This window comes from Triticum dicoccoides, chromosome 7A, assembly GCF_002162155.2.
Source record: "Triticum dicoccoides isolate Atlit2015 ecotype Zavitan chromosome 7A, WEW_v2.0, whole genome shotgun sequence".
Classification (NCBI taxonomy): domain Eukaryota; kingdom Viridiplantae; phylum Streptophyta; class Magnoliopsida; order Poales; family Poaceae; genus Triticum; species Triticum dicoccoides.
Window position 1 is genome coordinate 500,775,821 of NC_041392.1, and position 144,179 is coordinate 500,919,999.

Below are 144,179 nucleotides of genomic sequence, written 5' to 3' on the forward strand. Positions count from 1 at the left end.
CAGGGCACACCAGATAGGTCAAGCTACGAGTAAAACCAACCCTCAAGTTGCCCCGAGGTGGCCCCGCAGGCTGCCCGTTTCGGACCAACACTCAGAGGAGCACTGGCCCGGGTGGGTTTAAAATAAAGATGACCCTTGAGTCTGCAGAACCCAAGGGAAAGGTATATGGTGGTAGGTAGGAAAATGGTAAAACCAAGGTTGGGCCTTGCTAGAGGAGTTTTATTCAAGGCAAACTCTCAAGGGGTTCCCATAACACCCAACCGCGTAAGGAATGCAAAATCAAGGAACATAACACCGGTATGACGGAAACTAGGGCGACAAGAGTGGAACAAAACACCAGGCATAAGGCCGAGACTTCCACCCTTTACCAAGTATATAGACGCATTAAAGTAAATAAGAGATAATAATGATACCCCAACAAATCCATGTTCCAACATGAAACAAACATCATCTTCACCTGTAACTAGCAACGCTATAAGAGGGGCTGAGCAAAAGCGGTAACATAGCCAAACAACGGTTTGCTAGGAAGGTGGGTTTGAGGCTTGACATGGCAGTATGGGAGGCATGATATAACAAGTGGTAGGTAGCGTGACATACCGATAGAGCGAACAACTAGCAAGCAAAGATAGAAGTGATTTCGAGGGTATGGTCATCTTGCCTGCAAAGTTCTCAGAGTTGTCAAAAGCTTGATCCTCGTAAGCGTACTCAGCAGGCTCCTCATTCACGTACTCGTCTCCCGGCTCTACCCAAGGCAAGAACACAAGCAAAGGAACAACAATCAACCACAGTGCAATGCCCAAGCAACATGATGCAAAACATGGCATGATATGCAAGACATGATATGCAATGCATATGCGTGCTTCGGAAGGGAAAGTATGATCAAGGCATCAACTTGGCAAACCAAGTGTGCCGCTGGAAAGATGAGATGATTTCGGTTGAAATCGATATAGAGATCACAAAAAATGGATGCACAGTTTGCAAATGGCAAGCATCACAAGAATGATGCAAAACTGCGATTAACAGCACGATGCCACTTGGAATGCAACAAGAAACTAACCTAATGCACTCCAACATAACAACAAGGCATATGGCAGTGATGTATAAGAGATGTTTGACAAAACATGAACAATGAGCTACGACTAAATCACACAAGAGCAGGTTCGAACAAGCATGTCAAAAGTGCAAAAGATATCAGCTTCACAGACTTTGGGAAATTACTAACATGTCAAAAAAAAACATCAGGAAGCAATGTTTAGAGCAAGCAAACAACATGCTACAGGAACATATCATAGCAAACAAAGGCATGGCATGAATCTACTGAAAGCATAAAACAAAAGTCCCTTACTGATCATGAGCCAAAAAGGCACAGAAGATATGATGTGCACCCATGTAAACATAGCAAGTTTTATTAACAGTTTCAGACTTAGCAGAAAAACAGAGCATGGCATAAACAGATTTATGAAGGCAACTTTGCGAGCTCATGCCACTCACCACAAAGCATTGCATGACAAAACAAGCATACCAACAGCAAGATGACATGTTCATGAAGCTAACCATGGCAAGAGCAAGTTCATAGGATGCATGGATCACTAGCAACAACCATGGCAATATTGATTAACATGTTAACATTCTACTAGGAACATTTTTATAGCAAAAGTAGAGCAAGAACAAGACATGCTAGACAACTCCATAATTGCAAACAGGGGCATGGATGGATAGAGCATGACCACATGTTCAAAACATCCTTACTTAAGTATCTCAAAATAAGCATGTATCTCACTGTAGCATCAAGTTTACATGGCATCAAAATAACAGCAGGCAAAGACTTAGCAAAATCCTAAGTCCCTGAAAACAACAACATCATGAAGCCCAGTTTGCATGCACCACATAGATCACAAAAATACAAGACTTGCACCCCTGTAAAGATGGCATGTTGTAGTTGAAAACACATGTAGACCTCAAGCTCATACGATGCACATATCAAATGCAACAAAAATGAGAAAACCTCATGATCTGATAAGTACCAACAGTTAACATTTTATAGCACTTTTGCATAAATGAAAAAGGCATCATAAATAATAGGAACATGCATGGAAATGCTTCTAACATGAAGAGCTCAATGAGAAGAACAATTTGACATATCATATGCATGATTCGGAGCCACTGTCATGGAGATACGACATGATGAACAAGCACCCCCAATGTTGATGACTTGGCCATATTCTTGAGAAAAAACAAAGGGTGAGCGATGAATAACTAAAGCGTGCACAGGGCAGAGTTTAGGTGGTGGTTCACCCATTGGGCTCAGCCCATGTTGCGGGGAGGTATCTGGGCCGCGGAACCGCGGATCTGGGCCGACGGAGATGGGACGGCCACGAGGCACGAGCGGTCAGGGCGCCGGGCGTCGTCGTCCTCCCGACGACCAATGGCGGTGGTGGCGAAGAAAGTGGCGACGGGCCGGCGGCGCGGGGCACTGGAGGCCGAGGGAGGGGCGGATCCGGGGCAGGGGTACCCGGATCTGGCGCGATGCGACCAGATCTGGCCGTCTCCGGCGACGGTCGGTGGCGGGGAAGACTTGGCGATGAGGACAGCGAGCTGGGAGCTCCGGCGGCGCGGGGCATGGGTGGCGGAGCAGCGGGTGTAGGCGGCGCAGTGCGTGGGCTGCGCGGGCGGCGGAGTGGGCCGAGCATAGGTGCGGCGCGGGTCAGGTTCCGGTGGCGAGGCGGCAGTGGCCGGCGTCCCACAGCGGAGTGCGGGGCGGCGGCTTGGGCCCGTGTGGTCCCACAATGGGCTCCATGGGCCGGCGGCGGTGACGTGGCGAGGTGGGATTGGCCCGGGGCGGTGGCGCGGACATGTCCGGCGGCGGGGAATTTGTCCGGCGGCGCAAAGGGAGAAGAAGCCAGGGTTTGGATCCGAAATTTCGGAGGGGAAGGTGTTTAAATAGGTAGAAGGAGATATGAGTGTCCAAATGAGGTGCGCTTTTTGCCCACACGATCGTGATCCGACGGCGGAGAACATGGAGATAGTTTAGATGGGTTATTGGCATGTTTTGGAGGGGTGTTGGGCTGCAACACAAAGAGGCTTTTGCGGTTACCCGGTTAACCGTTGGGGTATCAAACGGGCTCCAAATGGAACGAAATTTGACAGGAGGTCCACCGGTGATGTGCCAAGGCCACTTGACAAATCTTGGCCCATTCCGAGAATGTTTAACTCCCGCTCATGAAAAGAGACAAGAGGGGTGCGCCGGGTGCATGTGGGAGTGTCGGATTGCGAAACGGACAACGGGAAAAAAACTCGAATGCATCAGACGAACACGAATGCAAATGCGATGGACATGATGACATGATATGAAATGCATGAAATGAACAAAATGCGAAAATGAAGACAAAGCCAAACCACAAAGGGAATCTCATATCGCATCTCCGGAAAAGGCAAGAGTCAGAGTTACAAATATGGAAAGTTGTATCCGGGGCGTTACACTAGGACGGATGTACTAGTAGTACTCGTATTGTTAACTTGTGCTCCCCGGCCCTCCATTCATTGACCAACCCCACAGGTGAATAAACATACAATACTAGTATTTATATAGAACGAACAAGCTCGAACTATTTTTGCATAGTTAAAAGTTGAGGGCGGGGCTTTTCCCGGGCAGTACGCGCGACAGTTTTCGCGTAGGCGGTTTGACAGAGAGGCAAGGAGGGTGAGGGAGTAGCGGATTCAACTTACTTACTGCTGGAAAGGTCCTGGCTGTCCGATTTGATGGCGCGCTACTGCTAGAAAGACTTGTGATATGACTACTCACTATAGTCATGAATTACTGGCGGTACGATCGGGGTGATGCCCCCCTTTCGTTCCGCACTCTAATCTGGTGCATGACACGTCGACCCGGATGCTGGCTCTCCCACATGTTGGTGAAGTACATAGGAGGAGTGTGAACCATGGCAGAGGAGTGCGAACCACGGTAGCCCAGTGAATCAGCAGTAGAAAATAATGTGCTGATATTGCCATAAAAAACAATGTGCTACGGTCCAGACTGTAGCATGTATAGTACTACTCCTCTTTGTTTGGATCCCTGAGTTAGAGCTAGTTTGGGTTGAAATAGCCTCAAATTATCCAAACAGGAGGGGTTAGTTTGAGCTAGTTTGCTCTAACCCAGCTAAAAAAACTAGGGACTAGGGACTTTTTAGTTGGGACTAGAAAAATTCCTAGGACTTATGAACCAAACAGGGCATCAAACACCTATGGAGGCGACTGCCACTCGTGTCTATCACGTGTCAGGAGACGTTCCCGTCAATGATGAGGTGCCTATGGTGCCTATTGTGCACCGCGACCAAGGCGGAGAGGAAAACGAGATAACTGCGTATTTATTTACGGTGTAGATTCACTCATTTTGCTCCATATGTACTCCGTCTTGGTGTAGTCTAGTTACTTGTTGAAATCTCTAGAAAGGCAAATACTCCTTTCTGGTTTACAGGGCTATACTAGCAAGTAATAGTGGACTCACATAGCAATTTTGTCTCATGCAAGAGCCTGGCTATATGCGTGCTCCAAGGTTCGAAACTGCCACTTTCGAGTTGCGCTTGGCTCTTCGCCTCTTCGAGAAGAAGAACACTAATGTTACAACTACTGCTTCTACAATATCGAATCCACTGTTGCATGTCCGTCCACCTTGAGCGGGAGGGATAGCTTGTTGTAGTACTACTATAAGCAAAAGCTTGTCCTCGTCTGTGAGCCACCGCGCGCATGGGCGAGGGAGAAGGCGAGTAGTAAAATCAAGCTTCTCCTCGTTGTACGAGTTGACATACCCGCAGTGTACAATACTCCATTTGCTGCAATCTCTAACATACCCCACCACAAATTAAAATATATATTCCTGTCTTGACCAGATGAGCGTGCAAACTACAATCACTCGGATGACAGGTAGGGCCAGAAGATTATTTTAATAAAAAAACATGGAGCCGACCCTAACAATTTTAAAGCTTACAGGCACGGTACATGATACGTCTCCAATGTATCTACTTTTCCAAACACTTTTGCCCTTGTTTTGGACTCTAACTTGCAGATTTGAATGGAGCTAACCCAGACGGACGCTGTTTTCAGCAGAATTACCATGGTGTTATTTATGTGCAGGAGCAAACGTTCTCGGAATGACCTGGAACTTCACGGAGCCACTTTTCAGAAAATAAGAAAAATACCTGCAAAAGATGAAGGCCAGGGGCCCACCGTCTCTCCACAAGGGTGGGGGGCACGCCTGCCCCCCTAGGCCGCGCCCCCTACCTCGTGGGCCCCCTGTTGACTCTCCGACGCCAACTCCAACTCCATATATTGAGTTTCGGGGAGAAAAAAATCAGAGAGAAGAAATCATCACGTTTTACAATACGGAGCCGCCGCCAAGCCCTAAAACCTCTCGGGAGGGCTGATCTGGAGTCCGTTCGGGGCTCTGGAGAGGGGAATCCGTCGCCGTCGTCATCATCAACCATCCTCCATCACCAATTTCATGATGCTCACCGCCGTGCGTGAGTAATTTCATCGTAGGCTTGCTGGACGGTGATGGGTTGGATGGGATCTATCATGTAATCGAGTTAGTTTTGTTAGGGTTTGATCCCTAGTGTCCACTATGTTCTGAGATTGATATTGCTATGACTTTGCTATGCTTAATGCTTGTCACTAGGGCCCGAGTGCCATGATTTTAGATCTGAACCTATTATGTTTTCATGAATATATGAGTGTTCTTGATCCTATCTTGCAAGTCTATAGTCACCTATTATGTGTTATGACCCGTTAACCCCGAAGTGACAATAATCGGGATACTTACCGGTGATGATCGTAGTTTGAGGAGTTCATGTATTCACTATGTGTTAATGCTTTGTTCCGGTTCTCTATTAAAAGGAGGCCTTAATATCCCTTAGTTTCCGTAAGGACCCCGCTGCCACGGGAGGGTAGGACAAAATATGTCATGCAAGTTCTTTTCCATAAGCACGTATGACTATATTCGGAATACATGCCTACATTATATCAATGAACTGGAGCTAGTTCTGTGTCACCCTAGTTTATGACTGTTACACGATGAACCGCATCCGGCATAATTCTCTATCACCGATCCGTTGCCTATGAGCTTTCCATATATTGTTCTTCGCTTATTTACTTTTCCGTTGCTATTGCTATCATCACTACAAAATACCAAAAACATTACTTTTACTGCTGTTACCTTTTGTTACCGTTATCACTACTATTATATTACTTTTCTACTAAACACTTTGCTGCAGATATTAAGTTTCCAGGTGTGGTTGAATTGACAACTCAGTTGCTAATACTTGAGAATATTCTTTGGCTCCCTATGTGTCGAATCAACAAATTTGGGTTGAGTACTCTACCCTCGGAAACTGTTGCGATCCCCTATACTTGTGGGTTATCAGTACACGCTATCCTAGACTACTCTACACATGAAACTGTCACACGAGCATCCGGGCTGCGCTTGGCTCTTCGCCTCTTCGGGAAGTCGAACAATGATGGAGTACTACTGCAGTGGACGAGTATTACAGTGTGCTTCTGGCCATCTGACACTGATTGAACCGCTGCATGTCCACCGCGTGCATGAGGGAGAGCGTGTAGTGAACGAAATCTTCTCCTAGTCCCGCCAGCCACCATGCTCATGGGCGAGGGAGGGACGCAACTTCATTGACTTACTTCTCCTGCCTTTGCGTGTGTGACAGGTGGGCCCAACAGGAGGGTGGCCCATGCTACCTCTTGAGCACTGCGTTGGTTTTCCCTTCAAGAGGAAAGGGTGATGCAGTAAAGCAGCGTAAGTATTTCCCTCAGTTTTTGAGAACCAAGGTATCAATCCAGTAGGAGACCACGCGCGAGTCACCTCGTACCTACACAAACAAATAAGAACCTCACAACCAACGCGATAAAGGGGTTGTCAATCCCTTCACGGCCACTTGCAAGAGTGAGATCTGATGGAGATAATAATAATAAGATAAATATTTTTGGTATTTTTATGATATAGATTGAAAGTAAAGATTGCAAAATAAAATAGATTGGAAATTTATATGATAGAGAATAGACCCCGGGGCCATAGGTTTTACAAGTGGCTTCTCTCAAGATAGCATACGTATTATGGTGGGTGAACAAATTACTGTCGAGCACTTGATAGAAAAGTGAATAATTATGAGAATATCTAGGAATGATCATGTATATAGGCATCACGTCCGTGACAAGTAGACCGACTCCTGCCTGCATCTACTACTATTACTCCACACATCGACCGCTATCCAACATGCATCTAGAGTATTAAGTTCATAAGAACAGAGTAACGCCTTAAGCAAGATGACATGATGTAGAGGGATAAAATCATGCAATATGATGTAAACCCCATGTTTTTATCCTCGATGGCAACAATACAATACGTTTCGTTTCCCTTTCTGTCACTGCGATCAAGCACCGCAAGATTGAACCCAAAGCTAAGCACTTCTCCCATTGCAAGAAAGATCAATCTAGTAGGCCAAACCAAACTGGTAATTCGAAGAGACTTGCAAATATAAACCAATCATACATAAAAGAATTCAGAGAAGATTCAAATATTGTTCATATATAGACTTGATCATAAACCCACAATTCATCGGATCTCGACAAACACACCGCAAAAGAAGATTACATCGCATAGATCTCCAAGAGAATCGAGGATAACTTTGTATTGAGATCCAAAGAGAGAGAAGAAGCCATCTAGCTACTAGCTATAGACCTGAAGGTCTGAAGTAAACTACTCACACATCATAGGAAGGGCCATGGAGTTGATGTAGAAGCCCTCCATGATCAATGCCCCCTCCGACGGAGCTCCGGAAAAGGCCCCAAGATGGGATCTCTTGGGTACAGAAGGTTGCGGCAGTGGAAATAGGGTTTCGTGGTGCTCCTGGATGTTTGTGGGGTATATGGATATATATAGGAGGAAGAAGTAGGTCGGTGGAGCAACGAGGGGCCCACGAGGGTGGAGGGTGCGCCTAGGGGGGTGGGCGCGCCCCCTGCCTCGTGGCCTCCTTGATTGTTTCTTGACGTCCACTCCAAGTCCCGTGGATCACGTTTGTTCCAAAAATAACGCTCCCGAAGGTTTCATTCCGTTTGGACTCCGTTTGATATTCCTTTTCTGCGAAACACTGAAATGGGCCAAAAAAACAACAATTTGGGCTGGGCTCCAGTTAATAGGTTAGTCCCAAAAATAATATAAAAGTGTAAAATAAAGCCCATTAACATCCAAAATAGATAATATAATAGCATGGAACAATCAGAAATTATAAATACGTTGGAGACTTATCAGCCCACCTGTCATGCAGCCAAAGGCAGGTGCGGTTAAGGCGAGAGGGCGTTGTAGTAATCAAACTTCTCGGTCTTGTACGAGTTGACGCGACACATCAAAGAACTGCACTCAATATATTTCAATAATTTGCGTTTACCGATGCATTAATTACAACACATGCATGCATGCCGTGACTCTTCTTTTGATACTTGCATGTCTTGATTTAATGCACCTTGAAGTAGTATGAATATGTGACGGTAAAGATTTGTAATGCCCTGGCCCTAATAAAGCGAGAGATGGTTGTGCACGAGGAGGGTGAGATCGTGCAGACGGAATAGGACCCGGCGATGGAGATCTCTATGGTCTTGATGGGCCTCACCTTGCTCCACTGCCCCTTGTGCCTCCGCCCCTTGAAGCCTCCAGTGTATGAGGTTTGAATACACCTCCTCCGTTTGGTTGATCGAGCAAGGTGCAGGTTTCTTGATTGATGTGTTGTTCGATTGATTTGTGCAGTGCAAGGGAGAGCACCTGGCCTACGCGGACTGCCGCGTCGAGCGACCCGGGAACCAGCGGTAGTGCTAGAAGTGCGAGCGCGGCGGTGGCTTCGACGTGCAGAACACGGCGGTGGATGTCGTCCTCTCCTTGGTGAGGGTGGAGTGCCCACACAAAGGCTGTGGGCTCTACGTCACTTACCACAAACTCGCCGATCACCAGAGCGCGTGTCTGCTCGCACCCTGCAAATGCCCCGTGCCTGTCTGCGGCTACGAAGGCCCGCCGCCGGTGCTCTCCCACCACATCAGCACCGTGCATCCCATGCACGTGCACAGGATCCAGTACGGCAAGGTGCTCTAGCTGCAAGTGCCACTGTCGGATCCACGGCTCTTGCTATTCGCGGAGGAGGATGGCTGCGTGTTTTTCTTGGTCAGCGGCGTGCTCGACATCGGCGCGCCTATCACCATGTCAGTCGTCTGCGTCAGAGCAGGGTCGTCCCCACTTCCGCACTACGTAGCCAAGCTGTGGGCGAACGGCCCGTCGGGGGAGCCCAAAGGCAGGACCGACGCCATCAAGGTGGAAATGGAGGTGACAAGCAGCAAGGATCCCGGCGACGTCACCGTGCACGAGCTCACCTTCTTCATAGGTCTGCCCAAGCTGCTGGCCGGGGCTAAGCTGGTCTCCCTCCACATTTAGATTGACAAGCTCACGTCCTAAATGATCCTATAGTGCCTTCTGTTTATCTTAGTAATATGCTAAATAGGGGTTAGCTCGGTCTACTTTAGCTTAAGAGATGGTGGGCTTTGGTGGCCATGCAACAATTACTTCGACATCAGATCAACAGTTAAAGTAATTTCCAACAGTCGAACGGATATTTTGTGTCTGTTGGATATAAAGATCCTTTGGGTAAGAAGTATAACTGCTTATAAGAAGTAAGCATAACAACTTATATGCTTGTTTGTTCAAGAAGTGTTGCATACTTGTGCGATTTGACGCGACACATCAAAGTAGTACTACTAGTAGTACTCCCTCCGATCCTAATTTGTCTGCGCATGAGGCTGGTCATAGTGGGAGTAACATAGGTAGTAACATAGATGCCACATAAGCAAAAATGATGAGGTGGCAAGTAATTAATGAGGAGAGAGGCAAATAGAGAGTGGGGAGTAATTTAGACTAGTGTTATGCATATGACACTAGTCTAAGTTATTACCTTCATAATGCAAAGTAACATAATAGTAGTATCATAGATGGCTTCATTTATCTTGTCTTGGAAAGCGCTATGTCATAGTAACATACTATGTTACCACCTCCTATTAGTTACTTGCCACATAAGCAGAATTTTCTCAAAGTGCGCTATGTTACTACTCCCTTCGTCTAGGTGTATGTCATCTTAGGTTGTGCACCATGACCGAGGTGGAGGGAAAATGAGAGAACTTAATGTATTTTTGCTAATTAATAGCATTGCATGCGATGAACTAACCACTTCATGTCATGTTTGTTAGTCTCAAGTCATTAAAAGCATGCACGACCCGCATCTCTTATTGGTTTATACGTTATGAAACAAGAAACGAGAAGGGAGTTAATTACTGTGCCTAAGTGTTTTGGATTTATTTCATTTTCATAAGGTGACTTACACACCTAGACGGAGGGAGTAGTTAAGTTACTCCCACTATGACTAGCCTAATATGTTACCATCACATAGCGCTTTCCAATGCAAAATGAGTCTACAAAGTAATAAATGAAGACATGTAGAACTATGTTATCACATATATGACACTACCCACTATGAAGGTACTAGTAACATAGACTGGTAACTAGTCTATGTTACTCTCCACTATGACCAGCCAAAGTCGCGGCGCGGGTACCAACGAGGGCCTGGTTGTGTCTATACTTGGACAACTCACCCGACTGCATGCGCACCAGGCAGACGAAGCTTGTGTCGTGTTGGTGCCATGTGCGGCCCGCACATTAACCAAAACCTCGCGCCTCCATCTTAGCCTCCACATTTTAAACTTCTCAATCTCAAGGCCAAGGAGCAACGTGAAACCTATGATAGAGCCAATCGGATGGTTGAGGACACTACAATTTGTAGCTACAGATGCGTGTGTGAGAGAGGATGAGTGCGTGTGTGCACCTCTTCTCTTCCTGTATAACATACTAAACTCATAGTACAAGTGTATGTGGGTGGCATCGACCTAGGGAGCAGTGATGGTGCGTGCGAGAAGTCCCGAGAGATAGGTGTAATGCGTCTGAAAAAAAAGACTAGTCTATAGCTCGCTATTCCTGTCGAACGCCAAGCGTAAGATATGTATCCGACGGTGCCAGTTTTTGCACGTACACAACAGTAGAAAAAGAACTAGTACCATGGCATATGCTATACCACGGCTGAGAACACGTGCCCACATTACGCCATCCGGGAATAGTGCCGCACTTCGAAACTAGAACCGTCAATAAATTTTGAGCATGTCTCGTCACATTCCAAATTACTACTACTACCATGCTATATTTAATTGCAAACCTGTTCACACCGATCACAACCTAAACGGTTTCCCACTTAGGAGCATATTAGTAGTACTCGGTTATAAATACTACTATGCCAAGATGACTGCACATTCCTCCTCAACTCCTCATCCACAAAAAACAATCAAGTCAATCAAGCCATGGCTAGTATGAGTTCTGGGTCGAGAGATTTCCAACAGGGAGAGGCGAGCATGGAAGAGGAAGCATGAGAGATGTCCCGCCTCACCACGACAGCAGCCGACATGTCCAGCTGCATAGCAGTAGTAGCACAGAGGTCCCCCGCGCCGCCGAAGCAGCACAGAGGTCCCACCGTGCCGTCGATGTAGCAGACTGGTTCGGCCACACCACGGAAGCAACAGAGATGTCCCGTCGCGCCGCGGAAGCAGCACGGAGGTCCTGCCGTGCCGCGGCGGCCTGGGAAAATTTCTCGCGGGCAGGCGAGGACTCTTACAGGCGCATGCATGCGATGGTCCATAGCCAGATGGATCAGATCTTCGGTTGGGCGAGGTTGCAGGACGAGGCTGTCGGTGACATCCGGCAACTTGGGGAGGGCAATGCGAAGCTCCGGGGTGAGCGCGACCTGCTGAGGGCGAAGATCGCCGGAAGGGCAAAGCAGGAGGAGACCGCTGCCTTGTTGCAGAGGACGGGCGTCATCGTCAAGAAACTTATGGACGAGAATGCCATGCTCCGCATCGAGCATGATAGGCTGGTGGAGGAATCCATGGATGCTACCAACTAGCGTATTAAGGACATGAAACTGATGAAAGAGATCATCGCCCGCCGTGAGAACTAGTCTCCGCGACCTGCAGCGCATAAAGAAAGTAGAGATCAGCGAGCTAGATCGTTGTATGTGTCTTCCTTCTTCTTTTGCCCTTGTGTATTTCGGGCGTAGCTGCATGTGGCTTTTTTAATTATCTTCCTAATTATGTAAGACAATTATTATCCACTCTCGTCATCCTTATATATATTCATCAGTCTTGCTATAAGTCGCAGTAGATGCTATATAGGTTCGTTGGATCTTACATCAAGATCCGTGCAAAAATTTCTTTTAAGATTTTATTTTTTCTCTCTTAAATCTCAGTCGAGTGAGACATTGCCACGCCATCAAACAGAGGCTCGGGCGCCATTAATGGAGACCTTGGGAGAGAGGTGGACGGCAGATGGAGGTCAAAGGGCTCTCCTCCTGATAAGCACGCGCAATGGTCTGATCGCATGCCTCCCGTACTCAAATAGCTACCCTGCATGGCGCCTTCTAGCTAATAAAAAAGGAGACGTGTGGCGGCACATAAATCGTAAATAGAACGCCCATGGTTTCAATAAGACTTGTGTTTCCAATTGTAACGTGATAACACTTGTTCCAAAATGACTTTGTTGATTGTTAATGTGTGCGCTTCGCAAATCGGACATCAAAATTACCACAGCATGTTGGTGCCATGTCATGACACCAAGCCAAGTTTCATGATTTTCATGCGTGTTTCAGATTTACAGGAATTAAAAACAAGTTTATCAATGTTTCCAGCCGAGCAACGACGCCCAAATGTTTGAATTTCAGTCCCATTTCTTGCATGGGACCTAGAAATTTACCCGAGGACACAAATGTGATTTTTCAACCAGCTTTGGTGCACTGGAGCATGTGCTTGTATTTCAAATTTGAATTATGCACACAAAGGTGACACGTTCCCTCTCAGAACCACGAGCCTTCTTAAGAGAAGCTCCGGTTTGCAAGAAACTTATACCAAAACTTGTTCCTATTCTGCCAATTTTTTTACCACGGCATGGTATTACCATGACATGACACCATGCCAAGTTTCATGATTTTCAGGTGTGTTTTGGATTTACAAGAATTTTAAAACCAAGCTTCTCAATGTTCTCGGCCGAGCCACGATGCACAGATGTTTGAATTTCATTCCCATTTCTTGCATGGGACCTACAAATTCACCCGAGGACAGACATGTGATTTTTCAACCAACTTTGGTGCACGGGAGCATGTGCTTGTAGTTCAAATTTGAATTATGCACATTAAATGACCAGAAACTCAATTAATGTATAAAAAAGGCCAAACAAACCTGCAATAATTCCAAAATTTAACAGGGCACTCATGTAGTTCTATGTTGCCTTTGTAAAGAAACTCAAGGGGGGCAGCGTATATTGTTTCGCACTCAAAGGTGCCACGTTCCCTCTCAGAACCACGAGCCTTCTTGAGAGAAGCTCCGGTTTGCAAGAAGCTTATACCAAAATGTGTTCCTATTCGGCCATTTTTTTACCAGGGCATGGTAGTACCATGACATGACACCATGCCAAGTTTCATGATTTTTAGGCGTGTTTTGGATTTACAAGAATTTTAAAATCAAGTTTCTCAATGTTCTCAGTCGAGCCACGATGCCCAGATGTTTGAATTTTATTCCCATTTCTTGCATGGGACCTAGAAATTCACCTGAGGACACACATGTGATTTTTCAACCAACTTTGGTGCACGGGAGCATGTTTTTGTAGTTCAAATTTGAATTATGCAAATTAAATGACGAGAAACTCAATTAATGTATAAAAAAGGCCAAACGAACCCGGAATAATTCCAAAATTTAACAGGGCACTCATGTAGTTCTATGTTGCCTATGTAAAGAAACTCAAGGGGGGGGGGGCAGAGTATATCATTTCACACTCAATGGTGACACATTCCCTCTCAGAACCATGAGCCTTCTTGAGAGAAGCTCCGGTTTGCAAGAAGCTTATACCAAATCTTGTTCCAAATCGGCCCAATTTTTTACCACAGCATGTTAGTGCCATGACATGACACCATGCCAAGTTTCATGATTTCTAGGTGAGTTTTGGATTTACATGAATTAAAAAACCAAGATTCTCGATGTTCTCGGCCGAGTCACAACGCCGAGATGTTTGAATTTCATTCGCATTTCTTGCATGGGACCTAGGAATTCACCCAAGGACACACATGTGATTTTTCAACCAACTTTAGTGCACTGGAACAAGTGCTTGCAGTTCAAATGTGGATTATGCACATTAAATGTCCAGAAACTCAATTGATGTATAAAAAAGGCCAAACGAACCCGGAATAATTCCAAAATTTAACAGGGCACTCATATAGTTCTATGTTGCCTTTGTAAAGCAAATCTGGGGGGAGGCAGCGTATACTGTTTCACACACAAAGGTGACACGTTCCCTCTCGGAACCACGAGGCTTGTTGAGAGAATCTCTGGTTTTGCAAGAAGCTTATACCAAAATCTGTCCCAATTCATCCAAGAATTATATACATATGAAAACAGGGTTTAGATTATCCCGAACATCTCGCCACCTAGGCCAATGTATTCTGATTTGAATTCAACATAAAATGAATACAAATATTTGAATTGGAGATCGTATGTTACATGTAGTTTATAGTGAAATATGATTACTGCTATATGCATGTTTTTTGTTATCAAGATAATATTTAAATGATTGTATAACTTGACAACAATCATATTCAAATAAGGAAAACTGATTCAAATTTAGTCCATATGGTAGACAACAATATATATGTTCATAGGGTGGAGTAAAATGTTCATATATGATGGAAGATCAAAATGTAGGACTACATCCATTATAAACCGCAAGGTCACCTAACGATATATTCGAATTCAATATAACGTGGATTCAAAAATTGAAATTCGAGATCCTGGCATTTGTAATCATAAAAAAAGGGACATGACTCTTTCTTTTGGTGGGAATTGATTTGTTTTTTGTTGTTGTTGAGGGAAGTGCGAATCGATTTGGTACTGTACAGGGTAATCTTGTTCTCCTGTTTTTTTTAACATTTTTCTTGTAGTTTTTTCAATGACATTTATAGCAATATAGTAAAAGGGGACATGACTCTCTTGTGTCTTGTATGAATTATTTTTTTGTACACATTAAGTTTGTTCTGCCGAACAAGGAATCTGCGCCTTGTTATCCCGAAATTTTAAGCTCAGGTATCTTTTGTCTCATCTTCTTTGAAACTCCCGCCTCTTCAACCCGCGCCGCGCCTTGTTATCCCGAAATTTTGACGCGCGTGAAAGCTCCCACCTCATCCGAAATCGGTCCCGCAACCCAGACACGCAAAATCCCACTTCTACCCCTCAGCCGGAAATGCCGACTCGACGTCGTGGTGTCAAAACCGGTGGGGGTACGCTGGTAACTTACCCTACATTTCGGACAAGCGCGTCCCTAAGCCATGGCTCCCCTACCTTCCCCTTCGTCCCCCATTCGTACATCGAGGCTGCCAAAAGCCACGAAACCCCACACTCCTCAGTCAGCCTGCCGACCACCGCCCAGCCAGAGACTCTTCCCCGATGATGTCGTCCACCGCAATAGCTCGCCGTCCCTCATCCACCGCACCAGATGAGGATCCATCGTCGATCTTGTCGTCCCGCCGGATCAGCCGCCCCGTCCTCCACCTCTAAGGAGCTGCCCCGACGTTCGCCTCGCCTATCGCACCACCTCCATTCCCACAGCGCTATCTTGACCTGCCCCACCGGAACTGCAGCACCCCCACCAATTCCTCCGATGGAGCCGAGGCCAACTCGACGCCACCAAGGAGGTTTTTCACTCAGCGCGACATTTCATCTTTTATTCGATCTCACGGGGCTGCCGGTGCTCGATACCGAGCAGCCATGGCGGGTCTCCGTCGATGGTGCCCACACCGTCCACTTCATCCATGGCGTCTCTCCCCCATGTCGTTGCTTCCTTGGCGGCCACTTCGTGCTGCTGCTCTGCTTTGCTATTGCTGTCGGTTGTGCTGCTGCTCCGCTCTTGCTCTCGTTCATTGACGACCCACAAGTATAGGGGATCTATCGTAGTCCTTTCGATAAGTAAGACTGTCGAACCCAACGAGGAGCAGAAGTAAATGATAAGTGGTTTCCAGCAAGGTATTCTCTGCAAGTACTGAAATAAGTGGTAACAGATAGTTTTGTGATAAGATAATTTGTAACGAGCAACAAGTAACAAAAGTAAATAAGGTGCAACAAGGTGGCCCAATCCTTTTTGTAGCAAAGGAAAAGCCTGGACAAACTCTTATATGATGTAAAGCGCTCCCGAGGACACATGGGAATATCGTCAAGCTAGTTTTCATCACGCTCATATGATTCACGTTCGGTACTTTGATAATTTGGTATGTGGGTGGACCGGTGCTTGGGTACTGCCCTTACTTGGACAAGCATCCCACTTATGATTAACCTCTATTGCAAGCACCCACAACTACAACAAAAGTATTAAGGTAAACCTAACCATAGCATGAAACATATGGATCCAAATCAGCCCCTTACGAAGCAACGCATAAACTAGGGTTTAAGCTTCTGTCACTCTAGTAACCCAACATCTACTTATTACTTCCCAATGCCTTCCTCTAGGCCCAAATAATGGTGAAGTGTCATGTAGTCGACGTTCACATAACACCACTAGAGGAGAGACAACATACATCTCATCAAAATATCGAACGAATACCAAATTCACATGACTACTAATAGCAAGACTTCTCCCATGTCCTCGGGAACAAAAGTAACTACTCACAAAGCATAAACATGTTCATAATCCGAGGGGTATTAATATGCACATAGGATCTGAACATATGATCTTCCACCAATTAAACCAACTAGCATCAACTACAAGGAGTAATTAACACTACTAGCAACCTATTAGCACCAATCCCGGACTTGGAGACAAGAATTGGATACCAGAGATGAACTAGGGTTTTGAGATGAGATGGTGCTGATGAAGCTGTTGATGGAGATTGCCCTCTCCTGATGAGAGGAGCGTTGGTGATGACGATGGTGATGATTTCCCCCTCCGGGAGGGAAGTTTCCCCGGCAGAACAGCTTCGCCAGAGCCCTAGATTGGTTCTGCCAAGGTTCCACCTCATGGCGGCGGAGTTTCATCTGAGAAGATGGCTTATGATTTTTTTTCTCGTCGAAAGGCTCCATATAGCAGAAGATGGCCACCGGAGGGCCACTAGGGGGCCCACGAGGTAGGGGGCCGCGCCCAGGGGGGTAGGGCGCGCCCCCACCCTCATGGGCAGGGTGTGGCCCCCCTGGTGAAGTTCTTGCTCTCAGTATTTTTTATATATTTGGAAAACATCTTCCGTGAAGTTTTAGGACTTTTGGAGCTGTGCAGAATAGGTCTCTAATATTTGCTCCTTTTTCAGCCCAGAATCCCAGCTGCCGGCATTCTCCCTCTTTATGTAAACCTTGTAAAATAAGAGAGAATAGGCATAAGTATTGTGACATAATGTGTAATAGCAACCCGTAATGCAATAAATATTGATATAAAAGCATGATGCAAAATGGACGTATCAACTCCCCCAAGCTTAGACCTCGCTTGTCCTCAAGCGAAAAGCCGAAATCGAAAAATATGTCCACATGTTTAGAGATAGAGGTGTCGATAAAAATAAAATACGGACATGAGGGCATCATGATCATTCTTAGAACATCAACTTATATAATTCTTGTCATATAATCTCTAATGCTAGAGTAATAATTCAATCACAATATCAAGTATGAATAGTAAACTTCATTGAAAACTAACAAACTATAATCTCAGTCATTGAAGCAATTGCAATTTATCATAACATAGGAAAGAGTCAATGTATAAGAGATTTTCAGCAAGTCCACATACTCAACTATCATATAATCTTTCACAATTGCTGACACTCATGCAATACTTATGGGTTTGGAGTTTTAATTGGACACAGAGAAAGATAGGGGCTTATAGTCTTGCCTCCCAACGTTTTACCTCAAGGGTAATGTCAACAGTAATAGTTCATGAAAACTCACATCCAATTAGCCACATATACCAGGATCTTTCCAACATATTGTGCTTGCCAAAGGATAAAGTGTAAAAAGGAAGGGTGAAAATCACCATGACTCTTATGCAATGTAGGAGATAAAAGTAAAAGATAGGCCCTTCGCAGAGGGAAGCAGAGGTTGTCATGCGCTTTTATGGTTGGATGCACAAAATTAAGGTTGTCATAATCGTGATTTTGAATCGGATCGGAGCTTCGATGGTAGGACCGCAAATCGTAGAATCTTCACTATCAGAATCGTAGAAACATAGATTCTAAGATCTAAAATCGTAGAATCATAGGGTTAGTTTGGATCGTAAAGTCGTAGAATCATATAACAGAATCACGATTCTGACAACCTTGCACAAAATCTTAATGCGAAAGAACGTCACTTTATATTGCCACTTGTGATATGGACCTTTATTATGCAGTCTGTCGCTTTTATTATTTCCATATCACACGATCGTATAAAGCTTATTTCCTCCACATCAATCAATCATACATATTTAGAGAGCAATTTTTATTGCTTGCATTGATGACAACTTACTTGATGGATCTTACTCAATCCATAGGTAGATATGGTGGACTCTTATGGCAAGACTGGTTTAAGGGTATTTGGAAGCACAAGTAGTATCTCTACTTAGTGCAATGAATTTGGCTAGCATGAGGGGGAAAGGCAAGCTCATCATGTTGGAAGATCCAAGACAATATAATTCATCTCAGATGTAAGAAAACATAACCCATTACGTTGTCTTCCTTGTCCAATGTCAACTCTTTAGCATGTCATATTTTAATGAGTGCTCACAATCATAAAAGATGTCCAAGATAGTATATTTATATGTGAAGACCTCTCTTTCTTTATTACTTCGTATTAATTGCAACGATGACCAAAACTGTGTTTGACAACTCTCAACAACTTTTATTCATCATACTCTTTCTATGTGAGCTCATTACTCTCCATGAGATCCATATGATCTCTTTGTTTCTTTTTATTCTTTCTCTTTTTCTTTTGTTCACTTAAGATCATGTCAAAATAATCAAGCCCTTGACTCAACACTAATCTTTATTATATAGCTCACAGACTCGATTACATAGAAGGATAATAAAGCAAAACTCACAACTAGATCATACTAAGAACTTTTATTCTACTAGATCAAGGTATTACCAAAAGGATCGAACAAAGAAAAATGGTAAAGATAAAAGTGATGGTGATACGATACCGGGGCACTCCCCCAAGCTTGGCAGTTACCAAGTGGAGTGCCCATACCAGATACTCAATTCTTCTTTGTTGGTGGAGACGGTGGTGATTTTGTTGATGGCATAGGATTGTCGTCCTTCTTCCAGGGCATAGGCTCACCATCATAGAAGGATGATCGAGTCTCCTGAAACCTTAAATCTGCAGCCAAACTCATCCTCTTGAATCTATATTCATACTCACAGTTTTGGTTTTGCAGGTCATAAATCTGGGCTTGGAGGTGCTCGATTTTCTCATTAAGCTTGAAGATGGCCTCCCCAATGTCCTTGAGGTCCAGCTTGTGGTTTTTGGTGAACTCCGTGATCACAATGTGATTGGAATCAAGTCCACGCTCCACCATCTCCTGACACTTGAAAACTTCTTGCTCCAATGCCTCGAGCCTGGCCTCCGTGCTTCCGGTCTTCCTTAGTCCCTCAGCATCGCGGATGTGCAACAACCCCTCATGAATCTCTATGGTTTGAGGGTGTTGCAGCACTTCTGCGAGGTAGGGGTTGATGACCTTCTCAAAGAACTAGTCCTTGGGGGCACTTCAAGATGACATGACGACCTGGATCTGCTAGAAAAACAGCTCGAAACAAAGACATGAGATTTTTGCGTGATACGGGAGTCAAAACCCCCGAGAGATTATATAATGAATTTTTACTGACCAAAATACGTGTCGTGTACGAAAACAGAGTCCGGAGAGACACGAGGTGTCATGTCCTTCCCGGACTGCTGCTTATTTTTCTATTTTTCTAAATATTCCAAAACAAAGAAATATTGCCTTAAAAACTGTTTTGGAGTTGGTTTACTTACCGCACCACATACCTATTCCTTTTGGAGTCTGAAACGTTTCGCAAAGTGTCCCTTATGTATTCCTCTGGGGTTACCGTTTCGATAACATTGGTTTCAACATTTATGGGATTACCTGAGATATAGTGTTTGATTCTTTGACCGTTCACCACCTTCGGATTTGTGCCTTCAAAGATGTTGATTTTTATGGCACCGGAATGGTAGACCTCCTCGATAACGTAAGGACCTTCCCATTTAGAGAGAAGTTTTCCTGCAAAAAATCTTAAACGAGAGTTGTATAGCAATACATAATCACCTACATTAAACTCACGCTTTTTATCCTTTTGTCATGCCATCTTTTAACTTTTTCTTTAAACAACTTGGCATTTTCGTAGGCTTAGGTTCTCCATTCATCAAGTGAGCTAATATCAAATAACCTCTTCTCACCGGCAAGTTTAAAATCATAATTAAGTTCTTTAATAGCCCAATAAGCCTTGTGTTCTAGTTCGAGAGGTAAGTGACATGCTTTTCCATAGACCATTTTATATGGGGACATACCCATAGGATTTTTATATGCAATTCTATAGGCCCATAATGCATCATCAAGTTTCTTGGACCAATTCTTCCTAGACCTATTAACAGTCTTTTGCAAAATTAATTTGAGTTCTCTATTACTCAATTCTACTTGACCACTAGACTGAGGGTGATAAGGAGATGCAATTCTATGATTAACATCATATTTAGCAAGTATTTTACGGAAAGCACCATGAATAAAATGTGAACCACCATCAGTCATTAAATATCTAGGGACTCCAAATATTGGAAAAATAACTTCTTTAAGCATTTTAATAGAAGTGTTATGATCAACACTACTAGTTGGAATAACTTCTACCCACTTAGTAACGTAATCAATAGCAACTAAAATATGTGTATAACCATTAGAGGAAGGAAAAGGTCCCATATAGTCAAAGCCCCAAACATCAAATGGTTCAATAACAAGTGAATAATTCATAGGCATTTCTTGACGTCTACTAATATTACCAATTCTTTGACATTCATCACAAGATAAGACAAACTTACGGGCATCCTTGAAGAGAGTAGGCCAATAAAAACTAGATTGTAGTACCTTATGTGCAGTTCTATCTCTAGCATGGTGCCCTCCATAAGCTTCGGAGTGACACTTGCGTAGGATATGTTCCTGTTCATGCTCAGGTACACAACGTCTAATAACACCATCTACTCCTTCTTTACAAAGATGTGGGTCATCCCAAAAGTAATGCCTCAAATCATAGAAGAACCTTTTCTTTTGCTGGTATGTGGAACTAGGTGGTATAAACTTAGCAACAATGTAATTAGCATAATCAGCATACCATGGAGCAGTATGAGAAGCATTTATGACATTTAATTGCTCATCAAGAAAGCTATCATCAATAGGTAGTGGGTCATCAAGCACATTTTCTAACCTAGACAAGTTGTCTGCAAAGGGGTTCTCAGCTCCTTTTCTATCAACAATATGCAAATCAAATTCTTGTAGCAAGAGAACCCATCTAATAAGTATAGGTTTAGCATCTTTCTTTTCCATAAGATATTTAATAGCAGCATGATCAGTGTGAATAGTTACTTTAGAATCAACAATATAAGGTCTAAACTTATCACAAGCAAATACAACTGCTAAGAATTCTTTTTCAGTAGTAGCATAATTTCTTTGAGCATTGTCTAGAGTTTTACTAGCATATTGAATAACATTTAGTTTCTTATCAACTCTTTGTCCTAGAACAGCACCTACAGCATAATCACTAGCATCACACATAATTTCAAAGGGTAAATTCCAATCAGGTGGGTGAACAATAGGTGCAGAAATCAATGCTTTCTTAAGTATTTCAAATGCTTCTACACAATCATCATCAAAGACAAATGGTATATCTTTTTGTAATAAATTAGTCAGAGGCCGAGAGATTTTTGAGAAGTCCTTAATGAACCTCCTGTAAAAACCGGCATGACCAAGGAAACTTCTTATACCTTTGATGTCCTTGGGACATGGCATCTTTTCAATAGCATCAACCTTGGCTTTATCAACTTCAATACCTCTTTCAGAAACTTTGTTCCCCAAGACAATACCTTCACTAACCATAAAGTGTCACTTTTCCCAATTCAAGACAAGATTAGTTTCTTCACATCTCTACAAAACTCGATCAAGGTTGCTCAAGCAATCATCAAAAGAAGATCCATAGACGGAAAATTCGTCCATGAAAACCTCACAAATCTTTTCACAAAAGTGAGAGAATATAGCCATCATGCATCTTTGAAAGGTAGCAGGTGCATTACATAAACCAAAAGGCACACGTCTATAAGCAAAACTACCAAAAGGGCATGTAAAAGTAGTCTTTGATTGATCTTTGGCTGACACAGGTATTTGAGAGAAACCAGAATAACCATCTAGAAAGCAAAAATGTGTATGTTTGGACAATCTTTCTAGCATTTGATCGATAAAAGGTAAGGGGTAATGATCCTTTTTAGTAGCCTTATTTAATTTGCGGAAATCAATTACCATCCTATAACCTGTAATAATTCTTTGAGGAATCAATTCATCTTTATCATTAGGTACAACAGTAATACCTCCCTTCTTAGGGACACAATGGACAGGGCTTAACCACTGACTATCAGCAACGGGATAAATTATACCTGCCTCAAGGAGCTTTAGTATCTCCTTTCTTACCACTTCTTTCATTTTAGGATTCAACTGGCGTTGATGATCACGAACTGGTTTAGCATCTTCTTCCAAATTAATTTTATGTTGACATAGAGTGGGACTAATGCCCTTAAGATCATCCAGAGTATACCCAATAGCAGCGCAGTGCTTCTTCAGAGTTTTCAATAATCTCTCTTCCTCATGCTCTGAAAGGTTAGCACTAATAATAACAAGATATATCTTTTTCTCATCAAGATAAGCATATTTAAGAGTATCAGGTAACGGTTTAAGCTCAAACACGGGATCACCCTTGGGTGGAGGAGGATCCCCTAGGATTTCAACAGGTAAATTGTTTTTCAGAATAGGTTCCTGTTTAAAGAATACTTCATCTAATTCCCTTCTTTCATTCATAAACATATCATTTTCATGGTCTAGCAAGTATTGTTCTAAAGGATCACTAGGAGGTACGACAATAGAAGCAAGACCAATAATTTCATCCTTACTAGGTAATTCTTCTTCACGGTGTTGTCTACTAAATTTAGAAAAATTAAATTCATGAGTCATATCATCTAAACCGATAGTAACAACATCTCTTTTGCAATCTATGGTAGCATTTACAGTATTTAAGAAGGGTCTACCAAATATAATGGGACAAAAGCTATCTTGTGGGGAACCAAGAACAAGAAAATCAGCAGGATATTTAGTTTTCCCACACAAGACTTCAACATCTCTAACAATTCCCATTGGTGAAATAGTGTCTCTATTGGCAAGTTTAATTGTGACATCAATATCTTCCATCTCAGCAGGTGCAATATCATGCATAACTTCTTTGTATAAGGAATAAGGTATTGCACTAGCACTAGCACCCTTATCACATAAGCCATTATAACAATGATCTCCTATTTTAACAGAAATAACATGCATGCCTACCACGGGTCTAGGTTTATCTTTATCATGGGGTTTAGCAATTCTAGCAGTTTCATCACAAAAATAATAACATGCCCATCAATATTATGAGACAAGAGATCTTTAATGATAGCAATATTAGGTTCAACTTTAACTTGCTCTGGAGGTGTATATGTTTTAATATTGCTTTTACGAACCACAGTTGAAGCTTTAGCATGATCCTTTATCCAAACAGGGAAATGTGGTTTCTCAACATAAGAAGTAGGAACAATAGGATCATTATAAGTGATAGTCTTTTCTTCAACTTTAATAGGTGAAGCTACTTTTACTTCTATGGGAGGATGATATTTAAACCACTTCTCCTTGGGGAGATCAACATAAGCAGCAAAAGATTCACAGAAAGAAGCTACTATCTTAGAGTCAAGTCCATATTTAGTGCTAAACTTACGAAAAATATCGGTATCCATAAAATCTTTAACACAATCAAAACTAGGTGTCATACCTGACTCCTTACCATTGTCGAGGTCCCAATCTTCAGAGTTGTGTTTAATTCTTTCCAATAAATCCCATTTGAATTCAATAGTCTTCATCATAAAAGAGCCAGCACAAGAAGTATCAAGCATGGTGCGATTGTTACCAGAAAGCCGAGCATAAATTTTTTGAATAATCATTTCTCTTGAGAGCTCATGATTGGGGCATGAATATAACATTGATTTAAGCCTCCCCCAAGCTTGAGCGATGCTTTCTCCTTCGCGAGGCCAAAAATTATATATATAATTGCGATCACGATGAACAAGATGCATAGGATAAAACTTCTGATGAAATTCCAATTTCAATCGTTTGTAATTCCAAGACCCCATATCATCACATAGCCTATACCATGTCGATGCATCTCCCCTCAAAGATAAAGGGAAGACCTTCTTCTTAACAACATCTCCGGTTACACCTGCAAGCTTAAATAATCCACAAACTTCATCCACATATATCAGATGTTCATCAGGATGTTTCGTTCCATCTCCTAAAAAAGGATTAGCTAGTAGTTTTTCTATCATACCCGAAGGAACTTCAAAGCAAGCATTTTCATTTTCATTTTAATTTTCAGTAGGTTCAGTAGGTTGAGGAGAAACTCTTTGCTCTACTGGTCGGGGTGAAGATACCCCAAAAAAGCCCCTCAGAGGATCACTTTCCATAGTAACAAGTGACAGTAAAGTTCAGCGCACTATATAAATTTTTCCTTACCAAATTCCACCTACCAAAGGCGCTTCACTCCCTGGCAACAGCACCAGAAAAGAGTCTTGATGACCCACTAGTATTGGGGATCTATCGTAGTCCTTTCGATAAGTAAGAGTGTCGAACCCAACGAGGAGCAGAAGGAAATGATAAGCGGTTTCCAGCAAGGTATTCTCTGCAACTACTGAAATAAGTGGTAATAGATAGTTTTGTGATGAGATAATTTGTAACGAGCAACAAGTAACAAAAGTAAGGTGCAGCAAGGTGGCCCAATACTTTTTGTAGCAAAGGACAAGCCTGGACAAACTCTTATATGATGTAAAGTGCCCCCGAGGAGACATGGGAATATCGTCAAGCTAGTTTTCATCACGCTCATATGATTCGCGTTCGGCACTTTGATAATTTGGTATGTGGGTGGACCGGTGCTTGGGTACTGCCCTTACTTGGACAAGCATCCCACTTATGATTAACCTCTATTGCAAGAATCTGCAACTACAACAAAAGTATTAAGGTAAACCTAACCATAACATGAAACATATGGATCCAAATAAGCCCCTTACGAAGCAACGCATAAACTAGGGTTTAAGCTTCTGTCACTCTAGCAACCTATCATCTACTTATTACTTCCCAATGCCTTCCTCTAGGCCCAAATAATGGTGAAGTGTCATGTAGTCGATGTTCACATAACACCACTAGAGGAGAGACAACATACATCTCATCAAAATATCGAACGAATACCAAATTCACACGACTACACTAATAGCAAGACTTCTCCCATGTCATCGGGAACAAAAGTAACTACTCACAAAGCATAAACATGTTCATAATCAGAGGGGTATTAATATGCATATAGGATCTGAACATATGATCTTCCACCAATTAAACCAACTAGCATCAACTACAAGGAGTAATTAACACTACTAGCAACCTATTAGCACCAATCCCGGACTTGGAGACAAGAATTGGATACCAGAGATGAACTAGGGTTTTGAGATGAGATGGTGTTGATGAAGATGTTGATGGAGTTTTGATTGTAAAGTTCAGTTTCTTCAGTTAAGTTGAGTGTAAACAGTACTTACAGCATCTGTCGAAGCGGCCAGGGCACGGCTGATGCGCTTTATGAAGGAAATATGCCCTAGAGGCAATAATAAAGTTATTATTTATTTCCTTATTTCATGATAAATGTTTATTATTCATGCTAGAATTGTATTAACCGGAAACATAATACATGCGTGAATACATAGACAAACAGAGTGTCACTAGTATGCCTCTACTTGACTAGCTCGTTGATCAAAGATGGTTAGGTTTCCTAACCATAGACATGAGTTGTCATTTGATTAACGGGATCACATCATTAGGAGAATGATGTGATTGACTTGACCCATTCCGCTAGCTTAGCTCTTGATCGTTTAGTTTGTTGCTATTGCTTTCTTCACGACTTATACATGTTTCTATGACTATGAGATTATGCAACTCCCGTTTACCGGAGGAACACTTTGTGTGCCACCAAACATCATGATGTAACTGGGTGATTATAAAGGTGCTCTACAGGTGTCTCCGAAGGTAATTGTTGGGTTGGCGTATTTCGAGATTAGGATTTGTCACTCCGACTGTCGGAGAGGTATCTCTGGGCCCACTCGGTAATGCACATCGCTATAAGCCTTGCAAGCATTGCAACTAATAAGTTAGTTGTGGGATGATGTATTACGGAACGAGTAAAGAGACTTGTCGGTAACGAGATTGAACTAGGTATTGAGATATCGACAATCGAATCTCGGGCAAGTAACATACCGATGACGAAGGGAACAACGCATGTTGTGCGGTCTGACCGATAAAGATCTTCGTAGAATATGTAGGAGCCAATATGGGCATCCAGGTCTCGCTATTGGTTATTGACCAGAGAGGTGTCTCGGTCATGTCTACATAGTTCTCGAACCCGTAGGGTCCGCACGCTTAACGTTCGTTGACGATATAGTATTTATGAGTTATGTATGTTGGTGACCGAATGTTGTTCGGAGTTCCGGATAAGATCTCGGACATGATGAGGAACTCCAGAATGGTCCGGAGATAAAGATTGATATATGGGATAATAGTTTTTGGACTCCGGAAGGGGTTCCGGATGTTTACCAAAATGTTTGGGTACGAGAGCACTTTATTTGGGCCAAAGGGGAATGCCCACAAGGTTTTTCGAAAGCGCAAAAGGAAGTTTTGCGGAGTCCAGGGGCCAGACGCCAGGGTCCCTGGCGTCTGGGTCCTGACGTCGGGAACCCTGGCGTCTGGCCCTGGAGTCCGAGAAGGACTCTTGCCTTTCGGGTGAAACCGACTTTGTGGAGGCTTTTACTCCAAGTTTCGACCCCAAGGCTCAACATATAAATAGAGGGGTAGGGCTAGCACCCAAGACACATCAAGAAACACCAAGCCGTGTGCCAGCAACCCCGTCCCCTATAGTTTATCCTGCGTCATAGTTTTCGTAGTGCTTAGGCGAAGCCCTACGGAGATTGTTCTTCACCAACACCGTCACGACACCGCCATGCTGCCGGAACTCATGTAATACTTCACCCCTCTTGCTGGATCGAGAAGGTGAGGACGTCACCGAGCCGAACGTGTGCAGAACTCGGAGGTGCCGTGGTTTCGGTACTTGGATCGGTCGGATCGTGAAGACGTACGACTACATCAACCGCGTTAATATAATGCTTCTGCAAACGGTCTACGAGGCTACATAGACAACACTCTCTCCTCTCGTTGCTATGCATCACCATGATCCTGTGTGTGCGTAGGAATTTTTTTAAATTACTATGTTCCCCAAAAGTGGCATCCGAGCCAGGTTTCATGCGTTGATGTAATATGCATGAGTAGAACACAAGTGAGTTGTGGGCGATATAAGTCATACTGCTTACCAGCATGTCACACTTTGGTTCGGCGGTATTGTTGGATGAAGCGGCCCGGACCGACATTAAGCGTACGCTTACGCGAGACTGGTTTTACCGCCGTGCTATGCACACAGGTGACTAGTGGGCGTCAGTTTCTCCAACTTTAGTTGAACCGAGTGTGGCTACGCCCGGTCCTTGAGAAGGTTAAAACAACACTAACTTGATGAACTATCGTTGTGGTTTTGATGCGTAGGTAAGAACGGTTCTTGCTCAGCCCCTAGCAGCCACATAAAACTTGCAACAACAAAGTAGAGGACGTCTAACTTGTTTTTGCAGGGCATGTTATGATGTGATATGGTCAAGGCGTGATGAGATATAAGTTGTTGTATGAGATGATCATGTTTTGTTGAAGTTATCGGCAACTGGCAAAAGCCTTATGGTTGTCTTTCTATTGCATAAGATGCAAGCGCCAAATAATTGCTTTACTTTATCACTATGCGATAGCAATAGTTGCAAGAGCAATAGTTGGCGAGACGACCGTGTGATGACACATTGATATAGATCAAGATGATGGAGATCATGGTGTCATGCCGTTGACGATGGAAATCATGACGATGCTTTGGAGATGGAGATAAAGGCACAAGATGATGATGGCCATATCATGTCACATATTTTGATTGCATGTGATGTTTATCTTTTATACATCTTATTTTTCTTAGTTCGACGGTAGCTTTATAAGATGATCTCTCACTAATTATCAAGGTACAAGTGTTCTCCCTGAGTATGCACTATTGTGAAAGTTCTTCGTGCTGAGACACCACGTGATGATCGGGTGTGATAGGCTCTACGTTCAAATACAACGGGTGCAAAACAGTTGCACACACGGAATACTCAGGTTAAACTTGACAAGCCTAGCATATAACAGATATGGCCTCGGAACACTGAGACCGAAAGGTCGAGCGTGAATCATATAGTAGATATGATCAACATAGTGATGTTCACCATTGAAACTACTCCATCTCACGTGATGATCGGACATGGTTTAGTTGATATGGATCACGTGATCACTTAGAGGATTAGAGGGATGTCTATCTAAGTGGGAGTTCTTAAGTAATATGATTAATTGAACTTAAATTTATCATGAACTTAGTCCTGGTAGTATTAGCATATCTATGTTGTAGATCAATAGCTCCCCTGTTTTATTTTTGATATGTTCCTAGAGAAAACTAAGTTGAAAGATGTTAGTAGCAATGATGCGGATTGGATCCGTGATCTGAGGTTTATCCTCATTACTGCATAGAAGAATTATGTCCTTGATGCACCGCTAGGTGACAAACCTATTGCAGGAGCAGATGCAGATGTCATGAACGTTTGGTTAGCTCAATATGATGACTACTTGATAGTTTAGTGCACCATGCTTAAACGGCTTAGAATCGGGACTTCAAAGACGTTTTGAACGTCATGGACCATATGAGATGTTCCAGGAGTTGAAGTTAATATTTCAAGAAAACACCCGAGTTGAGAGATATGAAGTCTCCAACAAGTTCTATAGCTAAAAGATGGAGGAGAATAGCTCAAGCAGTGAGCATGTGCTCAGATTGTCTGGGTACAACAGTCGGTTGAATCAAGTGGAAGTTAATCTTCCAGATAAAATAGTGATCGACAGAATTCTCTATTCACCATCACCAAGTTAGTAGAACTTTGTGATGAACTATAATATGCAAGGGATAACGGAAACGATTCCCAAGCTCTTTGTGATGCTGAAATCGACAAAGGTAGAAATCAAGAAAAACATCAAGTGTTGATGGTAAACAAAACCACCAGTTTCAAGTAAAGGGACAAAGGGAAGAAAGGGGAACTTCAAGAAGAATGACAAGCAAGTTGCTGCTCGAGTGAAAAAACCCAAGTATGGACCTAAGCCTGAAACTGAGTGCATCTACTGCAAAGGGACTGGTCACTAGAAGTGGAACTACCCCAAGTAATTGGCAGATAAGAAGGATGGCAAAGTGAACATAGGTATATTTGATATGCATGTTATTGATGTGTAATTTACTAGTGTTTATAGCAACCCCTCAGTATTTGATACTAGTTCAGTTGCTAAGAATAGTAACTCGAAACAAGAGTTGCAGAATGAACAGAGACTAGTTAAGGGTGAAGTGACGATGTGTATTGGAAATGGTTTCAAGATTGATATGATCATCATCGCACACTCCCTATGCTTTCGGGATTAGTGTTAAACCTAAAATAAATGTTATTTAGTGTTTGCGTTGAGCATGAATATGATTGGATCATGTTTATTGCAATACGATTATTCATGTAAGTTAGAGAATAATTGTTGTTCTGTTTACATGAATAAAACCTTCTATGGTCATACACCCAATGAAAATGGTTTGTTGGATCTCGATCGTGGTGATAGACATTTTCATAATATTGAAGCCAAAAGATGCAAAGTTAATAATGATAGTGCAACTTATTTGTGGCACTACCGTTTAGGTCATATTGGTGTAAAGCGCATGAAGAAAATCCATGCTGATGGGCTTTTGGAATCACTTGATTATGAATCAGTTGATGCTTGTGAACCATGCCTCATGGGCAAGATGACTAAGACTCCGTTCTCCGGAACAATGGAGCGAGCAACAGATTTTTTGGAAATCATACATACTGATGTATGTGGTCCGATGAATATTGAGGCTCGCGGTAGGTATCACTATTTTCTGATCTTCACAGATGATTTGAGTAGATATGAGTATATCTACTTGATGAAACACAAATCTGAAACATTTGAAAAGTTCAAAGAAATTCAGAGTGAAGTGGAGAATCATCGTAACAAAAATAAAAGTTTCTACGATATGATCGTAGAAGTAAAATATTTGAGTTACGCGTTTGTCCTTCAGTTAAAACAATGTGAAATAGTTTCACTACTCACGCCACCTGGAACACCACAGTGTAATGGTGTGTCCGAACGTCATAACTGTACTTTATTGGATATGGTGTGATCTATGATGTCTCTTACCGATTTACCACTATCGTTTTGGGGTTATGCATTAGAGACAGCTACATTCACGTTAAATAGGGCACCATCTAAATCCGTTGAGACGACACCATATGAACTATGGTTTGGCAAGAAACCTAAGCTGTCATTTCTTAAAGTTTGAGGTTGCAATGCTTATGTGAAAAAGTTTCAACCTGATAAGCTCAGACCCAAATCAGAGAAGTGTGTCTTCATAGGATACCCAAAAGAAAATGTTGAGTACACCTTCTATCACAGATCCGAAGGCAAGATATTCATTGCTGAGAATGGATCCTTTCTAGAGAAGGAGTTTCTCTCGAAAGAAGTGAGTGGGAGGAAAGTAGAACTTGATGAGGTAACTGTAGCTACTCCCTTATTGGAAAGTAGTTCATCACAGAAATCTGTTCCTGTGACTACTACACCAATTAGTGAGGAAGCTAATGATGATGATCAGGTAACTTCAGATCAAGTTACTACCGAACCTCGTAGGTAAACCAGAGTGAGATCCACACCAGAGTGGTATGGTAATCCTATTCTGGAGGTCATGTTACTTGACCATGACGAACCTACAAACTATGAGGAAGCGATGATGAGCCCAGATTCCACGAAATGGCTTGAGGCCATGAAATCTGAGATGAGATCCATGTATGAGAACAAAGTATGGGCTTTGATTGACTTGCCCAATGATCGGTGAGCAATTGAGATTAAATGGATCTTCAAGAGGAAGACGGACGCTGATAGTAGTGTTACTATCTACAAAGCTAGAATTGTCGCAAAAAGGTTTTCGACAAGTTCAAGGTGTTGACTACGATGAGAGTTTCTCACTCGTATCTATGCTTAAGTCTGTCCAAATCATGTTAGCCATTGCCACATTTTATGAAATCTGGCAAATGGATAAACAAAACTGCATTCCTTAATGGATTTATTTAAGAAGAGTTGTATATGATGTAACCAGAAGGTTTTCTCAATCCTAAAGGTGCTAACAAAATATGCAAGCTCCAGCGATCCATCTATGGACTGGTGCAAGCATCTCGGAGTTGGAATATACGCTTTGATAAGTTGATCAAAGCATATAGTTTTATACAGACTTGCGGTGAAGCCTGTATTTACAAGAAAGTCAGTGGGAGCACTACAACATTTCTGATAAGTATATGTGAATGACATATTGATGATCGGAGATAATGTAGAATTATTCTGCAAAGCATAAAGGGATGTTTGAAAGGAGTTTTTCAAAGAAAGACCTCGGTGAAACTGCTTACATATTAAGCATCAAGATCTATAGAGATAGATCAAGACGCTTGATAAGTTTTTCAATGAGTACATACCTTGACAAGTTTTTGAAGTAGTTCAAAATGGAACAGTCAAAGAAAGAGTTCTTGCCTGTGTTACAAGGTGTGAAACTGAGTAAGACTCAAAGCCCGACCACGGCAGAAGATAGAAAGAGAATGAAAGTCATTCCCTATGCCTTGGCCATAGGTTCTATAAAATATGCCATGCTATGTACCAGATCTATTGTATACCCTACACTGATTTTGGCAAGGGAGTACAATAGTGATCTAGGAGTAGATCACTGGACAGCAGTCAAAATTATCCTTAGTGAAATAAGGATATGTTTCTCGATTATGGAAGTGACAAAAAGGTTCATCATAAAAGGTTACGTCAATGCAAATTTTGACACTGATCCAGATGACTCTAAGTCTCAATCTGGATACATATTGAAAGTAGGAGCAATTAGCTAGAGTAGCTCCGTGCAGAGCATTGTTGACATAGAAATTTGCAAAATACATACGGATCTGAATGTTGCAGACTCGTTGACTAAACTTCTCTCACAAGCAAAACATGATCACACCTTAGTACTCTTTGGGTGATAATCACACAATGATGTGAACTAGATTATTGACTCTGGTAAACCCTTTGGGTGTTGGTCACGTGACGATGTGAACTATGGGTGTTAATCACATGGTGATGTGAACTATTGATGTTAAATCACATGGCGATGTGATCTAGATTATTGACTCTAGTGCAAGTGGGATACTGAAGGAAATATGCCCTATAGGCAATAATAAAGTTATTGTTTATTTCCTTATTTCATGATAAATGTTTATTATTCATGCTAGAATTGTATTAACCGGAAACATAATACATGTGTGAATACATAGACAAACAGAGTGTCACTAGTATGCCTCTACTTTACTAGCTCGTTGATCAAAGATGGTTAAGTTTCCTAACCATAGACATGAGTTATCATTTGATTAACAGGATCACATCATTAGGAGAATGATGTGATTGACTTGACCCATTCCGTTAGCTTAGCACTTGATCGTTTAGTTTGTTGCTATTGCTTTATTCATGACTTATACATGTTCCTATGACTATGAGATTATGCAACTCCCGTTCACCGGAGGAACACTTTGTGTGCCACCAAACGTCATGACGTAACTAGGTGATTATAAAGGTGCTCCACAGGTGTCTCCGAAGGTACTTGTTGGGTTGGCGTATTTCGAGATTAGGATTTGTCACTCCGATTGTCGGAGAGGTATCTCTGGGCCCAATCGGTAATGCACATCACTGTAAGCCTTGCAAGCATTGCAACTAATAAGTTAGTTGTGGGATGATCTATTACGGAATGAGTAAAGAGACTTGCAGGTAACGAGATTGAACTAGGTATTGAGATACCGACGATCGAATCTCGGGCAAGTAACATACCGATGACAAAGGGAACAACGTATGTTGTTATGCGGTCTGACCAATAAAGATCTTCGTAGAATATGTAGGAGCCAATATGGGCATCCAGGTCCCACTATTGGTTATTGACTAGAGAGGTGTCTCGATCATGTCTACATAGTTCTCGAACCCGTAGGGTCCGCATGCTTAATGTTCGTTGACGATATAGTATTTATGAGTTATGTATGTTGGTGACCGAATGTTGTTCGGAGTTTCGGATAAGATCACGGACATGATGAGGAACTCCGGAATGGTCCAGAGATAAATATTGATATATGGGATAATAGTGTTTGGACTCCGGAAGGGTTCCGGAATTCACCGGAAGGGGTTTCAGATGTTTCCCGAAATGTTTGGGTACGAGAACACTTTATTTGGGCCAAAGGGGAAAACCCACAAGGTTTTTGGAAAGTGAAAAAGGAAGTTTTGCGGAGTCCAGGGGCCAGATGCCACGGTCCCCTCTAGTTTATCCTCAGTCATAGTTTTCGTAGTGCTTAGGCGAAGCCCTACGGAGATTGTTCTTCACCAACACCATCACCACGCCGTCGTGCTGCCGGAAATCATCTACTACTTCGCCCCTCTTGCTGGATCGAGAAGGCGAGGACGTCACCGAGCCGAACATGTGCATAACTCGGAGGTGCCGTGCTTTCGGTACTTGGATCGGTTGGATCGTGAAGACGTACGACTACATCAACCGCGTTGATATAACGCTTCCGCGAACGGTCTACGAGGGTATGTAGACAACACTCTCCCCTCTCATTGCTATGCATCACCATGATCCTGCGTGTGCGTAGGAATTTTTTTGAAATTACTACGTTCCCCAACATTTTACATCTAGCACTTTTTGGTGATGTATTTTACATCATCTATTGCAGATGATATTAGAGTCCCACTTCAGATTAACGTTGTCTATCTTGTCCTGCTTCAGCCTCGACACCGTACACCTCACCGGAGCTGCTCCAACGATAGAACCATCCATCACAGCGGAGCAGTACCCTCGGCGCTGTTTCCAGAGGCCTCAAAACTTCTTCCCCGCCACCGACAGTCACACCAGCATCACCACCCTCCACGTCCAACCCAATGATGCTGAGGTCGACAAGGCTATGCCAAAGAGGTTGTACACTCGTTGCATCACTTTGTTACTGTGCATTCATGTCGATCCCTCAGGGATCCTTTGCTATGGAACTACTATGGTACTACTATTCATGGATTTGGTTAGAAGTCGAGCAAAGCAAAATTGGAGGATTTTTTTCCTTTGGTGTCTCTTTCAAAGAAAAATGGTAGGAATTTTAATATCCAATTGGACGTCCTTTTCAAATTAATATGCATGAAGAGCAGGACTAATTGCATTACTGGCATAATAAGATTCTTATTTTTTTCATTTTCACATGGTTTGACTTTAATTTGACCATGTTTCTCCATTCATGTGTTCTTCCAATTCATGTGAACCAAACACCGTGTGTCGGTGTCAAAACCGGCGGATCTCGGGTAGGGGGTCCCGAATTGTGCGTCTAGGCTGGATGGTAACATGAGGCAGGGGACACGATGTTTTACCCAGGTTCGGGCCCTCTTGATGGAGGTAAAACCCTACGTCCTGCTTGATTAATATTGATGATATGGGTAGTACAAGAGTAGATCTACCACGAGATCAGAGAGGCTAAACCCTAGAAGCTAGCCTATGGTATGATTGTTGTTCGTCCTATGGACTAAAACTCTCCGGTTTATATAGACACCGGAGAGGGCTAGGGTTACACAGAGTCGGTTACAATGGTAGGAGATCTACATATCCGTATCGCCAAGCTTGCCTTCCACACCAAGGAAAGTCCCTTCCGTACACGGGACGAAGTCTTCGATCTTGTATTTTCATAGTCCAGGAGTCCGGCCAAGGTATAGTCCGGCTATCCGGACACCCCCTAATCCAGGACTCCCTCACCGAGGTTCACAGAAATCCTATGTTTCCAAATCCTCTGTTTTGCACGTCCATTCCTATACTATTCCTGTGTTTTTCCTGTCCCTGCGTTTATAGAATCCTCCAATTCTAAGGAGCCCTTACAGATTTACTTCATTTTCAGATAGGCGTCAAAGAAAACTCTGTGTGTTATGTCCTGCTCCTGCCGTGCCTTCATCCACCCCACCTGAGGTGCACCCTCGATAGAAGCTTTCACTGAAGCAGAGATTCCCCCTGCAAAATTTCTGTTGCCGCCTCAGATCATCTTCCCCATTGCCGGCAGCCACGCCAACTGCATTACCATCATCAACTGAGCAGATGAACCTGAGAACTACACAGTTCCGTAAGAGAGGCGCAATCTTTCGTGTTTGCTTACGGTATACATCAGTTATTATTACCTGCTACTCTATCATTCAAACTTGAGTTTTAAAATGCCTGTGGGTCTCATATCGAGGCAACAACAAATAGTATCTGTCTACTATCTTGTTCATCTGGGGTCTTCTATGTGGTTCATGTTGGGTGGGCAACAAACAGTAGATGATCCATTGTCTATCTTTTTAAACTGGAGCTATAATCTACCTGCTATCATTAGTTTTGGATCTATCCACTCGTTTTCTACCATCAGTCTTGATTTCTACATGCACCCCTTAGGCCTTACAAAATCTAGCTAGTTTTTTATTATGCTTGTCAGTTATTGTACACAATCGTACTGAACATGTAGAGAAAAAGAGAAGACCGTTGCGTGGGAATACAATGTCATGTAGACGCCGCTCCATGGTGGGCGAAGTGCCCCCCTCCCACCATTCCTGATTGTATTCCAAAGGAAGATAACTATTCGGATGGGGATTCAGAGGGAGCTGACCACTCCTATTTACCACCTGAGGTGTTTTCTCTAACCTGGCATGCTAATGTTGGTCATATCATGCATATGGCACCTCGCATTGCTTACATTATTCATCTTATATATCATCAGCTTAGTTTAGATTTGCTTTGTGTGAATGCCACCTGTTTGGTTTCTATATTATACTTCCACCATTCCTAAATATTTATCTTTTTAGAGATTTCAACAAGTGACTACATACGGAGCAAAATGAGTGGATCTGCTCTAAAATATGTCTATATATGTCCGTATGTAGTAGTCCATTTGAAATCTCTAAAAAGACAAATATTTAGGAACGGAGGGAGTATATGGGAATTATGCAATGCCATGTTTTTCAGCTAGTTATCATATATGTGAATTATGCACTGCCATGTAGCCAGGCATCATATATGTCAATTATCTTATGCCATCTTTTTTTTCATTACGTATTCCATTTGTCGACAATCTGTGTATATTAAACTACTCTTCATGTGTATCAGCCATTTGAGTCGGTTATGGAAAAATCAGGAGTGAAAACAAGGTCTTCAGAGCAGGCAATGGTACCTGTTGAAGCATATATCTCAAGGGTTACAGGGAGCTCCTCAGAGGAGGATTCAAAGATAGATGACCAACCCTATATCCCACCTGAGGTGTATGCTCTAAGTTGCAATGTTTATATTTCTCATATCATACATGTGGTGTCTTGCATTGCTTAGTTTAGACATCATATGCACAATATTGAATTCCATCTGCTTAGTTTAGAGATCATACATGCGAGTGCCAGCTACTTAGTATATGAATCAATTATGTCAATTATATCATGCCATCCTGTATACTTAGACAACATTTATGTGAATTATTTCATCCCAACCTATTTTAGAAAGACATCATATAGTTTTTTCATGTCATCCTGTTTAGATACTCATCATATGTTGAATTATGCCAGTATATCCTGTTAAGTTATCCATCATATATCTTGAACTGTGTCATGCTATCCTGTTTAGTTAAGCATCATATATGTGAAATTGTGTCATGCTGTCATGTTTGCTTAGACAACATATATGTGAATTACCACATCTGTCTATCATACAATGTCTGTACCTTCAATTTCTATTCTTGTTTATCAGCCATTTGAATTGGAGGGGGTGATGGCAGTATCTAAGGGAGCAAAAACCCGTTCTTCACAAAAGACGGTGCTACCCGTCGATGCAGATAGAACCATGGTTGTACTGGCCCACAAACTTGCCCCACCACACATAATCAAGACTCTTCCAGATTGCAAACTTAGACCTTGGGCAGAGAACCAGCTACAATCCATCTAACCCCAACCCCAGCGGATAGTAACCCACTTCTAGTTGACAAAGCACCATGCCCACCACAGAGTACCCCCACACGAGCAGTTTGTAAAGCAACTGCAGTGCCCAAAGCACAAAGACCACCATAGCGAACCCAAACTCCATGTTTAAAGCAGAAGAGCAACTGTTCTCATGTCAGATTCCGTAGCTATGGTCCATACTCCTTTGCTGTTTGCTACCTCTTGAGCACCGCGTTGGTTTTCCCTTGAAGAGGGAAGGGTGATGCAGTAAAGTAGTGTAAGTATTTCCCTCAGTTTTTGAGAACCAAGGTATCAATCTAGTAGGAGATCATGCTCGAGTCCCACGCACCTACACAAACAAATAAGAACCTCGCAACCAACGCGATAAAGGGGTTGTCAATCCCTTCACGGTCACTTACGAGAGTGAGATCTGATAGATATGATAAGATAATATTTTGGGTATTTTTATGATAAAGAGAAATAAAGATGCAAAGTGAAATAAACGGCAAAGGAAATAACTAAGTGTTGGAATATTAATATGATGGAAGATAGACCCGGAGCCATAGGTTTCACTAGTGGCTTCTCTCAAGATAATAACTATGGACCCGCAAGTCTGAAGTAAACTACTCACACATCACCGCAGAGGCCATGGAGTTGATGTAGAGGCCCTCTATGATCAATGCCCCCTCCGACGGAGCTCCAAAAAAGGCACCAAGATGGGATCTCTCGCGTACAGAAGGTTGCGGTGGTGGAATTAGGTTTTCGTGGTGCTCCTGGATGTTTGGGGGGATACATGGATATATATAGGAGGAAGAAGTATGTCGGTGGAGCAACGAGGGGCCCACAAGGGTGGAGGGCGCGCCCCCTGCCTCATGCCCTCCTCGATCGTTTCTTAACGCCCACTCCCGAAGGTTTCTTAACGCCCACAAGGGTGGATCACGTTTGTTGAGAAAATCACGTTCCCGAAGGTTTCATTCCGTTTGGACTCCGTTTGATATTCCTTTTCTTCGAAACCCTAAAATAGGCAAAAAAACAACAATTTGGGCTGGGCCTCCGGTTAGTAGGTTAGTCCCAAAAATGATATAAAAGTGTAAAATAAAGCCCATTAACATCTAAAATAGATAATATAATAGCATGGAGCAATCAAAAATTATAGATACATTGGAGACGTATCAAGCATCCCCAAGCTTAATTCCTGTTCGTCCTCGAGTAGGTAAATGATAAAAGAAGAATTTTTGATGTGGAATGCTTTCTAACATATTTCTGAATGTAATTTTTATTTATTATGGCATGAATGTTCAGATCCGAAAGATTCAAGATAAAAGTTTAATATTGACATAAAAATAATAATACTTCAAGCATACTAACTAAGCAATTATGTCTTCTCAAAATAACATGGCCAAAGAAATTTATCCCTACAAAATCATATAGTCTGGCTATGCTCTATCTTCACCACACAAAATATTTAAATCATGCACAACCCCGATGACAAGCCAAGCAATTATTTCATACTTTTGATGTTCTCAAACTTTTTCAATCTTCACGCAATATATGAGCATGAGCCATGGATATATCACTATATGTGGAATAGAATGGTGGTTGTGAAGAAGACAAAAAGGACGATAACATCAGCCTTCTACCGTCCAATCCTTCTGAAGACATGCATGTTTAACTCAGCACGGTGCCAATAGCATAAGCGGGCGATAAAATCATGGATAGCCATGTCTATGCCCATGTCTTTGCCATGAGCTATCAGTCCATAGTTGATATCTCCTGCCTTAGTGTTTTCTTGACAAAACTTTGACTTTTAACGCTCCATGTTCCGGTCTTTCTCTGACACACCTTGATCTCGAGTATTGACAACTTCAATAGTCTGATAAGTTCCATAGGCGTAGCCTTCCTAGTCATACCAATTGGGAAATTCTTCAGAGCCTTCAAATTCCCCTAGTCTTCGGAGTCTTAAATCGTCGCAGTTTCCGTTGTATGGTAAAATCCTCTTTGTTCCGAAGTGGTCTTAGTTGTCTGACATTTTGTACTTCTTGGAGTGGTCTCATCAGTCGAATCTTTGAGTGGTCAAAAGGGGAAAGGGGGTATAGTCTAACTAAAAGGAATATTTGATAAAACTCAGAAAGGAAGAGAGGTAAAAGATCCTTTTGAAAATAAGGTTGTAGAGAAAATCTTTCCTATGGGCTTGCCAGTTTCTAGGGTCACGTCCTACAGTCAACATGTGCTCTGATACCATCTTGTAGCAACCCGACCTCAGACAGTCAAGTCTCTGTGCTTAAGTGTCATCCCTAGATCGGTATGCTGACACACACAGTATTCGAGGATTTATAACAGAGGTAAATCACATGTATAAATAACGTAAATACTATTACCTCAATCCATATAGCAGAAGTAACAACAAGGTTGTGGATTCCATCAATACCAACGGTAAAGTTGAGTGTACAAATCATAACCCTAACGTATCACTTACTCGTCGTAAGAAGTCCTGCAACATGAGACGTTGCAGCCATAAAGGGTGTCGGGGGACTGATCCACGAACACCTATGGGACCGGCGGGCTGAGTCCCTTTCGATTCGGTGAGGGCGGAGGTCGTGCAAAGAGCGGATCGAGGCGACGCACACGAGCAGTTTACCCAGGTTCGGGCCGCACGGATGCGTAAAACCCTACTCCTGCTTTGTGGTTTGTATTGAGTTCTTGCTCGGGAGCGCGGAGTGCTATAGTACACACCAGCAGCTAACTAGACTGAGCGTGAATGTTCTTCGAACTCGCTAACCTGAACCAGCCAACCTGAACCAGCTAACCCCCTCTACGTTGCGCATGGGCCTCCTTTTATATGCTCAAGGGGTCACCGATAGGTGGCAATGTAGACAAGGGTAAAAATGGAAAGGTGCTACGGTAGGTACAGCTACCTGCTACAATGTATCATACCTAACCCTGACGGTAGGGGACAGGGGCATTAAATGCCCGTCTGTGTCGCCTAAATAGTGCAAAAGGGACCGTCAGGGACGCCACCGCTCGCCACGATGGCAATCTTGTCAGCGCCGCTTGCCACCGCGCACCCCTGGCTGCACAGCCTCCCGCCACGTACGCCTGGAAGGGTCCCAGAGCGACACGTTGGTGGATGTGCTGGAGCGCGGGCACAGAGTGGTGGCTTGTCGCGGCAAGTGCCTTGCCGCGGTCGTTGTCTTGTCGCGTCCGGGAGCTTCTCGCTCACCGGGCCTTGCCGGGACGCGTGGTGCGTCGCGGCAAGTTCCTTGAGGTGCCTTGGTTGGCCTCCCCGGCAAGCTCCTCTTGCCGGGGTCTTGAGATGCCTTGGTTGGCCTTCCCGGCAAGCTCCTCTTGCCGGGGTCTTGTCTCCTTGGCTTGGATACTTTGTTCTTGAATGGCTCCAAAGGAACCACGGAGGACCTTGGCGGTCACCCAGCAAGCCTTGCCGCGGGATGCTGCGACTGCCCGTGCACAAGTTCGGGATACTAGGGTACCCCTACTCTAGTACACCGACAGGAGCCCCCGGGCCTGGGCCATACACGGTGCCGAGCACTGTTGGGCCAGGCCCAAAACAGGGCACGGGCACGCGCGGCCTAGGTTACGCCGTATCTCTCTCCGTATCCACCGCGCCCTCCCCGAACGGCACGCGTTGAATGCGGCGTCGTGGGAGAGATCGTGGGTGGTTTCTTTATTCGGAAATGCGGAACGTCCGCCCCCTCCCTCGTTATAAGCAGGGGAAACAGGGGAAGTCCGCCCATTCGCCCGTTGCTGCTTCCAATCTCAGAAATCTCCGCCGCTCCCTCGTCTTCCCAAAGCCGAAAGAGAGCGGCGCTCCGCCCCCCATCGCCACCAACACCACCAACGCCGTCGACCTCCTCCACTACTTCCGCCATGGCTCCAAAAGCCGACAAGGGGAAGGTCGTGAAGTCGACCGAGGCGCAGCGGCTTGCGGCGCCGCGGAAGGAGCGGGCAGTCTTCCCCCCCAAGCTTGCCGCGAAGGAGCTGAGGGAGAACTACTACCTCTTCTGGTCGACGGAGACACGAGCGCATCCGCGCACGAAGGTACTCCCCGTCGCCGCTTGGAAGAAGGCCCCAAATGGATACCCTTTCTTCGCCTTGTTCTTCTACTGCGGGCTCTGCCCACCTTTCTCTGAATTCTTCTGCGATATCATGAACACCTACGGGTTACACCTCCTTGACTTCACCCCCAATGTCGTTCTGACCATGGCAGTTTTCGCACATCTCTGCGAAAACTTTGTCGGAGTCCACCCCAGTGTAGCCCTCTTTCGCCATTTCTTCATACCCCGAGTAGAGAGAGGAGAGCCTATATCCGGCGGAATTGCCTGGATCTCAAGGGCCGGCAAGAAGGAAACTTATCTAGAGGGAGAATTCCGCGGCAAGTGGGAGGAGTGGAGAGCAGACTGGTGTTGGATTGACGAGGAGAACCCGCAGCCATTCACCACCCGGCGCCAAACCCCAGTAGCACGCGGCAGCGATTGGAGTGACGTGGCCCCGGAAGACGACAGGCTGAAGATTGTTGTCACCCGGATCCTGCGCCTCAGGCTTGCCAGGCTCACTGTAGGCGCTGTTGGTGCAGACTTTCTTCGCCGCCGCATCGCCCCCCTGCAGGAACGGGGGAGACCCACCTGGGAGTTCAAGAATGCGGCAGATATCATGAGGCTGCGTCCGGGCCTCAACTTCAACTTCACGGTTCTGGAGCTCAATGCGATGCTGCAGGAGCTGTTCAAGTATGACCCCCAACATCCCTAGGTGTTCAGGCTGCCGGTGGGTGTCGTTCCGTTGTGCAACAATTCCGCGCTCGACCGCATCCGTGCAATGATGCCGCTATGCGACTCGCATGGAATTGTGCCAACTTGGCAGGAGCCTGCAGACGATGTCGTGCAGCAGTTCTTCGATGACTTGGTGGAAGTGCCGATCCGCTCCAACGAGAAGGATAGCCTCACCCGCGACACCACTGATGAGGAGATGACACGCATCGCCACTAGGCTGGAGGAGGCGGCGGCAGCCGCAGCCGCGGGTGAATTTGGATTCACCGTGGAGGAGGCAGATGCAGCAGAGGCGGCAAGCCGTGCCGAGCGATGGGAGCCCGCCGGCGAGAAAGAACTTGCCGGTCATGGCGTCGGGTCGAGAGAGCCCGCCAAGGATACGAGCGGCTCGCTGGAGATCAACTCCTCTTCCTCTTCATCTTCGGGCAGCTCGCCGCAAGCAGAGCCTCCATCCCCACCAAGAAGGCGTCTCCGCAAGGCCGGTGACGTAGCGGAGCGGCAAGCGGGTCAACAGTCGCCGCGCCGCATGACACGCTCCACCGCGGCAAACACCGTTGCCGCGGGAGCGACTCATGCTGCAACGGCAACTGGAGCGGGGTCTAGCCGGACCACCGCTTCAGTTCCTGCCGCTACTCACGCTGCGCCGGCAGCCTGAGCGGGGTCGTCTCAGACCACCGCCACTGCTCCCGCCAAGCGGCCAAGGGAAGCTTCTCCTCCGCCTCCTCGCGTCGGGCACGCGCCGGACTTCGATTTCTCCGCGTTCAGCTCCGACGAGGAAGAAGAAGAAGAGTAAGCTTCTCTTGCTGTACTTGCAGTTCTTCAATTCTTGCTGTTTTGTTTTGTATCTCATTTGCTTTTCTCTGAACTTGTTCCTCTTTAGGACTCTGGCCCAGAGAGCAGCAAAGAGGGCCAAGGTCCCGGTGATTGTCATCGAGGACGAACCTACTGCAACAGCAGGAGGTGTGCCCGAGACAACCTTGCCGGACCCGACAACTTTTCTCCAGAGCAGCCCCCAGCGTAAGTATATGGTTTGCTTTCCGCTTGTGAGGTGCGCATGGATACTCTGTCTTTGCTGATATTTGATTGCTGATTTGTGTAGGAGCAGAGCAGCCCCACCAGGAGCCAAGGGAGAATCCCCCGATAAGGGAGAACTCTCCGGCAAGGGAGGGCTTCCCGGTAAGGGAGAAGTCTCCGGCAAGGGAGGGTTCTCCAGCAAGGGACAGCACCGGCCGCCCCCCGACGGCGGAGACCACGACTGCAGAACCCGGTACAGGTAATCCTGTCGCTACAAGATTTCCCTTGGGTTCTTCTTCTCTTGATCTTCTTTTTGTTGGATTTTTGCTTGACTCTTCTCCCCTTTCCGGCTGTCAGACCCATCTGCTACAGAGCTGATGGAGACCGAGGTTGCCGCCGAAGAAGTAGCCGGTGCTGGCGATCCCGCCGACGCAAAGGCCGCCAAGGCTGCCGCCGCAGCAACTGGCAAGGGGTCCGGCGATCGCACCGACGGCCCTGAGGCCGCAGGAGCGCCAGGCGCTACATCGACCGCCGACCCGTCCGCTGCTGCCGCAGCGCCAGGCTCCGAAGAGCCCCAGCCAGGCGTCTACTTGAATGCTGGCGAAGGCGTCTTCATCAACCTCCCCTGGGCGTCAAGCTCCAGAGCGCCGGTCGAAGGGGAGATCTTCGATGGAGAAGTGCTCGCCTCCGCTAGGCTGACGCTGGTTGACGCGCCAAGCAGTAGCAACGAGCCTGAGGAGGAGCGGCTGCTGTGGAAGCTGTTGTCGCTCTACCGCGCGCGGCAAGCCAAGCTAGACTCCTGCGAGGCGCTTGTCGCGAAAGCGGGAGCAGACATCGAGAAGCGCGCGGAGGAGCTCCAGGGTCTTCACCAGGAAGCTCTCCGGTCCTTGGCAGAGGAGCGGGAGCAACTTGCCGAATCGCAGAAAGCCTTCCTCCTCGGGAAGGCCAAAGTTGAAGAGCAACAGCGGCTTGCCACTGTGAAGCTATCCACAGAGGAGGGCGAGCTGGCGCAGCGGAAGGTCAATCTTGACGCCCACGAGGAGGAGCTTACCGTGCGCGAGGAGAAACTCGGCGGAGCCCTCAAGCAAGCGGAGGATGCTGCCGCCGCCGCCGAGGCCGCCAAAAAGGAGTTGGAGACAAAGGTGGCGCAGCTGGAGGCCGATCTCACCGAGAAGGGCAGAGAGCTCAGCGCCGCCAAGGACTCCAACGCGAATCTTGAGTTGAAGCTGACCGCTTTGACCAAGACTCTGGACGGCGCCAAGAAGCAGGAGGCGGCCTTGAAAGAAGAGATCAAGGCCGACAAGGCGCTGCTGGAGAGTGTTGCCGCCACCCAGAATGCCTTCAGGGAGACTGTGGAGCACTGGACGGAGAGTCTTGTGAATGCTGCCACAGACATTGACAGGGAGTTGGCGCAGCTGGGGATGGAGGATCTCGGGTATCCCTCCGACAAGAACCTCCAACCCAGCGCCAAGCTCGTCTTGTTCTTCAAGGGCGTGGCGACGGCCCTCCAGCGACTCCGGGAGAGGATCCCAAAGCAGCTGGCCGACGAGTCGTGCAAGATCTGCGCGGGAGCTCTTCAGAAAGTGTTGGTGAAGGTGGCCTTCCGCAATCCGGGCCTCAACCTCACCAACGTCCTCAAGACCCTGCCGCCGGACGCTGATCTAGAGGCGCTCAAGGCCCTTGTCGCACCCATTGTGGACAAGGTGAGCGGGATCAAGAGGATCGAGGGCGATCGCGTAGACTAGGCCGCCCATTTCTTCTTTTCTTGTCGCTGTTTGTCATGTTATGAAAACAATCTGTTAGAGCCGCGACAAGCTATCTTTGTAATATAACTCTATTCTGGGTAATAATTGCAATGTTATTCCCTTTACTTGATTCCTCCCTTTGTATGTCTTTTTACCCTACGCTTTTAGGGAACTTGCCGGTGCAGGCACCTGAGCCGCGAGCGCTGAGTGCGGGACGTCAGCAGCCTGCTGGCGGTGCCGCTACCGACAAGAAACCTTGTCGCAACTAGTTGCAGCTCGCTTAAGTTGTTGAGCGGACTTGAAACAAAGTAAGGGCGCAACTAGCCACGAGTTGGTTCCTCCGCGCATAGGTTTTCCATACAAAGTGTGGTCGTTCAAGGGAGATAACTTAAAAATTAAAAAATCTGATTGCTCAAACTTTGGCAACTTAGCTTTTCTGTTGCTTGCTTCCCGACAAGGCGAAACTTTCTTGAACGACGCCTGGTCCATACCATTATCTTCTCCTCCCCCCCCCAGCAAACTTGTGGGCGAGGGGAACCTGGTCCATACCATTATCTTCTCCTTTCCCCCCCGGCAAACTTGTTGGCGAGGGGAACCTTCCTTTCCTTGAGAAGAAAGAAAGAAGAGAAAATAAAGATATAGAGCCTTACGGCTTGTTATTTCTTACCGGGGAGTAGGTGCTGCACAAAGTGTCAGATCACATATGCAAAAAATAGAATGCATGAAATTGACAAGATGTGCGGAGCACATGAGCTTTGCTTATGCACGGGGTCTGCGCCCGGCTTTGTACAAAGGATTACATGCAACAGCGGCAAGACTTGTACAAAAGGTGGTTGCCGGAACGGGTTCCGGCAACCGCGCCTTATGGGTAAAACTTACGAAGATGCTCAATATTCTAGGAGTTGCTCACCGGAATGGCATCTTCGGTCTCAAGGCGGACAACGCCAGGCCTAGTGACTCGTTTCACCCGGTAAGGGCCTTCCCACTTTGGCGTCAACTTGTTGGAATTCTTGGCGGACTGAACACACCGAAGAACAAGGTCGCCTTCCTCGAGACTTCTGGCATTAACTTTGCGGCTATGGTAGCGGCGCAAAGCTTGCTGGTAGCGAGCAGCTCGCACAGCAGCCTGAAGACGATCTTCCTCAAGGAGCAGCGCATCATCTTGTCGCAGCTGCTCTTGCTCATGCTCATCATAAGCGAGCACTCGAGGTGACCCGTATACGAGTTCCGTGGGGATAACTGCCTCTGCTCCATAGACTAGAGCGAAAGGTGTCTGGCCAGTGGCTCGATTTGGCGTCGTCCTGATCGACCAAAGAACCACCGGCAGCTCCTCGATCCAGTTTCTTCCGCACTTGTGCAGCCTGTCAAAAGTTCTGGTCTTGAGCCCGCGCAGCACTTCAGCATTTGCCCTCTCCGCTTGACCGTTGCTTCTCGGGTGAGCAACAGAAGCGAAGCAGACCTCGGCGCCAAGATCTTGGACGTACTGCATGAAGGTGCGGCTTATGAATTGCGTACCGTTGTCGGTGATTATCCTGTTAGGGATCCCAAAGCGGCAAACAATCGACCTGAAGAACTTGACTGCTGACTGTGCTGTCACCTTCCTCGCAGGTTCCACTTCCGGCCACTTTGTGAACTTGTCGATTGCGACGTACAAGTACTCAAAGCCCCCGACTGCTCGGGGAAAGGGGCCGAGGATGTCGAGCCCCCAGACCGAAAATGGCCAGGATAAAGGGATCGTCTGGAGAGCTTGAGCTGGTTGGTGTATCTGCTTGGAATGGAACTGGCACGCTTCACACTTGGTTACTTGTGCAGTTGCATCCTGGAGGGCTGTCGGCCAAAAGAAACCTTGCCGGAATGCTTTGCCGACAAGTGCTCTTGCGCCAATGTGGTGACCACATATGCCTCCATGTATCTCTGCCAACAGCTTTTGTCCGTCTTCCCGGTGAATACACTTCAATTTCACACCGTTGAGTCTTCTTCTGTACAGTGTCTTGTCGACAAACTGGTACATACTTGACTGCCGGGCTACTCTTTCCGCTTCTTCTCGCTCTTCGGGAAGTTCTCCTGTCTGAAGGAAACGTACAATCTGCTGTGCCCATGCTGGAGCTTGTGGCTCGACAACAAGGACTAAAGGCAAATCTGCTGCTGCCGGAACATCCGCTTCTACGGCGAGAACCTGCGGCTCCGCCGGAGCCTGACGTTCCCTGGCAAGCTTGCCGGAGCAAAACTTGTCGGGAGCTTCTGCTTCAACGGAACAAACCCTAGGGCTTGCCGGAGAAGATTGCTCCTCAGCGCAAGGTAAATCTGTTGCTGCGGGCACGTCCGCTTCTACGACGAGAATCTGCGGCTCTGCCGGAGCTTGACGTTCCCCGGCAAGCTTGCCGGAGCAAAACTTGTCGGGAGCTTGTGCTTCAATGGAACAAACCCTAGGGCTTGCCAGAGCAGACTGCTCCTCAGCGCTCTTGGCGTTGATCTTGGGGACCTTCTTGGCGGCGGATTCGGGAAGCTCTGCCGGAAAATAGTACCAAGAAATCAACTTCCTCTTCTTGCTCTGTCCAGTTGATGGCGTTACGGACGGTTGAGTTAGCTTGAGCACAAAGATCCCTGGTTCCACAGGTAACTTAAGTGCGGCACACTTTGACAGGCCATCGGCAATGGCGTTCTGAGCTCTTGGAACATGCTCCATCTGTAGGCCGTCAAAGTGCTCTTCTAGTTTTCTCACTTCGTCGACGTAGGCTTCCATCAACGGACTCTGATAGCTCTTGTTCACTTGCCGGACGACAAGCTGCGAGTCACCCCTGACAATGAGCTTCTTGATCCCAAGGTCTGCCGCGATCCATAGACCGGCAAGCAAGCCTTCATACTCTGCAGTATTGTTTGTTGCTTGCTCCTTGGAAAAATGCATCTGGACTACGTACTTGAGGTGCTCTCCGGTGGGTGCGACAAGCAGCACGCCAACGCCGGCACCTTGCAGCGAAAAGGCACCATCAAAGTACATCAGCCACTCTTTGCTTGCTTCTTCGACGGGGATGCTCGTTTCTGGAATTTCTTCATCTGGTGTTGGCGTCCATTCTGCTATGAATTCTGCCAATGCTCTGCTTTGGATAGTTGAAGTACTCTCAAACTTGAGGCCAAAGCTTGACAGTTCCAGTGCCCACTCAACAATCCTGCCTGTCGCTTCCGGATTCTGTAGTATCCTCTTCAGCGGAAAGCAAGTGACAACTGTGATCTCATATGCTTGGAAGTAATGGCGCAGCTTTCTCGAGGCCATGAGAAGGCCGAAAAGCAATTTCTGCACGCCAGAGTACCTTGACCTAGCCCCCTGCAGAAGGGAACTGACAAAGTAAACTGGGCGCTGCACCATCTTCTTCTGTATCTCTTCGCGCGTCTGCGCAGATTCATCCTTGTCGGGACCAGAGCTTGTCGGAGAAGCCCCCTGCTTGTCATTGGATGCGCCTGCCATGGTTGCTGGCTCATCATCTGCCTCCCTCTCCGCTACTAACACAACACTAACCACTTGATTGGTTGCCGCTATATACAGCAGCAACTTCTCTTGTGGCTTAGGTGCGACAAGTATTGGAGTGGAGGACAGGTATCTCTTCAAGTCTTGCAGCGCAGCCTCCGCTTCCGGAGTCCATTTCATTGGACCTGCCTTTTTCAATAATTTGAAAAATGGCAGGGCGCGCTCAGCAGACCTAGAGATAAACCTGCTGAGAGCAGCCACGCAACCGGCAAGTCTTTGTACATCCTTGACGCGTTTTGGTGCTTCAATCTGCTCAATGGCCTTGATCTTGTCGGGATTGGCTTCAATTCCCCGCTGAGACACGAAGAACCCGAGAAGCTTGCCGGAGGGGACTCCAAACACACACTTCTTTGGGTTGAGCTTGAGGCTGATCTTGCGCAGATTTGCAAAGGTCTCGTCTAAATCTTGGATCAGAGTTGCCTTGTCCTTGCTCTTGACCACTATGTCATCCATGTAGGCTTCCACATTTCTGTGTATTTGAGGCTCAAGAGCGACATGGACTACCCTTGCAAATGTTGAACCAGCATTCTTTAATCCGAAAGGCATCCGTATGAAACAGTACTTGCCACATGGAGTAATGAATGCGGTCTTCTCCTCATCTTCTTCTGCCATGAAAATCTGATGGTATCCTGAGTATGCATCAAGAAATGAAAGCAAATCACATCCGGCCGTGGAGTCAACAATCTGGTCAATGCGCGGCAAAGGAAATGGGTCTTTGGGACAAGCTTTGTTAACATCGGTAAAATCGATACAAAGTCTCCATTTTCCGTTCGCCTTGCGCACGACTACAGGATTGGCCAACCACGTAGGATGGAGCACTCCTCTGACAAGGCCTGCTGCTTCCAATTTCTTGATCTCTTCTGCTATGAATTCTTGGCGCTCCACTGCTTGCTTCCTGACCTTCTGCTTGACGGGCCGCGCATGAGGACAAACGGCAAGATGGTGCTCGATTACTTTCCTAGGAACACCGGGGATATCAGACGGTTGCCACGCAAACACGTCGACATTCACCCGCAGGAAAGCAATGAGCACGCTTTCCTATTTAGGGTCGAGAGTGGCACTGATGGTGAAGGTACCACCAGTGCCGTCCTCCTTGGCGGACACCTTCTTGGTTTCTGGCGGAGCTGCCATTGTCTTCTTACACTTGCCGGTGGAGCTCGATGGTGTGTCCTCGACGGTAGCGCAGCACTCCGAAGAGGTGCGCTTGCCGGAGTGGGCACCAGAACTCTTGCTAGACTTGGTCTTCTTCTTCCCCCCGGGAGCTTCAACGGCAAGTGATTTGCAATCTGTTGCGGCCGCCGCTTCCCGGTAGATCTTGTCGGCGCAGATAAGAGCATCCTTCTTGTCACCGGGGACAGAGATGACGCTTATCGGGCCTGGCATCTTCAGCATCTTCAGCGTGCTGGACGGCCAAGTATCCCATTGTAAGGCAATGGAATATCAGCAACGTCAAAAGTGACCCTCTCAGTCCTGAAGTTCAGCTCGCTGCCAAATTTTACTGGCAACATGACCTTCCCCTTCGGCTTGCTCCTCCCCGGGTTGATTCCTTGGAATGTGCCGGTCTCTTCAAGCTCGCTGTCAGGGATCTGGAGTTTCTGGAGTACAGCGGAGGAGATCAGGTTCAAGCCGGCCCTGCCGTCAACTAGCATCTTAGTGACTTTGAGGTTGCGGATAGTTGGTGAAACCAACATCGGCAAGCACCCAACCGCGGTTGTGCGATCAGGGTGGTCCTCAATATCAAAGATGATAGGCGTGATGGACCATTTCAGAAGCTTGCACGACTCGACCGGTGGTTCTGCCGCATTGACTTCCCGCACCCACTGCTTGAGTTGGCGGTGCGAAGTATGCAGAGAAGCACCGCCATCAACGCACAAGACCTCTGTGGCTTTCTGGAACTCCTGCTCACTGGTCTCGACATCATCCATGTCTTCGTCGTCGTCGTCATCTTCATCCTTGTCGCGGCCGCGGGGAGGTCTGCCTCCTTGTCGCTGCATGGCCTTGCCACGGCGTCCTCCCCGTCCGACGCGCTTCTTGCCGGATTCTTCAGCGCCTCCTTGGGCCCTCTCCTTGTCGCGTCGCTCGTATTCAGCTTTTTGTTGCTGGACAAGCTGCTCGACCTTCTTGCAGCTCTGGAGGTCATGGCCCTTGGTGCGGTGGATCTTACAGTACTGCTTGTCGATGCCGTCCTGCTTGTCGGCGACCGCCACAGCCTGGCAGTTGGTGCATGCGGCAATCTCCTTGCTGGAGCTACCAGCCTTGGCTTTCTTGGCGCCACCTTCGTTGCCGGACTGCTCAACGACTAGCACATCTTTGCCTTTCTTCTTCCTGTTATTCCGCCGCCGGTTTTTCTTTGCCGGGGCAGCATCCTCACTGTCGGATCCTCCTGCTCCTGTATTCTCTCCGGGGAGTCTCCTCCCTTTCTCAGCACGTGCACACTTATCGGCCAGGGCATACAGCTCACTGATGTCTCTGATCTTGCACATCGCCATCTCCTCCCGCATCCTGCGGTTACGCACGTTCTGATGGAACGCGCTGATGATCGCGGCAAGGTGGACATCTGGGATGTTGTGCTGTACACGGCCGAATCTCTGAATGTACTTGCGCAGGGGCTCTCCTTCCTTCTGGGCAAGCAGATGAAGGTCACTCTCTTGGCCATGAGGTTTGTGGCCGCCTATAAAGGCGCCGACAAACTGATGGCATAGGTCTGCCCAGGAGGATATGGAGTTGTCTGGCAAGTGCATGAGCCAGGACCTGACGTTGGGCTTGAGCACCAGCGGGAAGTAGTTGGCAAGGATCTTGTCGTCCCGCCCCCCGGCAGCCTGCACCGCGATGGTGTAGATGCTGAGGAACTCCGACGGATGCGACTTGCCGTCGTACTTCTCTGGTACGTCTGGCTTGAAATTCTTCATGCTGGGCCACTGGACTTGCCACAGCTCACGGGTAAACGCATGGCAACCTACCGCGTACGGCAAGTCGCCTGGTTCCCCTGGCGCATGCATGTCGACAGAGGGCCCAGCGCGCTGGTCTGATTGACGCCGCGCTTCTCTTCGGCGCTCGATGCGAGTACGAGCGTCTTCTTGCTGTCGTTCGTGAAGAACTTGGCGCTGATCGCGACGAGCTCGTGGATCTGATGACGCGGTGGAGTCGCTGTCGAGGTGGATCCGGCGAGTCGGCGATCTTGGCCTTCGGGGCGGAAAGTGCACAGTGGTTGCACCCCCACCGGTCTGGTCGCCACCGGCTTGTGCCTGGCTGACTTGCTGCGGCTGCGACGTGCTCGGCTGCCGTTGAGTGTCGCCGTTGGCGAAGCCGATGAGACTCTGAATGGTGGCCCTCCAGTCGTCGATCTTGTCTGCCGTTGGAGGGTAGTCCAGGAGCAGTTGAGCTCGCGCCAAAGCTTCTGTTGCCGTGGCGGGTGGTGGTGGCGAACGGTGCGAGGAGCGGGATATGCTCGGACTTCTAACTATGTTAGAAGGAGCAGTGTCCCGTCCAGGCGACCGTGCCTCGCTCGTGCCAGCATGTTGGCGTGCGTGCTGGTCTTGAGCGCTCCGAGATCCACCAGCTCGATCTTGGTCCAGCAAACGCATGGTACTGTGAGTACCATGACGTTGCCGGTCCCGCGCCTCATGAGATGGGCGCGGTGCATGTATGGACGCCGAGGTCTTGGAGTGCGCCCGGTCGTTGTGGGAGCCGACTACGCCGCCGATGGGCAGCGCGGCCTTGTCCTTGGACCTGGCGGCACCGTGAGCTCCCTCGTCGACACCCATTCTTCCGCCGGCGTCCGCCCCATCAGCCGTTTGCTCCGGCGGTGGTGGGTTCGGCGCGGACGGAGCAGCTGCCTCCGAAGCCTTCTTCTTCGGCGGCATGTCGATGAAGATGATGAAGACGTAGCTCGCGTGAACGCCGGATCTGGTTCACACAACCTCGACGCCCCCTACCTGGCGCGCCAAAGATGTCGGGGGACTGATCCACGAACACCTATGGGACCGGCGGGCCGAGTCCCTTTCGATTCGGTGAGGGCGGAGGTCATGCAAAGAGTGGATCGAGGCGAAGCACACGAGTAGTTTACCCAGGTTCGGGCCGCACGGATGCGTAAAACCTTACTCCTGCTTTGTGGTTTGTATTGAGTTCTTTCTCGGGAGCACGGAGTGCTATAGTACACACCAGCAGCTAACTAGACTGAGCGTGAATGTTCTCCGAACTCGCTAACCTGAACCAGCCAACCTGAACCAGCTAACCCCCTCTACGTTGCGCATGGGCCTCCTTTTATATGCTCAAGGGGTCACCGACAGGTGGCAATGTAGACAAGGGTAAAAATGGAAAGGTGCTACGGTAGGTACAGCTACCTGCTACAGTGTATCATACCTAACCCTGACGGCAGGGGACAAGGGCATTAAATGCCCGTCTGTGTCGCCTAAATAGTGCAAAAGGGACCGTCAGGGATGCCACCGCTCGCCACGATGGCAATCTTGTCAGCGCCGCTTGCCATCGCGCACCCCTGGCTGCACGGCCTCCCGCCACGTACGCCTGGAAGGGTCCCAGAGCGACACGTTGGTGGATGTGCTGGAGCGCGGGCACAGAGTGGTGGCTTGTCGCGGCAAGCGCCTTGCCGCGGTCGTTGTCTTGTCGCGTCCGGGAGCTTGTCGCTCACCGGGCCTTGCCGGGACGCGTGGTGCGTCACGGTAAGTTCCTTGAGGTGCCTTGGTTGGCCTCCCCGGCAAGCTCCTCTTGCCGGGGTCTTGAGATGCCTTGGTTGCCCTTCCCGGCAAGCTCCTCTTGCCGGGGTCTTGTCTCCTTGGCTTCGATACTTTGTTCTTGAATGGCTCCAAAGGAACCACGGAGGACCTTGGCGGTCACCCGGCAAGCCTTGCCGCGGGATGCTGCGACTGCCCGTGCACAAGTTCGGGATACTAGGGTACCCCTACTCTAGTACACCGACAAAGGGTCAGTACATTGAATGTACTAGCAAATTCACACCATAGGATAATGATGAATAATAACTATCACTACATGCATATATGGCTGGTGGAGGCTCAATGGTTATAATGTTTTTGCGAAAAGCCAATTTTTCCCTACTGCAAAGGAATATATTTTATTTAACTACAAAGTTGGTTTGATAAATATTGAGAAGGTTCCTCCAACTCAATCCCAAAATAATAATCATTAACCCAATCAAATTAATTAAATAAAGTGTTGAGATCAACATGATAATTCAAGAACCAGATACTCAAGATGTCCATAACCAAGGACATGACTAATCATGATTAGTTTGTACACTCTGCAGAGGTTTGCACACCTTTACCCACAAGACTCGATCTCCTCTGCTGGATTTCTCGCACTACAGGGTGTATGAGAAACGGATGACCGAGACACAGTCTTTCCGGAGCATTTACTCTCTACTCCGGGCGGACCGGTACACCTACAATCCCCCTACATCTGGTAGTCCACCTCTTCGAGAGCTCACGCAACTTACTCAACTATGCTAGAACCCATAATGGCTTGTGGCTACACACGGAAGTTTCTAGCATGAATAATCTTATGATCCCTTTGAGCCTGGGTGGCATTCCATAGGGTGATCACACGGGTCCTCCGGGATCCCCTTGGGCAAACACTGAGTTCTCCAGGTGCCCGGGCAAACCACTGGGTACTCCAGGGTGCCCCTACCATTCCACCCAGATGTGTATTAAAGTAGCCACCTTAAGTTAACCATTAAATAATAATTTCACATCTGTCATGGATACACTCAAACCCAAACCACGTCTACGAGCATAGCATGGCAATATAAGCGTAACGTAGAAGTAACTCCCAGGGGTTTGATAATAAAACAGGTAATAGGTTCTACCTCATCATCTACTTCCCAATACCCACATGTTAAACACTTCCTAATAATGCAATGTTTGAGGATGGGAACTAATGCATAAAAAGTGGGTAATGAAAAGTATGATCAAAATGTGAACTTGCCTTGTACAGTTGACGAAGATGATTCACACTCATGACTCCTGATAGTTCTACTCGTCACACTCCGTTCAATCTATCGTGAGCAAGCAATAGTAACCACACATAAGCAATCACTCAAAAGATCAGGAAGAACAAAGAAGACAGTTCGGAAAACATCAAAACCAAGCAAATAACTCTTGCAACATAAAAAATTTCTAATAGTATCAAAATTATGTGAATTTGGCCTTATCATAAAGTTTAGGTCAAGAGTTTTGATCTGCAAAAAGAATCAATTAAATCGGAGTTATAAAACTCAAGTTATGATCAAAAGAAGCTTGAATATGAATCTGAACAAATTTCGAAATTTGAAAATTTCAAATAGTTGATGTGACAGGTTCATTAGATAGGTGAAAACAAGACAAAACTATAGGCGCTGGTTTCATCTAATTTAGATGAACGAGTAAAGCTTTGGCTATTTGAAAAATTAGGTGCAGGCTATTTTACAAAAGAAAAAATAACTATGGCTAAAAGAAATCTAGGTCTAATGTATAAATACATAGACTAATTGATAATATAATTATTCTATCGTACTAGTCTAGAAATAATAAACTACGGAAGTATAAAAAGAAAAAAAAAAGAAAAAAGATACCTTTTATAAGGTAGAGAAAAAACGACTTCGGAGAGAAAAGATAATTTTCAGAAGTCAAACCAAAATATTGATTTAACCTAAATCGAATGATTTTTGAGGCTCTATGGATCTATATTTATAGATGGAAAAGGTTTAAGGGTCAAAGGCTAGACATTGTGGGACTAAACGTAGACGAACAAATAAAATAAATGGGGAACCACATGGGCTAAAAAAATCACCACGGGCGGCCAGGCGCGCGTATACGACACTGCAATTTTTTTTGATTTTTGGCTAAAGAAGAAAAGAAACAAAAGACTGAAAAGGATTATGGCTGGCTGGTCCTGGCCCATTTAGGAGAAAAAAAAAGATGAGGCGCCTGCTGCAACTATGCTACGTGTGCGCGCGACAAATAATTATGAGCCGAATGTTGAGTTTTTTAAATATAAACAGAAGGAAAACCAAATAACAAAAATATATTAAAACTTTATAAAGGCATATTATATATCAAAATTTTCAGAAAAAGATTTTCTCCGACATAAACATTTTACTAACGTGAAATAATATATACAAAAATTCAAATAAAGCAAAGAGTGCTACTGATGCAATAAAACCCAATAAAAATCATTTTAAAAATACCAAAATTATTTCAAATTTATTTCTCTCTGATTTTATGATGTAGGGAATCATTTTACTCTAATTTCCATATATTTTATTTTTGGAGAAAAATAATTTGAATAAAACCCAAATAACTCCAAATTGAAAAAAATAGTTTCAACGGGAGTTTTAAATTGATTCTTTGGAACTCCCAACTCATATTTCATATGTTTTGAAGAAGTCATTTTATCCTCTCTCATGAAAATCATTGAGTTTCTTAAAGTTTCTGAATTTGAAATATTTCCAAATGGAATTCAAATCTTTTCAAAACCCTTTTCATTTAATTAAATGGAAGAAGTCATGTCATCTTCTCTCTAGGGTTTTGTATTTTAAAAAAGAATTTGAATACATGGAGATCACAAAGCAAAGATGAAAGTTTGGGAAAGTCCTTTTATTCCCTCTCATTTAACTTTCAAAAGTTTCAAATTTCACTCACTTTCAGTCAATCAGTCACACAACAATCAAAACTATCTATTTATTATAACATTCTAAAATTTAGAATTTTGGGATGTTACAACCGTGCTCTAAAAGATATAAATGAAGCACTAGAGCAAAAACTATATAGCTCAAAAGATAGAAGTGAAGCACATAGAGTATTCTAATAAATTTCAAATCATGTGAGTCTCTCTCAAAAGGTGTGTACAGCAAGGATGATTGTGGTAAACTAAAAAGCAAAGACTCAAATCATACAAGACACTCCAAGCAAAACACATATCATGTGGTGAATAAAAATATAGCTCCAAGTAAAGTTACGGATAGACGAAGACAAAAGAGGGGATGCCTTCCGGGGCATCCCCAAGCTTAGGCTTTTTGGTGTCTGTTGGTGTCAAAACCGGCGGATCTCGGGTAGGGGGTCCCGAACTGTGTGTCTAGGCCGGATGGTAACAGGAGGCAGGGGACACGAAGTTTTACCCAGGTTCGGGCCCTCTCGATGGAGGTAAAACCCTACGTCCTTCTTGATTAATATTGATGATATGGGTAGTACAAGAGTTGATCTACCACGAGATCAGAGAGGCTAAACCCTGGAAGCTAGCCTATGGTATGATTGTTGATGTGTATCTTGTCGTACGGACTAAAACCCTCTGGTTTATATAGGCACCGGATAGGGTTAGGGTTACATAGAGTCGGTTACAATGGTAGGAGATCTGAACATCCGTATCGCCAAGCTTGCCTTCCACGCCAAGGAAAGTCCCTTCCGGACACGGGACGGAGTCTTCAATCTTGTATCTTCATAGTCCAGGAGTCCGGCTTGAAGGTATAGTTCGGCTATCCGAACACCCCCTAATCCAGGACTCCCTCAGTGTCCTTGAGTTTTACCTTGAGGTGCCATGGGCATACCCAAGCTTAGGCTCTTGCCACTCTTTGTTCCATAATCCATCAAATCTTTACCCAAAACTTGAAAACTTCACAACACAAAACTCAAAATAGAAAATCTCGTGAGCTCCGTTAGCGAAAGAAAACAAAACACCACTTCAAGGTACTGTAATGAACCCATTCTTTATTTATATTGGTGTTAAAACTACTTTATTCCAACTTGTCTATGGCTTATAAACTCTTTTACTACCCATAGATTCATCAAAATAAGCAAACAACAAACGAAAAACAGAATCTGTCAAAAACAGAACAGTCTATAGTAATCTTTAGCTAACGCAACTTCTGGAACCCCAAAAATTCTAAAATAAATTTCTGGACGTGAGGAATTTATCTATTAATCATATTCAAAAAGAATTAACTAAATATCACTTTCCAAATAAAAATGGCAGCAATTCTCGTGAGCGCTAAAGTTTCTGTTTTTTACAGCAAGATCAAAAAGACTTTCCCCAAGTCTTCCCAACGGTTCTACTTGGCACAAACACTAATTAAACACAAAAAACACAAACAAAACATAGGCTAGATAAATTATTTATTACTAAACAGGAGCAAAAAGCAAGGAATAAAAATAAAATTGGGTTGCATCCCAACAAGCGCTATCGTTTAACGCCCCTAGCTAGGCATAAAAGCAAGGATAGATCTAGGTATGGCCATCTTTGGTAGGCAATCCATAAGTGGCTCTCATAATAGATTCATATGGTAATTTAACTTTATTTCTAGGTAAGTGTTCCATGCCTTTATTTAATGGAAATTGGAATTTAATATTCCCCTCCTTCATATCAATAATTACACCATTCGTTCTAAGGAAAGCTCTACCAAGAATAATAGGACATGAAGGATTGCAATCTATATCAAGAACAATGAAATCTACGGGCACATAGTTCCTATTTGAAACAATAAGAACATCATTAATTCTTCCCATAGGTTTCTTAATAGTGGAATCCGCAAGGTGCAAGTTTAAAGAACAATTATCAAAATCACCGAAACCTAGCAAATCACACCAAGTTTTTGGAATCGTGGAAACACTAGCACCCAAATCACACAAAGCATAGCACTCATGATCTTTAATTTTAATTTTTATTGTAGGTTCCCACTCATCATAAATTTTTCTAGGGATAGAAACTTCCAACTCAAGTTTTTCTTCATAAGATTGCATCAAAGCATCAACGATATGTTTAGTAAAAGCCTTATTTTGACTATAAGCATGAGGAGAATTTAGCACATATTGCAACAAGAAAATACAATCTATCAGAGAGAAATTGTCATAATTAAATTCATTGAAATCCAAGGTAGTGGGTTCATTGCTATTTAAAGTTTTAACCTCTTCAATCCCACTTTTAACAATTTTTTAATCAAGATCTAAAAACTCTGAATTTTTGGAACGCCTTCTAGGTAAAGGTGGCTCATCTTCAGTCCCATCATTATCAAGATTCATATTGAAAAACAAATATTTAATAGGAGACACATCAATCACTTTTAGATCTTCACCTTTATTATCACGAAAATTAGAAGAACACGCTTTCACAAAGCAATCTTTCTTAGCACGTATCCTAGTGATTCTTTCTTTGCACTCATCAATGGAAATTCTCATGGCTTTGAGAGACTCATTGATATCATGATTAGGTGGAATAGATCTAATTTTCAAAGAATCAACATCAAGAGAAATTCTATCAACGTTCCTATCCAATTCATCAACTTTAAGCAATTTTTCTTCAAGCAAAGCATTGAAATTCTTTTGCGAATTCATAAACTCCTTAACACTAGTCTCAAATTCAGAGGGCATCTTATTAAAATTTCCATAAGAACTGTTGTAGGAATTACCATAATTATTAGAGGAATTACTAGGGAACAACCTAGAATTAAAATTACCTCTCTACGCGTTGTTACCAAAATTGTTCCTACCAACAAAATTCACATCCATAGATTCATTACTATTCTCAATCAAAGTAGACAAAGGCATATCATTAGGATCAGTAGGAGCACTCTTATTAGCAAAAAAATTCATAAGTTCATCCATCTTTCCACTCAAAACATTAATTTCTTCTATTGCATGCACTTTTTTACTAGTAGATCTTTCGGTGTGCCATTGAGAATAATTAAACATAATATTATCTAGGAGTTTAGTAGCTTCTCCTAAAGTGATTTCCATAAAAGTGCCTCCCGCGGCCGAATCTAAAAGATTTCTAGAAGTAAAATTTAGTCCGGCATAACATTTTTGTATAATCATCCAAAGATTCAAACCATGTGTAGGGCAATTACGTATCATTAATTTCATCCTCTCCCAAGATTGTGCAACATGTTCATGATCAAGTTGCTTAAAATTCATAATATTGTTTCTAAGAGAGATGATTTTAGCGGGAGGAAAATACTTAGAGATAAAAGCATCTTTGCACTTATTCCATGAATCAGTACTATTTTTAGGCAAAGACGAAAACCAAGCTTTAGCACGATCTCTAAGCGAAAACGGAAATAGCTTAAGTTTAACAATATCATTATCCACATCTTTCTTCTTTTGCATATCACACAAATCAACAAAGCTATTAAGATGGGTAGCGGCATCTTCACTAGGAAGGCCAGCGAATTGATCTTTCATGACAAGATTCAACAAAGCAACATTAATTTCACAATATTAAGCACCGGTAAGAGGAGCAATCGGAGGGCTAAGAAAATCATTGTTGTTGGTATTGGTAAAGTCACACAATTTAGTATTATCTTGAGCCATCATGACAAGCAAGCAATCCAACACACAAGAAACATGCAAAAAAGGCAAATAGAAAAAGAGAAGGGGAACGGAAAAGGAGGGCGAATAAAAGGGCAAGGGTGAAGTGGGGGAGAGGAAAATGAGAGGCAAATGGCAAATAATGTAATGCGAGGGATAAGAGTTTGTGATGGGTACTTGGTATGTCTTGACTTGTGCATAGACTCCGGCAACGGTGCCAGAAATGGCTCGTTGTTAGGAGTCAAATCTTAACTTGACTTAGCGCGAATCTCCCCGGCAACGGTGCCAGAAATCCTTCTTTCTACCTCTTGAGCACTGCGTTGGTTTTCCCTTGAAGAGAAAAGGGTGATGTGGTAAAGTAGCGTAAGTATTTCCCTCCGTTTTTGAGAACCAAGGTATTAATCCAGTAGGAGATCACGCTCGAGTCCCGCGCACCTACACAAACAAATAAGAACCTCGCAACCAACGCGATAAAGGGGTTGTCAATCCCTTCACGGTCACTTACAAGAGTGAGATCTGATAGATATGATAAGACAATATTTTTGGTATTTTTGCGATAAAGAGAACTAAAGATGCAAAGTAAAATAAACGGCAAAGGAAATAACTAAGTGTTGGAAGATTAATATGATGGAAGACAAACCCGGGGGCCATAGATTTCACTAGTGGCTTCTCTCAAGAGCATAAGTATTACGGTGGGTAAACGAATTACTGTCGAGCAATTGATAGAATTGAGCATAGTTATGAGAATATCTAGGTATGATCATGTATATAGGCATCACGTCCGAGACAAGTAGACCGAAACGATTCTGCATCTACTACTATTACTCCACACATCGACCGCTATCCAGCATGCATCTAGAGTATTAAGTTCATAAGAACAGAGTAATGCTTTAAGTAAGATGACATGTTGTAGAGGGATAAACTCATGCAATATGATATAAACCCCATCTTTTTATCCTCGATGGCCACAATACAATACGTGTCGGTTCCCTTTTTGTCACTAGGATCGAGCACCGCAAGATTGAACCCAAAGCTAAGCACTTATCCCATTGCAAGAAAGATCAATCTAGTAGGCCAAACCAAACTAATAATTTGAAGAGACTTGCAAAGATAAACCAATCATACATAAAAGAATTCAGAGGAGATTCAAATATTGTTTATAGATAAACATGATCATAAACCCACAATTCATTGAATCTCGACAAACACACCGCAAAAGAAGATTACATCGAATAGATCTCCAAGAAGATCGAGGAGAACTTTGTATTGAGATCCAAAGAGAGAGAAGAAGACATCTAGCTAATAACTATGGACACGTAGGTCTAAAGTAAACTACTCACACATCACCAGAGAGGCCATGGAGTTGATGTAGAGGCCCTCCATGATCAATGCCCCCTCTGGCGGAGCTCTAGAAAATGCCCCAAGATGGGATCTCTCGGGTACAGAAGGTTGCGGCGGTGGAATTAGGTTTTCCGTGGTGCTCCTGAATGTTTGGGGGATACGTGGATATATATAGGAGGAGGAAGTACATCGGTGGAGCAACGAGGGGCCCGCGAGGGTGGAGGGCGCGCCCAGGGGGGTAGGCGCGCCCCCCTTCCTTGTGCCCTCCTCGATCGTTTCTTGACGCCCACTCCAAGTCTCCTGGATCACGTTTGTTGAGAAAATCACGTTCCCGAAGGTTTCATTCCGTTTGGACTCCGTTTGATATTCCTTTTCTTCGAAGCCCTAAAATAGGCAAAAAACAACAATTTGGGCTGGGCCTCCGTTTAGTAGGTTAGTCCCAAAAATGATATAAAAGTGTAAAATAAAGCCCATTAACATCCAAAAGAGATAATATAATAGAATGGAGCAATCAAAAATTATAGATACGTTGGAGACGTATCACTGTTGCATCACTGTATTTACTCATACCAACTACTTTCGAATATGAAGGATCCAATTGAAACTCCAATGGCACGACAGGTATGTTTTAAACCTATTTCTTTAACTGGATTGTTGTTCTAACTTCTTGCTCTATGTTGATTTCAGTTTCAGTTGTATAAACAATTATGTTCTTATGTGATGCACATTACAAGTGTTGCCAATGTTGTGTACTTTCTCACACTTATATTCTGTCTATGTTGTTGTGTCTTCAAAATATAAGAGTTGAACTGTGTCTCTATCTTGATTTGGCAACATAAACTAGAATGATATGGACAATACAATGACCATAGTACATAGATATATGTTTGTTTCATGTTGTTATCCTGTCCACCTTACTACTGAACCAGTTTACCAAAATGAGTTTGGTATACTACATGCTAAACATGTGATGTGTCTGCTTGTTTCTCTTGTAGTATGCGAACAGAATATTGGAGAAGAGCACCGCACTATGCAATGGTAGAGAAAGTAATGCAGATAAGGTTCAAGATAGTGAGACAACCCTGTTGGTCTCCAAGAAAGGTGATAAAAATGATCTTGTAGACAGTGAGAAAACCCCACAGTCCAGCATTGATGTAGTGTTTGAGTTACTGGCCAGTACCGCTGGCACAAGCTCTTCGACCTTGCTGTCTGAATCACTTCGGCTTCTTCAGTCTCAACTACAAGCTGAAAGGCATCAGTCAGCTGTGCTGCGGCAAGAAGCCGAAGGACTGAGGAAGTCCCTGCAGAATTCAGATGCATATTTTCTTGTGCAACAGCAAGCGCTGGAGAATTTAAGCGCCAAAGAAGAGAAAGTTAATAATCTTAGTAAGCATCTTGCTAGCATTATGGGTACCCAGGATATTGTTTCTTGAGCACTTCTTAAGTGGTTTCAGTTCTGGACTTGTTTTGCTGCGGCGTTTATTTGCACTGGTCCCCAAATTTGACGATCAGTGTATGTGATATGATGCTTTGTTCCCTATATTTGCACTGGTAGCAAACTTTGATGCCCAGTGGATGTAATATGTGTAATAGTCGTGATAGCCTAGCATAAGTTGCTTGCTTATTTAGTTCTTTGTTGTCTTGTTTATTTGTTTGCTTGTAGTTAGTGCAGTTCTTTTTCCGCGGTTTTCTAGTGGCCGCAATAACCTATTTTTTAAAACTAGGCCACAATAACCATGGGCTACATATTTACTGTAGTTACCATGGGCCTCCTACGGGCCGTAGAAACAATGGGCCTTCTACGGGTCGTAGCATCAATGGGTCTTCTACGTGTCGTATGATCGATAGGCCAAACATGGGCCAATAACAAACCGCATTATGGGTCGTAAACGGGCTAGATTTGGAATCGTCCTTTCATGGGCCGACAATAATGGGTCGTCGTTAATCGGCCGTATTGGACGACGCTATGAAAATGACCCAACGGATTAACGGGTTGCAAATGGGCCATTGTAACCGTGGGCTGAATTTGGCCCACAAGCAGAAAAGGCCAATATTGGGCCGTAAGTAACCGAATGCTGGAAATGAGCCCAAGAATAAATGGGCCCTGAGAAGGCCGAAAGATAACACGGGTAGGAAACAACCCAAATGAATAATGGGCCGTTAATGGGTATAAAGGGGTACAATGTTCATTGCGGGCCATATTCACCACGGGCCGTTAATGGGCCAAGAGTTACAAATGGCCTCGTATGGGCCGAAAGACATCATGGGCCATACATGGGCCGGAAGTTACAACAGGCTGGAATCATATTGGACGGCCCATATGAAGCTACTGGGCTTAATTCCGATAGGCCGTAACGGGCCATGAGTTAGCGGGCCGTAAATGGGCTATATAGGAACAGGCTTTCCGTGGGCCGGCCCGTTACCTTTTGACCAAGTCAAACGGGACGCCCTTTTCACTGGAATGGGCCTCTGTTGGGCCGTGCCACGTGTCGACGTATCATAGGCGCCTCATGTCCAATGAATGGATGACATCTGTCCCAACGATGAGCCAACACGTGTTTCCTCCGACCAATGAGAATTTTACACGTGGAAAATCCTCATTGGTTCGGGCTGTTAGCGGGTTATCGGATCCAAAACCGGACTCGATAGCTTAACGACATCTCATTACGGTGGATGCCACATGTCGATCACCCTTGACAAAAGCACTTCCATGACGCGTGATTTATTGTCATGGAAGTGGACACTTCCGTGATGATAATTTTGGTAATGTCATGGAGCACTTCTATGACAGCACAGGTATGACTATCTTGATTCTGTCATAAATTTGTCATGGATGTACATGCATGACAGAAAACGTGACCTACTGTGACAAACACGTATCATCACGGAAGTGTATTTTTTGTAGTGAATATTCTTTTCATGATCCATATACATAAAATTATTTTTACTCTCCACATAAGAAAATTTCTTCCCATTCATAATAATGGGAGTACACTCAACAAAATAGCTATCAGTGACACTTGATTGATATGACCCAATTCAATATTAAAATCATAACAAGTATCATGCTTATCATTATTCTCTATAGCATATGTATCATCACAATAATCATCATAGGTAGCAACTTTGTTCTCATACTCAATTGAAACATCCTCAAGGTAGTGGAATCAAAACTATCCAACGTAAGATTCAACACCCTCCAAAATAGTGGGATCATTGCTACCTAGAGTTTACACTTCCAAAACCACTTTCATCACCATTATACTCATCATAAATATGAGGCATGTTCTCGTCATAATAAATTTTCTCATCAAAAGTAAGGGGACTAAACATATCATCTTCATCAAACATAGCATCCCCAAACTTATTGCTCCGCATATCATTAGCATCATTATATTTAAAGGATTCATACAAATACCATTGCAATCATGCTTAACATTCAATGAACTCACATTAAACATTTTGTTAAGTTCTTCTTTTAACACTTCATAACATTCAAGAAAAACTTTATAAAGGTAAGGAATCTAACACAACTTTGCTTTCATTCTTTGTAGTTTTATTTTCTAAAACAAACTAGTGGATAAAACAAGAAACTAAAATATTCAATTACAAGATCTAAAGAACATACCTTCAAGCACTCACCTACCCGACAATGGTGCCAGAAACATTTTGATGTCTACTACGCAACTTAAGTCTTGTAGACTTTATTGGGACTCCAAGCGCAGAGTTTTGTTGGATGCTACCTCTTGAGCTTGCATTGGTTTTTCCCCTGTTCAAGAATTCGTTCGATTAACCAATTAACTTGGCAATTAATCCCTACTCGTAGGGTCATCGAGTAGCCGATAAAATGATAAATCGTCCGATTAATTGATTAAATGGCCGTTTACTTGCCGATTAGCCTATTAATCCCCTACTCGCTAGCCAACCGAGCAGCTACCAGTTAACGATTTCCTCAACAATGGGTTTTTCCCTTGAAGAGGAAAGGGTGATGCAGAAAAGTAGTGTAAGTTTACCCTCAATTTTGAGAACCAAGGTATCAATCCAATAGGAGAAAATGTGACAAGACACCGAATACCTGCACAAACAAACACCAACTTGCAACCAACGCGACAAAGGGGTTGTCAATCCCTTCACGGTTATTCGCAAAGTGAGATCTGATAGAGATGGATAAACGGTGAAGTAATATTTTTGGTATTTGTGGTTTATGGAACGGAAAGTAAAAGATTGCAAAAGAAAGTAAATAGGAAACTAGAATTGTAGATCAGAAACTCTTATGATGGAAAATAGACCCGGGGGCCATAGGTTTCACTAGAGGCTTCTCTCAAGAAATGAATTATTACGGTGGGTGAACAAATTATTGCTGAGTAATTGATAGAAAAGCGCAAAGTTATGACGATATCTAAGGCAATGATCATGAATATAGACATCATATATGTATCAAGTAGACCGAAACGATTCTGCGTCTACTACTATTACTCCACACATCGACCGACTCCTGCCTCCATCTAGAGTATTAAGTTCATAAGAACAGAGTAACGCATTAAGTAAGATGATGATGTAGCGGGATTAACTCAAGCAATATGATGAAAACCCCATCATGTTATCCTCGATGGCAACAATACAATACATGTTGGTTACCCTTCTGTCACTAGGATCGAGCACCGCAAGATTGAACCCAAAGCTAACCACTTCTCCCATTGCAAGAAAAACCAATCTAGTTGACCAAACCAAATCGATAATTCAAAGAGACTTGCAAAGATATCAAATCATGCATAAAAGAATTAAGAGGATATTCAAATAATATTCATAGATAAGCTGATCATAAATCCACAATTCATCGGATCTCGGCGAACACACCGCAAAAGAGTATTACATTGAATAGATCTCCAAGGACGTCGAGGAGAACATGGTATTGAGAATCAAAGAGAGAGAAAAGGCCATCTAGCTACTAGCTATGGACCCATAGGTCTGTGGTAAACTACTCACGCTTCATCGGAAAGGCAATGGTGTTGATGTAGAAGCCCTCTATGATTGAATCCCCCTCCGGCGGAATGCGGAAAAAGGTCCCAAGATGGGATCTCACGGGTACAGAAGGTTGCGGCGGTGGAGAAGTGGTTTCGTGGCTCCCCTTGAAGTTTTCTAGGTATAAGAGTATATATAGGAGGAAGATCGAGGTCACACTACTAGGGAAAAGTCTAGAAGTAGCGCGGATATTTGGTGTATCAGTAGCGCGGGGTCCCGCGCTACTAATATGGCGCTGCAGCTAACATGTATCATTAGCGCTTGTTGCCCCACGCTACTGCTATACATGGCTAGCAGCAGCGAGCTTTCGTTCAACGTGCTAGTGCTAATAGTTGCAGCGCTTCTAACTAGGGTGTGCTACTGGTAAGAGCGCGTTGTTGCTAACTTTATTCCCCTCGCTGCTGTTAGTTTTATTAGTTTTTGTTTTTTCTGCATATTTGTTTTTTATTTGAACATGCTTTATACAATAATCTTTAGCATATCATACACATACAAATGTAATCATAGCATTAAATCATGTCATCATCATAATCATCATTCAACACAAAGTGGTCTCTCGTCATCATCTCAAAAATAGCGATACAAGTCTTGATTACTTGCAACTACATCGTCATCCATCTAAACAATGGTATACGCGAGAAGAGCTATCACTATGAGTGAGAGCGGAACTATGCAGTACATGAGTTCATATCCCTCTCTCGCACTAGCGTGAACCTAAACTAACTACTGGATGTCGCTCGGAAACCGGAAACTGGTACACCTGGGCCTGACACTCCGGCCACTCTTCGCCATCGATGATCTATGCACGTGCATCGTCACATGAGGCGATGATATGCAACATATATAGTTGAGCAACAAAAAGAGACAGACTTGGCAAAAATAGAAGCAACCTATCATAAGCATAAATAACAAAGTTCATCGTACCCAAAATGCCCTAACTAGAGTGATCTTCGCTAGTCAAGGAGGACGGTTTAATTACATCACAAATAAAGTTTCGTCATACAGAAAGTATGGACTAAACGGACACATTGTCATATATCTAAAATCACTCCAACATGTCGTGCCATCCATCCAAGTCAAGGAGATAGTCCCCAAGCTTAGTGAAAGGCTTCAGGTCGAGACTCTGAGAGGCTACGCGTGTTCGGACATCTTCCCGCAACATTTTCCCTTCCTCCTAGAACATCCCTATTTTTTCGAGGACCTCCTTCATAATGATTTGGGCAAGTTCACGCTGGATGTGATAAAACTCAGCTCGAAGTTGATGATCCAGGATATCTCCTACGTTCTTTGCCCATTGCATAATATGGGCATCACCAGATGTAGGTGACATGCAAAGGTTCTGCTAATCCCGTCTGTACTCCAGCATGTGGTGTAGGACATAGAATCAATCACTAAGAGTATCACTCGATTGTTGGATACAACAGAAGTCATTCTTATGGCCGAAGGAGGGCCTGCCGTCCCTTTTCTTCTTGGTCTTGATCTCTCCACCCCATACGCCGTAAAAAAAGATAGCACTATCGAGAACAAACTTGATGTGGGTGTAATCCTTTTTGTTCATGTTCTTCGATGAGTCCAAGTAAAGAGCATGAGAGTATCGGGGGTAAAGGATGATGAGGACGGTGCGCCCGCCGCTGCGCAAAATAAGTACACCTCTAATTAATTAGCCTCCACCGTGCAAATGAAAGGTTGAAATTGAATGAAGGATATCCGTGTGGATGACTTACAGGTTATCATAAGGCACGAGAATCGTCTCCTTGTCCTTATTAGCGAACATGAAATCGATGATGTAGTCCCTCGTGTATTCATGGTGCTTTGCGCAGACTGCCAAAAAGCCCTCGTGCATGAAGTACGGGTCAGCGACACAAATATAAGGTATCTGCTCAATCCCGATGATGTAGTTCATGTACAAGGCATAAAGGCAGATAAATGTAAAATCCAACTTCTTCAAGTGAAACATGTCGAAGATGTAATCGAATCAAAGGAAGAACTTCTCCGCGGGTAATGTGTCAACGTACGACCTTTGTTGCGACACGTTAACCACGTAGAGTGGGTATCCTGGATTTTTCGAGGCGATGAGGCTTTTCTCTCTCCACGGCACATCGTCATGAAGTCTCCTTAGATCACTGTATGTGGTCTGTACCGCTGCCTTAGGTAGGATTGGTTCACTGGGGAATGCCATTTTGCCGCACCGGGATAGGTATACGGTCTTGAACCCGAGGCTGCTGAGGTGGCTGGATCATAGAATCAGCTTTGTTGACTTTCCTCGGTCTCTTCCTATGCTTCTTTGCTATCGGAAGGTCATCTATAATACAGTCAGCCTCTGGATGCGGCAATTCACGCACCGACTCATGACGCTCAAACCCTGAGTACTCATACTGCTGAGCCATCAATCCTCCGTCATCATAGGCGCCAGTATTGAGATATCGTTGAGTGTCATCCTCATCCTCATCCTCATCTATGGCGACGTCATCAGCAACCAATGGAGCCTCTTCCTCACCCCATCTGCTATCACCCAGCACGACGGCCGACGCTAATTGGGTAGGTGGGGTGTTGATGTTCATACCTTGCTGAGGCTGCGTGCTCGTGGGTGTGCTCCCGGCTGCCTCTAGACGAAGCAGACTCTTTGGCCACAACAGGACCCACCCCTTGCAATCGCCAAGCCGCCGCGGGGTCTCATCGTCATCTCCCCTAGTACCGGTGGAGCCAAATTCTTGTGGCCTGGTTTGACACTGGCCACGGAAACCTTGAAGACGTCAGGGGGACTTGGCCAGCTGTCGAACAATGGTTCCTTCGGCTTCATTATCGTCGCCTTCCCCACGTCCACCTTCTGGTTGTTGATGGTGTACAATATGGTGCACGGGGTTACGTCGGCTTGCAAAGACATGTCTGCAACGCGAGACATCGAAAAGGCAACGAAAATGGGAGATTATACATTTATTGAAGAGGGCCGGTGTGACAGGTACCATGAGGGCGTCGAGCTCAGCCAAACACGAAGCACCGCCGAGCACATCCGAGACGGAGGACATGATGCTATGAGCAGGTGCGGGAGCCGGTACAGGAGCTGGTGCGGGACCCGGTGCAGGAGCAGGTGCAGGTGCTGGTGCAAGGCTAGTCGAGCTGCTTCCGAAGAAGTCAGCAAGGGGAAAGTCCGCTGCATTTTTTTGGATTTTGCCTGCTCCAACTGACAACTGCCGGAACCAAGCCACCAGAAAAATATGAAATCGCCTGTTTTACAGCAGCTACCGTTGTTGCAACTGTCTCAGCTGATTTCTTCTCAACCGCAATCTCAACCTTCTTGTCGATGTTTTCTTCAGCTAACCTCCATCTTTCCTTTCTCTCCTTCGTGGTCTCACGGTAGTACTTCTTCCATGTGGCGCCATCTCCGACACCGTGTACGCATCCATACGACGGTCGAGTGTCCACCGGGAATCCTTTCAATATGTTCAACGCCCGGTTGAATGGGGTGTCCCACTTGCGCCTCGCCAATGCCTCAGACGGCGAGTCGCTTTCGGCCGCAATCCTGTGCTGCTCTCTCTACAAAAGGAACAAGGATCGTTTACAAATATGACTAAACATGCAGTCAAATTGATCAGAAACTAAAATTACCAGCAGTCTCATGAACTCCGTCGTGACCAGGTCCGTCTCGAAAACCTTCTTGACTGGGTCCCAATGGTATCGGGCCCTGATGACGTCACGCTCCCGCAGGACGGTGAACTCCGCCAAGGGGTCTGGGATGCCCAGAGTTTCGCGTTTCGCGTCCTCCTTGGCCCATATGGACCTCTTCCCCGCGTAACCACGGCTTCCGAGGTGGTGGCACCAGATGTTCCAATGTTGAAGCCCCTTCATGTACTTTGACTTTTCTTTGGCAGCTTCGGCATCGCAAGCCACCTTGAATATTTCAAACTGCTCTTCTGTGATTGTCGGATTATCCTTTACAATCTCAGAGTAGGGTTCCTTTTTGTTGATGATCCGATGTTTCACCCTTGCTTTCCAGGCGGCCAACACGTCGCTAAACTTGGTCATGGCGCGTTTGTTTATCTTCTTCATTGTCGGGTCTTTATCTAGATCAGTATATTTCTTTTCATCCCGGCCTAGGAACAAGAATACCTGGTGCAGCTTCTTTAGGAGGGAGGGCCTCATATTTTCTATGTTCTTTAGTTTCTCATCGTTAATGGTGGCGGTTGTCCATACGATGCAGCCTATTTGATTGTCGTAGCATGATCGCGCTTCCTCAGGATCTTTTGGCTCAAAATTGCCTCCGTCCACCTCCATGACCACCACTCTAGTAGGGATGAGCTGGTTTAGGCGTCGTTGCCTCTTTGGCTTTGGTTCTATACCAGCTCCTCCAGTCTCGGCGCTGGTCTCAGTCTCAGCGTCGGTCTCTATGTCGGTCTCAGTCTCCGATGTGACAGGTGGGTTGAGCAACAACAACCATTGATCATCGGCAAGGTTCAAAAATCCGTCTGCCGCCCGATAGACATAATCACAATCACCAGAACCCTGTCCTTCACGGTTGCTAGCCATGTTTCCTATGATTAAATCTAGTCAATTAATTCTAGACCTAATAAAATGAATAATGACATAAAAGGCCTATGTTTTGCAGGAATGTTGATTCCTTCCCGGTGCAGCAAATCCTGGGCACTCAATATGTCCTAGTTTGTAGCACAAGTCATGCTGAAATTCATGAAAAATTTCGACATGAACTTTGCTAAAAAGTAGACAAATCGAGCACCTGAAATTTGTCAGAATGGAAATGAATCAACATTCTGGCAAAACATAGGCCACTTGGCTTCATTCCCTGGAAACAACAAAAGGCCACTTGGGCACAATCGAACCACTTCAATGAAAAGATATAACATGACCACTTCAATGAAAAGATATAATCAACAATAAAAGTCTAGGAAGGGATCATCTTTAAAACAAAACTTGCCTAAATTCTTTTCCTTGAAAAATAGTGGTCTTTTAAAAAATAAAAAACCTTTGCAATATGATCTCACTAAACACTTCTCTATCTAGGACAGAACCCAAATTTTGTTCTAGCTATTCCTCTCACACACACACATTATTTTCTTTTCATACAAATTGTTTTAGAGCAAATATTCCAACAATACTTGACCTTATTAGATGCAAAGGAACTCCATTTTCTCTAATCCTTCAGACATCACCAAAATTTCCACAGCAAGATCTTAGTACCTACACCCAATTTCTTCAAAAATATTAAAATCCATAGTCCAAATAATTCAAATTTCATTTGAATGAAATTTGGACCAGATTCAGGTCCATTGAGCTAATAATTATTCATAGCTAAATGCTACTGTTTTTTATTTATAGCCTCTATTAATTTAAAGCTAAATGTTATACCCTCTGTTAATTTAAAGCTAAATGGAAGTACTGTTTAGGCATTTTCATCAAAATTTTCCCTAGCTAATTTCCTATAAAATATCTCATCTTTTTTCCTAAATGCTAAAAAAATGCCTACTGTCCTAAAGAAATCTAGGGTTCATATGAACACCTAGTGTCGGGGATATACACCGCGGTGTAACCCGCTGGATGTATGACCCGGCTAGAGCTTGGCGACTCACTGGTGACCTGCCCGGAGCTTGGCGACTCACGAGTAACCTACCCGAGCTTGGCGACTTATTAGTAACCCGACGGGCGGGTTAGATGGATAATAAGGCCCAAGGCTCAGAAGGCTGGCTCGTGTTATGGTGGGCCGTGCTACCTCTTGAGCATGCGTTGGTTTTCCCTTAAAGAGGAAAGGGTGATGCAGCAAAGTAGCGTAAGTATTTCCCTCAGTTTTTGAGAACCAAGGTATCAATCCAGTAGGAGACTACACACAAATCGCCTAGGACCTACACAAACAAATAAGAACCTTGCAACCAACGCGATAAAGGGGTTGTCAATCCCATCACGGTCACTTGCAAAAGTGAGATCTGATAAAGATAATAAGATAAATATTTTTGGTATTTTTTTGTATAGATTGGAAAACAAAGATTGCAAAATAAATAGTAAACTAGAATTGTAGATTGGAAACTTATAGGATGTAAAGTAGACACGGGGCCATAGGTTTCACTAGTGGCTTCTCTCAAGATAGCATATATTACCGTGGGTGAACAAATTACTGTCGAGCAATTGATAGAAAAGCGCATAGTTATGAGAATATCTAGGCATGATCATAAACATAGGCATCACGTCCGTGTCAAGTAGACCGAAACGATTCTACATCTACTACTATTACTCCACACATCGACCGCTATCCAGCATGCATCTAGAGTATTAAGTTCATAAGAATAGAGTAATGTATTAGGCAAGATGACATGATGTAGAGGGATAATCTCAAGCAATATGATATAAACCCCATCTTTTATCCTCGATGGCAATAATACAATACGTGTCGGTTCCCTTTCTATCACTGGGATCGAGCACCGCAAGATTGAACCCAAAGCTAAGCACTTCTCCCATTGCAAGAAAGGTCAATCTAGTAGGCCAAACTAAATTGATAATTCTAAGAGACTTGCAAAGATATCAAATCATGCATAAAAGAATTCAGAGAAGAATCAAATATTGTTCATAGATAAACTTAATCATAAACCCACAATTCATCGGATCTCGGCAAACACACCGCAAAAAGTATTACATCGAATAGATCTCCAAGAACATCAAGGAGAACTTTGTATTGAGAACCGAAGAGAGAGAAGAAGTCATCTAGCTAATAACTATGGACCCGAAGGTCTGTGGTAAACTACTCACACATCATCGGAGAGGCTATGGTGTTGATGTAGAAGCACCCATGATCGAATCCCCTTCCAGCAGATCGCCAGAAATGGTCCCCAGATGGGATCTCACGGGTACAGAAGGTTGCGGCGATGGAAAAGTGGTTTCATGGCTCCCCTAGTTGTTTTCAGGGTATAAGAGTATATATAGGCAAAAGAAGTTGGTCGGTGGAGCTACGAGGGGCCCACGAGGGTGGGGGCGCGCCTGCCCCCCTGGGCGCACCGCCCTACCTCGTGACCGCCTCGTTGCTTCCTTGACCTCCACTCCAAGTCTCCTGGATTGCATTTGTTCCAAAAAAAAGATCCTCGCGAAGGTTTCATTCCGTTTGGATTCTGTTTGATATTCCTTTTCTGTGAAACACTGAAATAGGCAAAAAACAGCAATTTGCACTAGGCCTTCGGTTAATAGGTTAGTCCCAAAAATAATATAAAAGTGCATAATAAATCCCATTAAACATCCAAAACAGATAATATAATAGCATGGAACAATCAAAAATTATAGATACGTTGGAGACGTATCAGGCCGACTTGAGATGAAAGGCATAAGGAATATTTTCCTACAAAGGAAGCAAGACTAGGACTCCACTTGTAATAGAGTAATCCTAATCCTACTAGGACTAGTCATGTAACCCACCCCTCCAACTTATATAAGGAAGGGCAGGGCGCCCCAAGAGGGAGAAGTTTTTGATGAGTTGGACAAATTAGGGTTAGAAAGACAAATCTATAGCTCTCAAGATAGAGCACCCTTGTAATCGTGATCATCATCATCATCAATATCAATGAAGCAGGATGTAGGCTTTTACCTCCACCGTGAGGGGCCGAACCTGGGTAAAACTTCGTGTCTCTCGTCCCATTCAACCCCTCTCAAGCTACCACATAGATGTGTTGGCCCCACGACTAAGTCCTTTCAACAAGGTCATTTGCCGTGACAAATCCATGACAGCTGGCGCCCACTGTGGGGCTTGCACGCGGTGGTGTTGAGTTCTTGGAGGAATTTTTCTCAGGGATCAAGAAGTTTGTAATTTTTTGGTGAAGAAGAGCCGGTCAGAATCTATGTCAATTCCAAGTTCATCGATCAAGATTAAAAAAGTTTGAGTGGCAGCGTAGATTGGATAGAAATCAAAGGTTTTTTCGCCGGCGGAGCACGTCAGCTTTGAGCCGGACGCGCGGCCCTCGCAATTGAGAAGATTTGATATCAAAAGAAGATAGGGTTATGTGCACATTGTCACGCTTGACCTGTTGATCCGCTCGTCCGAGCAAGGTCGATTTCCATCAAAACAGCCGATGCGATCCGGTGAGACCGAGACCGTTTCAGAGTATTCCGCTATTTGAATTATCGTTTTCTACTGCGAGAGCCGGGGCACGTGAAGTAGGTTACATCCACGGCAGTCGACATACGCAGATTCGGTTCAAGTCCCGAGGTTGTTACCTTATTGCTATTACTGTGCACTGCATCAAAACATCAAATCAGATTGGTATAAAGTACTAGTACGTACTAAGACTAGTTATAGTGGGGAGTAACTTAGAGTAGTAACATGCATATGTTACTAGTCTATGTTACTATCTCCATAGTGGGTAGTAACATATGTATTGTGTCATGCATCACCGCATTTATTATGTTGTAGACTCATCTTTTCTTGATATATGTGTGATGTTACAGTAACTAGATATGTTACCACATGCCTCTCTTTCTTCATTTATTATATGCCACATCATCTATTTCGCCTAGATAAGTGTGATGTTACCACCTTTGTTACTCCCACCATGGGTAGTCTAAGTGGTTGATTTGGTACTCACGTGAAGGTTGAATCAATTGGGACCACGATCTGGGGGAGGACCCAATTGGTCGAACCTCCACGACTTGGAGGAGGACTCGGCCATGGCTTGCTAAGTGCCTCTGAGCCGCCCTTGCGTTGTACACCCAAGATGCTGCTGGCCAGAGTTGCTGCTGCTCGCCTCCGCAAAGTCGCGATGCCCCTCTGCGGTCTTTGATTCTGCCGCAGAGTGTTCCAAGTCACCTGCGTCGGGCCCTTACCGCTGCTGCTTCGCCCCACACGGACCTCGCTCCTGCAGCACTGAGCTGCCCCTATCGGCCTCCGCGCTCTGGCCTCCGCTGCTCCGGTCAGCCGTCTGGTTGAGAGCCGCCGTCTTCATCACCCGTCGCAGCCGGCACCACTCTTGCAACCTCAAGCCATCCCCGCGGACCCGTCGGCCAACTGTTTCCACGACCGAGCTGTCTCTGCTGCTCCAAGCCGCTGTCTACTTCAAACGCCTATGCTGCGTGATCTGACTCACCTCCATCGCGGTTAAGCCGCCTTGACAATGGCGGAGCCAGGATTCGAGTATAGGGGGGCCGAGTACATATATTGATCTAATCTCGTTGGCAATTACTCGTCGCTGCTACTAAATTTGTCGATCGTTGGGGGGGCCAGGCCCCTGCTCGTCCCCCTGGCTCCGCCCGGCCTTGAGTTGCCCTCGCCTAGCCGAGACACACCACGCTGAGTCGCCTGGGGATGCCTTGAGCCGCCTCGCTTCTGCTGCAGTCACCCCTCGCCCGCCGGCTCTGTCGCCGCCGAGCCGCCCGAGTGCCCGACCAAGTTGCTGCTCCGGTGCGCCTCGCTAGTTTGCAGCCTCACCTCCGAGGTGAATCGCGCCACTGCCTACTTCCGCCTCTGTTTCTAACAAGCCACCGCGCCTTGCTGGCATCACCTCCGAGCCGGTCTTCTCCTACGCCAAGCTGCTACGACCACGGCCGGACGCTCCTGGGCCACCTCTGTTGTAGCACCACAAGCCGCCATGTGGAAGGTCTGTAAGGGCATCTCCAGCCGTTCGGCCCCCCAGGGCGCCTAAATAGAGCGGCCTGGGGGCGTGCCGGCGCTAGTTCAGCCCCTAGGGGCGACCTAGCTCCCAGTCACGCCCCCAAGCGCCGGCCCCAGGATGCGGGAAATTTAAAACTTGGTCGTTCCCGCCCTCAAAAGACACCACAAATCCGGCGATCGGACGTAGTCTGGCGTTACAAAAAACAGAGCGTCGCACACCGCAAGTTCGCGTGCATGATTCACTCGGCGGGGTCGGCTCCAGGCGTTGGCGGAGTCGGCGTACTCGGGCTCGGCGGTGTCGGAGCTGCTTCGGTGCTGGGCTGTGTTGGCGCGGCTTTGGCACTGCTGGGCGGCGACGTAGAGGCGTCGTTCGCGCTTGGCGTCCGTGTGGTCGTGGGCGCGGGATCTTGCATCGTCGGCATTGTCGTCCGCATCTGATTCAGGATGAGGCTGCGCTCCGCCATGTACCACGCCCTGAGCTCCTCGTAGTCGCTCTGGAGCATGTCCACCCCGCCCATCAGAAAAGCCATGTCGGTGTTCCTCTTCTTTGCGGCGACGTTCATCCGGAGCAGGTCGAGCTTGATGGCGTTGTTCTTCATCAGTGACGACCACCGCGCCTCGGTCTTCTCTTCACATAGGACGGCCCGGGCCTGGGCGTCGGCGAGGCAATGCTCGATGGACTCCCGGACTCGCGCGTTGCCGCGTCGGCGTTTTTCCCCTTCTTTGCCAATTTGTGGCCGTCCGGCCACCCCTCACTCGCGCCCGGAGTCGTCGCGTCTGGCTTGTATGTCTCCTTGGCCTTGTCGAGGGCACGTCGGACTTACGCACACTTCTCGCACTTGTCAATGCGCTTGTAGACGTGGAGGTGCTTGAAGTCGGCGTCTTGGTTGTCGCCCCGATACATGGCGAACATACGCAGCAGCTGCGCGGAGGAACAAACAGTTGGCAGGCAGCGGGCGTAGCCGACGAAGATATGCGGGCGAACGGCGTGCATACCTGATCCTCAACGCTGGCGCCGCTCTCCGGGCGAGCCGCGACCTCCTCGACGATTCCATGCCATTTGTTGCACGCCAACTGGATACGCCCCCAATGGTTCGCCATCACCTTGGAGCCGCGCTGCATGTAGACGCCTTTGAAGTACGGGTCGACGAGCTTCCGCTCGTCGAACTCGGCCTTGATGCGGTCCCAGTACATCTCCAAGCTCTGGTTCACACTCGTGGTCGGGTCGAGGCGGACGACTTTCCATGCTTCGGTGAGGCATTCCTCCTCCTTGGACGTCCACTTGATGTGCGGTTCGCCTGACCTAGCCGCCCGCTTCTTCTTCTTCTGGCGCCCCTTCAACGGAACAGGAGCCAGCTCCTCCTCCTCCTCCTCGTCCTCCTCCTCCTCCTCGGGTTCCTGCGCTTCGTGCGCGTCCTCGCCATAGACGTAGCCAAGCTCGGCCTCCATGTCATCGTTGAGATCCACTACCTCGTCCTGGGTGGCGAACCCAGGAGACGCGGCGGCCGCGGTCGATCCTGGAAGGCGAGCTGGAGGGGGTTTGGCGGGAGAAAGGGAGAGAATGGCGGGAGGAAGGCGAGCGAGCGGGAGAGATGCGAGGGAAAAACGTCAAGAAACGGCGGGAAAAGGCCCTCGGGTCGCCGCCAGGGCGGGCCCACGCGCCTTTTTCGCTTGCGCCGGCTCCCCAAGCGCCCCCAGGGCGCCGGGTTCGGTCTGGGTCTGCCGGCACCAGTTTTTGCCCGAGCCGGCGAAAAACGGGCTTTTGGGGGCGCGACTGGGCCATTTTTTTGGCGCCGGCGCGGCAAAATTGCCTGGGGAGGGCCTGTTGGGGGCGCGGCTGGAGATGCCCTAAGCGACAGCAATTCAGTGGGTTTGATAGTCATATTTGCAGTTTTCAGAGGACCTAAAATACTCTGCTCTTGGTGTTTAGCTCTGTCCAAGTCTTGTTAAAAGAGATGGTAATGCACTGGCTCATGGACTAGCAGCACTGGAAAAGATAAAAGGAAATCTGGAACTGATAGAAAATGTGCTTGATGAAATTCACGAGCTATGGCTTGCTGGTTATGTTCATGACTCTGAGAAAAGTTACTCGGGTTGTCCTTGTGACCCGGAGGGTCTGTTCTGAGCCACTGCGGCCCCCGGCCGTTTCAAGTCGCCGTCGGTGTTACCGGTTCTCCGGTCCCCAGGATCGCCTAGGCGTCTTCACAAGTCAGCGATGCAAGTTGCCGCTGAGCCGGCACTTTTTTTGGCCCTGGCCCCACCTTGTTTCTGCTTTATCTACAAGTGATACAGGGGCGGCGCGTTTTGGTTACAGAGGTAGGCAAAAGAGATAAGTCAACAGACAGGCCGGCTGAGAGGAGTCCTCGAGGGGATTAATGCAAATATCCTTTGCATGCATACAAGGATCAACTGTATTGAAAAGTTATCTATGGATGCCACTTATGGATCATCGGTCATCCGAACAATCAGGTGATATCCATCTAAGTTTGCTTTATTAGCACATATTGTTTTTGTCAAAGAACGGTTTATCTTTGCCTTGGTCTGCAATATTGTTTATGCAGGACAATGGTTCACTTCAAGAGCGATGGTCGTGTCATGGATGTATAACTCGCACCACTATTATCATGCACTAGCATCTGACCGTGCCATGGTGCTCGACGAATATATGTGCAAACCGCCGTTTTTATGGCCCAATTTACATCAACACGATGTGGTTGACTCACCCGTCCATGCGGCTTACTATGCCTGCGATTGACTCACCCGTATGTGCGGCTTACTACGTCTGCGATTGACTTACCCGTCCGCGCTGGCTTACGACGCCGCGGCCGGGTCATCTGTCTGCTCCGGCGACCGACTCAGCCGTGATTTATTTTAGCTTCACCGTGGTGATCATCAATTCCGTGGTGGATAATTTCTGGCCTAACATATCAGGTGAAATCCATCCAGCATATTTTTATATTATATATTGCTTTCTTTGAAAGAGCAATTACTCTGGCTAGTAAGTTCTCTAATGCAGGACAAGTTGTCTACTACAAAAGTTACTGTTATGTCACTGAGTTTGTTGAATGACTCATACTGGGAGTATATAACAAGGAATGCGAGGATCATCAACTTGTTTCAAGCTTCTGGTTTACATAAAATTCCAGCGTTCCGCTGCTCAAACTGAACGGTTTACATCACAATCAAGTATGGAGAATCTTAAACCAACTCCTCGAGTCGTCTTAAGACTCGGGGGCTACAATGACATGACTCGGCAGAATTGGCCGGTTTCAGTTAATTCAAGAACTCCGGGTCATTGAAGGGAAGATAACCCGGTCCTGGAGGCTACTGCTATATTGATGAAAATTTAAAAGCCGTCAGAAAAATTTCCGGCTTAAAGTGAAGGATTCCGGTTTAAAATCCGGCTCAAGGGAAATTTATCTCTCACAAAGCTTTGGAGCTCTCAATATCCGGTTTAATATTCCAGATCAAAAAGAATTCATCTCTCGCAAGTTCGAGTTCTTAGAAAAATTAAAGGTTGACAAAGAGAACTTGCTGAAGTGCGCAGTTCAAACATGGGTATCCTGCCTTATTGGCTTATCATATTATTGATCACTTGGGGGCTTCCTGCTCACTGAGCATAGCTATTCACACCCTCTTGATCCGGCTTGCATGCCTTGTTACAAATTATATGGGGTCTCCTGCTCATGAAGCATTGCCTTGACTACACGTTGATCCGGCTTATACGCCTTGTTGAAACTGACTTGAGGATTTTTTGCCCAAGTTAAAAGGTTACCAAAGAGAACTTGCTATGGTGCGCAGTTCAAACATAGGTATCCTGTCTTGATGGCTTGATATATGTCACACGGGGCTTCCTGCTCATTGAGCATAGCTATGACTACCCTACGGATCCGGCTTGTACGCCTGGATTAAATTATTATTTGGGGGCTTCCTGTTTAATGAACAGAGCTTCATTTACCCTTATAATTGGCTTGGACGCCAGGTGTATTCACAAAAAATCCGGGTTATCCTGTCTTTGTATGCTTGCCACTCCAACTAGGTAATCCTGGAATGACTCGCCGTACTCTTCCCAGTCAATCTTATAAAGACCCTGAACTTGTCAAAGTTAAGACGACGATTGGTCATGTGAGGCCCGGTTTACAGGTATGAATAAAGGATTAGCTCAGCGGTTGTGCGGCCCTTGAATAGCACTTGATGTTGAGGTTTGGCAGCCTATGAAAGCCTTGTTTTTCTGGGTTGATATTATATTTGAACATTGTTTGGGTTCATATGTTTGTACCATATTGATATATGGTTTGAAATTGATTCAGGCCATGTAGCCTTGATCCTTATGATTCATATTTGAATCTATATAGAGTTTTGATAACCCGGCCTAGCTTTGGACGATAAGTCGCTAGTGTGGTTTGATTATGCGCTTGGAGTTCTGCGCTCTAAGTCTTTGGGATGTTACCCTTGCTGCATATGGCGTTGTAAGCCGGCAGTATGAATAAATTGCACAGGGCACTGCGCTCTAAATCTTTGGGTTGCTACCCTTACTACATATGGCGCTGTAAGCCGACAGTATGAACTGATTTGATAGGCCATGTAGCGTTGATTATATGACTCATCATTGAGCATCTTTGGGTTTGATAACTCGCCCTGATAGCAGACTTTAAGTCGCCGGGATATTTTGCCTTGAGCGATCAAAATGATGATATTTCATAACTCTGGGTTGATACTGGTTCCGGATTATAATTATCAAGGCATCACCATGGTGTTAATCTACAGGTATGTCTTTCAATAGTGGTATGAATATTTTGGGTTTGGTAAACCGCCCTGGCTTTGGATGTTAAGTCGCCAGTATGCTTTGATTGCGCAATTGGAATTATGCGCTTATGAGTACTTGGGTTGTTACCCTCACTGGATGTGGCACTGTAAACAGGAAATTTAAGCCAATTCTCTAGGTATGTTTTAAAATTGTTGGATGAATATGCGAGGTTTGATAACCCGCCCTGGCTTTGGACATTAAGTCGCCGGTATATTTTGGATTGCGCCATTGGAATCATGTGCTTATAAATCATCGGATTATTACTCTCACTGGACATGGCGATGTAAGCCAGCAGTATAAATCAATCCTACAGGTATGTTTTCCTGGTTATATGAAAATGCGATGTTTGATAACTCGCCCTGGCTTCCGATTTTTAAGTCGCCACTATGTTTAGACTTGAATGGCCTTGCTTAGTCTTTTCATTAATTACATAGACTATATTATGTTTGGGTTGTTGCCCGCCCTGGCTTTTGATGTTAATTCTCCAGGGCATATGTTATTTAAATTTTGTGTAGGGCATGCAGAGATGTACACATAAGAATACTGCTATTGCTCATATGAATCATTGCGTTTAAACCCATCATATGGCCATCTAAAGATATTGTTGGGTTATCCAGTTCCGGGTTATATTGTTCAATATTGAGTTTATTGAGGCTATGAGCCGCCAAAGTGATCTTGTCAAAAAAAACTGGACATGATTATGAGCCGCCATGGATGGGGTTATCAATTCTCGATTTTTACAAAGGCTATAAGCCACCAGGTTGCAAAGTCCCGGATTAAAATGGATGAGTATTAATTCGCCATCGGCCAAGAGCCACCGGGTATTTAAACCAGATTTATTTCTCAACAGATCAGGTATTCAAATCTTTAATAGCCAAATTTGACTGGATTTTCATTGTAATATTGAATGATTGAGGTTTTCATACCGGATTATATTATTCAAATCTTGAATAGCCAACATGGCTGGATTTTTATTATGGTTATCAATAACCAGTTTTACGATTGAGGATTTTAAAGTCACTTTAGCGCAATGGTTATCATTTCTTTATCAATAGATATGATTTATTCTACAATGGAAGGAACAGGCCCGAGTCGCTGTAGGCACACGACCCGTGTCGGTGTACAAAATTAGGGGTCCTTTTTGTACCCCTTTACTTGTGCGCGGGCAGTCGCAGCCACACGCCTGCGGCCACGCTTGGCGGGGCAGAGGAAGCAAAGACACAAGACTACCAGAGCAACGCCAAGACGAAGGCGCGAGAGGCAGAGGGACAAGGGGGGCTTTCCCCGGCAAGATCCTTGCCCGGGGAGCTTGCGTAGCCCCGGCAAGAGTCTTGCCAGGGAAACTTTCCCAACACCAGCAGGGCCGCCACCCTTGAGCCTAAGAGTACCGACACCGTCGACAACATTGGAACCAAGGCTCGGGAGGCGCCTGCATGGTGGCATGCAGATCTTTGTGGAGACCAAGAACATACAAGACCAGATGAGGACCAGAAGACAGAAATCCCCCTGCAAGATCCTTGTCGGGGACGCTCACGATACCCCCGGCAAGACCCTTGCCGGGGACACCTGCGAGACCCTGGCAAGGCCCTTGTCGGGGCCCCAACAAGAACCTTGTCGGGGACATCTGCGGGGCCGTAGCTAGGACCCCACCTGCCAAGGCTCCACCGCCGTTCCAACACAACAGTCAACACGCCAACAAGGCAGGCACCTGCATGCGACGTGCAGCTTCCAGGCCAACTCAGCAGGCACCTGCGTGGTGGCATGTAGATCTTCGTGAAGACTCTGCCACCGCACCAACTCAGCAGCCAGCCAGCGTGGCACTGCACGCCTAGTCAGCTTGGACGCGCGTCAGAGCGAGACAAGGCGGCGACGGACGAGACGAACTTCCTTGACGTCCCTGATAAAGTGAGAGGGAACGTCGGCAGCACATTAAATGTGTTTGTCCTACAATGCCAGACGATAGACTTGTGTACAATACAAACTATCCACCTCCTGTGTGCCACTATGGCAACCCCTTTGGCTATAAAAGGAGGCCCGAGGCATACTGGAGAGGGATTCGGACTTTTTGGACCCTGCATGCTTTGTAGCTAGTCCAAGAACACCAGATAAACACAAACCAGCAGGAGTAGGGTATTACGCATCACTTGCAGCCCGAACCTGGATAAACTCCCCCATGTCGATCTTCTAAACCCGCTCTTTCCACAGCCCCGCGGCCGCCAACCGTAGAAGGGATTCCATGTGATCTCATAGGTGACGTTTCCACCGACATCTTTGGCACGCCGGGTAGGGGGCGCAAGCTTTCAAAATCCGGTTTGGAAGTTAGCGCATCGACTTCATCATCACCATGGGCCCAAGAAAAAGGGGATCATAGCGATTGGGTCATCCGGGGCTAGCCCATCCACGCCAACGCGAGCAGGCGACTGGGTGGCCACGGATGGTGCCGGAGATGTGGCCCGCGAGCATCCACGACATTCTGGCAATCAAAGCCAGGCAAGCGGCATCGTTCGGGTCTGAGACGACGAGCCGCGTGCCGCTGGGTCCGGGGCGGGGCCGTGCTGCCCACGGGTGGCGCGGCAACCTCTACGGTGCCCCAGCTGGCACCCGCGCCGTGGCCCTCCCAGGTCGCGCGCGATGAGCAACACCGTGACGCCAGAGCTCCCGGGCACCGCCACAGGAAGAGCCCTGTGCGCCACCCTCAGGATGTGCCAGGCTGGCGTGCGCACCCAGACGCCGGCGGAAGCGGCGTGCTACCGCGGGACCGTGACAGAGCTCCTTCTAACTTGGTTAGAAGTTGGAGCGCGTCATGGTCCATGCAGCTCTCGCCGCCGCCCACTACAATAGAAGCGTTGGCGCACGTGCAACTGCTCCTCGACCTCCCCTGTTGCGGAGAAGCTCGGCGAGTGGAGGGCCACCAACCGAAGCCTTGTCATCTTCGCCAACAAAGGCGAGCTGCTCCCAGCAGGACCCTCACGCCGGCGTTCTATCGAGCCGGAGCATGACGGCGGTGGGAGGACCGGAGACGCTGCAACCACGGTGCACTCTCCTCCCCCACAGCTGCGACAGCAGCCACTGTCTCGTCGGGCCGACGCCTGTGACAACGTTTCCACAGCATCGTCTGACCCGCGAACCCGCTTCGACCAACGCCGAGTTCTCCGAGAGCAAGCTCAGGAAGACGCTCGGACTACCATCGAGCGACGGCGGGAGGCGCGCCATCAGTCGGATCGGCATGCACGGCCTGCTATGGACCACCCAGCACCGGGGGGCTGTGGCGACCTGCCTTACAAGGTGGGTTGTCTGGCCTTTACTCGAGAGCTGCGGCATTTCTAGTGGCCCTCCCACCGCATGTTCAAGCCTGATGTTGGGGAAAAGTACAACGGCAAGACTCACCTATCGGAGTTCCACGGCATCTACACCATCACGATGCAAGCCGCCGGGGCTCGCGACGACAAGGTGCTCGCCAACTACTTCCCGTTGGCACTTAAGCCCAATGTCATGTCATGGTTGATGCACCTGCTAGTGGATTCCATCTCTTCCTGGTTGGATCTGTGCCACGAGTTTGTTGGCTCCTTTACCGGAGGCCACCAAGCTCCTGGCTAGGCAAGTGACTTGCATGTCATCCCCTAGAAGGATGGCGAGTCCCTACATAAGTTCATACAAAGATTCAGCCGTGTGCAGTACACCATCCCAGATGTTCATCCCGCTGCTGTCATCAGTGCGTTCCATCAGAATGTACGCAACTGTAAGATGCGTGAAGAGCTGGCAATGAGCAAGGTCAAGGATGTAGCCAAACTTTATGTTTTGGCAGATTGATGTGCTCGGGCTGAGGAAGGAAGGAAGTACCCCGGCAAGGACGTCGGTGCGGAAACTGACTCCACGGACGAAGACGCCGCTGCCCTGACGAAGAAGGGTCGGCACCGCAACAGGAAGCGTAAGGGCAAGACTATGCTTGCCGTTGAGGGATCCTATCATGGAATTGTCACGGCAGATGTCCTAGAGCAAGGACTTAGTCGTAGGGCCATCGCACTAGGAAGCTTAAAGGGGTTAATCGGGACAAAGGACACGAGAGGGTTTTATACTAGTTCGGCCCCTTACAATGAAGGTAAAAGCCTACGTCTAGTTGGGATTGGTATTGCTGGGGTTTCGGTCACCAAGAGGCTCAACTCGCCGGCTTGGTTATCGATTTGTTGTTTCTTGTCGTAAGCCGCCACCGGGTCATCCCCTTATATACATGGGTTGACGCCTGGTGGCCTACAGAGTCCCAGCCGGCTCATAATCGTGTCCGGCTCGGTGACTTCCTTTACATGCCTTTCTTTACAAGTCTTTCCTTACATACGACGGTTTACAATATCGGGCCTTAAGCCGCCTCCAGACCCTTGGGCCTTCTATAAGGTTTAATAAACTATCGTCTTGAATGTTTACTGGGCTTCTTGCGTAACCCGCCATTGGGGCTGACCCGCCCCCTCCTGAGCGGGTCATAACTGATAGTAATATCCCCAACATTAGGCCCCAGGTTGACTTTGAATTTCATTCTTTGTCAATCTTCAATACTTAGACAAAAATCCATCTTCTTATTTTTGTTGGAGTTTTCGTAACCCGCCGTGACGTCATCTCTTGAAAATGCAAAGAACTTTCATGACGTCATCTCCCAACGAATCTTTTATCTTCAATGCTTCCCGAGAATCGAGGCGTCTGCGTAGCTAGATAACCATTATTCGGCTCTCCTCGATTTTTGCACCCGTCTGTTCACATCTTTCCTTATAAATAGGCACGCGTCGGCCTTCCTTATTCTCCTCTCTCTCCGTCTTCTTCCTCTCGCGCACCCCCTGCAGCTCGAGCTTCGCCGCCGCCGCGCTTCTCCTCCGTCTCCGTCGACGTTGGCCGTTGCATCAACCTGAACTGATCCAGAGAACAACGGCGAGCTCCGCAGAAGACTTGTGACTGTAAGTTCCCTTCTTTTCACTTCTCAGGTCCGCACTTAGGGTTTCCAGATTCTTTCGTATTATTCCGAGTTCATCGCAGTCCCTTGTAGTTTTTCCACTGCAAGCCTCTTCTTGATCCAAATATATATATATATATATATATATATATATATATATATATATATATATATATGCTCGTGCGTTAGTGTTCTTGTGCCTTTTCTTGATCCACAGATCCCTTTCTCTATTTCAACGGCTGCATTAGAACTTATATACTCTTCTGCGCTGAACTTTTTTAGGTCTAGAATTTTTCCATTTTGAATAGCCATTTGATCTGGAATAATACCAAACAATTTAGGAAACTTGTTTGTCTCAACACTTAGCTGAAATTGCCTTCTTCAAATATCTATAGTCATGGCGGCTTATCATGCCGGCTTAATTTTCCTTATATGTCATTAGCCCTTAACTAAGCCACCATTACGTGTTTGCATCTTCATCACTTAACTGTCAATCTCACCCTTAAACTGAACCGGCATGTTGCTTTTCTTTTCAGTTCTTCTTTGCACATCATGCCGTCCAAAGCACCAACCATCTGTAACTGGGTTCCCTCAACCGTAACTGAGGAACATTTGAAAGAGTTCTTCACCATAGGATTTCTGCCAGCAAAAACCGTCATGTCTTACCGTGCCCCTGACTCGGAAGAAGAACGGCCCAATCCAAGAGACGTTGAAGTGATCATTTTCACTAACCACATGAACCGTGGCTTCTCACCGCCCGGCTCAAAGTTCTTTAGAGGGGTCCTCCACTTTTTAAAGCTCCGTCCTCAAGATATCGGGCCTAATTCCATATCTAACATCTGTAACTTCCAAGTACTCTGTGAAGTATATCTTCAACAAGAACCGACTGTGGAGTTGTTTAGGGAATACTTTTATCTGAACCGGCAGAACGAGTGCACCAACGGCCTTAGCTTAGAGCTTGGAGGCATATCAATTCAGCGTCGGCAGGGTGCCGTCTCCCCCCTCATTGTCTTACCAAGTCACCAAAAGGACTGGAACTAGACTTGGTTCTACTGCCAGGACACTTCACCAGCAAACGAGAAGCCACTGCCGGGTTATCGCCCCGATCGTCTTGACTCCAAGTTCGCGCTTCCTAATAAGCTTACTGTCGCTGAACGCAAGAGGTTGATACCATCCATCAAAAAGATCAATGCTCTGTTGGGGAACAGGTTAACTGGAGTTGATCTGACCTGCTGCTGGATCTCATGGCGGGCCATCCCTTTGAGCCGCCGGTCAAAGCTGATGTATGAGTATGGTGGAGGCCCGGATGACTCTCTTCGTCACAGCCCCGTTCAATTGACAAAAGAAGATATTGTCTCAATGTCAACTCTTCTGGTGAATGGGAAATACGAAGATTGCAGTGTCGTCGGGTTAAACCCCTTCTGCCAGCTTAACCTGGTGCTAGAAGTAAGGATATTGTTATTTCTCCCCTTTGTATTTTCCCAGCCGTATTGTTTTAATACTTGCCTGACTCTTTATCTTGTTTTTACATGTCTACAGGCCAACTCTGACTTCTGGAAAGTTAAGTATGACCATGAGGCTGCCAAGAAAGCGAAATCCACCGCCATAAACGCCAAGAAAACGACCCGGAGGTCGAAAAAGAAGAAAAAGAGCACTGTTGAAGATTTGATGAAGCTTGATGATACATCTGATTCAGAGGTAGCCCTTGATTCCCTTGGCCAATTTTTTAACACTCTTATTGACACTGATCATTACCAGGATGACACTGGGGCCAGTCAGGCTGTGGAAGCAGAGGTAACTATCATTTCCTCCGACTCAGAGCCCTTGCCAAGACAAAAAATTCGACGAGTGATCTGTAAAGTAAGGTTTTCTAACCCTTTAGCTCACTTGGATCCCACCTTTCATTTGAAAAAGCAGCAACATGAAAACCGCCGTCAGGCTCGGACTGAAGATGAGCCGGTTGTCATTCTTCAACAAACTCCTCAGAAGCGCCCGAATGAGGTTTACTTCCTTTTGTCTTTAACTCTGTTTAATGGATCCTTTCCCCTGCCTTACTTTAACTTTATTTTATCTTTTCAGGAGGTGTCTCACTCTTCTGGCGACTCATCGCAGACACAATTTCCGGCCTTCAAGACTGCCCCTGGGTAATGAAAAATCCTCCTTTTTCCGGTTTGTTCAAATTGTATCTTTATACTGACAATACTGCAACATTTCTCTTAGTGGCCAATCTAAATCCAAGAAGGCAAAGTTAGCTAAACCGGTGGAAGACCCGTCGGTGCTTGCATCTGACCCGGCCAGGCCATCTTCTCCATTAACTGACGCTCCAGAAGACCCGCCTGTTGATGCAGAAGCAAATCCTCCTGAGCTGTCGTTTGATGAGACCACTGTGAACCCCTCTGCTACTGGACCATCAAGCTCAGCCAACCCACCATCACCGTCTGCTCAAGAAGTTCAGATCACCGGGAGTCACTTTATAGAACTAGGGAATCCAACTGTGTTGGCTCAGTGTACTGCGAAACAAGAGGCATTGGAGAGGCAGAAAGTGCGCTTTGATGTTGCCAATTACGACCATCTAAATGCCAACGATATTTTATCTGGCTATCTCAGCCACGTGCACTCCAGTCGTGACTCTGAGATCGAAATGGTCAAACAGTTGCAGCTGAAATATGAGGTATGTTCTTCCGGCTTATCTATATTCCTTCAGCCCCCAAGTCTTCAGATTATGAGACAACCGGAATGATCTGTAGACTGTAGCATATAGGCCAAGACCTTTACCTTTGATTTTCTGGAATTCAATAAAATAGAACAAAACTTCACCAATAGTCCCCAAGGGCCGGTTCTTTTTAATCATAAATGAGCCGGTACCTTAAATTGTTTTGTATCGTATTCAAAGAACTTAATATTCCGGCTTAACCTTGAGAAACTTGCTGAATTGCATACATTAGCCCCCAAGTGCCAAGTGTTGTTACTTTGTAAAGTACTTGGGACTTTAAAGTATGTCTTTAGAGTCATAAAAATTTGATTTGGCATACATTAGCCCCCAAGTGTCAAGTGGTTTTTTGTAAAGTACTTGAGACTTGAATCTTGATTGTTGAACTGTAAGCGAAATCTTGACTCATCTGAGTATGCTCTTTTTGCAGAATGCTTTATCTGAACTGAACTCGCAATTGACTGATACGAAGACCCGGCTAGCAGGTCAGGAAACAGAAATCAAGTCTGCTAACTCCAAATTGCAAGTAAGTCTCTCTGAGATGGAAAACTTAAAGACTAGTTTGGCTGCCAAGAAGAAGACATGTAGAGGAAAAAATGCTTCTGACACAACACGCCGAGAGAGCCGAAGCAGCCCTTGAAGAGGTGTCAACAGAGCTGAACGGCTTAAATGGCCGGGTGTCTCAAATGGTGGCCGCCATCTTTGGTAAGCCATCTGTTTTTAATCTTATGTACTTTTTGCTGATCCGGAAGATAAGCCGCCAACTGACTTTGTTTTTAAAACATGCGCAGGCCCACAAAGCAAGAACCTGAGCCAAGATCCTTTGATTAAACTGAAGGCAGTGTACACTTTAGTAGAACAACTGTATATTGGCGCACAACGGGCACTTTCCGCCATCTCTCCTGCCAATCAAGAACCCAACCGGCTCAGCGACGTTTTGAAGAAACTATCAATCCTGCCTGCCAGATTTCAAGAAGTGAAGCGCTCCTGTGCGCGAGCCGTGGCTTTGACTGCCCTGAGCCGCTCCACGGCTTGGGTGCCAGATCTAGACCTGGCGGACATGGCCAGAGGCTATCCCACCATGAAGGAAGACGGATCTCCCTTTGAGCAGGATGACTTCATGGCTTCCGTGCGCGGAGTCCGGCCTCAGGCAACTACCCTTGGAGATGATACCAACATTGACAAATATCAGCCGGGTTTTGATGCTGAAAATAAGAAGATGGCGACTCCCTCGTACAAGGTGACGGATTTGATCCCGCCCGTAAGAGAAAATATATTTGCCTCGGAAGTTGACCCGACAGGCCTCATCGATGATGAAGCAGAATTTGTTGCCGTGAATGGTTTTGATTGGTCAAAACCCAACTTCCATCCAACAGAGGGCGGTGAACCGGCGAGGGAGGAATAATAACCATCTTCATTGGCTTATAAAAAGCCGTGTAATAGTTTAGCTGTGAAAACACCGAATGCCTTGCTTATGCCATCGTGCATAAAACACTGTATGTGACTCCGTGTGTCCTGATGGCAATATATGCATTATATTTGATGATTGTTTCTGCAACACTTTAACTCTGTTCCCTGTAGATACAAGAGAAAAGACTGGCTTGGCGGCTTAGAACCGAACGGGTTAAAACACCCGGCTTATATCCAATATGTTCATCATAATAGAAAACAGAAAATGATATAAATAAAGGACAAGGGCTAAAACTAACTCTTTAGTTAATGTAGCAGGCAATTATATATAAATGATAGCCATACTTGTACCTTTGATCCTTAGACCACCGGCTTGAGTAACCCGGGTAATAAAGCTGATAACTCAATCTTTCTGAGAAATAAATACCTTTGAATACTTTAATGATCGTCATACCTTGGTAGCCTTGTTGTCAAATAGACAAGCCGGCGAAGAAGATCATGCTAATTATTTGCAACAAGAAACTCAAAGGCAAATAGCAGTTAAAAAGTATGATTTAACCTTATATTTAAAGGTTGGTGGCTTCTGATTCGAATACGATCAGTAAACCGGACCAAAGGGGTTAAGCTAAGGTTCGAATATGACCATATAGCCCCTAGTGGCTATGGCGTTGCGCCGATCAAGAGGGTACCGACAGCTATGTTCTCTTTGGTTCGAATACGACCTATGTTTGAATAGGAAGCCCCCAAATGACCTTGAGAGGTTTTTAACGACCCTGATTCGAAAATGATCCAAGTCGGACCCAAAAGGGGTTAAGCTATGATTCGGATACGATCAATAAGCCCCCTAGTGAGTTTGGCCTTGAGCCGATCAAGAGGGTTACGACAGCTATGCTCTCTTTGGTTCGAATACGACCTATGTTTGAACAGGAAGCCCCCAAGTGACCATGATAATTGCAGCTAGATTCGAATACGATCATAAGCTAGACCAAAAAAGGTTATACTTGATTCAAATATGATCAGCTCCTTAATAGTCATTTGAAAATAAGAAATAACAAAGATGCATAATCTTTGAAAAGAAAAGAGACCGCTGGTCTTACTTTATTACTTAGCATGGTATATACAATGTTAAAGTATGTACATGATGAGAGCCGGTAGCTCAGGTGTAGTATGGCCGAAGTTGAGCAATGTTCCATGGTCGGCGGGTCTCCTCCTCCGACTTACGTGAATCTTTGTGTTCTCGAACGTCAATGAGGTAGTACGACCCATTGTTTAAGTTCTTGCTGACCACAAAGGGTCCTTCCCAAGGTGGGGATAGCTTGTGCGCATTTGACAGATCCTGGATGAGCCGAAGCACCAGGTCGCCTTCCTGAAAAGTCCTGGATTTGACCCGGCGGCTGTGATAACGGCGCGGGTCCTGTTGATAAATTGCTGACCGAGCCGCTGCTAAGTCTCTTTCTTCATCCAACAAGTCAAGTGCATCCTGTCTGGCTTGTTCATTATTAGCTTCAACATAAGCTGCCACACGGGGCGAGTCATGACGGATGTCACTAGGCAACACTGCTTCTGCTCCATACACCATGAAGAAAGGTGTGTAGCATGTAGACTTGTTAGGTGTGGTGTTGATACTCCACAACACCGAGGGTAATTCCTCTATCCAACAACCCGGCGGTTGCTGTAAGGGAACCATAAGCCGGGGTTTGAGACCTTTTAACACTTCCTGATTTGCTCTCTCAGCTTGACCATTGGATTGAGGATGAGCTATGGAAGAAACATCAAGCCGGATGTGCTCACATTGACAAAACTCCTCCATAGCCCGTTGGGACAGATTAGTGCCATTGTCAGTGATAATGCTATGTGGAAAACCAAAACGGAAGATCACCTTTTTCATGAACTGAACCGCCGTGGCCGTGTCACGCTTACTCACTGGCTCCGCCTCAACCCACTTAGTGAATTTATCAACTGCCACTAAGAGATGTGTCTTTTTATCCTTAGACTTTTTGAAAGGTCCCACCATGTCAAGCCCCAGACCGCAAACGGCCAAGTGATTGGAATCATCCGGAGCTCTTGAGCCGGCACATGCGCTAGTCGTGCAAACTTTTGACATCCATCACATCTGCTGACCAGATCCTCTGCATCAGCATGAGCCATCAACCAGTAAAAACCACGACAAAAAGCCTTGGCCACCAGAGATTTTGACCAGGCATGATGACCACTATCGCCTTCATGGATCTCACGAAGTATTTGTTGACCTTCTTCAGGGGAAACACACCACTGAAACGCTCCGGAGACGCTGCGATGGTATAATTCTCCATCCGAAATCGTCATTGACTTAGACCGCTGGGTTATCTGTCGAGCCAGGGTCTCATCCACTGCCAACTCTCCTCGGGTCATGTAAGCCAAGAATGGCACTGTCCAATCTGGGATGACATGAAGAGCCGCCACCAACTGCGCCTCCGGGTCAAGAACAGCTAAATCTTCTTCTATGGGCAACTTGACAGACGGGTTATGCAAAACATCCAAAAAGGTGTTAGGTGGTACCGGCTTACGCTGAGACCCCAACCGGCTTAAAGCATCAGCTGCTTCGTTCTTTCGACGGTCGATGTGCTCCACCTGATAACCTTTAAAATGCCCTGCAACAGCATCAACCTCCCGGCGATAAGCCGCCATGAGAGGGTCCTTGGAATCCCATTTGCCTGATACCTATTGAGCCACTAGATCTGAGTCGCCAAGACATTTGACTCGGCTCAAACTCATCTCTTTTGCCATTCGAAGACCATGGAGCAAAGCTTCATACTCTGCTGCGTTGTTAGTGCAAGGAAACATCAACCGTAACACATAACAAAATTTGTCACCTCGAGGAGAGGTTAAAACAACTCCAGCCCCCGAGCCTTCCAACTGTCTGGACCCATCAAAATGAATAGTCCAATACATGTTGTCTGGTTTTTCTTCTGGCATCTGCATCTCTGTCCAGTCATTAATGAAGTCAACTAGTGCTTGAGATTTGATCGCGGTACGTGGCATATAATTCAACCCATGAGACCCAAGCTCAATCGCCCACTTGGCGACTCGTCCAGTGGCTTCCCTGTTTTGAATGATGTCTCCCAAAGGAGCAGAGCTAACCACGGTGATTGGATGTCCCTGCAAATAATGCTTAAGCTTCCGGCTTGCCATGAACACCCCATATACAAGCTTCTGCCAATGTGGATATCGTTGTTTGGATTCAATTAGCACCTCACTGACGTAGTAAATCGACCGTTGAACCGGATGCTCCTTGCCAGCCTCCTTGCGCTCCACCACAATAGCCACACTAACAGCTCGTGAGTTGGCGGCCACGTATAACAGCAGCGGATCTTTCTCAACTGGAGTAGCCAGGACCGGCAGCTCAGCAAGCTGTGTCTTCAAATCTTCAAAAGCAGAGTTTGCAGCATCGCTCCAAGCAAAATCATATGTTTTCTTCATCATCTGATACAGAGGCATTGCCTTCTCCCCTAACCGGCTTATGAACCAGCTCAAAGCAGCGACATGACCCGCCAGTCGTTGAACGTCATTGATGCATGTAGGTTTGGCCAGGGATGTAATTGCCTTGATTTTCTCCGGGTTAGCCTCAATACCTCGGTTAGACACCAAAAAACCCAAGAGCTTGCCGGCTGGGACTCCAAAAACACACTTGGCCGGGTTAAGCATCATTTTGCAGACCCGGAGATTATCGAAAGTCTCTTTCAGATCTGCAACCAAGGTTTCCTCCTTCCTGGATTTTACCACTATATCATCCACATAAGCATGAACATTACGTCCAATTTGATCGTGAAGACAGTTCTGCACACACCGTTGGTAAGTCGCCTGAGCACTGTTCAGCCCAAAAGGCATGGACACATAGCAGAAAGCTCCAAAAGGAGTGATAAAAGTCGTCTTCTCCTGATCTTTCACTACCATCTTAATCTGATGATAACCAGAATACGCATCCAAAAAACTCAAACGTGTGCAACCCGCCGTAGCATCAATGATCTGATTAATACGGGGGAGGCCAAAAGGATCAGGCAGACAAGCCTTGTTCAGATCGGTGTAATCCACACACATATGCCAGGTGCCATTCTTTTTGAGTACAAGCACCGGGTTGGCTAACCACTCTGGGTGAAAGACTTCTACAATGAACCCAGCTGCCAAAAGCCGGGCCACCTCTTCTCCAATGGCCTTGCGCCTTTCGTCATTGAACCGTCGGAGAAATTGTCTGACATGTTTAAACTTTGGATCAATATTGAGAGTGTGCTCAGCGAGTTCCCTCGGGACACCCGGCATGTCTGAAGGTTTCCATGCGAAGATGTCCCGGTTCTCACGGATGAACTCGATGAGCGCGCTTTCCTATTTTGAATCCAAGTTAGCACTGATGATGAACTGCTTGGATGACTAGCCAGGAACAAAGTCAACCATTTTGGTGTCATGAGCTGATTTGAACTTCAACACCGGCTCATGCTTTGTTGTCGGTTTCTTTAATGACGTCATGTCTGCCGGGTCAACATGATCTTTGTAAAAATTTAACTCCTCTGTTGCACAGACAGATTCAGCATAGGCAGCATCACCTACTTCACACTCCAAAGCTATTTTTCGGCTCCCGTGTACTGTAATGGTGCCCTTATAACCCGGCATCTTAAGCTGCAAATACACATAACACGGCCGAGCCATGAATTTTGCATAAGCCGGCCGTCCAAATAGAGCATGATACGGGCTTTTGATCTTAACCACCTCAAAGGTTAATTTTTCTGCTCTGGAGTCATACTCATCCCCAAAGGCTACTTCTAGTTCAATCTTACCCACTGGGTATGCCGACTTGCCAGGAACCACACCGTGAAAAATAGTGTTGGATTGTTTAAGACTCTTATCAGTCAATCCCATCCGGCGGAACGTCTCATAGTAGAGGATGTTGATGCTGCTGCCTCCATCCATGAGTACCTTAGTGAATTTGTATCCACCAACCTGAGGCGCCACCACCAAAGCCAAGTGACCCGGATTATCGACCCAGGGTGGGTGATCCTCTCCGCTCCACACAATAGGCTGCTCTGACCAATGTAAGTAACGTGGAACCGCCGGCTCAACGGCATTGACGGCCCTCTTGTGAAGTTTCTGGTCTCTCTTACATAAGCTAGTGGTGAATACATGGTATTGCCCACTACTCAGCTGCTTCGGGTTGTTTTGGTATCCGGACTGCTGCTGCTGATTACCTTGGACGGGCTGCGGATTATACCCTCCTTGGTTACCAGGATGGCCCTGACCGTGGAATCCTCCTCCACCTAAGCCGGCGCCCGGGCCTTGGAAACCGCCTCCACCTGAGCCGCCACCTGGGCCGTGACCTCCATCAAACGCGTTTGAATTTTTAAACGCCTTCATGATCGTACAATCTTTCCACATGTGGGTGGCTGGCTTCTCCCGGGTGTCGTGCTTTGGACAAGGCTCATTCAATAATTGCTCAAGGGTGGGACCTGACCCGCCCGACCGAGGGGGTTGTCTGCCCTTGCGCCGTTGGTTTCCGCCTTGTGCATTGGTGTTAGCAACAAACTCATCAGCCTTACGTTTATTACCTCCTTGATTCGCCGGGTTATGCTAGTGACCCTTGCCGTTCCAGTTCTTCTTTCCCTTCGTTGCCTTTTCTTCGTCAGACACCGGGTCCTTGGTAGTATCAGAATCAGCATACTTGATGAGAGCCGCCATCAACATTCCCATGTCATTACAGTCACGCTTGAGCCGCCCCAGCTTCTGCTTCAGAGGTTCGAAACGGCATTTTTTCTCCAACATTAAGACTGTTGAGTCGGCATCCATATTATCAGATGAATGTATTATCTCCTTTACCCGGCGCACCCAATGGGTTGTGGATTCACCATCCTCTTGCTTGCAATTGGTCAGGTCCACAATCGACATAGGCTGCTTACACGTGTCTTTAAAGATCTGGATGAACCGGGCCTTCAATTCCGCCCATGAGCCGATAGAATTGGGTGGCGATCCCTTCAACCAAGTACGAGTTGTTCCATCTAACATCATAGTGAAATACTTGGCCATTGTTGCATCGCTGACCTCCAATAACTCCATAGCCATCTCATAACTCTCAATCCAAGCCCCGGGCTATAAGTCAGCTGTGTAATTAGGCAACTTACGAGGCCCCTTAAAATCCTTTGGCAAACGCTCATTATGTATGGCCGGCACCAAGCAAGGAACGCCTCGGTTCTTGTGGCCACTCCTGCCTCGACCGAGGTTGCTGGATAAGCCGGAAAAGTTTGATGAGCCGCCTAATCAGCTGCCATTTGAACTGCTCGTTCCGCCTCTTGTCGAATCTTCTCCTGATCCGCCAAGTTAAGGGCTCCAGCCCGCACCGGCTCATGCCTGTATGGCCGGTTGTGGCGTTGAGCATTGCTTGACATATCTACGGATTCCATATGCCTACTGTAACTCAGGCTCCGGCTTGGGCGAGGAGTTGAATGGATCCTGTCTCAACTGTAGGAGTATGCATCCTGCTGCGCCAGAGCTGTTTGAAGAAGTTCTCTTACCCTCCGTGTTTCAACTGCCACCGGTGAGTCACCTTCCATTGGAAGAGCCGCCAGACGAGCCGATGCTGCAATGAGGTTTTCCAAAGGGTTGGAGAAGTGACCCGGCAGCGTTGGGACGTAATGAGGCGTAGCGGTAATTATACGAGGTGGATCCATGGCACACGGCTGGACCGGTGCGCCGGGTGTTGTAATCCGGGGTGCCCCCGGCGGGTTACTTCCCCCGGCTCCGGGTGTGTGAAAAAGATTCCTAGGATCGAGAATCAGAGGTAGACGTGATTGGGTTTTCTGATGCCTCCTCCTCATGACCTCGTTCAACGCGTTCAGATCCATCGAGAGCCGGAAGGTCTCCGCTTGAAGCTGTTGAGCACGAACGTCCAAAGCCTACTGCTCTGCTGCCATCCTGACTTCCTCTGCGTCTAGATTTTCATTAGCTTGCACCATCTCTTCACGTACGCGTGCCACCTCTGTGTCATGCTGGGCTTTATCAGCCGGCTCTACCATGGCAGTCAACAGAGTCGTCAGTTTATCCATGAGGTCCATCAAGATCTGAGCCGGGGGGCACGCGGGGTCTCCTGACCCAGCTGCAGCCGACCCGGTAGCTATAGAGTTCTGCCCGGGTTGTGTCCCTGCCATGAAGACTCCGGCCCAATTCGGCGGCTCAAGAGGGTCCGGAATACTGCTGCCATCGGAACAGCCCCCGAGCATGTCGTCCTGCAGCTGGTACAAAGAGTTCGTCTCGCCCGTTGATGATGCAGTGTTAGAACAGACGGCCATCTCACCGCCCTCCACCGATCTTTCAGAGTATTCACCGTCGTGGACGCAGCCTATGAAGGCATGCTTCACGGCAGATTGAACACAGGCGGTCCTCGCGCGCCGAGCCGTTTCGATGAGGTCGGTGTGGGCGTCCGGCTCAGGACCTGACTCGCCGATCCGGCCGATGAAGACGTGAATTCCGCCGAAGGGGACCCGGTATCCGTACTCAATTGAGCTGGCCTCGGGGCCCCAGCCTTCGTCGTCGATGTAGAGCTTGCCGCGACAACTCTTGGTCAACCGGCCCACAGTGTATCCCTTGAGCCCTTCGAAGTTGCCCTTCAAGAACTCAAATCCACCGTGCACTGGCCCCACGGTGGGCGCCAACTGTCGTGGAATTGTCACGGCAGATGTCCTAGAGCAAGGACTTAGTCGTAGGGCCATCGCACTAGGAAGCTTAAAGGGGTTAATTGGGACAAAGGACACGAGAGGGTTTTATACTAGTTCGGCCCCTTATGATGAAGGTAAAAGCCTACGTATAGTTGGGATTGGTATTGCTGGGGTTTCGATCACCAAGAGGCTCAACTCGACGGCTTGGTTATCGATTTTTTGTTTCTTGCCCTAAGCCACCACCGGGTCATCCCCTTATATACATGGGTTGACGCCTGGTGGCCTACAGAGTCCCGGCCGGCTCATAATCGTGTCTGGCTCGGTGACTTCCTTTACATGCCTTTCTTTACAAGTCTTTCCTTACATACGACGGTTTATAATATCGGGCCTTAAGGCGCCTCCAGGCCCTTGGGCCTTCTATAAGGTTTAATAAACTATCGCCTTGAATGTTTACTGGGCTTCTTGCATAACCCGCCATTGGGGCTGACCCGGCCCCTCCTGAGCGGGTCATAACTAATAGTAATATCCCCAATAGATCCGGTGACCTCGGCGCCGCCAACAAGGCCAAGGTTGACGACCCCAGCAAGGAGGTTGCCGGGTGCGCTGCCTGCCAGGCCTTGGCAGCTGCCGACAAGCCAGGAGGCTCCGACAAGCAGTACTGCAAGATCCACCACACCAAGGGCCATGACCTACAGAACTGCCGACAGGTTGAGCTGCTTGGAGAAAAGCAGAAGGTTGGATATGAAAGGCGGCACAAGGAGAAGGGTCAGGATGGTGCTGAGGGGTCCCGCATGAAGCGTGGCGGCCAAGGAGGTTGCCGCGGCAAAGATAATCAACAAGAGAGGCCCGCTCGGGGCTGCGATATGAAGGAGGAAGATGATGATAAGGGCGAGGACGACGAGTCAGGTGAGCACAGGTTAGAGAAAGCTACAGAGGCCATGTGCGTCGACGGTGGCGCCTCGTTGCACACCTCTCACCGTGAACTAAAATAGTGAGCACGAGAAGTCACTGCGATGGAGCCATTGTTCGATGCCCAGAAGCCACTGAAGTGGTCACGCACGCCCATCATTTGTGACACTGAGGATCACCCTGATCGCACAACTGCGGTCGAGTGTTTGTCGTTGTTGGTTTCACCAACAATACACAACCTCAAGGTGACAAAAGTGCTGGTTGACGGTGGGGCCGGTTTGAACTTGATCTCGCCCGCTGTGAAAAAGAGGTTGCGGATTCTTGATGGAGATCTCGAGGAGACGGGCACGTTTCAAGGGGTCAACCCGGGAAGGAGCCAGCCAAAAGGCAAAATCACGCTGCCTGTTACATTTGGGGGCGAGCTGAACTATAGGACGGAGAAGATCGTTTTCGATGTCGCCGAGATCCCCTTGCCATACAATGGGATCCTTGCCCGCCCAACGTTGGCCAAGTTCATGGCGGTGTCACACTACGCCTACAACACATTGAAGATGCCGGGGCCGCTAACCATCATCACGGTCCCCTCTGACAAGAAAGACGCGCTCATTTGTGCCAACCAACTCTACCGAGAGGCAGTTGCAGCAACTGCCGCCAAGGCACTTGCTCCTGCCGCTCAAGCCCCGGGAAGGAAGAAGTCCAGCGAGACCTCTTCCGGCAAGACCTCTTACACCCACTCCGGCAAGCACGCCTCTTCGGAGTGCTGCACTCCCATTGAGGACGTGCCAGAGAGCTCCACCGGCAAGAGCAAGAAGTCCAACGCTACACCACCAGAAACCAAGAAGGTGCCCGTCAAGGAGGACGGCACGGGCAGGGCATTCACTATAAGCTCCATCCTCGATAGCAAATAGGAAAGTGTGCTTGTTGCCTTCCTGCAGGCGAATGTCAACGTGTTTGCATGGCAAGCATCCGACATCCCAGGCGTTCCCGGGGAGGTGATTGAGCACCATCTTGCTGTCTGTCCCCATGCGCGGCCCGTCAAGCAGAAGGTCAGGAAGCAAGCTTTGGAGCAACAAGAGTTCATCATCGAGGAGATGAGGAAGTTGGAGGCGGTAGGCCTGGTTAGAGGAGTGCTCCACCCTACGTGGTTGACCAATCTGGTGGTGGTGCGTAGTGCAAATGGGAAATGGTGGTTGTGTATTGACTACACAGATGTCAATAAAGCCTGTCCAAAGGATCATTTCCCTCTGCCACGCATTGAACAGATTGTGGACTCCACTGCCGGGTGTGACCTGCTGTCATTCGTCGACGCTTATTCATGATACCACCTGATCTTCATGATGAAGGAAGACGAAGAAAAAACCGCGTTCATCACCCCATGTGGTACGTATTGTTTTGTACGAATGCCTTTCGGGTTGAAGAGCATTGGTTCAACATTTGCCCGAGCAATCCAGATTGGTTTTGAGCCCTAGCTACGTAGAAATATGGAAGCTTATATGGACGGCATAGTGGTCAAAACCAAGGACAGGTCCACGCTCGTGCAAGATTTAGAAGAAACATTTGCAAATCTACGCAAGATCAACCTCAAGCTCAACCCGGAGAAGTGCGTGTTCGGTGTCCTGCTCCCTCTTGAGCATGCGTTGGTTTTCCCTTGAAGAGGAAAGGGTGATGCAGCAAAGTAGCGTAAGCATTTCCCTCGGTTTTTGAGAACCAAGGTATCAATCCAGTAGGAGACTACACGCAAGTCCCTCGTACCTGCACAAACAAATAAGAACCTTGCAACCAACGCGATAAAGGGGTTGTCAATCCCTTCACTGCCACTAGCAAAAGTGAGATCTGATAAAGATAATAAGATAAATATTTTTGGTATTTTTGTTGTATAGATTGGAAAATAAAGATTGCAAAATAAAAGGCGACAGAAATAGAAAGTAGATAGGAAAATAATATGATGGAAGATAGACCCGGGGGCCATAGGTTTCACTAGTGGCTTCTCTCAAGATAGCAAATTCTACGGTGGGTAAACAAATTATTGTTGAGCAATTGATAGAAAGGCACATAGTTATGAGAATATCTAGGAATGATCATGTATATAGGCATCCCGTCTGCCACAAGTAGACCGAAATGATTCTGCATCTACTACTATTACTCCACACATCGACCGCTATCCAGCATGCATCTAGAGTATTAAGTTCATAAGAACAGAGTAATGCATTAGGCAAGATGACATGATGTAGAGGGATAAACTCAAGCAATATGATATAAACCCCATCTTTTTATCCTCGATGGCAACAATACAATATGTGCCTTGCTGCCCCTGCTGCCACTGGGAAAGGACACCGCAAGGTTGAACCCAAAGCTAAGCACTTCTCCCATTGCAAGAAAGATCAATCTAGTAGGCCAAACCAAACTGATAATTCGAAGAGACTTGCAAAGATATTAAATCATGCATAAAAGAATTCAGAGAAGAATCAAATATTGTTCCTAGATAATCTTGATCATAAACCCACAATTCATCGGATCTCGACAAACACACTGCAAAAAGAATTACATCGAATAGATCTCCAAGAGAATCAAGGAGAACTTTGTATTGAGATCCAAAGAGAGAGAGAAGAAGCCATCCAGCTAATAACTATGGACCCGAAGGTCTATGGTAAACTACTCACACATCATCGGAGAGGCTATGGTGTTGATGTAGAAGCCCTCCGTGATCGATTCCCCCTCCGACGGAGCGCCGGAAAAGGCACAAAGATGGGATCTCATGGTTACAGAAGGTTGCGGTGATGGAAATAGGGTTTCATGGTGCTCTCGGATGTTTTCAGGGTATATGAGTATATATAGGCGAAAGAAGTAGGTCGGTGGAGCCACGAGGGGCCCACGAGGGTGGGGGCGCGCCCTCCCACCTCGTGGCCGCCTCGTTGCTTCCTTGACGTCCACTCCAAGTCTCTTGGATTGCGTTTGTTCCAAAAATAACTCTCCCGAAGGTTTCATTCCGTTTGGTATTCCTTTTCTGCGAAACACTGAAATAGGCAAAAAAACAGCAATTTGCACTAGGCCTTTGGTTAGTAGGTTAGTCCCAAAAAAAATATAAGTGCATAACAAAGCCCATTAAACATCCAAAATAGATAATATAATAGCATGGAACAATCAAAAATTATAGATATGTTGGAGACGTATCAAGCGTCCCCAAGCTTAATTCCCGCTCGTCCTCGAGTAGGTAAATGATAAAAACAGAATTTTTGATATGGAATGCTACCTAGCATAATTCTCAATGTAATTTCCTTTATTGTGGCATGAATGTTCAGATCCGAAAGATCCAAGACAAAAGTTTAATATTGACATAAAAATAATAATACTTCAAGCATACTAACAAAGCAATCATGTCTTCTCAAAATAACATGGCCAAAGAAAGTTATCCCTACAAAATCATATAGTCTGGCTATGCTCTATCTTCATCACACAAAGTATTTAATCATGCAAAACCCCGATGACAAGCCAAGCAATTGTTTCATACTTTTGATGTTCTCAAACTTTTTCAATCTTCACGCAATATATGAGCGTGAGCCATGGACATAGCACTATATGTGGAATAGAATGGTGGTTGTGGAGAAGAAAAAAAAGGAGAAGATAATCACACATCAACTAGGCGTATCAACAGGCTATGGAGATGCCCATCAATAGATATCAATGTGAGTGAGTAGGGATTGCCATGCAACAGATGCACTAGAGCTATAAGTGTATGCAAGCTCAACAAAAGAAACTAAGTGGATGTGCATCCAACTCGCTTACTCACGAAGACCTAGGGAATTTTGAGGAAGCCCGTCATTGGAATATACAAGCCAAGTTCTATAATATAAAATTCCCACTAGCATATGAAAGTGACAACATAGGAGACTCTCTATCATGAAGATCATAGTGCTACTTTGAAGAACAAGTGTGGTAAAAGGATAGTAACATTATCCCTTCTCTCTTTTTCTCTCATTTCTCTTTTTTCCTTTTTTTATTTCGACCTTTTCCCTTTTTTATGGCCTCTTTTTTTGTCTTTTTTTCTTTTCGTCCAGAGTCTCATCCCTACTTGCGGGGGAATCATAGTCTCGATCATCCTTTCCTCACTTGGGACAATGCTCTAATAATGATGATCATCACACTTTTATTTACTTACAACTCAAAAATTACAACTCGATACTAGAACAAAATATGACTCTATGTGAATGCCTCCGGCGGTGTACCCGGATGTGCAATGAATCAAGACTGACATGTATGAAATAATTATAAAGGTGGCTTTGCCACAAATACGATGTCAACTACATGATCATGCAAAGCAATATGACAATGATGTTATGTGTCATAACAACCAGAACAGTGGTAAGTTGCATGGCAATATATCTCGGAATGGCTATGGAAATGCCATAATAGGTAGGTATGGTGGCTGTTTTGAGGAACGTATATGGTGGGTGTATGATACCGGCGAAAGGTGCGCAGTATTAGAGAGGCTAGCAATGGTGGAAGGGTGAGAGTGCGTATAATCCATGGACTCAACATTAGTCATAAATAACTCACATACTTATTGCAAAAATCTATTAGTTATTGAAACGAAGTACTACGCGCATGCTCCTCGGGGGATAGATAGGTAGGAAAAAACCATCGCTCGTCCCCGACCGCCACTCATAAGGAAGAAAATCAATAAATAAATCATGCTCCGACTTCATCACATAACGGTTCACCATACATGCATGCTACGGGAATCACAAACTTTAGAACAAGTATTCCTCAAATTCACAACTAATCAACTAGCATGACTCTAATATCACCATCTTCATATCTCAAAACAATCATAAAGAATCAAACTTCTCATAGCATTCGATGCACTTTATATGATAGTTTTTATTATACCCAACTTGGATGTTCATCACATTAGGACTAATTTTATAGCCAAAGAAAATTACCATGCTGTTCTATAAGACTCTCAAAATAATATAAGTTAAGCATGAGAGATCAATAATTTCTATAAAATATAACCACCACCGTGCTCTTAAAAAGATATAAGTGAAGCACTAGAGCAAAATTATCTAGCTCAAAAGATATAAGTGAAGCACATAGAGTATTCTAATAAATTCCGATTCATGTGTGTCTCTCCAAAAAGGTGTGTACGGCAAGGATGATTGTGGTAAACTAATAAGCGAAGACTCAAATCATACAAGACGCTCCAAGCAGAACACATATCATGTGGTGAATAAAAATATAGCCTCAAGTAAAGTTACCGATGGACGAAGACGAAAGAGGGGATGCCTTCCGGGGCATCCCCAAGCTTAAGATTTTGCTTGTCCTTGAATTTTACCTTGGGGTGCCATGGGAATCCCCAAGCTTAGGCTCTTGCCACTCCTTCTTCCAAAATCCATCAAATCTTTACCCAAAACTTCAAAACTTCACAACACAAAACTCAACAGAAGATCTCATGAGCTCCGTTAGTATAAGAAAACAAAACACCACTTCAAGGTACTGTAATGAACATATTATTTATTTATATTGGTGTTAAACCTACTGTATTCCAACTTCTCTATGGTTCATACCCCCTGATACTAGCCATAGATTCATCAAAATAAGCAAACAACACACGAAAAACAGAATCTGTCAAAAATAGAACAGTCTGTGGTAATCTGTAGGTTTTGCATACTTCTTTAACGCCAAAAATTCTGAAATAAATTTTTTGACGTAATAAATTTGTCTATTTATCATCTTCAAAAAGAATCAACCTAATCACACTCTCCGGTAAAAAATGGCAGCTAATCTCGTGAGCGCTAAAGTTTCTGTTTTTTACAGCAAGATCGCAAAGACTTATCCCAAGTCTTCCCAAAGGTTCTACTTGGCACAAACACTAATTAAAAACATAAAACCACATCTAAACAGAAGCTAGATGAATTATTTATTACTAAACTAGAACAAAAATCAAGAAACAAAAATAAAATTGGGTTGCCTCCCAACAAGCGCTATCGTTTAACGCCCCTAGCTAGGCATAAAAACAAGAATAGATCTAGGTATTGTCGTCTTTGGTATACAATCCATAAGTGGCTCTCATAATAGATTCATAAGGTAATTTAATTTTATTTCTAGGTAAGTGTTCCATGCCCTTCCTTGACGGAAATTGGAATCTAATATTTCCTTCTTTCATATCAATAATTGCACCATTCGTTCTAAGGAAAGGTCTACCAAGAATAATAGGACAAGTAGGATTGCAATCTATATCAAAAACAATGAAATCTACAGGCACATAATTCTTATTTGCAACAATAAGAACATCATTAATCCTTCCCATAGGTTTCTTAATGGTGGAATCCGCAAGATGCAAGTTTAAAGAACAATCATCAAATTCATGGAAACCTAACACATCACACAAAGTTTTTGGAATCGTGGAAACACTAGCACCCAAATCACATAAAGCATAGCATTCATGATCTCTAATTTTAATTTTAATAGTAGGTTCCCACTCATCATAAAGTTTTCTAGGGATAGAAACTTCTAATTCAAGCTTTTCTTCATAGTATTGCATTAAGGCATTAACGATATGTTTGGTAAAAGCTTTATTTTGATCATAAGCATGAGGAGAATTTAGCACGGATTGCAACAAGGAAATACAATCTATCAAAGAGCAAATATCATAATTAAATTCCTTGAAATCCAAAATAGTGGGTTCATTGCTAAGTAAAGTTTTGACATCTTCAATCCTACTTTTACCAATTTTTGCATCAAGATCTAAAAACTTCGAATCATTGGGACGTCTTTTAACTAAAGTTGACTCATCTCCAGTCCCGTCATTATCAAGATTCATATTGCAAAACAAAGATTTAATAGGATACACATCGATCACTTTTAGATCTTCATCCTTATTATCGTGAAAACTAGAAGAACACGCTTTTATAAAGCAATCCTTTTTAGCACGCATCCTGGCGGTTCTTTCTTTGCACTCATCAATGGAAATTCTCATAGATTTGAGAGACTCATTGATATCATGCTTAGGTGGAATATATCTAAGTTGCAAAGAATCAACATCAAGAGAAATTATATCCACGTTCCTAGCCAACTCATCAATCTTAGGCAATTTTTCTTCAAGCAAAGCATTGAAATTCTTTTGCGAAATCATAAATTCTTTAACACTAGTCTGAAAATCAGAGGGCATCTTATTAAAATTTCCATAAGAGTTGTTGTAGGAATTACCATAATTATTATAGGAATTACTAGGAAATGTCCTAGGATTAAAGTTTCCTCTATACACGTTGTTACCAAAATTGTTCCTACCAACAAAATTCACATCCATAGATTCATTATTATTCTCAATCAAAGTAGACAAAGGCATATCATTAGGATCAGAAGAAACACTCTTATTAGCAAACAATTTCATAAGTTCATCCATCTTTCCACTTAAAACATTAATCTCTTCTATTGCATGAACCTTTTTACTAGTAGATCTTTCGGTGTGACATTGATAATAAGTAACCATAATATTATCTGGGAGTTTAGTAGCTTCTCCTAAAGTGATTTCCATAAAAGTTCCTCCCGCGGCCGAATCTAAAGGATTTCTAGAATTAAAATGCAATCCGGCATAAAAAAATTGTATGATCATCCATAAATTTAATCCATGAGTAGGGCAATTACGTATCATTAATTTCATCCTCTCCCAAGCTTGTGCAACATGCTCATGATGAAGTTGCTTAAAATTCATAATATCATTTGTAAGAGAGATGATCTTAGCGGGAGGAAAATACTTAGAGACAAAAGCATCATTGCACTTATTCCATGAATCAATACTATTTTAAGGCAAAGACGAAAACCAAGTTTTAGCACGATCCCTAAGCAAAAATGGAAATAGCTTCAATTTAACAATATCGTTATCCACATCTTTCTTCTTTTGCATATCACACAAATCAACAAAGTTGTTTAGATGTGTAGCGGCATCTTCACTAGGAAGGCCAGACAATTGATCTTTCATGACAAGATTCAGTAAAGTGGCATTAATTTCACAAGATTCAGCATGCATAATAGGAGAAATCTGAGTGCTAACAAAATCATTGTTGTTGGTATTGGAAAAATCACGCAATTTAGTATTGTCTTGAGCCATCGTGACAAACAATCCAACACACAAGCACACAAGAAGCAAGAAAAGGGCGAATGAAAAAGAGGGTGAATAAAACGGCAAAAGTGAAGTGGGGGGTTGGAAAATGAGAGGCAAATGGCAAATAATGTAATGTGAGGGATAAGAGTTTGTGATGGATACTTGGTATGTCTTGACTTGTGCGTAGATCTCCCCGGCAACGGTGCCAGAAATCGCACGTTGGCGGGAGATCAAATCTTGACTTGACTTGGTGTAAGCCTCCCCGCCAACGGCGCCAGAAATCCTTCTTGCTACCTCTTGAGCATGCGTTGGTTTTCCCTTGAAGAGGAAAGGGTGATGCAGCAAAGTAGTGTAAGTATTTTCCTCAGTTTTTGAGAACCAAGGTATCAATCCAGTAGGAGACTACACGCAAGTCCCTCGTACCTGCACAAACAAATAAGAACCTTGCAACCAACGTGATAAAGGGGTTGTCAATCCCTTCACGGCCACTTGCAAATGTGAGATCTGATAAAGATAATAATATAAATATTTTTCTTATTTTTGTTGTATGGATTGGAAAATAAAGATTGCAAAATAAAAGGCGGCAGAAATAGAAAGTAGATAGGAAAATAATATGATGGAAGATAGACCTAGGGGCCATAGGTTTCACTAGTGGCTTCTCTCAAGATAGCAAATTCTACAGTGGGTGAACAAATTACTGTCAAGCAATTGATAGAAAGGCGCATAGTTATGAGAATATCTAGGCATGATCATGTATATAGGCATCACGTCCGCGACAAGTAGACCGAAACGATTCTGCATCTACTACTATTACTCCACACATCGACCGCTATCCAGCATGCATCTAGAGTATTAAGTTCATAAGAACAGAGTAACGCATTAGGCAAGATGACATGATGTAGAGGGACAAACTCAAGCAATATGATATAAACCCCATCTTTTTATCCTCGATGGCAACAATACAATACGTGCCTTGTTGCCCCTGCTGTCACTGGGAAAGGACACCGCAAGATTGAACCCAAAGCTAAGCACTTCTCCCATTGCAAGAAAGATCAATCTAGTAGGCCAAACCAAACTGATAATTCGAAGAGACTTGCAAAGATATTAAATCATGCATAAAAGAATTCAGAGAAGAATCAAATATTGTTCATAGATAATCTTGATCATAAACCCACAATTCATCGTATCTCGACAAACACACCGCAAAAAGAATTACATTGAATAGATCTCCAAAAGAATCAAGAAGAACTTTGTATTGAGATCCAAAGAGAGAGAAGAAGCCATCTAGCTAATAACTATGGACCCGAAGGTCTGTGGTAAACTACTCACACATCATCGGAGAGGCTATGGTGTTGATGTAGAAGCCCTCCGTGATCGATTCCCCCTCCGGCGGAGCGCCGGAAAAGGCCCCAAGATGGGATCTCAGAGGTACAGAAGGTTGCGGGGGTGGAAATAGGGTTTCGTGGTGCTCTCGGATGTTTTGGGGGTATATGAGTATATATAGGCGAAAGAAGTAGGTCAGTGGAGCCACGAGGGGCCCACGAGGGTGGGGGCGCGCCCTCCTACCTCGTGGCTGCCTCGTTGCTTCCTTGACGTCCACTCCAAGTCTCCTGGATTGCGTTTGTTCCAAAAATAACTCTCCCGAAGGTTTCATTCCGTTTGGATTCCGTTTGGTATTCCTTTTCTGTGAAACACTGAAATAGGCAAAAAAAACATCAATTTGCACTAGGCCTTTGGTTAGTAGGTTAGTCCCAAAAATAATATAAAAGTGCATAACAAAGCCCATTAAACATCAAAAACAGATAATATAATAGCATGGAACAATCAAAAATTATAGATACGTTGGAGAGGTGTCCCCTCCAGCAAACTTCTTGGTTTCTTTGTGTCTCGACGCGGAATCGAAGAAAATCCCGACAAGATCAAGGCAATCGAGCCAAAATGGCTCAAAGACGTTTGTAGGCTCGCCAGCTGCGTTGCTGCCTGAGTAGGTTCATCTCCAAATCGGCTGAGCGCGCCCTCCCCTTTTTCAGAAAAAGGTGGGTCCAGTAAAGTGGACTCCGGAGGCAGAGGCAGTGCTGCAAGATTTGAAGAGGTACCTCTCCTCCACGCCAATCCTAGTCGCGCCTAAACCACAAGAGTCATTGCTGATGTACTTAGCAGCAACGAATCAAGTGGTCAGTGTTTCGCTAGTGGCGCAGAGGGAAATTGAGGAAGAAGAAGCAGTAGATGCAGAGCCGTCGGATGGCGGATCGGGGCCCTCCCCGGCAGAGCCTGACGCCGGCAAGGCCCGATCCCGACAAGGCAGAGTCCGAGCAGATGGTCGAAGTGGGACAGAAGAAGAAGGTGGTGCAGCAGCCCATTTATTTTGTTAGTTCCCTCTTGCAGGGGGCTAGATCAAGATATTCTGGTATGCAGAAGCTACTTTTCGGCCTCCTCATGGCCTCGAGAAAGCTGCGTCACTATTTCCAAGCGCATGAGATCACTGTCGTCACCCGCCTCCCTTTACAACGGATTTTGCACAACCCAGATGTGACACGAAGGATTGTGGAGTGGGCATTGGAGCTGTCGAGATTTGGCCTCAAGTTTGAAAGTACTTCAACGATCAAGAGCCGAGCCTTGGCAGAATTCATAGCAGAATGGACCGCAACGCCCGATGAAGAGGTTCAACAAACCACCCTTCCCGGCAAGGAGACCTGCCGTGATTGGGTTATGTACTTTGATGGTGTTTTCTCACTGCAAGGTGCTGGTGCCGGGGTGCTACTCGTCGCACCCACCGGAGAGCACCTCAAGTACGTAGTCCAGATGCACTTTCCTCGGGAAAAATGAACGAACAACACGGTGGAGTACGAGGGATTGCTTGCTGGTCTCGGGATCATGGAAGACCTCGGAATCAAGAAGCTCATAATCAGAGGTGATTCGCAGCTCATCGTTAAGCAAGTCAACAAGGATTACCAGAGCCCATTGATGGAGGCCTACGTGGATGAAGTGAGGAAGTTGGGAGAGCGTTTTGACGGATTGCAAGGAGAGTATGTTCCCTGAGCGGAGAACAGCATTGCTGACAACCTGTCGAAGCGCGCTGCCCTGAAGTTGCATGTGGAACCAGGTACCTTTGTGCTTCAATTAACTCAACCGTCTGTCGAGCCATCAGCAGGGCACAACAAGCGAAGGAAGGCAAGCCCTAGCAAGTACTTTCTCGTTGAGCTCCCAGGAGCCGCCGGCAAGGACGTTGTCGGGTGCCCCAAGCTTGCCGGAGAGCAGCAACCCCTGGCAAAGCCTCGAGCTCTAACCGTAGAGGCAGCTGCCCTTGTGGCCGAAGATGTGCCTTTAGTCCTTCCGTCGAGCCTCAGGCTCTGGCATGGGCACAACACACCGTCCGTTCCCTCCAAACGGGGGAGCTTCCCGAGGAACAAGCAGAAGCAGAGAAAGTAGCCCATCGGTCCAGCATGTACCAGTTTGTGGATGATGCCCTACACAGAAGGAGACCGAACGGCATGAAGTTGAAGTGCATTCCTCGGGAAGATGGACTGAGGATGTTGGCGGAGATACATGGAGGCATGTGTGGCTCCCACATAGGGTCGAGAGCCCTTGCCGGCAAAGCATTTCGGCAAGGCTTCTTCTGGCCCACCGCCCTCTAGGATGCAACTGCCCTAGTAACCAAGTGTGAAGCGTGTCAGTTCCATTCAAAGAAGCTTCATCAACCAACCCAAGCTCTTCGGACGATCCCTCTTTCCTGGCAATTTTTGGTCTGGGGGCTCGACATACTAGGCCCCTTTCCCCGTGCAGTCGGGGGCTTTGAGTACTTGTATGTCACGATCGACAAGTTCACAAAGTTGCCGGGAGTGGAACCAGTGAGAAAGATGACAGTACAGTCAGCCGTCAAGTTCTTCAAGGGACTAGTCTGCCATTTCAGTGTGCCGAACAGAGTCATCACCGACAACGGCACGCAGTTCACGAGCTGCATCTTCATGCAGTACATTCAAGACCTCGGCAGCAAGGTATGTTTTGCTTCTGTTGCTCATCCCAGAAGTAACGGCCAGGCTGAGAGGGTGAATGCCGAAGTGCTGCGAGGCCTCAAGACCAAAACTTTTGACAAGCTGCACAAGTGCAGAAGGTGCTGGATTGATGAATTTCCAACGGTTATTTGGTCAATCAGGACGACACCAAATCGAGCCACTGGCCAGACACCCTTTGCCCTGGTATACGGGGCAGAAGCAGTTCTCCCCACGGAAATCATATACGGGTCACCTCAAGTGCTCGCTTATGATGAGCTTTAGCAAGAGCAGTTGCACCAAGATGATGCGACACTCCTTGAGGAAGATCGTCTTCGGGCTGCTGTGCGAGCCGCTCGCTACCAGCAAGCCTTGCGCCGCTACCATAGCCGTAAGGTTCACGCCCGAAGACTTGAGGAAGGCGACCTTGTTATTCGGTGGATCCAATCCGCCAAGAATTCAAACAAGTTGACGCCAAAGTGGGAAGGCCCTTATCGGGTAATACGAGTCACCAGGCCCGGCGCAGTCCACCTGGAGACCGAAGATGGCATTCCGGTGAGCAATTCCTGTAATATCAAACATATTCGCAAGTTTTACCCCTAAGGAGCGGTTGCCGGGAGCCCCGGCAACCCCCATGTTGTACTAGCCTTGCCGGCAAGGCATGTAACCCTATGTACAAAGCCAAGCACAGACCCTGTGCATAGTCAGGGGAAGGAATCCCCTAGTATGTATAGTTTCCTGTCAATTCCCATGTTTTTGTGTATACATATATGCATGCTTGTCCAAGGTACTGTACTGCTTTTTGATTCCAATAAATATTAGTGGACCGCCAAGGTTCCATGCTCTTGCCCTCTCTCCTTTCCAGCCACGGCAAGGACGCGCGATCTCGCTAAGGACTCGGCTCCGGCAAGAAGTTGAGAAGACCGGCCGGCACGGCGATCCCGGGCAAACCAAACAGATAAAGTTTACCTCTTTCCCGTTTGTGTTCGTAACCTATGACTTGTGCATTAGAAAACCTCGCCACCCTTCTTTAAAAAAACTCGGGTGCTCCCATTCCCGGCACGAACACTGCTTCTGTCGGAGTGGTCATAGTAGCCCTTGTTAGAAGGGGGTGGATGGGGAGCTGGGCCGTTTATCTGTAACCCGACAGATGTGATTCTCCAGCAGGCGCAGAGGGCACCGGTAGGATAGCTTGCAGGGAGGACTCGTTTATTTACACTAAGGAGGCTTTTTGCCTCTGCACGAACATACGCGTGCACGGGTTCTCGGCAAGGCTAGACTTTTTCTTTAACATGCTGATACGAGTACAGAGGTTACATGACACAAGCATGGACTCGATAGATTACATTATCTAGAGATTAAGTTTTGGCAAGTTCCTACAATTTAAAAGAAAGATAAGTGCCACGTAATCCCCGTTCTTGCCCCTTTCCTCCTAGGTGCAGCAGGTGAAGGCAAAAAGGAGGCGACGGGGAAGGCGCCGATGGAGAGCTTGACGAGGAAGACCCCCCGGCAAGGCGCGTAGCCGAGGGAGGAGGGCGATGCAGTCAACTGGAGTCGGAATCAGAGACCTCCCACTCAATGCCCTCATCATTGCTGTTACTGTCCTCCTCATCACTCTCCCCGAGGAGGAGGTTTCGTCATCAGTGGAGCTCTCCATGCAACACCTTAGGCGAGTTCCCAAGTGCCCAAAAACCTTGACAGAGAGTAGGCCGTTCTCCATCAATTTGAAGTGGAGGACGAGCCCTCCGATAGGCTATGGGCACAGGCGAAGGCTTTCCACCCACGGCGGAGATACATGACATGAGGGGCGGGGAAGCTGACATCAACCCGCATGTCGCCGTTCCCGCAGCCCCTCATATGCAGCCTCAAGGCTTGTGGCGGGTCGAGCTCCATCTCCCGAGCGAACAGAGTGGAGGGACGGAGGCGACCGCGCACTGGCTTGTGCAGCCTGATGAAGAATTCACGGGGCTGGTCTCCGACATGGCCCTCCATTAGGGGAGGAGCCGCTGGCAGAGGCGCGGCCGGTGCGCCGCCCCGTCCTCCTCTCCCCCGAGCACCACGGCGGCCTCATCCTCGCCCCCTCCCTCTTCCTCTTGCGGCAGGCTCCGCCGCCACGAGCCCTTGGGGAGGGGGGCACACTGTCGAGTAGAGACCCTTGTCGCTGCCATCGGAGCGCCGGCGCGCCCTCCCACCATTGCGAAGGGAAGGAAGGAGTCAAGATGGAAGGAGATGAATATTGAAGGATTGGAGGATGCCATCCCCCTCCCCTTCTTATAAAGGGGCGGGGCCGGGGCTCGACCGCCCCGCTTAACCAATCCGACCGCCAGGGGCGTAGGGAATCGGGACCGACCCGCTGCTCCAATCAGCGACGACCCGGTTTCCCACCTCTCCATTAAGGCCCGTACCCTCCGCGTCTGCCGCCTACCCCCCTTGGAGCATGGAGGACACGTGGCGAGCAGGCCAGGATCGAGAAGACAAGTGAAGCGACTGTTTTCTACCCCGTGATCGTGGGGCGCGGGCGCCTTGAAGGCCACGACCCGAGTCCACCTAGTAAATGAGTCGCGCCCCTGCATTTTCCTCTTTTATGGGGAAGGCGCGGGCTGCCTCTTTACCATTTACCATGGTGTGACGCAAGCGTGCTGCAACCGCCCCACGCACGACCTACACGTCACGCATTCAACACGGGTCGCGGGAAAGCGCAACTGGCGAGGGAGTTACTGCGGTAAAACCCTGCCACGCGTGCCCGCGCACCGTTCTGGTCCTGGCCCAATAATGCTCCACGCTTATCTGTGGCCCACACCCGGGGGCTCCTGTCGGTGTACAAAAGTAGCGGTCCTTTTTGTACCCCTTTACTTGTGCGCGGGCTGTCGCAGCCACACGCCTATGGCCATGCTTGGCGGGGCAGAGGAAGCAAACACACAAGACTACCAGAGCAGCACCAAGCCGAAGGTGCGAGAAGCAGAGGGGCAAGGTGGGCTTTCCCCGGCAAGGCTCTTGTCGGGGGAGCTTGCGTAGCCCCGACAAGAGTCTTGTCGGGGCAACTTGCCCAACACCAGCAGGGCGCCATCCTTGAGCCTAAGAGTTCCGACACCGTCGACAACATTGGAACCAAGGCTCGGGAGGCGCCTGCATGGTGGCATGCAGATCTTTGTGGAGACCAAGAACATACAAGACAAAATGAGGACCAGAAGACGGAAATCCCCCGGCAAGATCCTTGTCAGGGACGCTCACGAGACCCCTGGCAAGACCCTTGCCGGGGACATCTGCGGGGCCGCAGCTAGGCCCCCGCCTACCAAGGCTCCACCGCCGTTCCAACACAGCAGTCAACCCGCCAACAAGGCAGGCACCTACGTGGCGACGTGCAGCTTCCAGGCCAACTCAGCAGGCACCTGTGTGGTGGCATGCAGATCTTTGTGAAGACTCTGCCACCGCACCAACTCAGTAGCCAGCCAGCCAGCATGGCGATGCACTCCTAGTCAGCTTGGACGTGCGTTAGAGTGAGACAGGCGACGACGAACGAGACGAGCTTCCTTGTCGTCCCCGATAAAGTGAGAGGGCACGTCGGCAGCGCATTAAATGTGTTTGTCCTACGCTGCCAGGCGATAGACTTGTGTACAGTACAAACTTTCCACCTCATGTGTGCCACTGCGGGAACCCCTTTGACTATAAAAGGAGGCCCGAGGCATACTGGAGAGGGATTCAGACTTTTCGGACCCTGCACACTTTGTAGCTAGTCCAAGAACACCAAATAAACACAAACCAGCAGGAGTAGGGTATTACGCATTACTTGCGGCCCGAACCTAGATAAACTCCCCCATGTTGATCTTCTAAACCTGCTCTTTCCATAGCCCCGCGCCCGCCTACTATAAAAGGGATTCCCTGTGATCCCATAGGTGTCGTTTCCATCGACAACCCGACACTTGGGAGCTACATTATTTAAATCATGATTATGTCAAATATGGAAGTCCCATGTCATTGCAAGCATGCACCATGATACTTGGGGGCTAATGCAAGGGCATTTTTAACTCACCTTACCGAAGACCTGACCTATCACATAGTGATGAGCCGGCCCTTGGGAGCTATAATTGCTCCTGTCAAAAATTCAAAGTACACAAGCTCTTAACCTTGTGGTCGTGAGTTCAAGCCCTACGATGGAGGCTACATAATATGATGTTATTTTCAATGAAGTATATATAAAGTCCCAGCTCAGTATTGTCTTACTGAGCCAGCCCTTGGGGGCTACACATTGCTTCTCAAGTCTACATGATCATATCTACAAAGTCCCTGGTCATTATTGCATAATGACCCGGCCCTTGAGGGCTACACTGGTTGAAGTTTTTATGAGCATAAGGCAATTACAAGTCCCAAGTTGCCGCAAGCATGACAACCCGGCACTTGGGGGCTACATATGTGGAATATTCAGTTTTGACTAGTGACTGAGATGAACAACCCAGATTCTTCAAGGTTGCGACATTTATATTGAAGCAAGTCTTAAGTTGTTGCTGCGCTCCCTTCTTAAGACTTGGGGGGCTACAAGTGATATACATATAAGAGAGGTGCATTTTCAAGCTTGATGTTAGCAAAGATTATGACCCGGTGCCATCTATATTTACAAACCAGCAATTTTGGCAATAATAAACCGGCAAGTTCTACATCTTCAAGCCAGTTGAAAATCACATGAGTATTTCAAGACCAATATTTTTTTGTTAAGCATTGGGAGATGAATCAAATGAATTATTCTTCACAATGTTTTTCTGTGAGAAACCAATGTTAGTAACTTGATTATGAAGATGGCCTATTGACCCGGATTTTTTAGAGGAAGGACATGACAAGGACTTAAGGATGATCAGGTGTTGGCTTACAAGAATTTTTAACCCGGAGCACAACTTGTCAAATTTGTTCTTGTGTTTATTTTGCAGGATCAATTTAACATGGATAAATCCAAATTAAACTGGGGGCTAATGTCGGGGATATACCCCGCGGTGTAACCCTGCTGGATGTATGACCCGGCCGAAGCTTGGCGACTCACTGGTGACCCGCCCGGAGCATGGCGACTCACGGGTAACCCACCCGAGCTTGGAGACTTATTAGTAACCCGGCGGGCGGGTCAGACAGATAATAAGGCCCAAGGCTCAGAAGGCCGGCTCGTGTTATGGTGGGTCGGCTTAAGATGAAAGGCATAAGGAATATTTTCCTACAAAGGAAGCAAGACCAAGACTCCACTTGTAATAGAGTAATCCTAATCCTACTAGGACTAGTCATGTAACCCGCCCCTCCAACTTATATAAGGAGGGGCAGGGCACCCCAAGAGGGACCAGTTTTTGATGAGTTGGACAAATTAGGGTTAGACAGACAAATCTATAGCTCTCGAGATAGAGCGCCCTTGTAATCGTGATCATCATCATCAATATCAATGAAGCAGGGTGTAGCATTTTACCTCCACCATGAGGGGCCGAATCTGGGTAAAACCTCGTGCCTCTCGTCACCTTCAACCCCTCTCAAGCTACCACATAGATGCGTTGGCCTCATGACTAAGTCATTTCAACAAGGACATCTGTCGTGACAAATCCACGACGCCTAGGGTTCATATGTATGAAGATCATCAAGCAGCAACATATGAATTCCCTACTAGAGAGAGAGGAGGGCAGGGGAGAGGAAAGAGAGAGCCTTATAGTCGGCGATGAGGGTGGGCTCGGGCTCGAGCGGCGGCAGTCCTAGGCGGGCTCGGGGCAGCGGCGGTGAAGTCGAGGGTGGTGACGGTGAGGTCGAGGATGGCCTCGGGCGGCGGCGGTGAGGTTGTGGGCGGCCTCGGGTGGCGGAGGTGAGGTTGAGGGCGGCCTCGAGCGGCGACGATGAGGTCGAGGGCGTGCGCGATCGACGACAGCGATAGAGGAGTTGGGGGAGTTGGGGGAATAAGGGAGAGGGAGGAAAGGACTTAGCAAAATTTTGAGCCCATGCGTGGTTAAGTCAAACTAGCAGTAGCGTTGGTAGGAACGACGCGCTACTGCTAAGTTAGCTATAGCGCTTTCAGCCAAAATGCGCTACTGCTACAGGAAGTAGCTATTTATTTTCTTGTCTTTTCCTTTTATCAAAGGAACTTAGCTATAGCGCGGGAACACAAAACGCGCTACTGCTAATGTAGCTATAGCGCTTTGTGAGAACAAGCGCTACTGCTATGCCTTTCTCCACTATTTTTCTTTTTATTTTCTTTTTCTTTTTTCATTTCTCCTTTTTCTATTTCTTCCATTTTCATTTACTTTTCTATTTATTTTTCTACTTATTTTCTCTTTCTTAGCAGTAGCGCTCTACAACAGAAACACGCTGCTACAAGGCACATAGCAATAGCGTGTTTCCCTCAGGCTCGCTACTACTATTTCTAGCCTACCGGCAACAATGTGGGAATTATAGTGGTAGCGCTTTTCTGGAAAGACGCGCTACTGCTACAACTATAGTTGTAGCATGCTTTCGTGACAAGTGCTACTACTAAGTAGCAATAGCGCTTAGTTTTGACCAGCGCTACTACTATACCTCTATGTATAAGGTTTTCCCTAGTAGTGTCAGGAGGCCACCGAGGGGCCTACAAGGTGGGGGCGCGCCCCACCCCCCTGGGCGTGCCCTCCACCCTTGTGGCCACCTCGTGGCTCTTCCGACTTGCACTCCAAGTCTTCTGGGTGTCTTCTGGTCCAAGAAAGATCATCGCGAAAGTTTTATTCTGTTTGGACTCCGTTTGGTATTCCTTTTCTGCGAAACTCTAAAACAAGGAAAAAAACAGAAACTGGCATTAGGCTCTAGGTTAATAGGTTAGTCCCAAAAATCATATAAAATAGCATATTAATGCATATAAACCATCCAAACAGATAATATAATACCATGGAACAATAAAAAATTATAGATACGTTTGAGACGTATCAAGCATCCCCAAGCTTAATTCCTGCTCGTCCTCGAGTAGGTAAATGATAAAAACAGAATTTTTGATGTGGAATGCTACCTAACATATTTATCCATGTAATTCTCTTTATTGTGGCATGAATGTTCAGATCCGTAAGATGCAAAACAAAAATATTGACATGAAAACAATAATACTTCAAGCATACTAACAAAATAATTATGTCTTCTCGAAATAACATGGCCAAAGGAAGTTTTTCCCTACAAAATCATATAGTCTGGCTATGCTCCATCTTCATCACACAAAATATTTAAATCATGCACAACCCCATGACAAGCCAAGCAATTGTTTCATACTTTTGACGTTCTCAAACTTTTGCAACTTTCACGCAATACATGAGCATGAGCCATGGATATAGCACTATAAGTGGAATAAACGGTGGTTGTGGAGAAGACAAAAAGAAGGAGATAGTCTCACATCAACTAGGCGTATCAACGGGCTATGGAGACGTCCATTAATAGATATCAATGTGAGTGAGTAGGGATTGCCATGCAACGGATGCGCTAGAGCTATAAGTTTAGGAAAGCACAAAAAGAAACTAAGTGGGTGTGCATCCAACTCGCTTGCTCACGAAGACCTAGGGAATTTTGATGTAGCCCATCATTGGAATATACAAGCCAAGTTCTATAATGAAAATCCACACTATATATGAAAGTGATATCATAGGAGACTCTCTATCATGAAGATCATGGTGCTACTTTGAAGCACAAGTGTGGTAAATGGATAGTAACATTGCCCCTTCTCTCTTTTCTCTCATTTTTTTAGTTGGGCCTTCTCTCATTTTTTTTGGCCTCTTTTTTCGTCCGGAGTCTCATCTCGACTTTTGGAGGAATCATAGTCTCCATCGTCCTTTCCTCACATGGGACAATGCTCTAATAATGAAGATCATCACACTTTTATTTACTTACAACTTAAGAATTGCAACTCGATACTTAGAAAAAATATGACTCTATAAGAATGCCTTCGGTGTGTACTGGGATGTGCAATGAATCAAGAGACACATGTATAAAAAATGATGAACGGTGGCTTTGCCACAAATACGATGGCAACTACATGATCATGCAAAGCAATATGATAATGATGGAGCGTGTTATAATAAACGGAATAGTAGAAAGTTGCATGGCAATATATATCGGAATGGCTATGGAAATGCCATAATAAGTAGGTATGGTGGCTGTTTTGAGGAAGGTATATGGTGGGTTTATGGTACCGGCGAAAGTTGCATGGCACTAGAGAGGCTAGTAATGGCGGAAAGGTGAGAGTGCGTATAATCCATGGACTCAACATTAGTCATAAAGAACTCACATACTTATTGCAAAAATCTATTAGTCATCGAAACAAAGTACTACGCGCATGCTCTTGGGGGGATAGATTGATAGGAAAAGACCATCGCTTGTCCCCGACCGCCACTCATAAGGAAGACAATCAATAAATAAATCATGCTCTGACTTCATCACATAACGGTTCACCATACGTGCGTGCTACATGACTCACAAACTTTAACACAAATATTTCTCAAATTCACAACTACTCACTAGCATGACTCTAATATTACCATCTTCATATCTCAAAACAATCATAAGGAATCAAACTTCTCATAGTATTCAATGCACTTTATATGAAAGTTTTTATTATATCCCTCTTGGATGCCTATCATATTAGGACCAATTTTGTCGGGGAAACTGATCCACGAACACCTATGGGGCCGGCGGACCGGGCCCCTTTCGGTTCGGCGGGGGGCAGAGGTCGCACGAAGAGCAGATCGGGGCGAGGCAGACGAGCAGTTTACCCAGCTTCGGAGCTCTCCGGAGAGATAACACTCCTACTGCTGCTTGTCTGATTGTATTATCTGGTGTTCTTGCTCTCGAGAGAGAGAGAGAGCGTGATGTTTTCTGGGCTACGAATGAATCGAAGCAAACTGTCCGAACCCCCTCTACGTTGCGCATGGGCCACCATTTATACGCTAAAGGGGTCACCGACAGGTGGCAACGCAGAGGAGGGTAAAAACGTAAAAAGCGAGGTAGTTGATACAGTTACTTGTACAGTGCACCCTACCTAACCCTGACGGCAGGGGACAAGGGCATTAAATGCCCGTCTGAGTCGCCCGAACAGTGCAGAAAAGGACCGTTAGGGGCGCCACCATTCGCCACGATGGCGATCTTGTCAGCTTCGCATGCCGCTGCGCACCGCTGGCAGCACTGCCTCCCGCCACGCGCGCCTGGAGAGGCCCCCAGAGCGACACGTTGGTGGATGCGCTGGAGCGTGGGCACAGAGTGGCCGCCTGTCGCGGCAAGCGCCTTGCCGCTGTTGTTATCTTGTCGCGTCCAGAAGCTCGTCGCTCACCGGGCCTCGGGGTACCTTGTTTAGTTTTCCCGGCAAGCTCCTCTTGCCGGGGCCTTGTTGGCTTGCCGGAGCGCATGGCGCGTCGCAGCAAGTTCCTTGGAGCGCCTTGGTTGGCCTTCCCAGCAAGCTCCTCTTGCCGGGGCCTTGTCTCCTTAGCTTAAATACTTTGTTCTTGGATGGCTCCAAAGGAAACCTTGGGGGATCTTGGCGTTCGCCCGGCAAGCCTTGCTGCGGGGTGCTGCAACTGCCCGTGCACAAGTTCGGGGTACTAGGGTACCCCTATTCTAGTACACCGACAGGAGCCCCCGGGCCTGGGCCAGACACGGTGCCGAGCGCTGTTGGGCCAGGCCCAAGTCAGGGCACGGGCACACGCGGACTGGGCCATACCAAATCTTGCTCTGCATCCACCGCGCTCTCCCATAACGGCACGCGTTGAATGCGGCATCGTGGGAGAGATCGTGGGTGGTTGTTTATTCGGAAGGCCGAAACGTCCGCCCCGTCCCTCTTTATAAGCAGAGGAAACAGGGGCAGTTCGTTCCCCCTCGCTGGTTGCTGCTACTTCCTCTTCACAAACCTCCACCGCTCCCCCCTCCTTCTCGAAGCCAAGAGAGCAGCGCTCCGCCCCCATTGCCACCAGCATCACCAACGCCGTCGACCTTCCCCACCACCTCCGCCATGGGCCCGAAAGCCGACAAGGGAAAGGGCGTGAAGTCGGCCGAGACGCAGCGGCTCGCGGCGCTGCAGAAGGAGCGGGCGATCTTCACCCCCCAGCTCGGCATGCAGGAGCTGAGGGAGTACTTCTACCTCTTTTGGGCGACGGAGACGCGTGCGCATCCGCGCACGAGGGTACTCCCGGCTGCTGCTTCGGAGTTGGCTCCAAACGGGTACCCGTTCTTCGCGCTATTCTTCTATTGCGGGCTCTGCCCGCCCTTCTCGGAGTTCTTCTGTGACATTATGAACACATATGGCTTCCGCCTCCTTGACTTCACCCCCAACGCTGTCCTGACCATGGCAGTTTTCGCACACTTGTGCGAAAACTTTGTCGGAGTCCACCCTAGTGTTGCTCTTTTCCGCCACTTCTTCATACCTCGGGTAGAGAGAGGAGAGCCGCTTGCCGGAGGGATTGCCTGGATCTCGAGAGTCTGCAAGAAAGAGGCGTACTTGGAGGGTGAGCTCCGTAGCAAGTGGGAGGAGTGGAGAGCGGAGTGGTGCTGGATCATTGAGGAGAATCCGCAGCCCTTCACCGTCGTGCGCCAAACTCCAATAGTGCGGCAATGACTGGAGCAACGTGGCCCCGGAAGACGAGAGGCTGAAGATCGCCATCACTAGGATTCTTCGCCTCAGGCTTGCCGGGCTCACCGTAGGTGCTGTCGGGGCAGATTTCCTCCGCCGCTGCATTGCCCCCTGCAGGAGAGGGGGAGGCCCGCTTGGGAATTCAAGAATTCGGCGGACATCATGAGGCTGCGGCCGGGCCTCAACTACAACTTCACCGTCTTGGAGCTGGACGCAATGCTCTTGGAGTTATTCAAACGCGACCCCCAGCATCCATTCACACTGCCGAGGGGCGTAGTTCCTTTGTGCAATAACTCTTCGCTTGACCAGATCCGCGCCATGATGCCGTTGTGTGATTCACACAAAATCGTCCCAACTTGGCAAGAGCCTGCGGATGACGTTGTGCGAGCGTTCTTCGACACCTTGGAGGAAGTGCCGGTCCGCGCAGACGAGCAGAAGAGCCTCACCCGTGACACCACCGACGAGGAGCTGCAGCGCATCGCCACTAGGGCGGAAGAGGCTGCGGCCGCAGCTGCTGCGGGCGCGTTTGGGTTCACTGTGGAGGAGGCGGAGGCTGCGGAGGCGGCAAACCTTGCCGAGCGCGCAGAGTTCATGGGCGAGGAGGAGCCTGCCGGTTCTGAAGCCGAGCCGAGCGAGGCCGGCGAGGAGGAGGCCGAGCCTTCAGAGAACTTGCCGCAGGCGGAGCCCCCGGCCCCGCCAAGAAGGCGCCTTCGCAGGGCCGGGGAGGCAGCGGGGCGGCAGCCGGCTCCACAGCCACCGAGCCGTGCGACGCGCTCTACCGCGGCAAGCAATGTTGCCGCGGGAGCGCCTCACGCAACAGCGACAACTGGAGCGGGATCTTCCCGGGCCACCGCCACCGCCCCCGCCAAGCGAGCAAGGGATCCTACTCCTCCACCTCGCCGCACCGGAGGAGGGCCGGACTTCGATCTTTCCGCGCTCAGCTCCGACGAGGAGGAAGAAGAGTGAGTTTCTTTGGTGCTCTTGTAGTTCTTCAATCTTGCCGTTTATATCTTGTATCTGACTTGCTCCAATCTGGACTCCTTTCTTTTCAGAACGCTGGCCCAGAGAGCGGCGAAGAGGGCCAAGGCCGCGGTGATCGTCATCGAGGATGACCCCATCGTGTCAGCAGGAGGTGGGTCCGAGACCACCTTGACGGACCCGGCAATCACTCCTCAAAGCAGCCCCCAGCGCAGCCCCCAGCGTAAGTCCATAGTTTAGCCTTCTGCTGCCGGGCGCGCTTGAGTGCTTTTTCCTTTGTTGATATCTTGCTTGTTGACTTGTGCAGGAGCAGAGCAGCCTCATCAGGAGCGCCCGGAAGCTGGTCCCGAAGTGCCACCTGCTTCGACTGCGCCGCCAAGGGAGGAGTCCCCGGCAAGGGAGCGCTCTCCGGCAAGGGGGAACTCTCCGGCAAGGGACGGCACTGCTGATCCTGCGGTGACCGAGGCCGCAACTGCAGATCTCGGCGCAGGTAATCCACTTGCCCAGAAACTTTCCCTTGGGTTCTGCTTCTTCCGTTTTTCCTCTCTTGGATTTTTGATTGATTTTCCTCCCTTCTTCGTTCTTCAGACCCATCTGCGGCTGAGCCAATGGAGACAGAGGGCGCCGGCGAGGAAGGGGCCGGTGCTGACGAGGCCGCCGGCGAGGAGGCCGCCAGTGCTGCCGCCGCAAGCCGGCGAGGGGTCGGGCGATCGCACTGACGACCCTGAGGCCGCAGGAGCGCCAGGCGCTGCACCGACCGCCGATCCCTCTGCTGCTTCTGCGGAGCCGGGCTCCGAGGAGCCCCAGCCCGGCTCCTACTTGAAGGCCGGTGATGATATCTTCATCAAGCTACCCTGGGCGTCGAGCTCCAGGGCGCCGGTCGAGGGGGAGACTTTCGTCGGGGAGGTGCTCGCCTCTGCTAGACTATCGTTGGTTGACGCGCCCAGCAGCAGCAGTGGCGAGCCTGAGGAGGAGCAGCTGCTGCGGAAGCTGCTGTCACTCTACCGCACCCGGCAAGCCAAGCTGGCTTCCCGGGAAGCGCTTGTCGCGAAGGCGGGAGTTGACATGGAGAAGCGCGCGGAGGAGCTCCGGGGCCAAAATCAAGAAGCTCTCCGGTCCCTGGCGCGGGAGCGGGAGCGACTCGACGAGGAGCGCACGGCCTTCCTTCTCGAGAAGGCCGAGGCTGAGGAGGAGCAAAGGCTGGCCGCCGAGAAGCAGTCCGCGCGGGAAGGTGAACTAGTGCAGCGGAAGGCCCACCTCGACAGCTACGAGGAAGAGCTCGCCGAGCGTGAGCAAGCACTCGGCGGGGCGCTCAAGGAGGCAAAGGACGCTGCGGCAATTGCAGAGGCCGCCAAGAAAGAGCTGGAGGAGAAGGTGGCACAGCTGGAGGCCAACATTGGGAAGAGCGGCGAGGAGCTTGCCGCGCTCAAGCGTGAGCGTGAGAAGGATGCTGCCGCCCATGGTGAGCTGCAAGGTCTTCTCGCTGAGAGAGGCAAGGAGCTCAGCGCCGCCAAGGATTCCAAAGCAGACCTGGAGCTGAAGCTGGCCACGCTGGCACAGACGCTGGAGGCCGCCAAGGAGCGGGAGAAGACCTTGTCGGAGAAGGTCAAGGCTGACGCGGCGCTGCTGGAGAGCATTGCAGTTACCTAGAACTCGTTCAGAGACACTGTGGAGCACTGGACCGAGGGTCTGGTGAACATTGCCGCAGTCATCAACGAGGAGCTGGCGCAGCTGGGGATGGAGGACTTTGGGTATCCTTCCGACGAGAGTCTTCAACCCAGCGCCAAGCTCAGCCTATTCTTCAAGGGCGTGGCGACGGCACTCCAGCGGCTCCGGGAGAGGATCCCGAAGCAGCTGGCCGACGAGTCGCGCAAAATCGGCGCCGGGGTTCTCCAGAAGGTGCTGATGAAGGTAGCCTTCCGCAATCCAGGCCTCAGTTTCACCAACGTCCTCAGGTCCTTGCCGCCTGACGCCTATCTGGATGCACTCAAGGCCCTTGTCGCACCCATTGTGGACAAGGTGGGCGAGATCAAGAGAGTCGAGGGCGGACGCGTAGATTAGGCCGCCCATTTCTTCTTTTCCCTTGTCGCTGCTAATCATGTTATGAAAACAGTCTGTTAGAGCTGCGACAAGTTATCTTGTAATATAACTTTATTTCTGTTATCAATTGCTATGTTATTTCCTCTACTAGATTCCTTCCTTTGTATGTTTTTACCCTACGCTTCTAGGGAACTTGTCGGCGCAGGCGCCCGAGCCGCGAGCGCTGAGTGCGGAACTTCAGCAGCCTGCTGGCGGCGTTGCTTCCGACAAGAAACCTTGTCACGACTAGATGCAGCACGCTTAAGCTGTTGAGCGGACTCGAAACAAAGTAAGGGTGCAACTAGCCACGAGTTGGTTCCTCCGCGCACAGGTTTTCCATACAAAGAAGGGTCGTTCGAGGAAGATAACTCAAAAATTTAAAAAGTGATTGCTCAAACTTTGGCAACTTAGCTTTTCTGTCATTTGCTTCCCGGTAAGGCAAGTCTTTGCTTGAACGACGCCTGGCCCATATCACAATCTTCTCTTTCCCCCCCGGCAAACTTGTGTGCGAGAGAACCTTCTTTTCCTTTAAACAAAGGAGAAAGAAGAGAAAATAATAATATGGAGCTCTTCGGCTCGTTACTGCTTACTGGATGTAGGTGCTGCACAAAGTGTCAGATAATCGTATGCAAGAAAGGAACTAATGCATGAAATGGACAAGTTGTGCAGAGCACATGGGGTTTTACTTATGCACGGGATCTGCGCCCGGCTTTGTACAAAGGATTACATGCAACAGCGGCAAGACTTGTACAAAAGGTGGTTGCCGGAACGGGGTTCCGACAACCGCGCCTTATGGGAAAAACTTACGAAGATGTTCTATGCTCCAGGAGTTGCTCACCGGAATGCCATCTTCGGTCTCAAGGCGGACAGCGCCGAGCCTTGTGACTCGTCTCACCCGATAAGGGCCTTCCCACTTCGGCGTCAACTTGTTGGAATTCTTGGCGGACTGAACGCGCCGAAGAACAAGGTCGCCTTCCTCAAAGCTTCTGGCTTTAACTTTGCGGCTATGATAGCGGCGCAAAGCTTGCTGGTATCGAGCAGCTCGTACAACAGCCTGAAGACGATCTTCCTCAAGGAGCAGTGCGTCATCTTGTCGCAGCTGTTCTTGCTCAAGCTCATCATAAGCGAGCACTCGAGGTGATCCGTATACGAGTTCCGTGGGGAGAACTGCCTCTGCTCCATAGACTAGAGCGAAAGGTGTCTGGCCAGTGGCTCGATTTGGCGTCGTTCTGATCGACCAAAGAACCACCGGCAGCTCCTCGATCCAGTTCCTTCCGCACCTGTGCAGCCTGTCGAAAGTTCTGGTCTTGAGCCCGCGCAGCACTTCAGCATTTGCCCTCTCTGCTTGACCGTTGCTTCTCGGATGAGCAACAGAAGCGAAGCAGACCTTGGCGCCAAGGTCTTGGACGTACTGCATGAAGGTGCGGCTCGTGAATTGCGTGCCGTTGTCGGTGATGATCCTGTTAGGGATCCCGAAACGACAAACAATTGACCTGAAGAACTTGACTGCTGACTGTGCTGTCACCTTCCTCACTGGCTGCACTTCCGGCCACTTTGTGAACTTGTCGATTGCGACGTACAAGTACTCAAAGCCCCCGACAGCTCGGGGGAAGGGGCCGAGGATATCGAGCCCCCAGACCGAAAATGGCCAGGATAAAGGGATCGTCTGGAGAGCTTGAGCTGGCTGGTGTATCTGTTTGGAGTGGAACTGGCACGCTTCACACTTGGTTACTTGTGCAGTTGCATCCTGGAGGGCTGTCGGCCAAAAGAAACCTTGCCGGAAAGCTTTGCCGGCAAGTGCTCTTGCGCCAATGTGGTGGCCACATATGCCTCCATGTATCTCTGCCAACAGCTTTTGTCCATCTTCCCGGCGAATACACTTCAATTTCACACCGTTGAGTCTTCTTCTGTACATTATGCTATCGACAAACTGGTACATACTTGACTGCCGGGCTACTCTTTCCGCTTCTTCTTGTTCTTCGGGAAGTTCTCCTGTCTGAAGGAAGTGGACAATCTGCTGTGCCCATGCTGGAGCTTGTGGCTCGATAACAAGGACTAAAGGCGCATCTGCTGCTGCGGGAACATCCGCTTCCACGGCAAGGACTTGTGGTCCTGCCGGAGCTTGATGTTCCCTGGCAAGCTTGCCGGAGCAAAACTTGTCGGGAGCGTCTGCTTCAACGGAAAAAACCATAAGGCTTGCCGGAGCAGACTGCCCCTCAGCCTCCTTGGTGTTGATCTTGGGGACTTCCTTGGCGGTGGCTTCGGGGAGCTCAGCCGGAAAGTAGTCACCAGAAACCAACTTCCTCTTCTTGCTTTGTCCAGTTGATGGTGTTACGGATGGTTGAGTCAACTTAAGCACAAAGATCCCTGGTTCCACAGGTAACTTTAGTGCGGCGCACTTTGACAAGCCATCAGCAATATCATTCTGAGCTCTTGAGATATGCTCCATTTGTAGACCGTCAAAGTGCTCTTCTAGCTTCCTCACTTCATCAACATACGCTTCCATCAACGGACTCTGGTAGTTCTTGTTCACTTGTCGGACGACAAGCTGTGAGTCACCCCTGACAATGAGCTTCTTGATCCCAAGGTCTGCTGCGATTCTGAGACCGGCAAGCAATCCTTCATACTCTGCAGTATTGTTGGTTGCTTGCTCTTTGGGAAAGTGCATCTGGACTACGTACTTGAGGTGCTCTCCGGTGGGTGCGACAAGCAGCACGCCTACACCGGCGCCTTACAGCGAGAAGGCACCATCAAAGTACATCAGCCACTCTTTGCTTGCCTCTTTGACGGGGATGCTTGTTTCTGGAATTTCTTCATCTGGGGTTGGCGTCCACTCTGCTATGAACTCTGCCAATGCTCTGCTTTGGATAGTTGAAGTGCTCTCAAACTTGAGGCCAAAGCTTGACAGTTCCAGCGCCCACTCGACAATCCTGCCTGTTGCTTCTGGATTTTGCAGTATCCTCTTCAGCGGAAAGCGAGTGACGACTGTGATCTCATGTGCTTGGAAGTAATGGCGCAGCTTTCTCGAGGCCATGAGGAGGCCGAAAAGCAACTTCTGCACACCAGAGTACCTTGATCTAGCCCCCTGCAGAAGAGAACTGACAAAGTAAACTGGGCGCTACACCATTCTCCTTGGTATCTTATCATGCTCCTGCGCAAACCCATGTTTGTCGGGACCAGAGCTTGTCGGCGAAGCCCCCTGCTTGTCGCTGGATGGATCTGCCGTGGTTGTTGGTTCATCATCCGCCTCCCTCTCTGCCACTAACGCAGCACTAACCACTTGATTGGTTGCCGCTATATCCAGCAGCAACTTCTCTTGCGGCTTAGGTGCGACAAGCGTTGGAGTGGAGGACAGGTATCTCTTCAAGTCCTGCAGTGCAGCCTCCGCCTCCGGAGTCCATTTCATTGGACCTGCCTTTTTCAAAATTTTGAAAAATGGCAGGGCGCATTCAGCAGATCTAGAGATAAACCTGCTGAGAGCAGCCACGCAACCGGCAAGCCTTCGTACATCCTTGACACGCTTTGGTGCTTCGATCTGCTCAATGGCCTTGATCTTGTCGGGATTGGCTTCAATTCCCCGCTGAGACACGAAGAACCCGAGAAGCTTGCCGGAAGGGACTCCAAACACGCACTTCTCGAGGTTAAGCTTGAGGTTGATCTTGCGCAGATTTGCAAATGTCTCGTCTAAGTCTTGAATCAGGGTTGCCTTGTTCTTGCTCTTGACCACTATGTCATCCATGTAAGCTTCCACATTTCTGTGCATTTGCGGCTCAAAAGCATGGTGGACTACCCTTGCGAATGTTGAACCAGCATTCTTCAAACCGAAAGGCATCCGTACGAAGCAGTACATGCCACACGGGGTGATAAATGCGGTTTTCTCTTCATCTTCTTCTGCCATGAAGATCTGATGGTATCCTGAGTATGCATCGAGAAATGAAAGCAAATCACATCCGGCTGTGGAGTCAACAATCTGGTCAATACGCGGCAAGGGAAATGGGTCTTTGGGACAAGCTTTATTAACATCAGTGAAGTCAATACAAAGTCTCCATTTCCTGTTAGCCTTGCGCACAACAACAGGATTGGCCAACCACGTGGGATGGAGTACTCCTCTGACAAGGCGTGTTGCTTCCAACTTCTTGATTTCTTCTGCGATGAATTCTTGGCGCTCTACTGCCTGCTTCCTGACTCTCTGCTTGACGGGCCGCGCATGAGGACAGACGGCAAGGTGGTGCTCAATTACTTCCCTGGGAACACCGGGGATATCAGACGGTTGCCATGCAAACACGTCGACATTCGCCCGCAGGAAAGCAACGAGCGCGCTTTCCTATTTGGGGTCAAGAGTGGCGCTGATGGTGAAGGTACCACCAGTGCCATCCTCCTTGGCGGACACCTTCTTGGTCTCAGGTGGAGCTGCCATTGCCTTCTTACGCTTGCCGGTGGAGCTCGATGGTGCGTCCTCGATGGTAGCACAGCACTCCGAAGAGGTGCGCTTGCCGGAGTGGGCATCAGAGCTCTTGCCGGACTTGGTCTTCTTCTTCCCCCCGGGAGCTTCAGCGGCAAGTATCTTGCGTTCTGCTGCGGCTGCTGCTTCCCAGTAGATCTTGTCGGCACAGATAAGAGCATCCTTCTTGTCGCCAGGGACAGAGATGACACTTATTGGGCCTGGCATTTTCAGTACGTTGTACGCATAGTGAGAGGCTGCCATGAACTTGGCGAGTGCCGGTCGGCCAAGGATTCCATTGTAAGGTAATGGAAAGTCGGCAACGTCAAACGTGACCCTCTCAGTCCTGAAGTTCAGCTCGCTGCCAAATGTTACCGGCAACGTGATCTTTCCCTTCGGCTTGCTCCTTCCCGGGTTGATTCCTTGAAATGTACCAGTCTCTTCGAGCTCGCTGTCAGGGATCTGGAGTTTGTGAAGCACCGCGGAGGAGATCAGGTCCAAGCCGGCCCCGCCGTCAACTAGCATCTTAGTGACCTTGAGGTTGCAGATTGTTGGTGAAACCAACATCGGCAAGCACCCGACCGCAGTTATGCGATCCGGGTGGTCCTCAATATCAAAGATGATAGGCGTGCCGGACCATTTCAGAGGCTTGCGTGACTCGACGGGTGGTTCTGCTGCATTAACTTCCCGCACCCACTGCTTGAGCTGGCGGTGCGAGGCATGCAGAGAAGCACCACCGTCAACGCACAGGACCTCTGTGGCTTTCTGGAACTCCTGCTCATCAGTCTCCTCATCATCCATATCTTCATCGTCATCGTCATCTTCATCCTTGTCGCGGCCGCGAGGAGGTCTGTCTCCTTGCCGCTGCTTGGCCTTGCCGCGGCGTCCTCCTCGGCCGGGACGTTTCTTGCCGGATCCACCAGCTCCTTCCTGGGCCTTCTCCTTGTCGCGCCGCTCATATTCAGCTTTCTGTTGCTCAACAAGCTGTTCGACTTTCTTACAGTTCTGGAGATCATGGCCCTTGGTGCGGTGGATCTTGCAATATTGCTTGTTGGGGCCGTCCTACTTGTCGAAGACCGCTGCCTCCGCGGCAACCTCCTTACCGGAGTCACCAGCTTTGGCTTCCTTGGCGCCGCCACCGTTGCCGGACTGCTCAACAACTAGCACTTCTTTGCCTTTCCTCCTTCTGTTGTTCCGCCGCCGGTTTTTCCTTGTCGGGGCAGCATCTTCATTGTCAGATCCTCCCGCTCCTATATTTTCTCCGGGGAGTCTCCTCCCTTCCTCAGCATGCGCACACTTGTCGGCCAGTGCATATAACTCACTGACATCCCTGATCTTGCACATCGCCATTTCCTCCCGCATCCTGCGGTTCCGCACGTTCTGATGGAACGCGCTGATCACCGCGGCAGGGTGGACGTCTGGGATGTTATGCTGCACACTACTGAATCTCTGAATGTACTTGCGTAGGGGCTCTCCTTCCTTCTGGGCGAGCAGATGAAGATCACTCTCCTGGCCATGAGGCTTGTGTCCGCCTGTAAAGGCGCCGACAAACTGATGGCACAGATCAGCCCAAGAGGATATGGAGTTGTCCGGCAAGTGCATGAGCCAGGATCTGACGTTGGGCTTGAGCACCAGCGGGAAGTAGTTGGCAAGGATCTTGTCATCTCATCCCCCGGCAGCCTGTACCGCAATGGTGTAGATGCTGAGGAACTCTGACGGATGCGTCTTGCCATCGTACTTCTCCGGTACGTCTGGCTTGAAGTTCTTTGTGCTGGGCCACTGGACTTGCCGCAGCTCACGAGTGAACGCAGGACAACCTACCGCGTACGGCAGATCACCTGGTTTCCCTGGCGCATGCATGTCAACAGAGGGCCCAGCGCGCTTGTCGGATTGACGTCGCGCTTCTCTTTGGCGCTCGATGCGGGTTCGAGCGTCTTCTTGTTGTCGATCATGAAGAACTTGGCGCTGATCGCGACGAGCTCGTGGATCCGACGATGCAGTGGAGTCGCTGTCGATGTGGATCCGGCGAGTCGGTGATCTTGGCCTTCGGGGCGGTGATTGCATGGTAGTTGCACCTCCGCCCGTTTCGTCGCCACCGGCTCGCGTCCGGCAGCCCTGCCGCGGCGGCGACGCGCTCGGCCGCCGTGTAGTGTCGCCGTTGGCGTAGCCGATGAGACTCTGAATGGTGGCCCTCCATTCGTCGATCTTGTCCGACGTCGGAGGGTAATCTAGGAGAAGTTGAGCTCGTGCCAAAGCTTCTGCTGGGGTGGTGGGTAGCAGTGGCGGACGGCGCGAGGAGCGGGACGTGCTTGAACTTCTAACTATGTTAGAAGGAGCAGTATCCCGTCCAGGCGACCGTGCCCAGCTCGTGCCAGCATGCTGGCGTGCATGCTGGTCTTGAGCGCCCCGAGATCCACCAGCTTGGTCTTGGCCTATCATGCGAATGGCACTGCTAGTGCCATGACGCTGTTGATATTGCGCCTCCTGAGAGTGGCGTGGAACATGCACAGTCGCCGAGGTTTGTGCAGCCTTGTTCTTGGACCTGGCGGCATCATGAGCTTCCTCGTCAACGTCCTTTCTTCCACCGGCGTCCATCCCACCACTCGTTTGCTCCAACGGCGGCGGAAGTGACGTGGACGGAGCGGCTGCCGCCGAAGTCTTCTTCTTCGGTGGCATGTTGATGAAGGGAATAAAGATCTAGCCCGTGTGAACGCCGGATCAGGTTCACACAATCTCGACACCCCCTACCTGGCGCGCCAAAGATGTCAGGGAAACTGATCCACGAACACCTATGGGGCCGGCGGACCGGGCCCCTTTCGGTTCGGCGGCGGGCGGAGGTCGCACGAAGAGCAGATCGGGGCGAGGCACACGAGCAGTTTACCCAGCTTCGGAGCTCTCCGGAGAGATAACACTCCTACTGCTGCTTGTCTGGTTGTATTATCTAGTGTTCTTGCTCTCGAGAGAGAGAGCGTGATGTTTTCTGGGTTACGAATGAATCGAAGCAAACTGTCCAAACCCCCTCTACGTTGCGCATGGGCCTCCTTTTATACGCTAAAGGGGTCACCGACAGGTGGCAACGCAGAGGAGGGTAAAAACGTAAAAAGCGAGGTAGTTGATACAGTTACTTGTACAGTGCACCCTACCTAACCCTGACGGCAGGGGACAAGGGCATTAAATGCCCGTCTGAGTCACCCGAACAGTGCAGAAAAGGACCGTTAGGGGCGCCACCGTTCGCCACGATGGCGATCTTGTCAGCTTCGCATGCCGCTGCGCACCGCTGGCTGCACAGCCTCCCGCCACGCGCGCCTGGAGAGGCCCCCAGAGCGACACGTTGGTGGATGCGCTGGAGCGTGGGCACAGAGTGGCCGCCTGTCGCGGCAAGCGCCTTGCCGCTGTTGTTATCTTGTCGGGTCCAGAAGCTCGTCGCTCACCGGGCCTCGGGGTACCTTGTTTAGTTTTCCCGGCAAGCTCCTCCGGCAAGCTCCTCTTGCCGGGGCCTTGTTGGCTTGCCGGAGCGCGTGGCGCGTCGCGGCAAGTTCCTTGGAGCGCCTTGGTTGGCCTTCCCGGCAAGCTCCTCTTGCCGGGGCCTTGTCTCCTTAGCTTAAATACTTTGTTCTTGGATGGCTCCAAAGGAAACCTTGGGGGATCTTGGCGTTCGCCCGGCAAGCCTTGCCGCGGGGTGCTGCAACTGCCCGTGCACAAGTTCGGGGTACTAGGGTACCCCTATTCCAGTACACCGACAAATTTTATAAGCAAAGAAAATTACCATGCTATTCTAAAGACTCTCAAAATAATATAAGTGAAGTAAGAGAGTTCATCAATTTATATAAAATAAAACCACCGCCGTGCTCTAAAAATATAAAAGTGAAGCACTAGAGCAAAATTGCCTAGCTCAAAAGATATAAGTGAAGCACATAGAGTATTCTAATAAATCACGATTCATGCGTGTCTCACCCAAAAGTTGTGTACAACAAGGATGATTGTGGCAAACTAAGAAGCAACGACTCAAATCATACAAGATGCCCCAAGCAAAACACATATCATGTGGTGAATAAAAATATAGCCTCAAGTAAAGTTACCGATAGACGAAGACGAAAGAGGGGATGCCTTCCCTGGGAATCCCCAAGCTTAGCCTTTTTTGACATCCTTGAATATTACCTTGGTGTGCCTTGGTCATCCCCAAGCTTAGGCTCTTGCCACTCCTTATTCCATAATCCATCAAATCCTTACCCAAAACTTGAAAGCTTCACAACACAAAACTCGAACAGAAAATCTCGTAAGCTCCGTTAGTATAAGAAAATAAATCACCACTTTTGGTACTATTGTGAACTCATTCTTTATTTATATTGGTGTAATATCTATTGTATTCCAACTTTTCCATGGTTCATACCCCCGATACTAGCCATAGATGCATCAAAATAAGCAAACAACACGCGAAAAATAGAATCTATCAAAAACATAACAATCTGTAGCAATTTGGATATTTCGAATACTTCTGTAACTCCAAAAATCCTAAGAAATTAGGAAGTCCTAGAAAATTTGTTTATTAATCCTCTGCAAAAAGAATCAGTATTTTATCACGCTTCTATAAAGTTAAAACTAATCCCTTGGGCGCAAAAGTTTCTGTTTTTTAGCAGGATCAAATCAACTATCACCGTAAACTATCCCAAAGGTCTTACTTGGCACAAACACTAATTAAAACATAAAACCACATCTAACCAGAGGGTAGATGAAATATTTATTGCAAAACAGCAAGGATATATATTGGGTTGTCTACCAACAAGCGCTTTTCTTTAAAGCCTTTTAGCTAGGCATAAAAACACGAATAGATCTAAGTATCATCATCTTTGGCATCCAATCTATAAGTGGCTCTCATAATAGATTCATAAGGCAATTTAATTTTCTTTCTAGGGAAGTGTTCCATGCATTTCCTTAATATAAATTGGAATCTAATGTTTCCTTCTTCCATATCAATAATTGCACCAATCGTTCTAAGGAAAGGTCTACCAAGAATAATAGGACATGCAGGATTGCAATCTATATCAAGAACAATGAAATCTACGGGCACATAATTCCTATTAGCAACAATAAGAACATCATTAATTCTTCCCATAGGTTTCTTAATAGTGGAATCCAAAAGATGCAAATTTAAAGAACAATCATCAAATTCACGAAAACCTAACACATCACATAAAGTTTTCAGAATCATGGAAAAGCTCGCACCCAAATCACACAAAGCATAGCACTCATAGTATTTAATTTTAATCTTAATAGTAGGTTACCACTCATGATAAAGTTTTATAGGGATAGAAACTTCCAATTCTAGCTTTTCTTCAAAAGATTTCATCATAGCATCAACGATATGTTTAGTAAAAGCTTTGTTTTGATATAAGCCTGAGGAGAATTCAACATGGATTGCAACAAGAAAATACAATCAATTAAATAACAATTATCATAATTAAATTCCATGAAATCCAAAAGAGTGAGTTCATTGCTACTTAAAGTTTTGACCTCTCCAACCCCACTTTTATCAATGTTTGCATCAAGATCTAAAAACTCTGAATCATTGGGACGCCTTCTAACTAAAGTTCACTCATCTCCAGTCCTATATTTATCAAGATTAACATTGGAAAACAAATATTCAATAGGAGTCACATCAATTACTGTAAGATCTTCATCATTATTTTCACGGAAACTAGAAGAGCACGCTTTTATAAACCAATATTTCTTAGCACGCATCTTAGCGGTTCTTTCTTTGCACTCATCAATGGAAATTATCATGGCGACTCATTGATATCATGCTTAGGTGGAATAGATCCAAGTTTCAAAGAATCAACATCAAGAGAAATTCTATCCACGTTTCTAGCCAAATCATCAATCTTAAGCAGTTTTTCTTCAATCAAAGCATTGAAATTCTTTTGCGAAATAATAAATTCTTTAACACTATTCTCAAAATTAGAGGGCATCTTATTATAATTTCCATAATAATAGTTGTAGTAATTACCATAATTATTTGAGGAATTACTAGGAAACGGCCCACGATTAAAATTACCTCTATATGCGTTATTACCAAAATTGTTCCTACCAACAAAATTCACGTCCATAGATTCATTATTGTTTTCAATCGAAGTAGACAAAGACATATCATTAGGATAAATTGGAGCACTCTTATTAGCAAACAATTTCATAAGCTCATCCATCTTTCCACTCAAAACATTTATTTCTTCACTTGCATGCACCTTTTTATTAGTGGAAGATCTTTCGGCATGCCTGATACATCTCCAATGTATCTATAATTTTTAATTGTCCCATGTTGTTATATTATCAATCTTGGATGCTTTAAAATAATTGTATAGTCATTTTATATCATTTTTGGTACTAACCTATTAACATAGTGCCAAGTGACAATTGTTGTTTTTTGCATGTTTTTTACATCCCAGAATATCAATACCAAACGGAGTCCAGATGCCATGAAACTTTACGGAGACTTTTTATGGACCAGAAGACACCTAATGGGCCAAGGCTATGCCTGGGGGGTGCTCCGAGGAGAGCACAACCCACCAGGGCGCACCAGGAGGCCCAGGCGCACCCTGGTGGGTTGTGCCCACCTCGGGTGCCCCCCGGGCCGCCTCTTTTCACTATAAATACCCCAATATTCTAGAAACCCTAGGGGAGTCAACGAAAATCAATTCCAGTCGCCGCAGAGTCCAGAACCACCAGATACAATCTAGACACCATCACGGATGGGGTTCACCACCTCCATCGGTGCTTCTCCGATGATGCGTGAGTAGTTCTTTGTAGACCTTCGGGTCCGTAGTTAGTAGCTAGATGGCTTACTCTCTCTCGTTTGATTCTCAATACAATGGTCTCTTGGTGATCCATATGATGTAACTCTTTTGCGGTATGTTTGTTGGGATCGAATGAACTTTGAGTTTATGATCAGATCTGTCTTTTTATATCCATGAAAGTATTTGAGTTTCTTTGATCTCTTTTATGCATGATTGCTTATAGCCTCATATTTCTTCTCTGATATTTGGGTTTTGTTTGGCCAACTTAATCTATTTATCTTGCAATGGGAAGAGGTGCTTTGTAGTGGGTTCGATCTTACGATGCTTAATCACAGTGACAGAAGGGGAACCGACACGTATGTATCATTGCTGCTAAGGATAAAACGATGGGGTCTATCTCTACATAGATAGATCTTGTCTACATCATATCATCATTCTTATTGCATTACCCCGTTTCTCCATGAACTTAATACACTAGATGCATGCTGGATAGCGGTCGATGTGTGAAGTAATAGTAGTAGATGCATGCAGGAGTCGGTCTACTAATCTTGGACATGATGCCTATATAATGATCATTGCCTGGATATCGTCATGATTATTTGAAGTTCTATCAATTGCCCAACAGTAATTTGTTTACCCACCGTTTGCTATTTTTCTCGAGAGAAGACACTTGTGAAACCTACAGCCCCCGGTTCTCTTTCTCACACTATTTGCCTTCGCGATCTATTTTATTTGCCTTTTACTTTCGGATATACTAAACCAAAAAAATACAAAAATACCTTGCTGCAATTTATTTTATTTGGCGTTCGATCTATCAATATTTACAACTCTCTCACGTCCGTTTGCCAATTCTGGCGCCGCTACCCGAAAGGATTGACAACCCCTTTTACACGTCGGGTTGCGAGTAGTTGTTATTTGTGTGCAGGTGTTGTTTACGTTGTGTTGCTTGGTTCTCCTACTGGTTCGATAACCTTGGTTTCACATCTAAGGGAAATACCTACCGCTGCTGTGTTGCATCATCCCTTCCTCTTTGGGAAAATACCGACGTAGATTCAAGCGACATCAAAAGGAATTTCTGGTGCCATTGCCGGGAGGATCTTCAACATATACCAGGTTCCTAATCACAAATCCCATCTCCTTGCAATTTACATTATTTTCCATTTTCCTCTCGTTTTCCTCTCCCCCCACTTCACAAAAATTTGCTGTTTTATTCACCCCTCTTTTCTGTTCGCCATTTTCTTGCGGGATCTATTTTTGAGTGCAGTCTTGTTGTGTATTCATCATGACTCAAGAGAACACGAAGTTGTGTGATTTCTCAACTACCGATAACAATGATTTTATTGGCACTTCGCTTGCTTCGCCCACTGCTAGTGCGGAGTCTTGTGATATTAATACTGCTTTGTTGAATCTTGTTATGAGAGATCAATTTTCTGGTACTCCTAATGAGGATGCCGCGTCCCATCTTAATACCTTCGTGGAATTATGCGATATGCAAAAAAAGATGTGGACAATGAAGTGGTGAAGATGAAATTATTTCCGTTTTCTTTGCATGATTCTGCAAAAATTTGGTTCTATTATAGTCAAAAATATATAGTCAAAAAATTTTTGGTTCTATTCTTTACCTTGCAATAGTATCGATTCTTGGAATAAGTGCAAAGATACTTTTATCACTAAGTATTTTCTGCCCGCAAAGATTATTTCCCTTAGAACCTAGATCATGAATTTCAAGCAACTTGAACATGAGCATGGTGCATAATCTTCGGAAAGGATGAAAATGATGCCAAGGAATTGCCCAACTCATGGGTTAAATCTTTGGATGATCATACAAAAATTTTATGCGGGATTGAATTTTGTTTCTCATTATCTTTTAGATTCCGCCGCGGGTGGTACTTTTATGGAAATTACTTTGGGTGAAGCCACCAAATTGCTTGATAATATCATGGCAAATTATTCGCAATGGCATACCGAAAGAGCTCCTACTAGTAAAAAGGTTAATTCGGTTGAAGAAATTTCTTCTTTGAGTGAAAAAGTTGATGCTCTTATGAAATTGGTTGCTAGTAGAAGTACTCCTATTGATTTTAATGATATGCCTTTGTCTACTTTGATTGAGAAAAATAGTGATGACGTAGATGTGAATTTTATCTCTCGGAATAATTTCAACAACAATGCTTATAGAGGTAATTTTAATCCTAGGCCTTTTCCTAGTAATTCCTCTAATAATTATGGTAATTCCTATGGAAATCAATCTTATAATAATAGGAACACCTCTGATCTTGATAATAATATTAAGGAATTTATCAACACGCAAAAAGTTTTCAACACCTCCATAGAAGAAAAGTTGAGTAAGATTGATGATTTGTTTAGAAGTGTTGATAGAATTTCTCATGATGTGGAAAATCTCAAGATAAAAATTTTTGTGCCTAAGGTTGATGAATCAACTAAAGCTCTTTATGTTTCTATAGATGAAAGTAAGAAAAGAACCACTATGCTTAGAGCTAAAAGAGAATTTTTAAAAAAAGCGTTTTCTAATGATTACTTTCATAAAAGTGATGAAGATCTTAAAATGATTAGTGTTTCTTCCATTGATTCCTTGTTTAGTAAAGTTAATATTGATGAAAAAGGGACTGGAGAAGAGTCAACTTTAGTTAGAAGGTGTCCCAATATTTCAGCGGGTGAAAATCTTGTTGAGAAAATTGATAAAAGTGGGTTTGAAGAGGTCAAAACTTTAGCTAGTGATATGCCCACTCTTTTTGGATTACAAAGACTTTAATTATGATAGTAGATCTTTGATTGATTGTATTTCTTTGTTGCAATACATGATAAATCCACCCCATGCTTATGAACAAAATAAAGCTTTTACTAAACATATTGTTGATGCTATGATGAAAGCTTTGGAAGAAAAGTTGGAATTAGAAGTTTCAATTCCTAGAAAATTGCATGATGAATGGGAACCTACTACCAAAGTCAAGATTAAAAATTATGAGTGTTTTGCTTTGTGCGAATTGGGTGCTAGTGTTTCTACAATTCCGAAATCTTTATGTGATGTGCTTGGTCTTACCGATATTGAATCATGTTCTTTGAATTTGCACTTGGCGGATTCTACTATTAAAAAGCCTATGTGAAGAATTAATGATGTTCTTATTCTTGCAAATAGGAATTATGTGCTAATAGATTTTATTGTTCTTGATATTGATTGCAATCCGTCTTGTCCAATTATTCTTGGTAGACCGTTTTTACGCACTATCGGTGTTGTGATTGATATGAAAGATGGCAATATTAAGTTCCAATTTTCTTTGAGGAAGGGCATGGAACACTTCCCTAGAACAAGAATTAGGCCACCATATGAATCTATCATAAGGGCATCTTATGGATCTTGAACCGGAGATGACAAAACGTAGATCCTTGCTTTATGCCTAGCTAAGGGCGTAAAACTATAGCGCTTGTTGGGAGGCAACCCAATGAATAAAATTTATTTTTTCCTTTTGCTTCCTATTTTTGAGTGTTAGCACAATTATGCTACTGTTATGATTGTGGTTTTTATGTTTTAATTCATGTTTTTGTCAAGTAAAGCCTTTAGGATCTTCTTGGGTGATAGTTGTTTGATCTTGCTGAAAAAATAACAGAAACTTTTGCGCTCACGAAAATAATTTTCATTTTTAACCAGAGAGCGATAAAATACCCATACCTTTTTAAGTAGATCAATATAAAAATTTCTAAGGTGATCCCAAGGTTTTAGAGTTTTTGGAGTTACAGAAGTATTCTAAATAGTTAGATTGCTACAGACTGTTCTGTTTTTGAGAGGTTCTGTTTTCTTTGCGTTGTGTGCTTGTTTTGATGGCTCTATGGTTTTCTTTGATGAGTTTTTGCCATGGAAAAGTTGGAATACAGTAGATATAATGCAAAAACAAAATATGAATTGGTCTGATACAATACTTATAGTAGTGATTTGCTTTCTTATACTAACGGATCTCATGAAAGTTTTGTTGAGTTTTGTGTGATTGAAGTTTTCAAGTATTGGGTTATCTCACGACGGATGAAGGAAAAAGGAGTAAGAAGAGCCTAAGCTTGGGAATTCCCCGGCATCCCAAGCTATTATCTAAAAGAGAGCAAGCAACTAAGCTTGGGGACGCCCCCAAGTGGCATCCCCTCTTTCTTCTAACGATCATCGGTATTTTACTTGAAGCTATATTTTTATTCGTCACATACTATGTGTTTTGCTTGGAGCGCCTTGTATGATATGAGTCTTTGCTTGTTTTAGTTTCTGTTCCAAGTCTTGATTCCTTGCTGGACACACCTATTTGAGAGAGCAAAAATTATGCCATGACTTGTTAGAATTGCTCTCTATGCTTCACTTAAATTTTTATGAGCTATGGACTTGCTCTAGTGCTTCACTTATATCTTTTTGAGCATGGTGTGCTTTAGTATTTTTGAAGAAATGCTATCTTGCTTCACTTAGATTTATTTGAGAGTTGTTAAAATTTTGAAGAAATTCTCTCTTGCTTCACATAAATTAATTTGAGAGAAACAAAAATTATGCTCATGATCTTCACTTATATTTGTTTGAGCTTATCAAAAGCAACATATGAAAATTAGTTCCAAAGTGATAGATATCCAAGAAGGATATAATAAAAACTTTCATGAAGATCATTGGACAAAATAAACTTGATTCCTAGTAATAGTTTTGAGATATGATGATGTGATATGTGAGTTATGTTGATGAGTAATTATGCTTTAGTAAGAATATTGGTGTTAAGGTTTGTGATTCCCTATGCAAGAACAAAAGTCAATAATTATGCAATGAAATTATATCCTACTTGTGGTGCATTATTGGTGTTAATTATGCTTAATGCTCACTTATGAGATTACTCGTTTCTTGGTTGGTCGCTTCTCAATCTTTTGCTAGCCTTCATTTTACACTAAGTATGATCACTACTTGTGCATCCAAAAACCTTTAAACCAGTTTTGCCACATGAGTCCACTATATCTACCTATATGCGGTATTCTTTTGCCGTTCTAAGAAAATTTGTATGTGCCATCTCTAATTTTCAAAATAAACTTCTCTTTTGTGTATTCGTTTCGCTCGCGGAGCGTTGAGGGGTGGCTACTATTTTCCATGCTAGATGTGTTATTCTCACGATGAGTGTTTATTCACTTGTCATTGCACGAGAGTAAGGCAAAGGTATTAGGGATGCCCAGTCCCGAAATGAAAAATGAATTTATTTTATGTTGTAAAATAATAAATTCCTTGAAAAGTGTTGGCATGGAGGGCAACCATGGATACGGCTAGCCATGTAAAGTGAAAGTATGGTTGAAAAAGGAATAAACTTTATTTTCTGTTTGGGAACCGCTTATGATATATCTAGCATGGAAAGTGCTGGGAACTCTAAGTCGTTTTCGTTGGTGGGAAGGATACACCTCCCAAAATGTTTTTATCTCTAAGTTTTTCGCTTTGAGCTGTGGCACCTCTACAAATCCCTACTTCCCTTTGCGAAGGGCCTTTCTTTTACTTTATGCAATTTTTATTTCTAAATTTGAGTCTCCATCTTCTCTTATAAAAGCACCAACTAGGAGGCACTATGATCGTAATTGAGCATTGGGTGTAGTTAATATGCGAGTGTGTTTCATGAATGGATCAATGGTTGAGCATGATGGGCTAGGGATAGCTTATTTTAGCATTGATATTTCGAAAGACATGGTTGCTTGTTGATATGCTTGAGTATTTAAGTTATCATGTTAAAACTAGACTATAGCTTTGAACAATATAAAAGTCCAAATGTCCATGCTATAAACAAAAGAAATATTATATGACATGTTAGGAAGCATTCCACCTCAAAAATTCTGTTTTTATCACTTACCTACTCGAGGACGAGTGGGAGTTAAGCTTGGGGATGCTTGCTGATACATCTCCAACGTATCTATAATTTCTGATTGTTCCATGTTGTTATATTATCAATCTTGGATGTTTTATAATCATTTTATATCATTTATTGGTACTAACCTATTGACAGTGTCAAGTGCCAGTTGTTGTTTTTTCATGTTTTTACATCACAAAAAATCAATACCAAACAGAGTCCAAATGCCAAGAAACTTTATGGAGATTTTTTATGGACCAGAAGACACCTAATGGGCCAAGGTTGCGCCTGGGGGTGCTCCGAGGAGAGCACAACCCACCAGGGCACACCAGGAGGCCCAGGCGCGCCCTGGTGGGTTGTGCCCACCTCGGGTGCCCCCCGGACCGCCTCTTTGCTCTATAAATACCCCAATATTCCAGGAACCCTGGGGGAGTCGACGAAAATCAATTCCAACCGCCGCAGAGTCCAGAACCACCAGATCCAATCTAGACACCATCACGGATGGGGTTCACCACCTCCATTGGTGCCTCTCCAATGATGCATGAGTAGTTCTTTGTAGACCTTCGGGTCTGTAGTTAGTATCTAGATGGCTTCCTCTCTCTCTCTCTATCGTTTGATTCTCAATACAATGGTCTCTTGGAGATCCATATGATGTAACTCTTTTTGCGGTGTGTTTGTTGGGATCAGATGAACTTTGAGTTTATGATCAGATCTGTGTTTTTATATCCATGAAAGTATTTGAGTTTCTTTGATCTCTTTTATGCATGATTGCTTATAGCCTCGTATTTCTTCTCCAATATTTGGGTTTTGTTTGGCCAACTTGATCTATTTATCTTGCAATGGGAAGAGGTGCTTTGTAGTGGGTTCGATCTTACGGTGCTTGATCCCAGAGACAGAAGGGGAGCTGACACGTATGTATCGTTGCTACTAAGGATAAAACGATGGGGTCTATCTCTACATAAATAGATCTTCTCTACATCATGTCATCATTTTTATTGCATTAATCCGTTTCTCCATGAACTTAATACACTAGATGCATGCTGGATAGCGGTCGATGTGTGCAGTAATAGTAGTAGATGCAGGCAAGAGTCGGTCTACTAATCTTGGACGTGATGCCTATATAATGATCATTGTCTGGATATCGTCATGATTATTTGAAGTTCTATCAATTGGCCAATAGTAATTTTTTTACCCACTGTTTGCTATTTTTCTCGAGACAAGTCACTAGTGAAACCTACGGCCCCCGGGTCTCTTTCTCATTATTTGCCTTCGCGATCTATTTTATTTGCCTTTTATTTTCATATCTACTGAACCAAAAATACAAAAATACCTTGCTGAAATTTATTTTATTTGGCGTTCGATCTATCAATATTTACAACTTTCTCACGTCTCTTTGCCAATTTCTGGCGCCGCTACCCGAAAGGGATTGACAACCCCTTTTACACGTCAGGTTGCGAGTAGTTTTTATTTGTGTGCAGGTGCTATTTACGTTGTGTTGCTTGGTTCTCCTACTGGTTCGATAACCTTGGTTTAACATCTGAGGGAAATACCTACCGCCGTTGTGCTGCATCATCCCTTCATCTTTGGGGAAATACCGATGTTGCTTCAAGTGACATCAATGCCATTGAGAATAATTAACCATAATATTATCTAGGAGTTTAGTAGCTTCTCCTAAAGTAATTTCAATAAAAGTGCCTCCCGCGGCCGAATCTAAAAGATTTCTAGAAGCAAAATTCAATCCGGCATAAAAGTTTTGTATAGTCATCCACAAATTCAAACCATGAGTAGGGAAATTTCTAATCATCAATTTCATCCTCTCCCAAGATTGTGCAACATGTTCATGATCAAGTTGCTTAAAATTCATAATATCATTCCTAAGGGAGATGATCTTAGCGGGAAGAAAGTACTTGGAAATAAAAGCATCTTTACACTTATTCCATGAATCAATACTATTTTTAGGCAAAGATGAAAACTAGGTTTTAGCACGATCTCTAAGCGAGAATGGAAATTGCTTCAACTTAACAATATAATTATCCACATCTTTTTTCTTTTGCATATCGCACAAATCAACAAAGTTATTAAGATGGATTGCGGCATCTTCATTGTGAAGGCCGGAAAATTGATCTTTCATAACAAGATTCAGCAAAGCGGTATTAATTTCACAAGATTCAACATTAGCATTGGGAGAAATCGGAGTACTAATAAAATCATTGTTGTTGGTATTGGAAAAGTCACATAATTTGTTATTATCTTGAGCCATCATGACAAAGCAAGCAATCCAACACACGAGCACACAAAAAGCAAATGAAGAATACGAACGGAAGAGGGGCGAAGAAAATGGAATCTTTTCGAAAATCTGTTTAGAAGTGGGGGAGAGGAAAGCGAGAGGCGAATGGAAAATAATGTAATGCGAGGGATGAGAGTTTATGATGGGTACTTGGTATGTCTTGGCTTGGCATAGATCTCCCCGGCAACGGCGCCAGAAATCCTTCTTGCTACCTCTTGAGCTTGTGTTGGTTTTTCCCTTGAAGAGGAAAGGGTGATGCAGCAAAGTAGCGTAATTATTTCCCTCGATTTTGAGAACTAAGGTATCAATCCAGTAGTAGACAATGCAACAAGCCATCGAATACCTGCACAAACAAACACCAACTTGCTACCAATGCGACAAAGGTGTTGTTAATCCCTTCACGGTTATTCGCAAAGTGAGATGTGATAGAGATGGATAAACGGTAAAGTAATATTTTTGGTATTTGTGGTTTATGGAATGCAAAGTATAAGATTGCAAAAGAAAGTAAATATGAAACTATAATTGTAGATCGGAAACTCGTATGATGGAAAATAGACTCGGGGGCCATAGGTTTCTGAAAGTGCAACTATCCCTGGGTGGTTTTGGTAATTCCTAACAACATATAGCTCATT